Source organism: Epinephelus fuscoguttatus, linkage group LG3 (assembly GCF_011397635.1).
Source record: "Epinephelus fuscoguttatus linkage group LG3, E.fuscoguttatus.final_Chr_v1".
Taxonomy (NCBI): Eukaryota; Metazoa; Chordata; class Actinopteri; order Perciformes; family Serranidae; genus Epinephelus; species Epinephelus fuscoguttatus.
The window spans coordinates 42,473,584-42,617,762 of NC_064754.1; the positions used below are offsets into that span (position 1 = coordinate 42,473,584).

Below are 144,179 nucleotides of genomic sequence, written 5' to 3' on the forward strand. Positions count from 1 at the left end.
TGGGGCTGTTCCAAGGTGAAAAATACACAGAAAAACTTGGTACACTTTCATTTTGTGGCCAGCAAGGTAACGAAAGCAAGCATAGCCAACATCAGGGTGCAGGAAGAAGACAAAATATTGTGCATGTCAGGAGAACTGCGGTCTTTGACAAACAAAGTTACCATACAGAGTGCAACAGTATTCACAACTTGGATCCATTTCATCAAAAACCTTTTGATTCTTTTAATTTTGGACCCTTATGGACTAAAGGAATATAAATAATTGAGAACGTAGGGCTAGGCCATACAGAGAAAATCAAATATCACAACATTTTTTTAACAAATACCTCAATATCAATATTACGACAATATTATAGGTTTGACTTTTGGTGCTTTCACAAAATACACAATGAGATTTTTGATAAATTATCATCAGTAATGTGGATGTAATGACTCAGCGGGTAAAGGCAAATAATACAACAGCTAGAACAGTCTAGTTAGTTCAGAAAACTACATCATTTTACTGCAATGCAGCCTTTAAAATCAGTTATTACCATCAATATTATCATAAAGTATTTCTGATTCTGATCTCACATCATTCTCATATCAATATACAGTACAGGCCAAAAGTTTGGACACACCTTCTCATTCAATGCGTTTTCTTTATTTTCATGACTATTTACATTGTAGATTCTCACTGAAGGCATCAAAACTATGAATGAACTCATGTGGAGTTATGTACTTAACAAAAAAAGGTGAAATAACTGAAAACATGTTTTATATTCTAGTTTCTTCAAAATAGCCACCCTTTGCTCTGATTACTGCTTTGCACACTCTTGGCATTCTCTCCATGAGCTTCAAGAGGTAGTCACCTGAAATGGTTTCCACTTCACAGGTGTGCCTTATCAGGGTTAATTAGTGGAATTTCTTGCTTTATCAATGGGGTTGGGACCATCAGTTGTGTTGTGCAGAAGTCAGGTTAATACACAGCCGACAGCCCTATTGGACAACTGTTAAAATTCATATTATGGCAAGAATCAATCAGCTAACTAAAGAAAAACGAGTGGCCATCATTACTTTAAGAAATGAAGGTCAGTCAGTCCGGAAAATTGCAAAAACTTTAAATGTGTCCCCAAGTGGAGTCGCAAAAACCATCAAGCGCTACAACGAAACTGGCACACATGAGGACCGACCCAGGAAAGGAAGACCAAGAGTCACCTCTGCTTCTGAGGATAAGTTCATCCGAGTCACCAGCCTTAGAAATCGCAAGTTAACAGCAGCTCAGATCAGAGACCAGATGAATGCCACACAGAGTTCTAGCAGCAGACCCATCTCTAGAACAACTGTTAAGAGGAGACTGCGAATCAGGCCTTCATGGTCAAATAGCTGCTAGGAAACCACTGCTAAGGAGAGGCAACAAGCAGAAGAGATTTGTTTGGGCCAAGAAACACAAGGAATGGACATTAGACCAGTGGAAATCTGTGCTTTGGTCTGATGAGTCCAAATTTGAGATCTTTGGTTCATTTATTTTTCAACAGGACAATGACCCCAAACACACCTCCAGGCTGTGTAAGGGCTATTTGACCAAGAAGGAGAGTGATGGAGTGCTGCGGCAGATGACCTGGCCTCCACAGTCACCGGACCTGAACCCAATCGAGATGGTTTGGGGTGAGCTGGACCGCAGAGTGAAGGCAAAGGGGCCAACAAGTGCTAAACACCTCTGGGAACTCCTTCAAGACTGTTGGAAAACCATTTCAGGTGACTACCTCTTGAAGCTCATGGAGAGAATGCCAAGAGTGTGCAAAGCAGTAATCAGAGCAAAGGGTGGCTATTTTGAAGAAACTAGAATATAAAACATGTTTTCAGTTATTTCACCTTTTTTTGTTAAGTACATAACTCCACATGTGTTCATTCATAGTTTTGATGCCTTCAGTGAGAATCTACAATGTAAATAGTCATGAAAATAAAGAAAACACATTGAATGAGAAGGTGTGTCCAAACTTTTGGCCTGTACTGTATATCTATATAATAGTGATATATTGTCCAGCCCTAAATGGACACATACAGTATTCTGACTGGCTGGAGCCTATCCCAGCTGATACTGGGTGAGAGGTGCGGTACACCGTGGACAGGCTGTCTGACTATCAGAGGGCTGACACATAGAGACAGACAACCATTCACACTCACATCTACAGGCAATTCAGAGTCACCAATTAACCTGCATGTCTTTGGACTGTGGGAGGAAGCCGGAGAACTCGGAGAAAACCCATGCTGAAACAAAGAGAACATGCAAACCCCACAGAGGGGTCCCAGCCAGCTGGTGGATTTGAACCTAGAACCCTCTTGCTGTGAGGCGACAGCGCTAACCACTGCATCACCATGCCACCAACCCATTACTTTGCTTATTTTAAATCAAACGAAGCCCCAAAATGACCAAAAATCGAGACGTTGACATAAATCCATGTTTGTTTCCATCTGACTGATTTTGACACAGCAAACAAACAGTCTTCTATAAAACAGAGCCACTAATATCTTGAGAACACTGTTCATAAAGGAAACTCTGAATCTCTTGGAAATCTGCTGATCAGCAGCTCTCTCTTATGTCCTGATCAAGATAAAGAAGTGCGACAAAAGAATACACACACACACACACACACACACACACACACACACACACACAGACACAAACACACACAGACACACACGCGCACACACACACACACACACACACACACGCACAGCTCCAGATTACTGCTCATATTTTTCTTATTAGTCATGCACGGGGAAAGCAGATTAGTGACGGTTTGCTGTAGGGTAAGAGAAGGATGGCAGGGGAAGAGCAGAACCAGAGGGTTATTGTTGGAGGTTTTGGAAAAAGACAGAGAAAGAGTTGACATTAAAAGTTGCATTTAAAGGATAAAAACAGAGTGAAACAGGTTGGGAGGAAACATCATATATGTCCATGTCCACTAAATCTAATGAGATGAGACTGCAGAAAACAAACAAACTGTAAAACGCAAAGATACAGTAGAAAGTGGCAGGCTTCACTGAGTGTGTTACGTGTAACATGTCAGGCATGTGGAAACCTCTATTCCAACGTTTAAATGCTGTATAAACTGTTGTGGTTTTTCTGCAAACGCTGGTTGATTACTCCCATTAATCTCACTGCTAAGACTCCAAAACAACATTTTATGGTAAAGTGCAGTTGTTACTGGCCTATGAGTGAATCAATCAAGCAGGTTTGATTTATTTCCTCAGGCTCTAACACACAGCAAATGCATTTCAACACAAAAAGAATTACTGTGTGTGTGTGTGTGTGTGTGTGTGTGTGTGTGTGTGTGTGTGCGTGTGTGTGTGACCACATTTTCTAAGAATTACAAGAGGTGGAGGTCTGCCTGGGAAACCAACTGAATACTTGGGGAGTGGTTAATGATGCCAACCATATGGTTGTGAAATGAGCACACAGCAACATTTTGAGCTGTGCTGGAAATTTCCAGAATTCCTTTTCCAAACCAAGTGTGGTATAATAATCACAGTTTGGAATAATATTGTGCTCCACAGTGCCCGCTTTTCCAAACAGAACACGTTGGTTCATCAGCTTCATCAAAATAAGTCAAACAGGATCATGTCTTATTCATCCCATATGACTTTAATGATCACAAAACTAACACCAAAATACTGTTTCTTGTAAATGATTGTTTAAGTTGTTCTGCTTGCCAAACTTGGCCTAAGACTTCTTCAAATGGCTGTTTGAGGCTGCCTCCAGAAATCAGTTAATCCCCATACACCCCCATGTTTAAACACCCAACTTTACAGAAAAAATAAACATGTTTACAGCCTGGCACAAGAAACGGTTTTGGTCTCTATAGTTAATTTTTCATGACTTCATCACTTCACATTTCATTAAGGCTCAAAGTTACGCATAATTAAGGGCGGCCCATTTTGACAGGCTGTCTGCTGATAGTGCTCCTCCATGGTGCCAGCCTCTCCCCAAATACGGTTACTTCTGGCTCAAAAAACAAAACAAAACAAGATAGCGACAGTGGAAATGCTGACCTCAAGACTTCAAAATGGGAGTACACTAACCAATGGGCGACGTCACAGTAGCTACATCCATTATTTTTACAGTCTATGGTTTGGAGCAGGGAAAAGCTGATAGCTGATTAATCAGCCAATACCGTCCCGCCACCCCAGTATGGAAACCATGTTTTGCCGAAAACAATGAAAACAAGTTTGTAAAACATCCTATTGGCACAGATTAATCAGCCGAACCAATAAATCAGTCAACCTCTTCTTGCAAGTGCTCAGAAAAAAATTGAAATCTGAAAATCTACAACTCTATCTGCTGATGAAGATCATGTGATATCATCAAAGGCTTCAGAGCAACTTTTAAATGGTCCCTGAGGTAAGACTGCTTTGTCAACAACATATTCCTTGCTTTGATGACAACCACATGCTTATCACAATGGGCTCTGGTGCAGATTTGACCTAAGTAAAGCTACGTCAGGTTTTAGAACAACCATCCTCTGGCAAAAAAATGCAATGACAGCAGTCCCTAAGAATGTAATGTCTGTTGATATCATCTGACATCATGATGAACTGTTCTGGATTGAGACAGAGTTGGCATACGGCTAGAGGAGTTGGCATGGGTGTCAAACGTATGCCAGCTACCTTTCAGCAGCAATGAATCATGGGGCCTTGGGTGCAAGATTTAAGCTGCAATGAGATGATGAGCCCTGCAGCAATACTGTGTTGGGTTAAGTTTATCTGAATGAGGTACAAGGTGGGAGTGGATGCATGTTAGTAATGCCAAGGAGATAAGAGATATTTGATATCAGGGTGAAATAATTGGTGCACGTGTGTGTGTGTGTGTGTGTGTGTGTGTGTGTGTGTGTGTGTGTGTGTTGGTTATCTTTTAAAAATATGTCTGTGTGTCCTGCATGTGCACGTCCACCCTGAGGTGTCCAATAACACCTTTGACAATAGAAAGTGTAGAACTCTCTTCCCTCTTCTATTTTCTTTCCTGTTTTTGACTTTCGTCATGGAGTCCTAGACATGTGGAGCGAAGACCAAATTCCAAAGTACCATATGTCTGTTCTTACTCTGTGCAGAATCAGCCAGTGAGTAACGCAGGAAGTTGATGCTTTAGTCTTCCCTGCCCTGACCCGTGACCCCCTTTGCACCCTGACCTCTAGCGAGCCACGTGACAAACCGTGCAGACATCCAGGCTGTCATGACAAACACAAACCAGGTTCAGCTGGGAGATTATCGCTGATCCCAAGGCTCCTTTGCAAAAGTGCACCGAGCAGGTTTGAATTTCAGAGTGATTTCTTCCAGTTCCTAACTTAATACAGCTCATGTGTCTTGTGTCGTTTTTCAGAAGATAAGATACGGGCAGAGCGCTACTGCACATCAAAGAGAGACGGGATCAAGGACAGACACACCATGACAAATCCTTCACCAAACCAAAAATATGATCAGTGCCTCAAATCAATTCCTCATCTTTTCCTTATTGTGGACAACCCTGATTTTTTGACACTGCGTGAGACAAGATGAAAAATCTTGTCACTTAAATACTACCTGTGAAATTTAAAACACGTCTTCGTCATCAGTTTTATTCATTTCGTGTCCGATGCATTGCTGACCTTCGGTATACTTCATTGAATATTTCTGGATACGGAAAGGATTCCTGAACCAAACAGGATACATTTGATAACTGTGGCTCATGCTAACACAACTTAATTAATGACTTTTACATTTATTTGAGAGATACTGTTGCTGTGAATCATACACTTAGCCTTACTGCATAGATGTGCTGGTCAAAGACACACATTACTATAGCCCCTTTTCCACTGCACAAAAAATCCCACTAACACCTGCCACTGGCTCTTTTATCTAACGGGAAAGGTGACAATTGGTATGCACTCCCTGGTCAAATGACTGTGCAGTAGTGGGTATTTATCGACTCCAGCTCTGATTGACTTCAATCAGCAGTGATGGATTTATGACACCTGGGTGGATGCGCTAACTTTTGACGATGCAATGCAATGAAATCAATCCAAATTGGTCTGCGCCAGGTTTGAAAGAGATATAAAAAGAAGTGTTCACTGTAACATTTTCACTGGCCTCCATTCTGCTTTCTACTGTTTACTAACATGTTTTCCGGCCTGTCCATGACGTCAAATGTGTCGCATCATTGAAAAAAAAATAACAACCGTGGACACAGCTCTGATCTGCTGGTGACATGAAAAGAGTCTATTGCCTATTTTAAGTGGGTTTTCCTGTGTTTAAGAAACTTGCGTACATGCGTTATTTTCGGTGGAAAAATGGTATCATTTATATGCCTCACAGAGTAAGAGAAAATCACTGAAATTTGCATATTGACAAAAACACCTGCTGCTAGTGTACTTCTGCTGATTGCTGGTCTTCTCTTCCTCCAGGTAAAACACGTGAGATTAGAGTGCTTTTTTTTTTTCGTCTCTAGTTTTGCTTTGTGTGCAAGTAATTTTCCGCCCTCCAGCTCAGGGCTGACAAATCCCAGCAGGAAGACGGACATCAGCCAGTGGATATTAACTCATTCCTCATGTGACAACCTTGACCTACTAAACTAGGGATGGACGTGAGACTCACAATACAAATGCCTCGCACATGCAGGAATGAAGGAGATGCAGACATAGATTTTGTGTATTCCTGAGCAAACCTACGTATGTATATACGTTGATTTGCATGCTTGACCTATTTTTAAGGTAGCCTTCTGTAAGCATTGGCCAACAAGGAAGGTTTCTGATATTATTATGAAGGGCCTTACTTCAGTTGGAAAATCTAAATATTTGTCCTTATGCATAGCTGACCCAAATCCACCGTGCAGGAATCTAAGGAATCTGGTGCATTAAGCCAAATACAAATAAACAGAAGGAAGTTCGTGTATGTGTTTAGCTGTGTGGACAGAAACCTGTTGTGAGTGGACTGTGACTTGTTGATGATATCTGGGACTCAGGGTCAAGGACTTTCATGGCCAAATGAAATGACTAGTATTTTTTAGTTTTGTGAATGAATTCTGTTTCTGACATTAGGTTTTTGGGCATGGCAATATATTGATATTATATCAATATTGTGATATGAGGTTAGATATTCCTGGTTTTAAAGGCTTTATTACAGTTAAATTATGTAATTTTCTGAATGTACCAGAATGTTCTAGCTGTTCTATTATTTATCGTTACCCAGTCAGTATATCCACATTAGTGATGACTGTTTATTGTGTTAATATTAGGCGTGGGAATCGCCAGAGTATCCACGATACGATGTTATTATCATGATACTTAAGTCACGATGCAATATTATTGCAATTTCATTTTGCGAATGTCATTGTCTCTTGTCCCTTAAACACACTTTAGGAGATTACCCCTGGTGCCCTAAACCCTCATTCACCCACTCTTTCACTCTCTGTCCTCCACATAGACACAGTGGGTTTATTTACTTTAGGAGCACATGGACAGCACTGATGTATTCAAGGGCGGGGACTTTAGGCAATGAACAGGAGTAGCAGTCAGACCTGTGACCCCCCCCCCCAACCCCCCACCCCCCCAACGCTCCTCATCGGTCCCTGGGGGATGATAGCTCAACTTCTGAGTACAAGGGGGGACTAATACTGTCCAGCTGGTGGTTGGCAGCGGTGACAGAACCTCCATATGCCCAACAGATTGGGCTCTGGCTCTCACACTGACCCTTCTCTGTTTACCCAGTCCTCCCATCTTTCCGAGAATGAAGTAATGGGAGTGGACAGGAAACTTAAAACAAGGGTACTGGAGAGTCACTATCAGAAATGCAGGAATGTACCATAGGTAACATTGTCATCAAAGGGTTAATGGTCAAAAGCAACATGACAGATGTATGACAATAAAATATTATGTTAGTAGAGGTCGGTGTGATGAAAAGCAATACACTAGATCACTATAATGTTACAGTGCACTGGTAACAGCTGTGATTTGAGGGAGTCAGCTTCAGTGGAAGCTAGTTTGATCCCAGCTTTACAAAAAGAATCTGTGTTGACAGTCAGGCATTTCAACAATTTTTTATCAGCAGATGAAAACAAGACGAAAGCCCTATTCACACAGTATTACCTGGGGAGCTCATGTGAGTGCATTTGGATGGGGATAAGCAATGTCTGTATTTCATTAAAATTTACTGATATTATACCCCAGTTATGATGTGCACAGTCCTTTGTAACAACACTCTTACTAACACAGAAGTACTACACAGCACTACCAGCAGCAATGTTCAGTGTTATCCTCTTTTTTTTCTTCTTAATGTGAATTAAGAATCAATCTCATCATCTTTTGAGATTTGGCTCATCTAATTGATTTGAGCGTGCTTTTTCCACAGATTGATCCCCATGCTGTGAAGCGAGGTTAGACTCCTGCACCCCAAATGCTGTAAAAACTTTCATGTATAATTGTTAAGGCAGCCTTCATAAGACTGTATCACAGTATAATAATCTAACTTTCTGAACATACCAGACTGCTTTAGCTGTTCTATTATTTATCTTTACCCACTTACCACATCCACATCACTGATTGTTACTGATCAAAAATCTCATTTTGTAAATATTTTGTGAAGGCACCAATAGTCAGTCCTATAATATCTTCCCAATATCAATAACATGGTATTTGATCAAAAATATTGTGATATTTGATTTTTTTCCCATATCATCCAGTCCTAATTGGAATTTTTTTAGTGAGCTCACGTAAGCAAAGTAAATTAGCAGCAGCCTCAAACAATTAGATAAAGTGCATCAAGTGCATTAAAACTTCTTCCCTATTGAATTTAACCGGCAGAGAAATTAAAAAGGTTGTCAGCTGGGTGAGAGAGGTCCTTTAAAACTTTAAGTCCCTTTTTTTGTAGCCTAGCCTTATAGATTATTGCTAGGGGTGTGAGATCACATCCAATAATTCTGGATGCTACATGCACCTGCTGGCAGCACTAGTGTAAAAGTCAGGGGGAAATTTAGTAAAGTTATTGGGATTTATTTTTCAGGCGTCATTACCATCTCTACCAAATGCCATGGCAATCCATCGAAAAGTTGTGATTGTGCATTTAAAAAAAAAAAAAAAAAAAAAAAAAAAAAAAAAGTAAACAAAAATGTAAACCTCATGGTACCGTTTGATTAAAATCTAAGATTCAGCAATGCCTTTATTTAATTTCATGGCCTTCCAACCAATTGTTGTTAAGATACTTTAGTCTGGACCAAACTGGTAGACCAAACAACCAACCAGCATTGTCATCCTGGAGCCACGCTGATAGCATCGCTAAAAATGGATTTCAATTATATGATTTTTTTGGGAAAAAAGTAACATTTGTTGATTTTGTAAATGACCAGAATGAAAAAGCTGCCACTCCTTTACCTAAATTGCAAAAATGTTGATATTTAAATGACAGTAAAATCACATGATGATATTATCAGTCACAAATGACTGTGATTTTAACAAGCAATGATCCCTGTTTTCTCAGAGGACAACAGAGTCTTTCTATTACTTGTGTTGTGATGGTTGGCCACAGAGAGATCATACCACGTCACTGTCTGGAGAAAAAAAATTTCAGGTCTTAAAACCCATAACAAAAAAACAAGACAGGCCCCCCCTTTGCTTCCTCACTGTTAGTGCTAATGGCTTTAAGGCAATGAAGCAAGCACAGGACAAGCAAATAAAAAGAACAGGCTGCTTGGTTACTGTGTTCTGGCTTTATTCACCCGCTGGTTTTAAACTCAGCCCTCAAAACTGTCATGCTCATTAGGCTTCAGACAGTCAGGCTTTTCTAGCTCACGTTTCAGTGCATGCATGTTGGTAAGAGCCACTCAAGTGGTTCACATGACAGCTATGTTGACCCTGCAGATAGACAGGCAAAGAGAGAAAAAACCCGACATGTTTACCATTCATTAAGTTTCCAGTGAAAGCTATTTGGGAAAAGGGCATATGCACACACAAGAATCTCTGTTAGTGAAAAAAAAAAAAGAGAACCGAGGATCAGACGTCACCTCAGGCAAAATCAAACAGATCCTAATTTTTTATAACATTCCCAAACTGTCTTCTTCAGAACATTGTGGACTTGCTGCTTTGTTTTACAACCAATTAATGAAAAATATTGTAGATGGCAACTTTATCAAGACATTTATTCCAAGAAAGGCTGGACACGTTATGCTCACTGACCCTCATCTCAGCCACACACACAAAAGACATTATGTTGTCAAAGTGTCACTTACCCAACTTGCTAATGCTAAGCGCTTCGCTGCCTGTATTATTACCAGCTGCAAGGAGTCAAAGTGGAGGTTGGCCTAGACACAGAGGGTGACAACACTCAGCCTGTGGCCTTGTGTTCACCCATTCATGGTGGCAAAGGGGTTACGATCCCTGAGTAACTACAAGGTGAGGGGTCACTGGCAACACCTCCCAATCTGAGGGAGAAAGGACATTAAGTGTCTCAGTCTAAAGAGAGATTATGTTGAAGCTTCCTGGAGGTCTCCGTTAAGATGAACAAGGACCGAAACTCAAAATAAAGTTTGGACATGTCGGCACTAGGCTAGCCACTCAACTCATGACTCTGTGGAATAGGAATTAAACATCTCAAGTACCTCAAAGTTGCTACAGAAACAGAGGGTATAAAGCTGATACAGCACTGAATTAACTTGATGTCATTTGATGGTAGTCCAGAACACATCTTGTGATGGATCACAATGTTGCCCTGACACATACTTTTCCTTTGAGATTCTTAGAAAAAGTTTTCAAAGGGCTGAGCAGGGGCCTAAAGGCATCCATAACTCCTTCCTCAGAAGCTCGTTGGAACAACTGAAGCATTTTTCTTGGTGCTGTTTAAAGCTTCAGACCTCTGACCAAATTCTAACTTACTGATGATCAGACTGTTCTCGGAATGACTCACATTTAACTATCTCATCTAATTGACAGCAACGGTTTTTACCACACGTGAACTTTGAGAAAACATTTGGAAGTCATAACCACATCATTTCTCTCTCTATCTTTCTATAAGATCTAACGAAGGCCTGGAGGACAGTGGAGGTTAAAGGGGTCACTTGGGAAATGGTCCACTTAGGCGTGTTGCCTTTGTCTGTAGTATGGTCTCAACTGTCAGGAATCTTCAAGTCCTCCATAACACAATGACAAATGCAGAATGGAAAGTATGAGGGGATGGAAAAAGGAAAACGTCTATGCCCGAGGACCCAGAGCGTCTGTCATTCTCCTCATAAATAAAAATACCAGTCACTTCCCAGTACAGAGAAAATAAGGAGTCACGAACCCGGTCAGACATGAGGTGATACGATAGCCAAATGCCATTCTGGATTGTGGAAGTCCATCTTTAATCACTTCCTTTCCCAATGTCTTTGGCACATCAGCTCACTCGTCATATCTTGTCTACCCCTAGTCCCATTTCCATTGGGATACAGCCAGTGTTATCATCCCACACTTAGCTAGGCTACTGCACTCCTCTATGTATGGCAGTAAGGGGCTGTTGCCTGGCTGGTCCACCATTTTAATCCAGACTGAAAGATTTCAACAACTATTGTATGGATAGTCATGGTCACTAGAGGATGAATCCTGATGACTGACACTTAGGCTGAACATGGTTAACATCATACCTGCATAACATAAGCATGTTGGCATTGTCATTGATGAGCAATTTAGCATGTTGACCTTAGTACACTAGAAGTTCTGTGGACTCTTGTGCTTCATTTTCATTGCATGGTATAGCATGGCTCAAAATGCCATTCTTTTTTGGTTTTCCTTTGGCAAATTTTGTACCAGTACAGTGCTGAGAACAGTATGTGAGGAGAGGTCTAGGCATGTAACTACATGGACTGCACAACTACAGTCCATAGAAGCATTTCACTGATGTGGCAACTTGACTCTAAGAGCTCATTTGTACATCTGTTTCAAATGTTGTAAACGACACTGCCCTCATACTTCCCTGCGTCCTGTAAGATGGCATAGATACAGCTAATAGATGGTACTAAAAGGCAGAGTCAAAAGATTCTGGCACCAGCAAATGAAGCGACGGTGGAGGAGGTCGAAATAATGTACCTTTTAACAGAGGCGGCATTGTGGACAGCTGTGGACTGTAAGGCTATTGTATACATCTTGACATGTAGACGGAGAATTATTTTCACTATATTACTGCTTCGTTCTGTTCTGTCATTTTTTCAATGTCTTTGTTGTTGCCTATGGTCGATTATGCTACACTGCCCCCACAGTTTCCGGTGGTCCTGCTCCATTTTGTCCATATTCATAAGCTTTCAGAGAATGTGCACAAAATCTTTCTTTGTATTCCTCTCCTTCATCCAAACTGTCCTCCATCATTGGTGTTTGTGTTAAGAGTTTTAAGATATTGCACTGCAAATATGTTTACTTTTTAATTTTCCTTAACTGGAAAACACAATCTTTTCATTAATACTCAACTCAAGCCCAAGTTTTACTTTACAACAGCTTCACTGACTCATGCAGTCTTGTGACTGGCATCAAAGAGAAAGACATCTATTCTGAGTACAAGATGATTATCCTTAAATAACGAATGCTGTCTGGTGTTTTACTTTTCTGCGCTTGAGGAAAACTTGTGTTTGTCCCATTAAATGATACAATCTTGCTCAAATTTAGCTGGCAGGTCAGTGCGATGCTGAAAGGACAGTTGGATGATGATAATCACAGGGTGTCTTGTGCTGGTGACTGGAGTGCCACATGAAAAAATAGGTCACTGTGTTTTTATTTGTGAAAACACTGGAACAACATCACAATCGCTGATTTGTTAGTATGACGCTGCTCTGTCAATATACATAGCCGTTCTCACATTTTGATAAGTGAGCGTGTTGACCCCTGATTAAACACAGACAGTGAGGGACATCTGCTAGAGGAAGTATTTTAAACTGACAGGGACCGAGGTTAACATTAGTATTCCTTGCTGTTATTATCTGCACATTTACCGGGAAAAAGTGAAATCTCATCTCGATAAGTGTCATTCCCATTAACTCTAGGTCTTATTCTAATAAATAGCCAATACAGAGGACTCCATTGTGACTCATTGCTCTAAAACTGTAAGAGAATGTCCCACAATCAACAGCATTTGAAGGCTCAAAAATACCAAAAAGAGCAACAGGATCAGCTCAGAATCCCCTGTGAATTCACTGAGTAAATTAAAGATGGCTAACCCACTAAGACCTGCTCAAACCACAAAAAGCTACAGAGACACAGGAAATGAAGGCCAACAGGAGAGTAAACAAACAACATACCATGAGATCAGGCACCCTAAGATGCAGCTAAATCACCAAAGATGAGACCATTTTAATGGCACATGAAATCTTGTTGAACCCATCTGGAAGAAATTCTTATGGAATGTGGCCACTTTACAACTAATGACCAGTGACGAGTCATCACGCCATCATCTTCCTCTTGTCTCACATCATGTGTCTTGTTAGACGCTGCATCACTAGCACAACAGATAATAAACTCTGAGCTTTAAGACACTGGCCATTCTAAAAATGTAGAAATATGTTCACTGTTACTCACGCATCTTATTCTGACCTTGACCTCTCACCTTCCGTCATACCTCACAGGTGAGGACAGACAGATGTGCATGGAGGAAGGTCACACACTCAGGGGGTTTCAATTTGTAGTAAATTCATCATCTTTAAGTTCCGAGAGTATATTCATCATACTGTGGTATTTGTTCTCAGCATTTTCACTTAAGGTCCTCATGTATACTCATGCTCATGCATTTTTATCAGAACACTAAATCTTTCACTTCACTGCCTTTTGTTCATTCCAGGATTTTTTTCAGGGGTGGCCTCCCTCCCTATTTCATATCTGTGATGCAACATTAGTTGATTCAGTCTCAAGCAATCATCAAACCACACAGTTACACACCATCAAGCCATCATCTGTCTAGACACCACTAAAAATGTGCTGATGATGAAATCCCTGTCCTTTACGGATTAAAGACACAATTGTGCTTTTATATTGGAGCTGCAGGATATATTGTTTCACCATCAACACTGGGATGTGCACATGCACAAAAGTCATACCACAGGACTTGTGAAGTCAAGTAAGGCAAATTAACTCAAAACACATCACACTGCAACTTTTTTGCTGGTTGATACAAAATGAAAACTCACACAGTTCTCACTTTTCATGACTAATGTTTCCGCCCATGGATGTATAAACTGGATAGAGTGTTGGAGCAGGGGCTCAGTTCATTCTTATGAAAGTTGCTCAGTGACACATGAAGCTGAAAAAGATGACAGCTGTGCATAAAAATTTGCAGATAATTAGCATTGCTTTTACAATGTGTAACCCATAGGGCAGGTGCACTAGAGACTTCTGCCTGCTGAGCTAGCTACTTCGAGTTTAGCACTCCGCCAACTTGAGAGAGGATAAAAATGATTCGTGTGGCTCTTCTAGACTCTCCAAATGTTATCGAACCAAATGGATCAAATTCTGATCTTCGTCTGTGAGCCTGGCAAACATCCTGGGGGCCTGTTATTGGCCTTGCCTTTCTCTTTAAGACAGGTGGTGTGTATGTGACATAGTCTGGAGGTGTTTATGGGAAGTGAGACTCTCAAGTGTGTGTGTGTTTGCATAGAAGAGTACCCTAACTGGCAAATGCTGCACACACAGTAAAGTGTATGTTTTTGTGAAGCAACAGTAGTCAGCAGAAAGTGTGTAGATAAGCTCACGTCTCCCAACTATGGTTCAGAGCTGCAAGGCTGGAAAGGTAACAATAATACCAACAGTAATCTGCAAGAGAATTCTTAAAAAGAATTCTTCATTCTTATACGCAACCAAAGCAGTAGTCGACCAAAACCTAAATATTAATGAGGAACAGGAGAACAGGAGGGGAGCAACACAACACAACCCCCAATTTAGGGTAGGAAACATGCACTATTAATTCAGAGTGTTCAATTAGCCTTAGACTTGGATTAATAGAGAAGTAATATATAAATTCAATGGTGTCATGGTGATTCAACCAAATTCACGTCAGAAGATGGTTCACACTCAATTAAAATCTTCAGAGTAAAAACCAATTTTTTCAGTTTTTTTTTTTTTTTTTTTTTTTTTTTAAATATTATCATTGTTTTCTATGCAGATGCAGTCACCTACAAAATCTCACCAATAATTCTAGAATGATTTTTTTCCCCCAAAAAACCCACTGTATTGGAGTCATCTTATGGGAGAAACAAAACCCCTCGACACATTTTCTCAATAATTCTCTCTGCACTCCATCATCTGCTTTCGGCCTCCCAAGTTCTCTCATGAACAGTACATGATTATCTTCTAACACAGCACCACCAATCAGTATTATTGATTAAAGCTGAGAAGGTGCAGCACACACAGTGACTCGGGGTAATAAAGACAGCTCTGTCTCTGCCGACAAAGCAGCTCCACTCGCAACGGCACTCACACCATTTCTGCTGACGGAGGATAGAAAGGTGTAGGAGTGGATGGCCCTGAAAGTCTGCGGTGTGAAATCAGACATTCTCGAGTGCCGAGGCAGGAGTGAATTCCACAATGTGTGCAAATATTTGTGCACACCACTTTGGGAATCCCAAGCTTTGCCAAATCAGGAGTTCTGCAAGTGTCGGCTCTGCACGGATCTGCTCCTCATCTCCGTGCAATGTCAACGGACCCTTGAAATAGCAGGCTCGTTGTTCCAGCTCAGTTATATCTGGATGTTTGAGTCTGTGAGGGAGTGTTTGCCCAAGCTCTGCTCTGAACAATCGCATCACCTTCCAGCAGCAGAGTAAAAGCAAAGGCAGCCAATGGGACAATGAGAAGTCAAGAGTGTGCATTGAGTGGGCTGCTTGTGGTCTTGCTGAAAAGTCCCACTTGAGAGATGATTAGGGTAAAGAGACGCAGAAATCAAAAAATAGCTGATTAGGATTCTACTCACGAATCAGCCGCGGCTACATGCTCATAACCCTGAGGGCTCAGATCTGGCTTTTTCCTCTGTCTTTATGGGTGCTAACACTGGTCTCTCTGTACACAACCAAGTAAAAACAACATCAAAATAATTCTGCAGAAAAGACATGATCCTTATTTGCCATAATGCTACAAACTCGTGCCAAAAGATGGCCGATATGGCTTTTATGTTGCACCCTCTGGAGCATCTTCATGGATCAAGCATCTCTTAAAGGTTCAGACTTTTACTGGAGACAGAACAAATCACTGGATCAATAAAACAGAGAGGGGTCTTATGATCAGAGAGTCAAAAGACGCATTCAGTGAGCTCATGAGTTAAAAGGAGAAAGCAAGAAAATGCTGAAGGAGAGGGAGCGTGGTAGAACAGGCAAAGTAAACAAGTTTGGCGTGAGCTCGCTGGAGTCACTGGGTTTAGCAAAACATTCCAGAGTCTTCGAAACAAGCGGCCTTGTGAGTGCACAGGGGCAGAAACAAGGGGGCTTTAAATCACTGAACAGGAACAGCGTTGGAGGACTCTAATTCAATCATAAATATCTCAAGAGTGTTCACCCTCACACACCGACATGTCCAGTGAGGTGACTGCCAGTCGCCTTTATAACACTGGGACAATCAGTCAGAATGACCTCGCCAAACCTAACAAATGAAAGATATGGTTCGCTAACATGAGCCCACTGGAGCAGAAATGATATATAGTCCTGACTGTGGTTTCTACTTTCAAATATACAGGCACAAAATAATAATGGAATAATTTATCACAGTGAAGAAATCTGACCGTACAAACAGTGGGACTGTGTGTGTACATATATCATTTATTAAAAGGTCATATAGCCTTATTTATTACATTGATATAGGCTGTGGTTAATGCGGAAATCACATCTAATTACATTTCTGCTTAAGATGAAACAGACTGTGAATTATGAGCAACTTCAGTCTTTATATGCTGATGTTACAAAATGAAAAGACAAACACAGTGTGGCAATGTGGTGAAAAACCATCTGCTGAAGTACAGCACAGTTAAAAAAAAAAAAAATCAACAATAACAGTGCCTAAAATCAGCAACTATGTTTACATACACACTAATATTTCACTGTTATTCCAAATATGACAATATTCTGAATCAGATGTTTGTCATGTAAACAGCATATTCTGTTTAGATATTCAGAAGTAGGCTTTTTCTGAATTAGCATTTTCCAATTAAGACATGTGGGATATGCCCATATTATTTGGGTTTAAGGAGCATTCTTTGGACATGTAGACTAGACTCACAAGTCAGTCTTTAGACGCTTTGCTTAACTAAAGACTGATGACTTTCTCCCTGATTTTGTGTTTAGATGAGAGGATACAATTTCAGAGTTTAAAAAAACTCCCTATGTTGCAGAACCAATAGTAAATCCGCAGGGCGGTCCTTCAGTGGCTCGCTGAACTCTTGTGCTCGTAAACATAGTCCGACTAGAAACACGTGTAGCGGTACAAAATGGCTCAAGTTGCTGTTAAGTCCTTCATTTCCACAATCTTGTGGACTGAGCACACGTTTGATAAAACGGAGTTAAATCTCTCTGCATCCATTTTCAAGCTCTCTGTGTGTTTGTTTCCTTGCGGACGAGAAAAGGGGGAGCGCACATTTCCGGGAGGGCATGTCCTTTTCAAAAATGCAAGAGGCGTTGCTTTGTTGCCGGCCGTTTTTGCCGGTGTGTTAAACACACTTTAGAAAGGAGTGTCCCCAGACTACATGTAGACAGCGCAGTCAGTATATGTGTCTCAACTGGGGTTTTTACCATACTCTGTGACAAACGGCCTCTTGCCCGTTTCTGGTCAGCTCTGTGTGTTGTACACAAACCAACTCTCCAACAGTCTGAAGGCTGGAGTAGAGATGCATGGCCAGAAGAAAAGCCAGCATGTGTGGTCAGAAGCAGAAACCCACCAACTTTTATATATGACTTATGTATCAACCATAGACTGTGTAAAATAATGGACGTGGCTACAGCGCCATCACCCATTAGTTTGTGTGCACTGCCATTTTAAAGCTTTGAGTTCGGCATTTCGGCTGTCGCCATCTTGGTTTTTTGGAGCCAGAAGTGACCATATTTGGACAAGAGGATGGAGCTGTGGATAAGTGAGGGGTGGATGTGACTCAATAAAATCCCTTAATAAAATGTAAACAGGTGAGTTACATAAAAAGTCACCCCCTGTACAGTTGTCATAAATGTTAAAATCAGCTATAGAGACCCAAACTGTTTTTGTACCAGGCTGTAAATATGTTTATTTCTGCTGTAAAGTTTTAACATAGGGGTCTATGGGGATTGACTGTCTTTGGAGCAAGCCTCAAGTGGCTGTTTGATGAACTGCAGTTTATGGCACTTCTGAATTGGCTTTATTTTAGTCTTGGAGGTTGCTGCTTGACATAAAAAAAAATTTGGATATCAAACACCAACCATTTCAAGACGGTGGTTGAAGAAATTACAGAGGGAAGAAGTGTTCGCCTGGTTGAAACAAGCAGCAGCCTCCAGGGCTGAAAAATCAAGCCAACAATGAAGTGCCAAAAACTGCAGTGTTTTGAATGGTTACTTGAGGCTTGCTCCAAGAGTGAATCGTCCATGTAGACCTCCATGTTAGAATGACTTTACAGCAGAAACAAACATGTTTACAACCTGGTACAAAAAGTTTTTGGTCTCTGTAGCTAATTTCAACATTCATGACAACTGTACAGGCGGTACATTTTTTTCTTATTCTCTTGTCTGTGATTAAAGCTACACATAATTAAGGACAGGCCACTTTGAGTGACAGGCTGCCTGCCAATAGTGTCCTAGTGTCCCAACCTCACTCCAAAATATTGTCTTCTGGTTCAAAAAAAACAAGATGGCGACGGCTGAAATGGCAAACTCAAGGCTTCAAAATGGGAATCCACAAACTGATAGATAATGTCACAGTAGCTACATCCATTGTTTTTATAGTCTGAGTGTGAAACAAGTCTGCCACTAGTGTTGCACGGTATACCGGTACTAAAATAGTACTGCGGTACTAGAGTATTCCAAACGGTACTATACTGCATTTGGAAAATACCGGTACTTTGAAATTGATTCAGTTCATTCATTTAGTTCATTTATTTTACTCATTTATGCACACAAACGCCTTCCTTGTTCCTATTGGAGCACAGATTGCACAAGTGGTGTGTATGACAACACCTGTATCAACATCCGCAGCTGGCGTACGTGAAAAAAGACAAGAGAAAGTCTGCCTCGCAAAGGGAGACAACACGAGACAATACAAACTTGGTGGAACATTTGAGTTACCAAACCGTGACGTCCGTACCGAGGTACTTACCGAACCATGATTCTTTTGGTACCGTTACACCCCTACTATTTATTGTTCTAAAGGTTTGTATCCAAAAGGACTTTACCGTGGGAAAAGTACCTGAGAGTATCGAAAAGTATCGAAATTCATATTGGTATTGGTACCGAAACAATGATTTTGGTATCGTGACAACACTAACTGCCACTGGTGGAAAAACTCTTGAAAAATCCTATTTTGATGCAAAGAAACAGAATGGCACAAGTGGCTCCAGCTGTTCCACTTTTCCATAATTTGACATGATAAATGACATGTTAGGGCACAGCTGCATGTATACAGAAATATTAGTGGAATATTCATTTACATTAGCCACTTAAACAGCTTAGTAGGAATATAGTAGAAAAAACGGACTAATCTGTACATGTAAACACAACAACTGTCATATGACTGAGGGCTTAGAAAAAAGGTGGTAACTAGACTACAAGTGTAGTCAAAATACTTTTCACGCTTTATAGATACAATGGTTGCATTTTAGTTTTTGAATTATATGAATTATGTATTTAAGTCTTGAATGTTCTTCCTTCCTGAGGGAACCGCAAGACAAACCTCTGACTGACATGTTTTTAAAGTGAAGTGCTCGGTTAGAAGAGTGCAAAACAAATCTAAAAACCTAGAGAGAGATAGGGAAAGATGGATGATGAGGTAGAGAGTGAAAATACAGAATGTCCCTGGCACGTGTCCCATAGTCATGTCTAGTCGAGCTTGACTGTAATCTTATAGCACGCACATACACATGCTTACACAGTAAAAGAGTCTGTGCATGCTTTTAGGTATGCTCTGAATCATCCACACACACACACACACACACACACACACACACACACTGTTTTTATGACTCTGTAAGTAGTTCAAGTATGGCACGCTTCACTCATGAGACACACATGGACTTGAATAAAATCACAGGCACAAAACAGAGATGACAGGAACCTGTGTTCTTGGCCTACTTTTTCACTTCCTCGTGACTGGGATGGGATGCTGGCACCAAAGTAGACAGTGGAGCAGTTCATCTGCCTTGATGAAATAATAAGGAGGTGCTATTTATAGACATACAAATCAAGCAGCTTGACCTAAATGTGAAGGCATACTGAAACGTGAGGTGCCAACTAGAGAACTGATGGAACATCATAAGCTGTTCTACATGAGTAAGTTAAAGGGAAAGTTCAACCAAAAAAAAAAAAACTAACATATTTGTACTCTCACCTATAGTGCTATTTATCAGTCTAGATTTTTTTGGTGTGAGTTGCTGAGTGTTGGAGATATCAGCTGTAGAGATGTCTGCCTTCTTTCCAGTATAATGGAACTAGATGGCACTCAGCTTGTGGTGCTTAAAGTGCCAAAAAAGAACACATTTGAAAAGTCGACAGCAATGTCTCTTTGCAGAAATCATGACCCAGTTACTCAAGATAATCCACAGACCTCGTTGTGAACAGTTTCATGGAGGAACTATTTTCTTTCTACCAACTATGCCCGCCAACTGTATCACTGCACAGAAAAAAGCACACATCTCCTGCTAACTCACCTAGCACCACTCAGCTAGCTTCCAGCTCAGATTTGAGCTCAGCCGAGGAGGATACCATTCATGTTTACATCCCATGCTGTCACAAGCATGAGCCTCTTGTCAATTTATCTTAAAGCACCTCACAGTTTAATTCAATTACGATTCAGGGGGCAATGATTCAATGATAAAATGATTATCAATGCATCACGATGCATCACAATTTTGGACTTTGGACTTTGTTACATTAAACAAAATAGCATACTGTATTTGTAGTGATCCACAATTAAATAAACAAATTAATTTACTTTTATACCATCTGGCTCTTGTCCAGGTCCCTTTTCCCCTCAACCTTATGGTCAAAATGCTTCAACACTCCATCTGTGATTGCACACACTAATCTTATGTGGAATATTTATGCCAGCAGAGTGTCCAGTGTTTGCATACAGTGATATTTCACCGGAAATATGATTAATTTACATGTACTATTGAAGAGTAAATGGTCTGCAGCCCTTTTTTTCAAAAAGTTAATTGCATACTTAATGAAGGAATTAATTGAAATTAGAATTAGCTGAAAGCAGTTTACAGTGTCCTGCCTGTATATCAATATCAAAATAAAGGGGAGGGGCGGTGCTTAGCTGTGCTGTGTGGAGAGCAACATCTCTCCTGCCTCTGCCTGGTGTACCTGTCTCGTTTATTTACATTGTTAATAGTAGCATTTAGTTGATGGCAAAAGATACAAAATTATTGACATTTATGAATTGATGCAGAATCATTCACGTCCACACTATGATGTGTTAAGGAATCAATAATTTCCCCGACCCTTAATGAGTAGATGCAGGCTTTCCTCTGCGCGGTGATACAGTTGGTGGGTGTAGTTTGGTAAAAAGGAAAAAACAAAGTCTGTAAATTATCTTGACTAAATGGATAATAACTTCTGGCCCTTTGAGCACCACAAGCAAAATGCCATCTGGTTCCATTACACTGGAGAGAAGGCTGACATCTCTACGGCCGATATCTCCAACACTCTGCAACTCACACCTAAACAATCCAGACTGACAAACAGCGCTACAGGTAAAAGGAAACCTAAGTATTCTTGATTTTGGGGCAAACTGACCCTTTAAGCTGCTAAAATTAAGCCACTGGAATGACCATATGGTAAAACATCATAAGCAGATCTGATGTGAAAAATGAAAGCTGCCTTGAGTGTTGTGGTCTCATTTTGACATTAAGATGTAGATTAAAAACATGCTTTTCAGGGACAGAAATGTGCTGTGAGAACTTTGTCATATTATGCAGTTTAACTGAGTTGAAATGCTTGTTGTCTTGAAAACTAATTTGACTAAAGACATACACATTTCACATTAATGTTGATCTGCATATTTTCAAGCTAAATCCCTGATTGAACTTTAATCTCTCGGTCCATTCGTGGAGTGAAAGTATCTTGTTGAAGCTAATTTGTTACATGGCTACCTGCTGCGCTTTCATTCAAAGAGACCTCTGCTGATGTCACAGCGGTGAGCCCTTTCTGACTTCCTCTTTGGGCATCCTTGAGGCGTGAAATAACCCCGCTGGGTCCCTGTAGATTCCTGTAAGGGCAACAATAGGCCCAGGACATCTGTGTGGTTTAACTGTAGGCAGGGCTTGAGTAGACCGGAACATGTCTATGGACCTCCCACTGGCCAACCCTAAAGTCCCGTACAAAAGCCTGGTTACCACTTAACAATAATACATTCATGCACAAGTAGGGGCACAAAGACTAAGACACACACTCACTGGCACTTATTTATAGCAAGCATATTTTCGTATATCCACAGAGACCTGTTTTTTTATTTACAGTATTGAAGTGTGTTTAGGGAAAAGCGTATTTTATGAGCTTCATGTCTCTTCCAGCTGCAGTGCAGCTTGGACGTCACAAGCACGTTGAAAAACTTTGACCAAATCAGTACATGAACCTAAGTTGTTTTTTTTTTTTTTTTATCTTATTCTAAGTGCACAAGGCTGTATGGATGACAGAGTCAGGAGAGTCATCTTCATTCAAACCACTTATCCTATGTCCTATTTCATCTGCTACAAGGCAAGTTTTTGTCTGTCTGTGCTTGTGTAGTCATTTTGTGGTTGGAAAGGGACCCACCTGTGCTTGCCAAGCTGAATGAAGTAGTGTAGTTGAGGGTGTGGTAATGCAGATTTGGTAGTAGAGTGCAATTTTGGTATTCATTTTGGCATTAAATTGTGGCTCCACTAAGACTTGACAAACACAGGCAGTCTGTAGCCTTTGGGATTTAGTTGGTGAAGTCGCACACACACCTCTATAAAGTCACACAAAGCCCTCTAAAGACATCTGACTTCTTTTTCGTTCTTTGCTTCTTTTTCTTTGAAATTGCTCAACTAGTATGTCTTTTTGTTTAGCAGTTTGCAACAAATAACTGGCTGAATCTGAATTGCAATTGTTAGGTATGACTTTCACTGTAGAAATGAAGAATCTGCATGAAGTAGCCAACAGGTTTGATGTGTGTAGGTATTTAATGTGTGCAAGAACGTAATTAAGGATACAGCAGAAACATCCTGACAAGGCATCAGTGGAGAAGATACTATTCCATTAAAACAAATAAAACTTTCATCTCTAGTGCACTCAGGTTCAGTTTTATTTATAATGCTGTGAATTCTAAATTGCACTTGCAGTCTGAAAATGAGTATCTAAATTACTTTGGCAGCAGCAAACTTTGAAATAACCAAATAGGACTGTATGTTAGGTGCACTCTGAGAGTGAAGGAAAACTTTTTAAGTGCAGTTGAGAAACTAACCGCCAACAAATGTTACTGACACTGAATTTCGCAAACAAGCGCACAAGATGCATAAGTGCAACTTAAAGTCTCCACCTTCAACACAACCACATCAGTTTCCTCTTAAGAGAAGCCAACTAAATTTACAGCCCACTACATAACTCTTAGTATATCTGCAGGAACAGAAAGAGCAACACTTAAGTCCAACTTAACTTTTAAAATACAAGTAAACATGCAAGTCTGCCTGAAATTGTACCAACCCAAATTTTTCAAAGTCGAACTAACACATCCACATAATGTGATTGGAAGTCAAATTACTCCTGCATGTATACAGTCAGTTGGACCCAAACTGGCCGAGGCGCTCTGCCCATGTTCCAGAGTTTCTACTCTGGGTTTTGACCCAGAAGTCCAAAGTATTAAATGTGCAACAGAAGTAGCCAGTAACAATATGGTGAAGGCTACATCCAGAGCCATGCATTTCTGGATGGACAAAATGTGCAGAGCTGTAAAGCTGTTAACCATGGTACCAGTTTGCTGCTAGCTAACCGTAGCTAACTTGTTTGTCGATTGTTTGGTCTGTGACGTAAAAGGTCAACCGAAAAAAGGTCCAATACTAACCGCTGAAAAGGGGCATATCGCCCCGTATCGTAGCAGAGTGGGACATACTTCGGTCAATACATCGATTCCGCTGCCGTGCCTGTAAACTGGGACAAGGACAGTAGACCAATGACGTAGCTTAGTTGAGCAATAAACATGGCTCAACTTAACTGTGCATGTAAATGTACTTACTGTTAGGACAGTCAGCACTGTTGCCATTGTTAGCACTCTTAGCGTTATTAGCCACCTCCATATTGAGAATCCTGGCTCAGACTCTTGATCATAGATGTGCTCTAAATGTTGTATGCAGCGCCTTTAAGAATATGCTTACGCAATCTTATGCAATATCTAGACGTTTGCTGAAGCATTCTAAACCAAGATCAAATTAACCAACTTTATATGCTAATTGCCTCTGTTCACATTACTATTGATTAACTAACAAATCTCTGATTATTATACAATAGCATTAACCCGGCAGCATTAGGATAGGTCTAATAAATTAATTAGGTCTCTCAGATAACCAGCCAAAAGTGGTGCAAGTAGAGAGCAGGAATAACCTCCACCTTGATGCAATCCATGATTACATCACAACGCAATCCTGCAGAAGTGGCACTACATTATAAATGAGACTCTTTAGTGTAAAAACATGACATTTAGAGAGACTATTACACAATATTCTGGTGACATAAAACCTTTTAGCGCAGGGGCAGGATGGTTGGCACAAGCCTAAGTGTCAGCCGGGGGGAAAAAAGAACATGTCAGTGCAAGTGACATGGAAGAGAAAAATAATTCATGTGCTGAGAAGTGTTGACACAATTCAGTGAGCAGTTAGTGCTGAGTGCTGCCTCTGACTGATCAAAACTACTCATCCGTCTTTTCCTACTCTGATTTATTATTGCCCACACCTCTGCATCCAAAGACATATTCATCTGATATCACGGACATGAGTTATTGCCTTAAGAGTTCCATTTACTGGAGGGTTTAGGCCGTGTGATTAGTGTGAAACAGTCCAAAGTATTTTATATGTTTTGATGCACTGTACTAAATTGTATTTATTGTGTCAACTGAAAGTAAGGAAGAAAAGCTCACAACTGAATCTTTGTCCAATCCTCATAGTTTAGGATTACCCTGATCTCCTGCACAACTAAAATCAACAGCTCAGCTCAAACACAATCATCATAAATCTGCATGACAGTAAACTTTACGCTGTGAGCTGAGTCCTTAATGAACAGACTAAGGGAAATATCTTGCAGGCAGGTATGATGACAGATCCGTTTGTTGCCCTCTTTCTGTCTTGCTATCTGCCCTGAATTCAGATGCCCTTTGACCTGTCTGAACCTTACCAAAACCCATTTAAAGCAGAGCAGAAGGCATGCCACTCATTCCAGACTCTGTACACTTCTCCTGAGTCTTTGCTCAGTCAAAAGAAATGGGCCATTTTACACCTACCTCCCACAAATTAGTACGCCACTTTATTTATTCTTTTCTAAGATCATGAAGCATTGAATCTTGCAGCACTGGGTAAATCATGGAACAAGTCAAAAGACACTTTGCAGCAAGAGCTATGGAAACTGAAATTCTCAGAGCTATTAATCACAAGCTGATGAAAAGGCTGAAGTCCACACTTGCGTGCAGCCTCAATGGTGCAGTATCTGTTACTGTCTTGTTGGAATTTCATACCTTTGGCCTAAAGGAAGGGATCAGAAAAAAAAGATGTCTCCCTGAGGGTTTGGCCCCTTAAAAGTTCCATTTGTACACCATCACTACCTGAGGACAAATCTGTCTTTAAAACAGGGGATTGATTTAAGGAGGCTCCTGAGGAGAACAACGTGACAAAGCAGCGATCTTTTTCATGACGTCTCCAATACACAGTGTGAGTGACAGCTGGGTTCTGTCAGTGGATATAATAAAAGTGTTTTCCCCTTCAGCTGTAAACATGCTTTAATATGCAAGGTGATCATAGAGATGACAAGGGTGGGAAATGTCAACAAGGCTATTGGGTTTCAGGATACGTGATGCTGAACAGAGCTGACACGCAGTCCTTGAGAGCATGCCCTGAGTGTTATTAGCTGATGCACATGCGTCATCAAAGATCACATACCCCAGTAGTGTCATCTTCATGTGTTACAGTAAGTAAATATCAAATCCTAGTTGATTCTTGCAAAGCAGCTTGAGACCACTGTTCTTGTACACTGTTATTACGGCTCCTACAAAAAATATTACACCAACATTCATACATATCCCGTGTAATGATGAGCCTATAATTGGTGCATAACCCATGTACTTTGGAAGGCTGCGATCATGTGACCAATGTGCTGATGGGAGTAAAGAGGGAAGCAGTCTCCAACCATCTAGTTAGGAGGCAGGTTAGGGCGGGGGATGGGACACAAATCACAGGACTTTACCGGTGTGCAGAGCCGTGTGTACTTTGAGCCATTTTAAGGGACATCATCACTCAGTATGTTTACATGACGTTAGAGAAAATCAATTAATTGTGTTAGTCAGACTAAAACCAGACTTATAAAATACATGTTAATATGTTAGCCTGACTGAAATTGTACTAAATCGAATTTCTCAAAGTCAGACAAACACATCCAGATAATGCAATAAGGAGTCGAATTACTCCTGCATGTACACAGTCAATTTTTGGATGGACAAAATGTACAGAGCTGTAAAGTTGTCCGCCAGGGTACCAGTTTGCTTCTAACTTGATTGTTTGGTCTGTGATGTAATAGGTTAACCAGAAAAAGATCCAACGCTAACAAGCTGAAAGGGGGCATATCACCACCTATTGTAGCAAAGTCAGTCATACTTCGATCAATAAATCAATGCCCCTCCCGTGCTTGTATAATGGGATGTTAAGGACGTAACATCATTTGTGGGCTGCTAATTCGTAGCATAGCATACCACCCGCTGGATAAGGATAAGTTAATGTAAGTGGTGTATTCTCAAATTAAGGCTGCCATCAACCATTATGTTCATTGTCCATTAATTCTGTCAATTATAGTCTTGATTAATTGATTTGGTGTTTGGTATCTGTATAATGTCAAAAAACAGTGAAAAATGTCCATCAGTGTTTCCGGAAGTCCACAATGATGAAATAAATTTCTTTCTTTGTCCAAAACGCAAAGATATTCAGTTTACTGTCATAAAGGAGTTAATATACCAGCAAACCTCCATATCTAAGAAGCTGGAATCAGAGTTTACTTTTTTCTTGAAAAATTACTTAATTACATCAAATTAATTGGCAATTCATTTAATAGTTGACAACGAATTAATTTTTGCAGGTCCATCTCGATTGCATAAAATATATTTATAGTTATATACAGTATAAAATGCAATTTAAACCGATATGGAGTCAGGACAATTTGATTGTAGATTAATAATTTAGGGCAACTTCCACAGCAGAAGCTTTTTATGATTACATTTCATTAGACGTGGCATGTGGACACAAACATGCTGACTAAGAACAGCTCTCTTGGTACAGAACAATGTGTTCCTGCACTTTCTGGCTAGGAACACATGCATGAATTCACACACAGTCAGAGAGGTTTAGTTCCACATGCATTTCCTGTCAAAGCAACAACATTCTGCCTTCATCTTGAGGAAAGACAGCAAATGAAACCAAGAGAAATTAGTGGCAGGAGGGCTGTAATTAGATCCTGTCATAATTCTCTGACCAACTTTTCAACTCTACTTCTTTCATGTGGGACAGGGAGCTATGTGGCAACAGCCTGAAACATCCTGGTTGGGATTTATCACCTGGTGCTCTGTACTTCAATAGAGAGGTTAGGCCACGGGGCACTGACCTCTCCATTCTATGGGAAAATTGTGTTACCTCCTTTGAAAAGAAGCACACCAGCACCTGTACCAACTTGGAGGGTGAAGTGATTTCAAACAGGATGCAGCCAAACGTCATGTCAATAGTGACCCTTAAAGATGATCACACCTCTCTTAAAACCACTTTCAAACGGCCTGAAGCTGCAGATGATATCAGCCATCTGCGGCCAACATTCCTAAATAGCAGCTCTGTTAATCCATTTTCTTTGCTGCTGCTCTTACATTCAAGAGGACTATCTGTATTATTTAAAAGCAAGCTAGCCAGGGAGTTGAGACTCTATTCTAATGCACTCAGTCCTGCGTGTGTACCAGCAGCTCATCAGTTATACATGGGCAGAACCCAGTTTTCAAGCAGCTGTGGTAGAAGCAGGTACGAGGGGAAAATGCCAACACTGCTTTATCTCACAGTACACAGAGAAATGTGTCTATGCACATCCACTATACAAATATGATCTGCCATCACATAGAGCACAAGAAAAACCTAAACACGACAGAAACCTGACAATGACCATCTTAAAGGAATGTGTCATCTGCAAAATGGCCATTGGTACAGTATATCAATTACTTAACCTGTGTTATGCAGAATTTGTGAAGAAAACTTCACAAGTTATCAGGGTCTGCAGCAAAACTATATCAAAACGTCCATTTACAAACTCTCACACAACTTGTGCAGTATAATCTCAGTCTCATTTATCCAGTCATGTGCTCAGTCCTTAAACATTTTCGCTAAAAGGTTTCGATATTAAACAGATGAGTACAAACAGTCTCATGTGCCCACCGAGTGGCGTGCCTGGGCATGCGTTTGTGTTTGAACTCTCAGGGCGCTACTCGTAGGCGGATGTGCTTTAAATCGTAACATTTTAGCAAAAATGCATGTGTTTGGGAAGTACTGAGCAAACGGCTAGATAAATGACACTTGGAGTATACTGCACGAGATATGTGAGAGTTTTTTAAAAGGATGCTTTTGTGTAGTTTTGATGTTGTTAAACGTGGTCCCCTATGACTTCTACAGATTAATCCACTATGAATTCACAAAGAATGTCTGCCCCTTTGGATTTCTGTTTTCTTTACGAATTCAAGGTAACACAGTGAGTAACTGAAATACAAATGGTCATTTTGCAGGTGGTGTATTCTATAAAAAATGCCCCAAGAAACCTCTCAACTAGTCAGTGGCTGTTTCTCTGAGCACCAGCATCCCAACACATCCAATAAATGCTGTCTATTGATCTGTTTGTCAGAAACACTGTTCACTTTACAGAAGCCCTGCAGCATATCCCATCTTCTCTCTGAGACAATGACAATGCAGTTTCTCCACCCTGTTGTGTATCTTGTCAAATAATTTGAAACTCCATGTGACTGGAGTAAATTAAACTGTATGATTAGGAACTTGCAATTTGCACACATTCACACGCAAAACAGAAGCAAACAAACATGTGCATGTAATGTATGAATACCTACATACATACACCTGTCTGTCATCGTCACTCACCTGCTAGTCGGCTCTCTCGAGCGGGCTTGCTGAGCCTGTCCAAGGCTTTGGAGGTAGAGGACCTGATGTGGTCACTGAAGGACCTCTGCAGCAGCAGCAGCCTCATAGAGCGAGACATGCCGTTTAGCATCCACGAAAATGTCCCTACGTCAGACCTTCACCTGTTCCTGTTACTGATCAAGTCTAGATTATTGAGCCTTTGTGCCTTGTTAAGCCCACCTCTTTACACCGCTCCTATTTTTTGTTTTGGTTGATATCTATGTTTAAATATTCAGTCATAATCTGACTAGATCCCCCACCGAACTAGCTCTGTTCTTTCCTCTGTACTGGTCTGGGTTTTGCCTCCTTCTCCTCCCCACTCTGTTCTGTTCCAGTCTGGACTGTACACTCCCATCTGCTGCAGTGAGCATCAGTGCGGTAGCTGCTGGGACACATCCAGCCAGTGCTGCAATGCTCTCATATTCTATTCTGCTAGTGTGTGTGTGTGTGTGTGTGTGTGTGTGTGTGTGTTTATATATGTGTGTCTAAGTGTGAGTAAGTGCTTTCTGACACGAGCTCCAGCGCTCCCTGTGAATATCTGAGTGGTTTTGAGTCACGACTACCATCTTCATCTCTCCCTCCGTGTTTTTTATCTCACATCTTTTTCTGCGTCTTCTCTCTGTCACCTCTCTCCTCTCATCCGCTCTGTTAACACCTGCCCTAACCTGTCTGGACACAGAGAGAATCAATGCCAGTTATATAACCTTGTTGCCCAGGCAGCCTGTTTGTTATGAAGATCCACCTGTCCTTGTCCACAAGAACTGAAACCATTAGACGGGGTCGAGGATAGTGAGTCGCTAAGACGAAGGTGCAGGACACTGAATGATTCCCACAAATGGTTGATAATTAAAACATTTTGAGGGTTTCACCAAAAGGACGCTTGAGATGTCAAGAGTGAAAAATACTGGGATTTAAAAGTGTGCTCTTGCTGGTTCTTCCCGCCCCACACAAACCTCCCAGTTACTCCCCACAGCTAATAACCACTTTCCTCAGCCACTCAGCCATGGGAAATGGTCCAACCCATGACATGGCTTCACTGTAAATACATTATGGTAGGAACAGAGTATACAGCACACACATACAAATGCACACTCACAAACACAAGCAAATAAATGCCATGAGCTATTAAGAATTAGGTATGTACTGTAAATCTTATGTAACAAATCTTAAGCTATGAGATGGACAACACAATGGAATCTACTACTTAGACTGCTGCTGCTGAGTTGATCGGATTATGCTGATTTAGCTGCTATTAAGCAAGAACAACCCTCTGGGGTCTGTGAGGAAGCTTAGTCATTGGCTGCTTAGTGTGGGAGAAACGGCATCTTCAGGATCTATACAGCTGATGGCTTTTTAGAGGATAAATTAATTAGCTGCTCAAAATGGGAATGCTTGTTGCAATCAGGTACCAGATTATACATAATTTCCATATCATTTAATATTGTCTTTTTATGAATTTTGTGAAGGCTAAACAAAGTAAAATCAAAGACAAAGGAGAACATGGACTTCTACAATATATATTTTTATTTTTCTACATCAGGGATCATCAACCTTTTTGATATGACGCACCATCTTTAATTTTCTTATCAGTGTACCATATCAATATGATGTCAGTCCCTTGTTATGCAAAATGCTCCACAAAAACTTTGACTATGTCCTCACCTGTTGTTGCAGAGGCCTTGGTTTTAAGCAGCAGAGCTCATCCTTTACAGTAAAATCTTGCCATGACTGCCAAATGTGGTATGTCATTCAAGTCAGACCACTCATCAGCTACATTGCTGAATACTGTGGCTTCTTTCAGTCTGCTACACTCTAAGATTTTCTGACATTTCTTCAATGCATAATTCAACAACTTCTGGTTGACACAGGAATTTCTTTTATTCTTGATTTTATTGTCTCTTTGTTTAGTAAGCCATTAAACAAAACCTCTGGGCTGCAGGGGAAAGCCTCCATAATACGTCTGCCGTAAGTGAATGACTTTCCACATGTCACCATCCAATGAGCAATGCAATATAAAAATTTTCTCATGTATGGTCTCAAAATGGCACTTGAAACTTGACATTCGGGAAACAACATTTTCAAGACTTTAAGTACACACAGCACAGCCCCTCTGAAGCACAGAACCCTACTATCCTCTGTCCATCACGGCTGGATTTTAATTCATTGATTTCAACTTATTTTAGTGTCCTGCCCTGGATGGTGCCCAGTCTGTATGATCTTACACAACCAGGATGGCCACATGACCAGTCATAACATATAGCTCCCCAAATTCAAAAAGAAAACATGTACACGCTTTAAATTTCCATTACAAACGGGTCTTATTATGATGGATATAATGTTCTCTGTCTTAGCTTCCATGCATTATCTATAAACCTTGCTGAGGCAAAAATAGCTTTCCTATCTAGCAGGCCAGCCATCGTCTCCAGAGCCTGCTCCGGCACCTTTATCGTTATTCTGCGAAGACAACAAGTACTAGCCAATCAGAGGCAGAGGATGGGTCTTTGCGGAATGTGTGTGGCTGTGAAAGAGGTCTTTTGGCAAACGGATCAGAGGGAACTTCAACATTTCAAAAAAAACCTCCATGCTCACTTTTTGCTAGTGTTCATTGGTGAAGCTTGCTTAAGATTGCTGATCCCCGTTTTACATTCTTAATAATGCAATAATTCATATTCTTATATAACACTGAGTCAAATGACTTTGTATAATGTGAAAAGGTTGCTTATAGTGACAAACTCTGCAGTTCCTCTCAGCTCTACAGAGCTTTTAAGGATCTTTCAGCTTGTTTTTGCTTTTGCAACATGCATCTTTACTCTTTTGATCAGTCTCACTGCGGTCATTAATGTTGTTTCCAGCTGCAGCAGAAAGCAGTTTTTAGCAAAAAAGAAAGCTCTAATAAACCCACTGTTCTCTCCCTGCTCAGCACTAAAGAGCAGACAGACACAGTATGCAACTAGCTTGCGAACACAGTGGAGTACTTAGCAGCTAATGCCAGCCTTACACCAAAAGACTTCTCAGGCGATTTCCCTGTGAGAAGAGTTCTACCTCAATTAATGCACGCTCTTGTGATCTTAATCTTTTGGTGTAAGATGGTCATAACACTCATCTTTTTCTTGTCTGACCAAAAATAAAAATGTTTAATTTTATTGTGAGTTTTTAGTTTTGGTTCATGCGAATAGTGAAGTTCAATGACGTGAACAAAAGCAGGAAACCGAGTAGACAATAAAACACCGAGGTCTTCACTCCGGGGAGCTGCAAGAGCGTGAACAAGTCTCAGGTCTGTGGAGAGGGAAGAGAAACTGGTCGAGTTGTGAAGTTAACAAGAGTCTGTTGTATTTTATTCACTAACCAGCACTTACTGTAGTGAGAAATTGTATTTTTTTAAATTGTTTGCCTCTCATTCCCACACTCCTACAACTAATATACTGCAGCTTATCAGTGGAGGCTGGTAGAGAGGTGAGGTGGCGGAAAAACGACTCTGAATGAATGCTAATGTTGCTCCATAACTGCTGGATGAGTAAGCAGACAGCTGTATGCTAACACGTCAACTTTATAAGGTGATAATATGTCAGTTTGTGTTTACAGCTTGTTTCTCTGCCCTCAAGTAGCCAGAAAACTCACGATACTTTGTTAGATTTCCTGAACTAAATAATGCTATACGTGTGTTTTCTAGACTGATCATGCTCATACATGTGTGTATATAGCAGGTTACTCATTACCTGAATATATGCGTTCATATGTGCATGTAGCTGTGAGCGGTATGAGCTGTTCACACTGCCTTCCATTACATTCCACACTAAGCTCACACTTGAGAAAAAAACATCAGCCAATCGTGCTGATTGCTCCAGCAAGTGAAGGTAATGTACCCAGCATGCTGATAGCATTGTGCTCATCGCGGCCAATTGACTTTATGGTCTCTAGAGGTTTGCTGAGACTGATAAGGCTTTAGATTCCCGCGTCTTTGCTTTTTCACGACCCTTGAGGCTGCACTATTGGAATCATGGAATGACCTCTTTAACAAGGTTGTAAATGAGGATTAGGATGGGATACGGAAAAGCAAACATCCTATAAAAGTACCACGTTTTTACTATCCTCCCTCACACACCTGTTCCACTTGGATGTCATCTGAATCAAATTATGCTTTATGCATGCGTGGGAGTGTGTGCGTAACTCCAAGACACACAAATTCAAACCATCTGGGTCAGTATTCGTATCACAACAACATATCAGTGTACTTTCCCTCTCTCTTTCTCTGGTATACCTGTGATAAGGGGGCAATACACAGACTGTAACCTGGATATGAGGGAAAATAACCTGAGGGGTGAAGGAGAGGGGGTGGAGAGGGAAAAACAATGGAGTTCTCATACCTCAGGAAGGAAAGTCTTGCCAAATGCCCCCTCTGTCAGACAAGCGTGCAGCGTGCCAGGAGTACGTACCTACATCTAACTCTACAGAACAGAGGCAGGAGAGGCTTACCTGCCAACATACTGGCCTAGATATGAAGACCGGGGGGGGTGAAAAACGACGGGATGGGCAGGGTGTTTCTGGGAGGACTTCAAACAGTGTGTATAAACAGCCTGTGAGGGTCTATTATCAAAATGTCTGTGAAAAACAATGCCACTATACTCTATTCTTTACAGCGCAGCCAAAAATGTGTCGGTGCGCTGAAGCATGTATGTGTGGGTGTGCCCAAGTGTGACTGTGATTGTGTGCGAGACCCTTTGATGTGACCATCTGCAAGAGGTCTGCTATCAAACATACACTCCCTCGCCCTCTGCCTGACGTTCATATAACTCCATTCTGACTATCAGATACCCACACGCCTTGTGTGTGTGTGTGTGTGTGTGTGTGTGTGTGTGTGTGTGTGTGTGCTGCTTTATTCAAGAACTAAAATGCTCACAGTGAGATATTAGACAACCACACCTCAAGATATCAAAACACAAAATCCCATATATAGTTATTCAAACAATCCACGTCTCAGTCTCCTGCGTGTCCTAGACGATGCCCCCCTTCCCACACACACACACACACACACACACACACACACACACACACACACACCCCCAGATGAGGGGAATAAAGCAGCCAGGGAGTGACAGAGCCTGCTGAGCCAGGACTGATTCATTATCCTGGGAACAGTGTGGGCATCTCACAACATCAACACTGGGAGATTTAAAATCCCCTGGTTATGGATGAAAGTACTGGCTGGGTCATTTCAGATGAAGCATAGGTTCAGGTCAGTAATAAAGCCCAGTTAGGATGATAATCACGAGTCAGGAGGGACCTGTGCAGAAAAGCACTTCCTGTTTGCCTGGTTAGCTCTCAACACATTTTTTCATCTTATTTAGACAAAGTGATCTACTCAGGGAAAATAATGCTGATCACTTTGTGGAAAACCTCCATGTATCTATATATTTACTAGGGGCGGACTGATTTGTTTTTCAGGGCAGATATGATACTGATTATTAGTAAACAGGGAGACCGATAACCAGTATCTGGAATTGATATACACTTGCAGTAAAAATTAAAACCTAGATAAAGAAAATACAAAACTCCAAAACAAAACCTAATTTAAATGATTTAAAAAGCATATATTTAATTCAATGCTGCAAAATAAAACTGTTCAACATTATCTTTAAAACACTTACTATTATCTTAAAAAAACAAAACAAAAGAGCCATTGCTCCTCCCATGCTGACACATATTTTGCATGTATTATAGTCTGCTTTTCCTGGTGTTGGTTGAAAGTAATACTCCCATACTGTACTTTTAAACCATTTTTTTTAGTTCATCCATCAAGAGAGAGAAAAAGAGAAAAGGTGATGGGGTTGGCGAAAAACAAATACTTTCTTTGATCATGAAGCCCAATGTGACTGTGTAATTCTCTGATTTATCTGCCAAGTGTATGAACACTGTAGACTGAACTCAACACTAACACACGTCAAACAGTTTGAGGGGACGGCTGACTCATAACGGGTAAAATGATGGTTGCCAGCGCTACAGGAGTTTGGTGCATGATCATCAGTGCGCTGCATTTTTATAACTATGATCATCTATTCACATTTCTCACAACATCCAGGCACTGTCTCACTCTCACTGTCTCATTCTCTCCTCCTTCTTGCAACTCCCATACTCAGTAACTACTACTACCAGAGCGTTTCCTGCAGAAATGCAGGGTGTTTCTGAAACGTCATCGTGTTGGATCATGATGTTTATTAGAACTTCAGTAATAGACGATCTGCTGCCTTACACTGGACACACAGATCCACTCACTTACTGAAGCAGCTCCAGTCTGCAAAAGCGATCGTCTTGCCCATGTGGTGCAGCAGCCGACAGTGTTAATAGGCTATTACTCATGACATGTACCCAATTAGAACCAGTGCTAGTGCTGTAGGCAGGACATTGATGCAACTGCATCAAAGCCAAAGTTGTACATTTTTCAATTAGTTTTTATTTAATTGGATTAAAAAAAACAATTATTACAATAATCATAAAAATGCTCAATATTGCACCAATAATCAGTGAGGATGATTCCATAATTTAAGATTCATGTCCTTTACCAACATTCAGTGTGTGTGTAAACTAGCCTGACGACATGGCCAAACGCAAGTATGACACCAAATACATTAATCTGTGTGGACCTTGAACTAAGCCGGAGCAGTTGAGAACCACATCTGTAGCAGACCTGCAAATTAAGTTTGCCTTTTTTTGTACCCATAACCACAATCTTTTCCTAACTGAGACTATACTGTGGTTGCCACAGATATTGTAGGAAAAGACAATTTTTAAAATGTTGGCAATGAAAAAATGTAAATGAGTGAAATTCAAGTTTTGAGGAATTTTCCAAAATTGGAACTGAAGTGGCAGAGTTGAGGAAAGAAAGTAGCTAATGAGAAAATAAACATGACGTTAAGAAATTCTTGTACAAATATTCCAAGATTGGCACTGAATCGGCATCTAAAAAAATGAATCACAAAATTACATTACTTTGCACCAAATTTAACTGAAATCCACGTTCAGCTGACAAACAAAGACATGACAGACTGAAGACATATCTCACCAATGGAAAATAAAATTCAACTTATGTAAAAATCAACAACTTTTCATATTCCGTATATAATTGTATGACACAGTTAACTGCTGCCATAACATAATCCGTCTACCAACACAGTTCCTTATTGGTCAGGTTGCAAGTACAAAGGAAAGTCATGATGGCCTATTTTCTATAAATAGTGATACATGTTTTTCATGCACAGTTGGTGATGAAACACATACCAATCTGCTGAAGAATAAAGCTGAAATAAGAAAAATGACACATCACCTCTAAAGACTTCTTTTTTTTGGTATACAGGAGACTTTTGTTGTTGTAACTGGGAGTTCAGCAAGCTGACTTCCTGTTGTAAATTCCCCTTCATGCCGTGGTTTCCTGTTCTGAGTACCATAACCATGGAGATGGATTTCCAAAGAAAGAAATCTCAAAACTCACAAAGACGTAAAGAGGTTTCTGAACTTTGACTCAAATAAATTGGTAATAAAATGGAGACAAGAAAAATGTTGTTTTCTAATTACAGTTTTTCCACTCTTAGGAAATGCATTATTTGAACAAGAGGGACTTGTATCATCAACATACGTCAACATGAAGTCTGAATAAACAGGAGACCACAACAAAACAATGTGTAAAACATTTAACTTTTTCCACAATTTTGTCAAATTCCAAAATATCAAGCATAAAAAAATAGAATTATTTGCTTCTGAGGGGAACAGTTCAGCTTGAGCCTGAAAATGTATTCACAGCTGAGTTGGAAGTGTGAAATATAAATGAACTCCAGCATGTTACAGTACCAGTCTCCACACAGGAAGTCAGGGAGAGTGTGTCAAATGGGAGGGGAGAGGAGGGGCTGTTTGGGGGGAGGTGTTATGGTGGCATAGAGTGATGGGGGAGGCCAGGAATGTGACCTTGCACAAGCACAATAATTCCTGTACTGTGTACGGAGGGGTGGTAAAAAAAAAGTGGGATAAGGCAGACTCAATTAAAGAGCAGGAACAAGTAACAGAAAACAAAAATCACTCATGCTATTATTGACTCTGCTCCAGGCTGAGGGAGCTTCATTACATCTGTCAAAGCACCTTCTCACATGAGAGCAATATCCTCAAAGCGCATGTTGCTGCAGGGTATAAGCAAGAAAGTAGGACGGGGCACAAATAAGGAAAGCGAGTCACTCAGACGACATCCAAAGTAATACGTCTGTGCTTGAAAACACATAACTTTTGATCCCTTTACACTTCTCATCCACACTATTCCAGCGTTTTCAAACCCCTAAAATGGAGACTTTTGAAAACACTGCTGACCCTGTTTCAGTTTGAAAATGTTTTAGTCTGGATGCTCAGGAAAACAGATTACATTTACTTTATAATTTAATTACATAACTCTGTTACAACTAGTTACTCCCCAACTTTGGTACTAGTTTGGATGTATGACACCTCTGTGTGAATACTGAAACTAATTTCACTGTGGACTTTCTCTGAATTACGTGGAAACTGGTGTGGAAATTTGCCCATTCTGAGAACTGGAGATATGGCCTGTTAGAGCCAAAAAGCTCAGTCACAAAATCTGTGGATAAACACAAATTCTTACACACCATCTGTGCTGAAAGGACTCTGTTAGTTGTCCATCTGGTAATGAAGTCTTTCAGATATGGCAGATATTCCTCACAATCATATCTCTACATCCGTTTTATTTATTAATGAATTATTACACATTTTGGGAAACACTCTGATTTGCTTTTTGGGGGGCAAGAGTTAGATGAGAAGATTAATACAATTCTCATGTCTATCAGATAAATATGGAGTAGAGCTGCAGATCATTAGCTTAGCTTAGCATAAAGACTAGAAGCAAGAGAAAACAGCAATCCTGGCTAGCGCCAGGCAGACAGTGGTAAGCAGCAATAAGGGTATTTACTGATATCATCTTACACATACCACAGGCCCCTGACTTGAACTGAATTAAATTGGAAACATATCATGGCAGATTTTGTGATATCGGCAAATACTGTATTGTTGTCCAAAAATCAATATACTGTATCATGTTGACACTTTTGATTTACACCCCAATTAATTAGTAAAATTAAGATCTGCTGCTAGATATTTTTTCTTTGTTTTGAACAGAGGCAGACTTGCTGTAAGTCCGTTTCCAGTTTTTATGCTACGCTAAGCTAATCACCCACTGGCTCTGCCTCCATATTTACTATTCTTGCTCTCAAAGAAATGAAAGATGAGTGTTTCCCAAAATGTTGAACTTTAAAAATGAATTTGAAAGAAACTATTTCCCCTGGGTGCACAGATTGATGTTGTTTTTTTTACTTTTTTATTTGAAAGGTGGGCAACAGTCAAGGAGTGAGCAACGCGTCCTCATACAACGTTTCGTATGATACCCTAATTAGCACCGCATGAATGATGTTATGTCCTTAATGTAAAGTTACATGATAAAGTAAAGTTATGCAGGTTAGATTTAGGAAACAAATCATGGTAAGGATGTTCCTTAAAATGTCTCAGAGTTCACACAGTTCCAAACATCAGTCTCCTGAGGAAACTACTACTAACTACTACTCTTTGTGAACTATGCACTGCCTGAACCTGCCTCCTAACTGACTGCTTCCTTCTTTATGACCGTCAGTGGATTGGTCACATAATCGCAGCCTTTCAACATACATGGGTTATGCCAGAATTACTGTCTCATGATAACATAAGATCTGTTCGTATTTGTTACTTTTCATAGGAAAAGGTACGATCAGTGCATGAGAACAGAATGAACAGAGGGGACTTCTTAAAGTGTGTAATAATAGGATGATAAATACTGGGATCCCCAGAGGTCAACGCTCAGGCCAGGTGTCATCATGTATACTGGAACAGTAACAACACAACCAGTAACATGAATTTGTCACTGGAATTCCAAGAAGGATGGTGACTAGCAGGGAAACAAGGAGTAAAAAAAAACAGAAAAAGAAACAAAAGGAAAGCCAGACAGACAGAAATGATGAGACAAGTTATTCACAGGAACCACCAGCTCCCTAGTGACAGAGTGCTCCTCCCATACAGGACCACTGAGGTTGCTAAACCACTTCCTCTTTCTTCAGTTTTCCTTTCCTCCACCTACAGCACAGTAGACTGTGAGGCTCTGAGTCCAGGTAAAAGGTCAGGCTTTAACCCTGCTGCTCGTTTGGGGCCCATCATTGTGCTCAGTTTATAAATTCCCACTGGTTTATATTTAGATCACGAAGGTGCAGCATGGTACCTCTAACCTCCACCACAATCAAGGAAAGAAAAAAGATAGACCATTCTTAGAACCAGGAATCTGTTGCTGACACACTAACACTGGTGGGAGAGAGAGAACCAGAAAAAGACGTGTCACACATTTAGCTCTCCACAGTCTTCTAATGAAAGTTGAGAAGTTGATGTGTTAACTTCAATTGCTTCCTGTACCTTGCACAAAAGTATCATGTGAAGTCAAGATGAGTTTAACAATCTGTTATCAATAATGATTGTCAGTCACAGAGCTGATGTACAGACAGAAAAAAATGTCATGAAGGCTTCAGTAGAACTGAAGGTAAAAACTCAAGACAGTTGTATAATAGGAGATTTGGCCATGTAAAGGTTAAATGAATACAGTGCTTGGTCAATATAGAACCATATTTGTTAAATTTCCCCTCAATCATTTTCAACAGAAACATTTTTGCTTGCTTTTTCTGTCTTATGTGCATTATTTAGCACATACTAAGGCTTTGGAAAACTCTTTCCAGTTGTAATTATGACTTGGATGTTGATGTCAATGATATTTACAGGTCACAAACTGTTATTTACCTAACTCTTATATGATATGAACGTAGCTATATCTAAATCTTTTGTATTTTATCCACCACAGAGGAGTGCATTTTGATATAATATGAATCCCTTTCCTATCTTGCATCTTAATCTGTCCTTCTCTGTCCTCACATAAACATGTCAAATTTAGGACAAAAGGGAAACCCCTAGGCTGCTGGGGGTGAAGGAGTGGGGGTGGGGAGTTAGGGACTGACCATCATGCCAAAACAAAGCACCACCCACAAGCCAAGAGACTCCTCAGCTCTGATCAACCATTTTCAACACGTTCTCATCCCAACTGTCAATTATTGCTGCTTTGTCGGTGAACTTTCACGTCAATACGTTACATGCTGGATATTGCTCTGCGTCTGTTTTTGACATTCTGTCATCCAATGTCAAAAACTTCTGTTATCCAACTTAAAACATCGGAAAAACACCTCGTATTTATGGTTTTTTTTGTCCTTGTGCAACACAAGCATGTGGCTATGTTTAAAAAAAAACACATCATGGTTTGGCTTAACATTCACATAGGAAGCAAACAGCGGGCTCTCGGGTGAAAGTCCGGGGTTTGTTGCACGTTTGTGTTGGTGGCTGATGACAAAATCACTGACAAGAAGGTGATATTTGACAAATTGGGCATGAGAACAGATTGTTTTCCTTCCACTGCAGTGGATTTTAGAAAATGCCATTAGAGCACCAAGAGAAGACAGAGGGCCATTTTTTTTATTTTCCCACGGACTATCTGTCTCATGTACTTCTGTTTGGATATAGTGACAGTTTCAGCACATACAAGAATAATTTCAGATTTTTAAAAAAGTAGCTTTAAGAAGCTTATAAAAGGGTTTGTCCTAAATCTATTAGCTGTGATGCCTAATACTAAAAAATCGGGTGATCAATGGACAGACAGCATGAGGCAGATTTCTTTTGGGCGCTAAGTTTGATTTCAATACACATCATATCTTTAATCACATCACTTGCATAATCTCGTAGACCATGCCCAACTGATGATAAGGACCGCCATGCAAACCCTAATGCATGACAGCCCTAATCATCCCCAGATGGTATGGAGTATGCTGTGAGTTATGTCATTGCCATTCCAGTGCACTAACACTCTGCAGGCCCCGTAGAGCTCAGGCTCAGGATATACAGCGTCACAGCAGCCCCATAAAGAACACTCCTAAACAACAGGTTGTCAGTTGTAAATCTGCTGCATGTAGACACAACCTCTTTGTGCACAGGAAAGCCGTGACACTGACCGCTCACCGAGGTACGCCCAGCGCCGCGGGGAGGTCATCAACTGAACCCTTACAGAGCGCTGGCTGTGGAAGCTTCTTGTTGATCACTGGTGTGCTTCCGTCGTCACAGCGATAGTAAAATTAACCATGAATGAGCTGTCTTTCATGGTGGTGCAGCAGGAGCCTTGAGGGCATGGTGTGTGATGTAACACTGTCACAAATGTGTCATTCCCAGGGGCTTCAATGGTGGAGATACAGAGGGGGCTTTGAAGTGTCACAATGAACACTGGGCTTTGTGCTCCATCAAGTCCCCCAAAACTCCGCCAACTCTGATCGTACCCCCGCCCCCCTCCAAACTCCTGGGTTCCATCACACAGACCCAGAGATGGAGGTTACATAACTTGCTTACAGGAAGTCAGACTAATTTAAATGAAGAAAAATGACCAGAAACGTTTGACCTCTTTGAAGTTGGCACTGTGCATTTTTGCAAGCTTTAGCCTCCTTGTTAAAAAAAAAAAGTTTAAAGTGGGCCTTTTGCCAAAAGGTAGTGCTCCCGTATGCACATACACACACAAGAACACACACACTGACAGCTTCTGCACATTTCCCATGAAAGGTTTTCAGCAAGGGGCGGTAATTAGAGGGAGAGACAGAGCGAGAGTGAGTGAGGACTCCCAGCAGGCTCTGAGACAGCGGGGGGGAATATGAAAGCCTCGTCCCCACGTCCATCTACCTCTCTGGTATTGTTTACCAGCAGCCTGACGACACAGGGGGGTGTTTAATGAACACTGCTCCCCTGCCGGTTGTCTGAAAGTAGGTCTGTCCATCCATAGTTTCCTGATGACCCTGTGCATTACCAGCAGACTGCTGACAGAGAGGTCGGAGCCAGATGGAGGGGCCAGTCACTACAGATTGAGTTTGTTCTTAAGATCGATTCATAATAAAGTGTGCAAAGAGAATGACGGCGAGCAGTGCAAAGGAATGACACAGCATGTCAATACTGTGAAGGCTGTGCATCAGGAGGAAGTCAACGATTACTAAACATGGCACAGTCACAAAAAGCTTGTGTACGACAATGTGTATTTGGACAGATTTACATATTTTAGGCATTTAGCTGTTTAATCTCAGGTGCTTTCCGTTCTGGAATATCTGTTTGATCTCATGGAGAAGGTATGTAAGAAGTGAGGGCAAAAGGTAAATAACTACATGTCATATGTTTTGGCATCAGACACGACATTCAGTCTGGCTCTTATCTAGGAGAAGGCGACTGGCTTGATGGTTTGGTAGATGAGTCTAGGATCTTATCTACACTCGCATCCAGTGTCTCATAGAAGCAGAGCCTGTCCTCCTCCACTCAGCCCCTCCCTGCTTCCTCTCCTGCCTCACGCTGTGAACTGAACGACGCTATCAATCAGTACTGCGGAATCTCTTCACATGACAGCAGACCAGATCAACCGCAGACAAAACCTTTTGGCAAACACATGACAAAATAATGAAAACAAATCTAACAAACCCAACCTATTATTTTGAGTGTCAAGATCTGCACATTAACCGAAAACAAGAATGAAAAAACAAAACAAAACAAAAACAAAACAAAACAAAACAGCATGGACTCACCAGCTTTTTCTGTCTCAGGAATGGTAGAGGTGCTCTGGGAAAGAGAAGAGAAAACAAAGATTTCAATAACTGATACATCATTATTCAAACTCATATGGTAAAATCACTTAAACTCGCACCTTTCATACATCAGGGTTAAGCAGTAGTTTCTATTTACATATCATTTTCGTCTCATCCAATTGTGGTTACTTGAGGTTGCAGATAGGTGATGTGTTCGCCAGGGGGGGCGGTGGGAGTAGGAGATTATGGGGGAGTTACAGCAAGCCAGTGAAATGCTGGCTGGTATGACTTAGTCTCAAACACCTTTACCAACAAAATTAGAATGTGTGTGTGCACAGGTTTTTTTAAACACGGGTAAACCAGCTTAAAATAGGATATAGAGTCCTTTCCCATTGCCAGTAGATGCCAGCTGTGTACATGACTGCAGCTGACCAGAACACACACACACACACACACACACACACACACACACACACACACACACATATATATATATATCTTACTTATTCAGTCTCTTTCAAAACTTGGTGCAGACTAATTTGAAACTATGCTTGAGCGCTGCTTTGGCGGACACAGACTGAGTTTTGTTATTAGCGTGTTCACCTATGTGTTGTGTTTCCATCAAGAAGAGTGAGCATTTAACTCACCAAAGTGAACCATTAAAAACTACTACTTAATGGCAATGTTTTCTCTATTCAAACGAGTGCTCTCTTTTAAAAGTCTGTGTGTCTCTACTTGGTGCGATGATATCACAGCATCATGCTCTGTGTAACATTATCATCTTATCTTTAAACTGATTGATTATTCAACTTTAACAAATGTTATGGAGCGCAGAACAAAGTTTTGGTGAGCAGGCATATGGAAATGCAGGATGTCAAAACCATGGAAAAAACAGGCACAAGCCTGTTATACATTCTGAAATATTTCACAATGCGTTAATGTCTTGAAAAATAATCAAGACTCCACTGATGGAAAATATCAAATAAGTGTATTTATTCAGTGGTAAAAAGAAAAAAAAGTGGCTTTTGCATGTTCTCCCTCCTAATCAATAAACATCCTCTGATCCATAAACATCACAAGATCGCAGTACAGTGCAGGGGCCTGTGTGTCTTATGTGTTATTTTTCCTGGTTCAATCGATTCACGAGTGTGACATCATTAATTCTTCCAGATTATTGCATGCCAAATGTGCATAATGATAAACAATATTACCATATTCTGCTCTGTCCTTTTAAGAATATTGTTTTAAATCAAAGGGAGTGTGCAGCTACAGTAATGTGTGCTATACACACTAATGAGACAATTACAAAAATACAAATAGGCCATACAGAGACACACCAAGAACATGGTTTCTAAAACTCTGTATGCATAGTTCTCCAGCGTGCAAGCATGGTAATAAATGGCCACAGCAGATAACCAACTCGCCAGAGAGCTCTAACAAATATCACATAATTAAAAGTCAGAGCACACAGCAACACTCTCCTCTGATTCAATGTTGATCCAGCCTTCGTGTAGGTAGTCTGCAGAGACATTACTGATATAATCACTGCACATTCTGTAGCCACAGTAGATTCTCATCATTCTAAGCAAGTAATATTTCCTTCTTTGGCTTTGTTTTGGGTTTTAGAAAATACTTCTGCATCAACACAGAATCTCTGGTAAAAATAGAGCAGTTGTGTGTCATTTCATTGGCAAAGTGTGTGTTTTTGTTTGTTTGTGTGTTTGTGTGTGTGTATGTGTGTGTGTGTGTGTATGTGTGTGTGTGTGTGTGTGTGTGTGGAGGGCAGCAGTCAGTTGGAATGCAGAGGTCTTTCTAGCCTCTGACTTTTGACCTCAGGTTCCTTGGCTGACCTCCACACCCTGACCAGTTTTAATCCACACTGCCCTGCAACAGATCAGACAGGACAAGGAGAACGAGGTACATTCTTTATACAAGCTGTTTGTCCACATCACCTTTGCTGTCCTAAACATGTAAATATCTACTTTCCCCTATATTTTTCTATTCAGATAAACGCCTCCTCCTCCATGTTTATTCTCCCCCCTCAGGCCTAATCACAGTGATTTAGCTGTGTCCTGCTGTGACTACTTAAAAGCCTGTTTACCCTTTGGCACCTACTTACACAACAGATTCAGGACAGCCAAAGCCACACAGCTTAGCATCTTAAGCCTGGTTTCCACCAAGCAGTTCAGTTCATTACAAACTGGATCGACTATTTTTGTGTTTCAACTGACAAAAGTTGTGGATGGTACCAATAAAACTGTGCCATTCTGTACTGTGTTTTCTCCTCCCCTCTATTAAAGTCCCTAGCACACTGATCTGATACTAGAAACAGTGCAGTTCCTTGGCTGGTCAACAGAGAATCAACACTCTTGCACAGATTACAGTGGACTGTAACCGCTGTTCCTAAAGTGGCAAGTTTACATACATTAGTCAACTATAACTATAAAATGAAAGCATGTTTTGTTGCCTTTTCATCTTTACTCATTTACAGTTAGCAACTGTAGGCTGAGAAAAAAAATAATTTAATTCACCATGCTGCTTAAAGGCCTCCGCCAGCAGCTACCAGCAACTTTTAAGGTGGAACATTTTCTTGCATGTCACTGTGACATTGTGACTCAATCAACGAACAACAAATGTCAATATAATAATGTATTCTATTGCCTCAATTTAAAGGCGCTGTATGTAAGAATGTGGCCAAAACAGTTACTGCACTCAAATTCAAAATACTGCCGCGAGTCGTGTCCGCCCCTCCTCCCCTACAGATTCGAGGTTGCTGGACAGCGGCACGCTGGAGACTGATTTGTTTGCCCACGGGCGGCTGCCATGGCGGGGCCGTGTCGCCGCGTCCTTCATCTTCGGTTTTCCAGTGGACCGTTCAAGCAGGTCCGGCTTCTCTGCTGCTAACGCTGCTGCTGGGATACAGCTCATGAGGAGCCGGCTGCTAATGCTATGTACTGGGACACTGCTAATGCTGCTTGCCGTGCTGCTGTAGCTCAGTCGTAACTGTAACTGATGCTGAGGCTCTACTGACTGCGTGACTGGTAGACGGCGGTGGGTGGCGCAACGGTCATCTATCTCCCGTCTTCGACCTTCTACCTCCCTTCTCCTCCTCAACAGACAAAGCATTAGCAGAACAAGGTTGTTGTCATACTGCTGCTTCAAGAATATAAGCAAAACAAGCCCGAAAAAGGCACTAAGAATGGCGTCGTCAAGCATCTTGTTATCCGGAACGAGGACTACAATGTTCTCTTCCGGTAAACGTAAACACGTAACATCCGCCCCGCCCCTTATCCAATCAGAAACCTTCCCTGCCCCAAACCTTGCGCGCGCCCAAATACAGGCGATTAAAAGGCGGTTAAACTGATCTCCCGTGCAAACCCTCATTCAGAATGAATATTTCTCATGTAAACTACCTGGAAAAACTTTAATTCCGAATGATTTCATTCAGATTTATTTCATTCTGAATGAGAAGCCATCATGTAACCGCACCCAGTGCCAAACAAGCGTCTTGCAGGTTAAGAATAATATCTTGTAGAGAGCTACCGGCTCCATGGCTACTAGTGGCACCTCGCAAGTGTTGCAAGAATTGCACTCTGTCATCAGTGCTGGTGCTGTTAGCTATAGCTGGCAATTTCGGTGAACACTTCCGCAGTTTAAATGTGGAAGTAGTAGTCCTAGTATACTTGGGCAGGATGGTGAACCCAAAATGATCCTGACAGCTGTGCCATCAGTGTGTGAGTACATGTCACAGACTGTAAAGCATGTTCTGAGAAAGAAACATAACGAATCATGAAAAAGGAAAAATATGACTACAGGCCCCTCACTTCTCAAATATCAAGAGAGCTGTTGTATTTGATGATGAACCACCACAGGCATGACACAGTCTGGTGAGAGCGAATACAATGCCTCCTCTCATACATGAGTTTGTTTTCGCTAACATGTTGGCTGATTAACACTGGATAAAGTGCTGCCTTGGCCACAATCTGTCTCACTCAGATTTTTTAGAAGCCAGTGGGTGAGCCGTCTGTGCATACAAACTTTAAATAAGATCCAAATCTTGAAGTCCCTCAGTAGTGGTCCGTCTGCCGAGGTGTGTCAGTATGTGTGCGAGTATGTCAGTAAGTGTGTGAACATGTTTGTGCGTAATGTGTGAGCAAAAACAGCATTGAATCACTTCATGGGTCATATTACAGACACAAAGTGGGTGAAATTCCCTCTGTGGACAAATAGCTTTACAATTTATTGCTGATTAATGACCTAAATAGACACAGGGAGAAGCCACAGCCAGAGCCTCCTACTCACTACTCTGTCAGTAAATCACTGGCACAAACAGAACAACAACAGTGAGGTGAAATCAGAGAAAGATTTATATTCACTGCTGTTTCAGCTGTTGGACTAAAGTAATATTAGCTCTGCTTTTTCAGACACAACAGCCACCTTGCTGCATTCCCCTTTGTGCAAAACAGTGTGAGACATTCAGTCAAGACAACACTGACAACCTGATTAGTTTTTGCCTGTTAATCAATTACATATACAGTAAACCCTCTCTGCTGGCTGACAGGTTAAATTCAGAGTATTTCCTCCACTTTCTTTTTCTTTAACATTTACCTTTTCATGCAGTTTCATTTCAAATATCACTACTGTCTTATTTTAATTTTACAGTTTTGAATTAAAATCAAGCGGCAACCCCCAGGACTAAAAAATGAAGCAAAGTGCCAAAAACTGCAGTTCTTCAAATGGCCACTTGAGGCTGGCTCTAAGAACAAGTCAGTCCCCATAAACCCAATGCTGAAACACCAAACTTTATAGCAGAAATAAACATGTTTACAGCCTGGTACAAAAATACACAGTTTTGGTCTCTATAGCTAATTTCAACATTCATGGCAACTGTACAGAGTGTGAATTATTTTATAACGCACCCGTTCAAATGTTTTTCAGGCTAAAAGGTAATGTGCAATTAAGGGAGTACCGTCTTTTAACACGTTGCTACCACGGAAACAGATTTGCGTAACTTAGCTAGATGTAACCCCAGAATCACAGACTATGGCTGTAGCCATAGCTGTCTATATTATACGTTTTTAGTTCATGAAAGTTAAACATAATATTTTGGTCACCTAAAAATAAGTCTTATTCAGCATTTGGCTGTCCTAAAAGACCCTCTAAGGAGTCAAAAATTCAGTTTTTCCAGTGACTACATTTTGTTGTAATGGTCTAAAGCCTATTTTGTGCTAACAGCATTCGTATTATCACACATAACCATAGCTGTAAATGCACCATGCTAAATAAGTGAGCACAAGGGTAAGCTTTACTCTCTCGTACTAATATCATCACTTCTGGCTCCAAAAATCCAAAATGGCCACAGCCAAAATGCCAAACTTGGGCAAAACAGGAGTCCACAAACTAATGGGTGATGGCACAATGGCTACGTACATGATTTCATATAGACTGTAATTAAAAGGGGGGCGGCACGGTGGTGTCGTGGTTAGCACTCTCGCCTCACAGCAAGAGGGTTGCCAGTTCGATCTTGCGTGGGAGCCCTTCTGTGCGGAGTTTGCATGTTCTCCCCGTGTCAGCGTGGATTCTCTCCGGGCACTCCGGCTTCCTCCCACAGTCCAAAGACATGCAGATTGGGGACTAGGTTAATTGGTAACTCTAAATTGTCCGTAGGTGTGAATGTGAGTGTGAATGGTTGTTTGTCTCTATGTGTCAGCCCTGCGATAGTCTGGCGACCTGTCCAGGGTGTACCCTGCCTCTCGCCCGATGTCAGCTGGGATAGGCTCCAGCCCCCCCGCGACCCTCAAGAGGATGAAGCGGTTAGAAGATGAATGAATGAATGAATGTAATTAAAAGGAGCATGCATATAGTTTAAAGGATATGATTGGTACCATTATGTATTCTTCTTATCGTCATCAAATCTTACAAAAATGACAAACCCAGCAAAGAATAGATCCTACTGACACATACCGTGTAAGCAAAACCTGATATGGTAACTTTTTTTGTGTCACAAACCTACCAAATGTATTAAAAACACATCAGTTACCCAAAGTGTTGCACTGGGTGTCCTGTTCCATATTACTTTAGTTTTTTTAATCAATTCAACATACACTTCCTGCTGCTCTAAATACTCACTAGCTCACTAAATGTGTATTAATCCACTGCTGAAAACAGTCCTCAAATAATGCAAAATAATCCCTCTTGAGTAACATTTGCTAAAAACTACAGTGCCCAGCTGTAACGTAACTGACCTGTTTCTAAAGATTTACATTTTTAGTAGGAATGAATGGGCTTGGGGCCAAGTGCCAGAGATAGGGGTGGAATGTCAGAAAGTTTCAAGGCAGTTTGACTAACACATTGTTGGATTTATTCTTTTTGTAGGTTTTTTTAAGAGTATCAGATATGAAGAGTAACTGATATTCGTACTCCCTTATCCCTACTGCCATTTCTCTTTTAAATGCAGAGCAGTGGAAGAGTCTAACTTAGTACTGAGGCCACTCTCTTGGCTGGTTGTTACTGTTGTTATGCTTAAGTGATGGCTTATGGTGATGGTGACATTGATGGTTGTTGTTGATGACCATGTTTTTTTTTTTATAGATGTATAGATACCTAGGTTGTTCAATGTTGAAAACAGCGTCATGAAGGAGAGATGGTGATCTTGTAATCCATCTTATCCATCTTGCAGGGTTACTATGCACTCTACTTACCCTTGTTCTCAGTTGCTGCTAATCAGTCAATTTGCTCGGAATTTATTTTTTTTATTATTATTATTCTATTTGGGTTTTTTTTGTTTGTTTGTTTTTATTATTTTACATCGCAATGGCTGTGTTCCAGTGTCCACTGTCGTTTCAGCTCACTGTATTTGGTTCTCCCCTCCTCCCCATGACTGTTGAGTATTTCAATTTTTATGTGTTCACCTGTGCCTTTCTAATGTGTGTTTTTACTTGCTGTAGAACTAATTGCCCTCCAGGGTCAAAATAAAATTGAAGCTGAAGTTGAGTTGAAGTGGACAATAAGAAGAACATAGAATAGCACCAGCCTTATTATTTCATTCCACTGTGATACATCAAAAGGTATCTTTACACAGTTTGTTACATTTACACAGCACTACATCAGTTCATGTGCTGATATGTGCCCAAGGTTTATTGCCTTATATTGAGGCACAGTGGTGTTAAAAGAAAGAAAAAAATAATAACTTTCTGCTGCCACAACTCCACAACTCACAGAAAAATGCACTTGAATAATTGAATCAATATGGGAGGTCTGTATGGCTTCTCTGCTTAGTACTAACAAGACATTTCAGTTCACCAGTGTGAGCCCCTCTTATTGTGTAAACACCACACCACGGGTTCCTGTCAATGACCCATGAAGTTACTCACACACAGTGTAAATCTCACCTTCACACAGTGCTGTGTTTTCCCTCATAATAGCAATTACAGTTGAATAAATGTGAGTGAGAGAGCACAGAGCCTCGCAAGAATGTGAATGAATGGGTACCAGTAAGTACCAGTGTTTTCATAGCACCACGGTCGCACATTTTCCCAATGTTTGCCTGCGTTCCCCCTGGCAAGCCACAGTGCAGGTTGTCCCAGTGTGAGGTTGTCCGGGCCGTGTCAGGTGTCCACTGGGGAGCTGTAGGCTGCGCAGCACATAAGCGTCAGCTGCCTCATTTACTGCCACTAATTTACTGGAAATGGGCTGTGTGGGGGGCACAGGGGGTATGGTATGTGTTTGCTTTACACAAGTCTGTGCGTGTGTAGTGGCCTTTTAGCATGTGTGCCTGCATGATTATCCACGATAGGGTCATTATTGTCATTACTGTAGCAGGAAGCTTAGTTAAGTGGGTTTCATAACAAATAATTTTGGTTTTGGTAATGATTTAACAATCACCAACAGAATATGTTGGAAATCTAGGTAGAAGCTATAATTAGTGTTGAAACTAACTAGGAGGGCAGGGTTTGTTTGAAAGTTTGACTTGGGCATATACAATACAAGAGTTTTGGTACCAGTAGAAAGCATGCATCACATTTTTGAGAAGGTTTTGTGGAAGGAGTTTTTCTATAAAGACATCATTCATATTGAAAAGTCAGACTTTTAAATGTTTAACACTGTCTGCACAGCCACACAATACATTTGCCGAGAAACAAAAGTTCCACAATTGGCAACATTTAGATTTAGAGCCCTTAAAGGAATAGTTTGAATTTTTTGAAGTGGAGTTGTATGTGGCCTTTATCCATAGTCAGTATATTACATACAGTATATATCAGTTGGCATGCCCTCACTTTGGAGAAGCAGCAGTAATGCTGACACAGAAGCTTAACAAATAAACTGCTGTAGACAGGGTTACATGTTTTAGCCACCTAAACAAAGTCCCACCCAAAAAAAAAAAAAAAAAATCAATATCAGTTTTAGTGTACGCTACATTGAGAGTATTTTTACCGCTTTACCTTTCCATCAGACAGCCCGTTCTGAGCGGGAAGCCATGAACAGCTTCAACTCTCCATCAACGCACGGCCTGACTCCGCTGAAAAAACTCTAATTTTGGCTTGCTGAATATGGGAGCTGCTGCCTTTATAAGATATTTTGTTTGTGTTTTTGTCTGACTTTGGTATTCTAAAGTGTTAGTTTGTTTTCACCAAAGTCACACAATAGCACAAATGTACTATTTAAGGAAGTGGTAGACCAACAGCTCCTGTGTTCAGTGATGTTAAATCACAGTTTTCAAAAGATGTGAAGCATCCCTTTAACACTCAGTTTTCCTTTTTTCATCTAAGTTGCTTAAGTTTCTTGAGACCATCTCTGTCTGATAGTATCAAATATATTGTGTATCATGTTGTTCCAGTTCACCAGTGAAGCTATATGATGTTTACTCTGAGTGAAACATTCAAACCAATCAACCATCAAGACACCACATCTTCTATGGCTTCACCATTCCATCAAATTGAAATGTTCTACATGTCTTGCATCATTTTAGACATATTCCCCCAAATTCAGCTTGACATAATTGGCATCTTTGCACATTTTGGGACCTCCGCCACAGTTTAAACAAAGTTTGACTTCAGAGCATGAGTTTGTTCTTACTCATTCACTGGCAGAGTAAATATGGAATTATTAAATCAAATAATATGTAGCAAAGAGTATGAAGCTGAAATATTTGGTGTTGGCTTTCGGTACTTAGCAAATTTTGATACTCAATGCTACGGATGGTTTGTACCAAATAAAACCCACTGAGGTTCAATACACAACCACAGCAACAATTTCTGTTTTGTTTTTCTGTTATTGACCCAACATTGCGTACAGCTGTCTGCACGTGCTTTTCTGTGTGCAAGTGAGTCAATCAGAGATGTTAAGCAAGCCATTGGCATGTGGCTCTTGCACAACAAATCTGAGCAGTCCACCACAACTCTCTCAACCCCACCGCCACCCTCTCATCCCCAGCCCCCTTCTACACTGCAGCTGCAGTGTGTTTGTGTGTGTGTGTGTGTGTGTGAGAGAGAGAGAGAGAGAGAGAGAGAGTGTGAGTGACCACCCATGGTCTGTGCTGGCCAAGGATTAGGGGGCTCAGGCTAACCCAAACCTTTTTCTTCACCACTTAACGCAAATGGCTAAATTGGTGCAGATGGCTTATGGTCAGGTAAGCTGGCGGCTCCGGCACTAGACATATAAGGTAACTGTGTGTGATAGAGGGGAGAGAGACATTGTGTGTGTGTGCATGTGTGCGTGTGTGTGTGTGTGCATGTGCACACCTTTGGAGATGTTATCTGCAGCTCATTTCTGTTTTTTGACTGGCACAAATGTGCTCCTTCTGCCCTGCACTTATAAAAGAATTTATTCTCCATGCTCTGTCGACCCCTGAGTGCACGTGTGCAGGGAAACGTGGGAAACAATTTCATTTTAGCCTTCTCCTTGAGGAAAAGTCCAACCCCCCCACCCCTCATACTTTCTCCCCCACGTCCCCTCTCCACATTTTAATAGTTTCCATATGTCACACTTGAAGTGTGTCAACAGGAAGTGATGCGATGACTTGGTGTAATGATGCGTTGGAACATTTCCTACAGGAGATGCATCCAGATGTTGGATTTAACAGCTATTTCAAAAGAAAACAACTCCTGATGAAAATGTCTCCGTAACACGTCCTGACATTTTCTAGGACGCTAAAAGCCCAGGTGAAATGTATAGCATGATTGGGTGCACTTTCAGTCTTAAGTTGTATTAGCAGGTTAATGATTTTACCATACACACTGTGCACTCAATCACACACACACACCAACACTCAGACAGCCAGTAGCCCTCGCTCTCTCAGTCAACCTTGAGTCGTGAGATATGTTCAGTGTGTGGTGATGTTGGCTCAAAGAGAGTGAGAAAAGTGGACACACACACACACACACACACACACACACACACACTTTTGCCTTTGTTTACAAGAGTAAGCTGAAGCAACCGGCTTCTGGTTTCAGGCGGTGTCTGGTGGGATTTAGTGCTGGGCCCCTGGAGCATAAACTGTGAACTGTTGACTGGCCCTTGGAATCCATCACTGGACAAGAGAAAAAACACTTAACTTGTCTGACAATGAGACTCTTCCTCCCAAAAGGCAAACTAACTGGTCGTCCCAAAAAATTCACCTCTTTGTTTATTCTTACAGGTAGACTGGCCGGATACTTTGTGCAGAAATGGAAACTGTTCATTTTATAGTACCTAACCTCAGGTATAACTTCACTAAACATGAGCTGTCTCTGCATATGTGTATACAGATCATATGTTTTTTACCAGGCAAAGTCCTCAATGAGACTCTATGGTTCTAGATATGCACCCAATAGAATTTGGGTGGGAGTCTGTGTTTCTATTTCATGAATCATGCATCAAAATGCTTCATTAATAAAACAAAAGACAAATCTTTTTATGATTACCATTGAAACTAAAATTACTCCTTACCGCTTACCAGTTGTAAGCCTTTGCGAAACCAGTCATGTTGCAGTTTATATCCATATCAATCCAGGCTCATATATCTAGTTAAGACTTTAAAGGAATTTAATATAAAAATGTATTTCTTGGTTAAACATGGATGCTTCACACACATCTTCAACCCGGCAGCACAGAAGATCTAAACAATCAGCACAGTTTCAAGATGGACACCCATGATTAGTGTCACCAATTCAGTATCTGACCAAATGTCTCTTATGGCGCTGAATAATGGCCAGGATACCTTCTGATGTCACAGTGAGGTTGACCTTTTATCTTCTCACTAATCTTACAGTTACATTTACATTTGGGTGAAATTTTGTAATAATGTGCAGATGAATTCTTGATTTTTGGCCAAAACATGTTCGGTAAGGGTCACAGCGATGTTAACCTTTGACCACCAAAATCTAATGAGTTCATCGTACAGTCCGAGTGGATATATGTGCCAAATTTGGAGAAATTCCCTCCAGGGGCTCCTGATACATCCAGTTCATGTGAATAGGACAGACAGACAACGTTAAAACATAATGACTACGGCCACGGCTGTCCCGGACGCAGAGGCATAACAATATTCAAGTGTAAAATAATATCCTTCTACATGTGGTACCTCAATACAATATTACATTATTTTAGGACTGACATTGTAATCAGGGTTGATAATTGGCATCAGCCATCAGCCAATTGCTGGTAAAATATGCAGGTGGCTGCTAGATTTGTTTCACTCACCAGTCTGAAAAACAATGGTAATCTGCTGAGTGGCTGGTAGATTTTGCAAAGAGTTTTTCAGCTTTGTGGAAAATAAAATCAAAATCAGAATAGTTTATGATCTCTGAGATGATATAAACAAAATCTTTTAATCTGATTTGACTGCATTTTGGTTGTCTGTGTAATCTGCACAGTGAATACCCAATTAGCAAATATCAATAAGATATGTGGATTTTTTAATCTACTTTTACAATGAGTGAGAAAGAGAACTGGTGTTGATAAAATGCTTCATGTGTTACTGGAAATGTACTGGTTTTGAGACAGATTTATAAAGAGCAAAATGGAAGTCTTAAACTTCATTTCATTTCATACATTTTCACAAGCAGAGAATATGGTACTGATGTTGCTTTTTTCCCTCCTGTTTTGACTTTCTCTATACAAGATAGTTTAATCCAGATAGAGGAGAATAACGTCACACACAAAAACACAATAAATGACGCATCAAAACCACGCAGGACTATTTCCTTTCTTCCACCCCCATCTTATTACACAGATGAAGAGACAAAATGTGTCACCTGTTCCCGCTCACCACACTGAATTTGTGGCTTATGGACCACAGTTAATAGGGATAAGTCTTATGATCCCGACTGCACCAACAATGCTGGCCAGTGGATTAGCCGCTGACATTTTTGGGAGAAAGCAGAGAGTGGGTTAACAACACAGAGGGATTAGACTGTCCTCTGTAGAAGACTGTGGTGGCCCCACAGCAGTCCTGTGGCAGACACCCAGCTTACTGACTTACCAGAAGGACCAGTGGGCGAGACTTTGCTGGGTCACAGTTTTCTGACATTTACTAAAGAATGCACACTCTTGACTGTCTACCTGAGAGGGTCAGCCAATCACTGACTGCTGGGTAGTCTTACAATGAACAAACTCTGTGCACATGTACAGTTTCACATGCCACAATAACATGCTAAGCTCTAAATATACAAAAGAGACCCCTTTCATAAATAGGTTACATTCAGACTAGGGTTGGAGCAATATACCAGTTTTAAGATGAGATGATTATCATTCTGTGAAAATCTCATACCGTTGCAACCCTATTCTAAACATTGGAAGATGTGAAAATCTCATGTCATGATTATCCATGCCAAAATATTTTTGATTTACAATATTATCACGATAATTACCTAAATATACTTGGAACTCTAAAAACACACTGGAAACACTTTACCTTATATTTTGTTAAGAAACAAATGTATTTATTGTATCACAGACAGGACTAACATCTTTTTATTAGAAAACCCTTTTAGTTAAAGACAATCAATCGAATCTGTTTTTGCAAACTGTCTTTTATTGTTGGTCGTCCTGCAGTCTTTTTGGGTGCTGCTGGACACAATATTCACAATTATCCTGATAATGGAAATTCACCACAATCAACTTATTTTTGAGTGTTTTCTATCGTGGTTGGCGGTTAAATCGTATATCATCCAACCCTACTATATTCCTTCCTTCGACATTAGAGGCACAATGTGTAAGATATGGCTGGAATTTTAGTTTAAATATTTTAAAAAATAAACTAACATTATCAATAGAATGTTAAGAAGTAACAGTTTTGATGTAATGTCAAAGATGTCTATGTATTGTGATGCAGAGATTCATTCATTCATTCATTATCTGTAATCGCTTATCCTGTCAGGGGTCATGGGACCTGGACCAATCCCAGCTGACACTGGATGAGAGGTGGGGTACACCCCAGACAGGTCGACAGACAAAAAAACACACTCACCGGCAAAGGAAAAAAAAAAGTGATTACAAGGGGCAAAACAAGTGTAAACACTGGCATGGTTTTCCATGAGTAAAGGCAAGTTAAGAGATCAGGTTAGATGCTGAACTCGCAACATTTCTTTTAGACTGGGAAGTAACATCTAGGCACACATTACCATCTGAATAATGTGTCAATAGTATGGCAGGAAACACTGTATTACTGATTCCAGACCAGATTTTTGTTGGTCATTGGTGTAATCACTTTCTGCTGCTTCAGAAAAGCAATACTCCAACAATGTGCCGACCACACCTCAGACCTACACACCCATTGGCACACAGATGGGCACAAGCCCATTTGCTACTTAAACAACATTTAACTGGGGAATTTTGCATATTCTTGCCCTTCTGTTTGTAGTTGACTTTTTCTTTTAGAACTGATGACTGTAAATTTAAATTTTATAGAGCCAATAGAGGACCAGTGAAATACTGGCCCTTATTTCTCTGGAGCATGGAGTCATGAATTACACATTACACCTTTAAAGCTGAGGGCAAAAAGGATTAACTTGGGGAGACACTCGCCCAATTAATCATTTATGCAAGTGTATATTGGTTGAGGTAATGTAACTTCAAGGCAAACATGAATGAAAACATACATTTAAAACAAAAATGTGAGCACATGGCCAAGCCTAATGTTACAATCAAAACTAAACCACAAGCCTGAATAAGCATTGCTTAAATTGCACCTGGTTTTACAATGAATCAATGAATTCCTGTGTACATGTTTGAGCATCTTCGAGTGTGTGTGTGTGTGTGTGTGTGTGTGTGTGTGTGTGTGTGTGTGTGTGTGTGTGTTTGCGCACACTTCTGAGAGTGCATTCAGTTTGTTTGTTCCTTCTGTGATTTATGGCGCTTCATTATCAGCGGGCTGCAGGGGTGTTGCCAGATGCTTGCATTATCCACTCATCCTTAAGATTTACTGTCAACAAGTTCCATCATCCTGCAACTATTCCCTGCACTTTTTACTGTCTCCTTATGTAATAGATGTGCGCTACGCTTCATTGACTAAGTGCATGCCTTCAACTCTACAAATGAGTACTCGATAGCAACAGACACGGCAGAGTGATGTTTTGACGTTGGATGAAAAACTATGATTCATTTAAGTAAAAAAAAAAAAAAGAAGTGTCAAAGAGCATATGGAGCCAATAAATCACAGTGGTGATTAAGCTGATGTGATTTAGGTGATTGGAGTATGTTGTCATAAAAACAAAGAGAGAGAGTTGCCAATGAGCACAGAGGTGTAAACACAGATTTATGTGATGTTTGATTTCCACAAAGATGCTTAAACAGAAAATGTATTCTGTGAAACAATTAAACTTATAATATCTTAAATCCATTTTGAAAAAATCTACAGTATGCACAGTCAGTCAGGCTGAGACATGTGGACTAGGGCCGTGATTCTCTGGCCGAGCCTGATCAGAGACAGAAAGTGCAAGAGAAAGATGGAAAACAAGAGGAAGAGAGAAAGAGAGGGGCTGCAAGGCGACTTGGTTGACAGTGTTTCCTCTTGCCTCCCCAGCAGCGATGTGTGTAACATGCAGCAAAGACCAGTGATCATCATCTGCGTGTCACATCGCTATGAACTGCCGTGCACACAACCGTGGGATGCCTGCTCTGCCAAACCTGTCGTGCATGAGATGACAAACTACTGAAGTAAGGAAAAGAGGGAGAAGTTGTGCAGAGAAACTGAGCAGGTTCATGTAGAGTTGGGCCTGATTTTTTGGGCCGAATCAGAGCTCTTATGTGGATAAATGTCATAATGACACGGTTGTACTTTGTGCTCTGGTTTGTTTTGGATTTTGTTTACTACAAAAATTGAGCAATATATGCATTCATTATCTCCCTCTCTCTCCTGTTCCTGGAGTGCTTTATGCAATGGCTATAGCCTTGAATCCACAGGAAAAACAAGATTTCCTTGTGGGGGTTGAGGAGAAGTTCATTTTCCACATCCTGTTCCAAACACAAGCCTTCTCTTTTTTCTTCCCCTCGTTTTTTTTAAACCACAGCAGGTCCATGTTTGTCTCCTTGTTACAGCTGTGCTCAGCAGAGGAGTGACCTTGGGGACAATGACACCACACAAAGCGGCTTGCATGGCCATGACCAGAGCCACTACTGGCACCCCTTGTCAGACTGAATGGCGGTTGGTTTCATAGCTGACTGACTCATTACGGCTTACTACAGTCTTTAAGCCAAATATGTGGGTGGAATGTAGGCAAACATAATTACGCCCGCTGCACATGGTGTTGACTATTGACCAAGGACGGGAATGAGAGAGAATGTGAGCAAATGTTGAAAGATGAAAAAGGCAGTGAAAGTAACAAAATATGAAGTCTTTTATCTGTGTGGGACACTGAGGAGGTGTGGTTTGGATAAAGGATGTTTGGGGACTGTGAGGCTGCCAAACCGGAACACGGAGGAAGGACAGAGCAGAGATCTGCTAGTGACCTTAGCACGCAAACCACAGCACGTCTATTGTCCATAAAACTACAGACAGATAAAGACCTATGTTCATACATGACAGGCAATAAAGTCTTTCCGTCATTCTGAAATAAAAATATCTCTCAATCAGTCATCTCTCCAAAAAATCTCCTGAACCCAGACATGAAAACTTTCAGAATTCCCTGTCAGATAGCGGCAAAACCAACAGAAGCTGGTTTTGGAGTGCTGTTGCCGTGGAGACAGAATACAGATCCAAACAAAGGGTCAAAGGTTGCCCTGTTATGGAATGTTTACCAAAGACGACGAGGGCAGGGTTACCATACAGTGTATGTGCTAAATTTAACAGACAGCCCTGGTCTGTGCCTTGTTCAGTGGGGGGCTCTGAGTATGTCTTGTTGGTGGGAACACTCGGCACTGAGGGTGACTGATATGTTGTTTCCGACTGTAACATTCAGAGGAAGGTGGTCAGGGGTCAGTAGCCTCCACCCGCCTCTGTGGCTTGGCACATCCTCTGCAGCCACAGAGCTCTAAAAATAGAGTCACACAACAAATGGCTCTCACACTACACATAACTTCAGTTTATCACTGCAGATTCTACTTACAAAGCCAAATTATTAACAGCTAATACTGCCATGACTGTCAATTATACAAATCCCTTGATAAAATAAGTACAAAGCTAGTACTACTCAAGACTGAAATAATTACACCAAAGAAGGAAATGTGTGTAATTAGAGTCAACACAATTAGTCGGCTACAGTGGTTCACAAACTTTTTACACTGCATACCTCAGAAAATATTAGGCTCTCCGAGTACCACCGCTATGATCAGCGTCACAATACAGTAGCCCAGGCCTATCCTCAGCTAAGGTCAGTTCATGCAGGACACAGGTTTATTCCTGATTACTCCTGCTGCCCCCGCGACCCAGCCCCGGGTAAGCGGATGAAAATGGATGGATGGATAAGGTTATTTATTATTAACTGTTGTTAGCCACACTGTACAAAGGGTAAGCACTAAAACTGGCACTGAAGCTCTTCAACACAGCTCTCATACAAGCCAAGAGCCAGCCCTTCATTAGATGTTGTGGAGACTCCACTAGCACTGCTAGTCCTCTTTAGTTTTAAGCAGGGCTACTTGAAATATTCTCAGCCTGATCTGCACTTCTCTTCCTAGTAGTTACCACTTGGAGCCATAATAGCAGTGGTAATAATAGCAGTCTTGTCATCACAGTCGTAACTAAATACTGACGTATGTGCAGCCTACGTGTCAATACATTCTACGAAACCCATTTTTTGTAGAAGCCCCGCTGTTGCGTTGCCTCATGTCACCTGTGTCTCGGTCAAACAGTTGCACTTGCACACGCCACAAAGACTACAGCCAATGGCCAACTAGCATGCTGCTCCTCTGTGAGAGGACATAACTCTCCATGGCAGCAGGTGCCGGGTGTCTGTATTCATTATTCAAAAAAGGAGACTGGAAGAAAAAGAGAAAGATAGACCAGCAGGACAAATTCAAGACATTAGTTAGCACAACAACACAACACAATGTTGAAACAAAGGATATTTACCGTGCACTAGCGAACAATAACAAACAATTACAAACCTTTTTTGCCGAAGAGCCCAATGGCTAAAAGAATAATCTTATCTGATAGAACAAGCTTGTTTTGTCCTCACAACCTTGCTATTTGTTTGCTTTCCTCACTTCCATTTCACTTCTCCTGCACCGACCTGAACTGTCAATCAGACTGATATCTCTGCTCCGATTCAGCATACTGAAGTGGCCAAAAAAAAGCTGACAAGGCTTCATAGTGCCAATGGTGCAGGACATACCACAAAAACTAGGGAGACAGACACTCACCGACAGCCCAACAGTGATGGATCAATTGGTCGACCATCAGCCTGGTTTGTCAGACAACACAAGTCATTTGATGACATCACCTTGAACTTAAGTAATTTTTTCTGTTTGATATTTTTTGACACCAAAACATTAATCAATTAAGAATCAGCAGATTAATCAATAATGAAAATAATTTGTAGCAGCCCTAAATATAATACCCAGCCAAATGAATGGATACACATCAGTTTATAAACCAAATAAAAGCCACCTGTTGCAACACAACAATGCAAGTCAAATAACATTGCAAGACACCTGCTACACTGAGCAAGTAATAGGAACCTGCCAACAAAAACACTCTGGGGCAAAGAATAGCTGTTCCACCATGAGAAAAAAACACCTGCTGTGGCACAACATCCGCTATGTTAGCCCCACACTCAATGCAAGAATAACAGCCACCTGCTAAAGGCTAACAATAGCCACCAGCTAAGCTAGTGAGGAGCCAAGAATCTATTCACTTGAACCCAATGCCTTATCCTCAACAGGGACTGAATGATACTGTACATGCCAAGTGAACATCCACTCATCGCACACAGCCACATACCAGCACTTCACATTTATCACTGTTACATAAAAGACAGAACAGCACGAGCATGTACCCGGTACAATCACACCAAAGTGTTACGCTGAGTGCCAGGAGGTGTCGGGGGGACAGAAGGAACACAAATACCAGTTAGCTCTTGCATAATCCAGCATAAGACGGAAAGAATGCAAATGCACAATGATAAACACGACTCACACTGCCTCTACAAACACAACCCATATCAAAATACACACACACACACACACACACACGCACACACACACACGCACACACACACTCATAAATACTCATAAATTACAGGTCTGTGTACAGTACCAATTTCTGTGTTGATGTTTCCTTTACAACGCCTTGTGGTCACCACTGGCTTGCCAAAAAGATATATGTTGTTTGCTGTCCTGTGTAAGCTTGCAAATACCTCATTATCAGGACTGATGTCGAGACATGCTCAAGGCAACACATGCAAATCCTAGTAACGAAGCAATGTAGCACTGAGTCAGTGATTTATCATCTTGCAGTTTTCTTATTTACAAAGAGCCCCATTCACCAACCATTCTTCAAAAGAAATTTCAAACCCACTTGCGTAGTTTTCACTAAGAATGTGACATTCACTGTTTCCTATTTGGGATTTGTAGGTAAAAACTGAATCTATACACACTCAAGAGCACTCTTACACACATTATGACACACACATGACAGACTTTTTGTTTTACATAGCATTATGGTCTTTAAAAATAAACACTACACTAACACTTGAATTCCCATCAGTTAATGGGAACCATGCCATCTAATCATTTGTGACTGATCACACTAAAAAAGATCGAGCATGGCAGAAAGCGAGAAAGCAACATTATGAGTAAGTTATTAATAACATACATAAATACTGCATGAAATAGTTCAGCTTCTGACTACCCCCTTCTCTTCCCCCTGTCTGTGTTTCTCTCCCTCTCTCCAGCTCACAAACAGCTTGGAAAGTGGTGTAGTGCTCGACTCAGTCCCGACAACTGTGCCACTGTAATGCACAATGTTTGCTGTTTGTGGGTCAGGTGGTTGATTAGTGCATGTTTTTAGCATCCCATGCATCTTTTTTTGTGTGATTGTATATCCACTCCTGACACTACTGAATATGACAGCTCATTTGGCGTTCATTTTGTGGGAGTCTGGTGCCACGCTCTCTTTTTAGTTGGGCATTCTTGAGTTAATTCTCTCAACTATTCCTCTTTACTGTGTTCGTACACAGCCCTGCACTCTCATGCGCTTTTATGGGGATTTGCGGTGTGTTTACCTATGCCTATTAGGATCAGCTGGCATGCTCCTCAATTTATGAGGACAATGGGATTCATCATTATAAGAACACAGGTGCACACAATTCTAGGATGTAAGAACACGTCATGAATCTGGATAGTTTTAAGAAAAAAAAGGAAGAAAAACTCAGGAGGACATTTGATTGTTTAGATGTTTGTATTCACTGTATATGGGGTGAACAAATAAGAAGAGTAAAAGGGTCACCTTACAGTTCAAAAGCCCTACAATATATCCTATTACTCTCAAGCATGTAATGTTCAGTCTTTGTAAACACTGTCAGAGAGGTATCGATTATACTTGATCACAAATTCCAAGGCTGTAGTTTGATGTGTATTAGTTGTATTGTGTTCTGATAATTCAGTCACCTCATGTATAATCTATAAACGCTATCAGGGCTTCAGTATAATTCTTTATATAAGGGGAAAGGATAATATTATTTCCACTTTAACTTAAGATTACACTCACATTAAAAGGGGTAAGAAGGTTACACATTTGCTCTGGGAAAATTTGAGGTTAAAAAAACTACATACTACCTTCTCTCCTACGTTATTTTAACAAATCTATTTTAATATGTACTTTGTCATCTCTAAAACACAGCTGTGATGTCTGCTTGGATTAACCTAAACCCTGGTTCTTCTTCACATCTGCCTTGTGTTGACATCATTTAAAGGATTTGTATTGTCTAGCTAAAAAGATTAGGTGGGCACACCAACACTTTGAGTCTGAAAGGACTCAACAGTCCCTTCAACTATTAACCACTGAGAATCCCCTTCATGAAGTCATCATCTCTTTGGCCTTCAATCAATCACCCTGCAGGGCCTCCACTGTAAAAAGCCTCCTATTAGGCGCAGTGAAAGCACTGTTTACTCAAGCTTAGTGAGTTACCTTGGGTTACTGCAGGAATGGAGGTTGTGGAAACAGTTGGCCACAGACATAATACATCACACATCATGGAGCACGTTGCTCTGTGTCCCTTAAAGTAACCGCCACACGCAAGTGAAATATAGCTTTCCCTTAAAAGTTGTGACGTGCAACAAGACAAAGCAGTGCCAACCAGGAATTGCGAGAGATAATTCAAGAATGTGAGATGTCCTTTTCATCAAGGAATTCTGATGTTTCCACTGGTTGCAAGGTTTTGTTCTAGCTAGATAAGCGAACTGTTTTGTAACAGAAACATCCTGTTTGGCATTTAGGCTTATCCTATTATTTATCACTACATCATGAGATAAAGTGTCTCAGACCAGTTGAAGATGGGCCAGACAGAAATCTGAAAGAAAAAAAAACAGCAAAATTTAAAAAGCCCTCTTATTGCAGCTCTCTCCTCTCTGTCTTAAGCCCCTCCCACCAGACGACCATGAGCATATGCACATGCTTCATACAGTAAGCAACCGTTTCCCCAAAAAGCTAATTTGCTCAGCTTCACAATCCCCTGCTCTCTTTCTCTATGTTTATCAGACTACAAATGAGACAACAGTTAGATAGCTTGCCACCCCACAGTCCCTCCACCTCAATCCCCGCCGCTGTGGACTGTTTCACCGGGAAGAGACCAGGCAGCAGCTCCAAAATGGACCTTCAGTTGGCAGCTGTAGTGGCTCGAATTCAGCCAGCACAAACCCCTCGTGCCAGGTGTCACAGTGGGCCGGTGGTAGGGTTGGGCGATATGTTAAAAATTTCCAACCGGCCACCATCAGCCCATCAACCGGCGGTTGCCGATATATATTCGGCAGTTGTGTGTGTGGCGGAGAAAAAAAAAAGAGGGAGGATGTTGCATTCATGTGATGTCGGAAAGAATCGAAAAATGACTTTCAGAATGGGATAATTCACATTAACGCCACCTCATGTCAGAAAAACAACTCGGCATCTCGGATCTCCTGACACCACATGAATGCAACAAAAAAATGCAGCGTACTTTGCGAGCCCACTCATGTCCAACATGGCACGGAAATATCTGTGCATACCGGCAACAAGCATGGCATCAGAGAGGGTGTTTAGCACGGCTGGTAACATTGTTAACCATATGCGCATATGAATTCACGTTACGGCCGGGTTCCACTGGCTGCAAACGTAAGCATCACGTCAAGCGTCTTGTTTACCGTTTGCTGAGCCATGATAGTTAAAGCATTTTCCACCTAAGTTATTACATATATTTGAGTAATCTACAAGTTTACTGTACTGTTTGTCATCTACTCGCTTTCAAATGGATAAACATGGATAAAAGCATGAAAATGAAAATCATCACATATCACCTCTTATAATGGTTTATTCATTTAAAAACACATTGTGCTCGTTTAGCACACTATTTCATGTAGTTTTAATCTGCTGGAGGGTCGCGTAGGTGAGCGTAGCGCGACAAAAATAGAAGAGCATCCTAAAATAGAGAGTTGTCGCGTGGCAGACGGGGGTTGTCGCGCCACTCCCGTTGCCGGTGCAGTCGCTGTAATTGATTAACAGGGGGGTGAGCTGCTACGGGACTCGCGCTGCAGACGTGTCACGCCGCTCCCGTTGCCGGTGGACCCCGGCCGTAACTTTCAGCTCCGCCATCACTGACGTGTTTTGTGAAAGACTCGTCGGAAATCAGCATGAAGCTGCCAGTTCCAATACGCACACACTTTGAATTGTGCTCTACATAGTTATTATGGACTATATGTACCGAGTTTAATTCTGTGGAGACAGACCATTAATTTAGCAAAATAAAATGACAAAAATCGCCCAAAAAATGGCCAAAAATGAAACCAACCGTGATGGACTCAGCCGATGGGCGATATATTCGTCCAATCGCCCAAGCCTAGCCGGTGGCCGGCAGGTTTACCCTGTGTAACAGCAGCAGCAGAAAGTTTGCTGATCCTGCAGAGAGTTGGGACTGTCTGGTCCCCCGGAGTTGTCATTTTTATGGGGTTCGGTTTCCAAAACTGCTGCCCACTGTCCTCCCGGTGAAGTGGTCTGTAGAGGCAGGGAGTGAGGCAGAGGACACACTTTGCTAACAAGAGCTAAAGGCTCACGGCTATGGCTTCAAGTTCACATTTATGTGACAATAGCTAGAGCCTTGAATCAGAGGGCTAAACAATTAGCAACATTTTATCTCCATCCCTGAAACACTTTGCCGATATTGACATCTTTCATTTGGTTTATTGTCAGATTCTTGTAGACTCACTTTTTGATAAGCCTGTCTTCCTTTTTGGGGTTGCTTTGCAGTGTAGGCAGTTGTTGCCAATACTGGAATAGCAACTTTATCTGCAGGATTCTCTGGCACTGAGTCAGTCTATTTCTAAAGGCACGTGCACATGCATCTACATTTGTATAGCAGCCAACAGACACACCCTCTCTCTGAAATGACCTGTGACTTACCAAAGTCTCCCATCAAAAGCAGAGCCAAGAGGAAGAGCAGCAGTCTATTTTCTCTCCACATGAATTACAACATGCTTAAAGGTTATTATGGGATGTTTGCCCAGTGATGTCAATATAAAACTGCTTACCCTGGCTTTAACGTTAGTTTTATTTTTATTTTATTTTTATATTTCCATTCAAACAATTGTCAGAGCTTGCTTGAGTGCTAAGTCCACTGGCTGCCGGCCTTGTTCCCTTTGCCCTCATTCTGGAGGCAATAGCAGAGCAAGACTGACAAAGTCATTAAGTGAGCAAGCAAGAGGTTTGAAGACGCACGTCTCACTTGAAGCGTGTCCTCCCTCTCACTCCCCCCCTGCCCCGGCTTTTCACCCCCAGACCCCCCCCCCTTGACCCCTTTGTTGAGACGAAGGGGTCTAGATCTTTGGACCCAGCTAATTATAGAGTTTTAACGTCTGCTTGGCTAAGCCCTAAGTGCTGGGGGACATTCCTACAATTGGGGGATTCACTACAAATGTGTGTGTTTGTGTGTGTGTGTATGTGTGTGTGTGTGTGTGTGCCCTCTGTGTTTGCTGTTTTGCTGTTTGTCCAAAGATGAAAAAGTTTGTTTCATTTGAAGCATAAAACATGTTTAAAGGTCGCTCTGCACTCAGCTAAAAGACTGTGGAAATGAGAAGAACCAGAAACTAAAACATCCTCAAATGTGTATAATTTATGTTTCGAGGTTTCAAAGCCTTCCAAATAGATTTGGAGCTCCAGTTTTATCAAAGTTTATAATTCCTTTAATTCCTCTGGATCTGGGATAGTTTGTGAAACTGTAAATACTGCAAAAATAAAATTCATACTTTCAAACCTGGCCATTTCAGTTTAGATGAAACACAAAAAAAGAAAAGTAAAGGAAGTGTGTGTGTGTGTGTGTGTGTGTGTGTGTGTGTGTGTGTGTGTTCCTGGGGGGGAGGGATGTCTTATTTGATCTCCAAGCAATCATGCTGTTCATATCTGTGGTATAGAAAGTGCAATCTTTCCAGATGTGTCACCTCGTGAGTTGCTGATTATGGTTTTAATGTGCATTGGTGTGATATAGAGCTCCTGACTTACCCCACTCTTAGGTTTTGCTCCGAGGGCTGGTGCGGGCCCTGAAGTTGAGGCAGCAGGAACATGTGGATGAGGTGGATTTTGTGATGCTGCTGGCACAGATCCTAAATCAAACTCCTACACAGGTAAAAGACAAAGATAACAATGTAGGTATTAAATTGTTGGACATGAGCATTGATTTCCTCTAATATTTTGGTGTTTCTTCATGATGATGAAGAGCATAGACGAAATGCAAATGCAAAGTACACTATTCCTAGTGTCTGTAGATACTGTTATGTCTAATAATAGTCACCAGGAGACAGAAATGATTAGTGTAGGTGAGGGAAGGTATGAAAAAATTAATTAATGGTGGTAATTTCCACCATTCATTGGCTGCAAAACATTCACTTAAACCCATGAATACATTATGAGACAGCTGGTTCCTGTGCACAGATATGCAAAGTTTGTGTCTCCTTGTGGTTGTTCAGTGTCTCTTTGAAGTAATTTTGAGTCTCTTCCTGGTCGATGACATTTGACATTTTGCAAGTGAAGGCCAGGTGAGCCCTTGACACTTTGGGCTCCCGGACCTGTGCCCAGTAGGCCTGTTCAGCAATCCATCCATGCTTGAACGTGCTGTAACACCAAATTTACATAAAGAGTTGTTTCCAATGCAGTAGAAAGGTAACATGCAAGTGTGTACCAAGAGTTGTCGTCGATGGAGGGTCGGGGTGCTGTCCATAGAGGAGGTGGCACTGAGGGCATTCTCAATTTCCTGGTCCAGCTGGTCCAGCTTCATCAGCAGCAACACCATTGAGTCCAGACGAGAATGCTCATGCTGAATAAAGAGAGACAATAAATTTAACTGTTGCATTGAGCTCATATATGTGGAAGGATACTACTATTACAGGATTTTTTATGATGCATCATGGGAAACTTTATTTCCATTTCCATCCTGGGCGACTGTGACCCAGGGTGTCATCCATTAATTGCATGGTTGATGGTTTGATCCCTGTCTCTTCCTGTCCACATGTCCAGGTGTCCTTGTGCAAGTCACCATACCCCCACTTGCTCCCAACGGACAGGTCAGCACCTTGCATGACATTTCTGCCCCATCAGTGTTTGAGTGGGCAATTGATTCCCCCCTTTCTACCTAATTAGATTAAATTATTCCACCAGTTTCCATCACATCATTTGTAATTGAGGCTGTGTCAGTGGAGGTCATTGCACAAAGGTAGAAAGGTAGAAAAGTGCTATAGAAATGCAGTCCATATAGCCCCCTTCTTCAGTTATCTGAGGATGGAGAAAGTGACAGAAGAGTGCCACTAGTGACAGCAGCCAATGGTAATATACTTGATGTTGGAACAAATGGAGATGTTTCTGACATGCACAGGATGACAACATTTATTTTTCATGAATACAGACGTATCCACTGCTTTGCCTTTCCGCACACACCCTGTACATTTAATATTCATGTCTTTTGTATCATCTCTGGTCCACTTTTAATCATATGACTTCAGGACTTCAAATATTCTCCCTTTAGTCCTCTAATCTGCAGGTTTCAATTATCCGTTCTGACGCTATGATAACAAGTCTCACACTGACCTCAGGTGGCGTGTCTCCAGTAAGACAAGCTAAATGACATGCAATCCAGCCCACCTTCACACTCCACCTACCACTCTGTCTGTGTTTGCCATCCCTCAATCCTGTTTTGTTTGATGCCGTATAAACCCTTGTCTGGAGTTCAAAAACTTGTAAAGCCCTTTCTGGAGTACTGAGCATGGTATATGTCTTAATTTCCTTCGGCCTATCTTTCATCCTGGCTCCGGGTGTGGCTCTCTGTCTGAGCTTCTCTCCCGACTAGAGCCCCAAGAAATGACATCACACAGCTGGCTCATTAGTCCCAAACAAACCTTGTTACAATCTTCACTAACAGACCCTGTTAAACACTTTATGAGGTTGAGCTCATGGGACATACAGCCACTGGAATTGTATGTTGGAGCAAAAGGTATACAGACATGCGAGTGTGAGCCTGTTTTTTTTTTATGTGCTGTGTGTGTTCCACACTGTGATATGTTAGAGAGAAATGTCATTGTTTCATGTAGGATTAAGTGCTAAACATCCCCTGTGAAGTGGCTGATGTAGCTCAATATTGTTTCAGTAAAGTTTACAGTGGGTGTGTGCAGATGACAACATTCATATGAGCTGTGACTAATGCTAATGTGCATGAGGTTGTCAGGTTTATGGATCCTAGATAGAACCTGCATCATGATAAACAAGCTCCAGCCCTGCGCCTGGCTCCCTGCTCCAGCCCTAATAATGTCTTATGACTTGCGCTTACATTTATTTTCCAGTTAGTTCCCAATTAGCCTGTCAAAAGCAGCTCCTATTGGGTTTGCTGAGAGAGCGAATACACATCGAGGGCCATGTGTGTCATGGAAATGTGTCTCACATTGATGCATTCACTGGCATTCCTAGCTAGTGGCAGCACACATCACTACGTTCTGTCTCCTTGGCAAAGTATCACAATGAAACATTGTGTCGTGGTAAAACAATGACATCTTTACGAGGCCTCTCTGAATGAACAAAAGCATCTGGCTCGAGATGGCAATAACAACCACAAAACAGCAGAGGAAAAAACAAGTGCAGTGCATGTCAGGCGCCTCGAAGAGGCAAAGTTTTTTAGGGGGCATTCTGGTGGTTTGGGTGTTCTCAGAAGGTTTCTTTTCTCTCTTTCCCATCTTTTGAGGTTTTTCTTACATTCCTCTCCACTTCCTGTTTTTTGAGATGGGAGACAGTTCCCACACTGTTTGAACTCTTCAACCCCTCCTTCCCCTTTACTTGCTCTCCTTTTACACCCGGTGGCCTGCATCCCATTTCTCAGACCTGTCCACTAAAGCTGTAGGTGGTGGTAACTCTTATTCAGAAAAAAAAAAACAAAAACACAACTGCTTGTCATAATTCACACAGCACTAAATGAAACGGATGATCTGTAAAAACATCATATTCCTCTGCCTAGTTTATTGCCTCATAGTGTTTCTAGTGGCATTACCACATGTGAACAAAAACAACAAACCAGAGCTGAGGAGTCTCAAACACGGCTGTCAATCACTCAGTACGTTTACATGACACTTGAAAAAAATAAATTATTGCCTTAACTGGACAACTGAAGTGCATGTAAACGCCTTACTCCGACTAAAATCAGAGTTCTCCAGCCCTGATTAAGACACCCAGATAACGCGATTGGAATTCGATTTTCTCTGGCATGTATACGCCTTAATCGGAGTTAAACTAGACAATGCATGTGCGCATGCTCCACGCCCCCTGCACTGGCATATGACCCCAGAACAGACAAGACATGCTATTGTTGTAGTCCTCCAACAGCATACAGCGTTCTTGTCTGCCTCTTGAAATCACCATGACCACGAGGGATAGCGCCACCTTATTTGCACAATCAGTAACACGTACATTACATACAAGATGAACAAAGCTGTACGATTATCCATCTTGCTGTTGTTCAAAAATGCTGGTCTGCCGCCTGACTCCAGGTGTTTATTATTAAGTGACGTAATAGGTCAACCAGAAAGGGGGCCGTATTAACCCACTGAAATGACGCATATCGCCACCTAGTGTTGAGGAGGAGGACATGTTCCTGTCAGTAATTCGATTTTCTCAGTTGCATGTAAACTGGGACAATCGAATTTTGAGCATAGCTCAATTAAGCTGTGCATGTAAACGTACTGACAGATCTTTGACTGCAGTCCAACTAGGCAGTTCTGACCAATTATGAATCAAGATTGTTACTACATTGAGTATTTCTCACCTCAAATGTTTTGGTTTTTTTTTACAAATAAATTTGTGACGCAGCTGCCCTGTTAGAAACACTTGAGCAGAAACAAAACAAGGACCACTGTCTGCAGAAAACTTTCTCATTTTACAGCTCAACAGTACACTGAACAGTCTTATGAAAAGATTTGAGTTGAGAAACAGGCAATGCAATAACAGAATCTGGATTCATATTTGATCAGCACTGCCAAATTTGACAGTTTGACTGCAGGTCACGATCAGTGATTGACATGACTGACAGCTGTGTTAGAGACTCCTGGCTCTGATTTATTGTTGTTGCTGTTGTTACAGCGCTGGATCTAACGAATACTAGGGTTGTAACAATCCATCAAACTTGATCAATATATTGATTTAATGATCAACGATCACATTTCATTGATGCAAAGTGAAAACATCGATTCATATCATCTTATTAGAAAGGTCTGTGTCACTGTCAAACAGCAGGAGGCAGATGGTAAGCAGCCCAAAGAAACACGATGAGGATAAGGTTATTTGCTTGAGAATAAATCAGCAGCCGTGTGGAAATATTTTGGATTTCAGAGAAAATACAGGTCGACAGACAGAGCACATGGTATATGTAAACAATGATGTTATGAGATAAAATGTTAAGGAAACAGACATACTTGTCGTCTGGTTGGGGATCTCACTCTGCTAACTTCTTGCAGAAACACAACAACATTAGCTGCTCTGTTTCAACAATGTTTGGCTGAAAAAACGTGCATGCAGGCTAAAATTCAACTGAGCTGTTCTGTCTAGAGATGCAGTGACTTAAATCAATGGTGAGTAAGAAGAAATTAGAAATAATACATGTAATTTGTGAAAGTCTAATTAAGGTAATGTTAAAGTGCTTAAAGGAGCAATAAGCAAAATCATTTCACCGCTAGGTTTGCTGTTGTGCACTGCCTGTAGAGCAAAACAAAGTGTGTCATGAGCCACACGTCCCTCTACCTCTGCTCTCCAACACCCCCCACCCCACTCGCCTCGTCTGTACCGCCAAGCACCGCAGCATCTCCACAGACTATCACATCCAGACGGTCCCGGTGTTTCTTCCGCAGGCTCCGCTTCACTCAATTCACTCAAGCAATTTTTTAATTCCTTCAATCTAGAAATGATGAATTTCGCTTATTGCTCCTTTAAACTAATATGGTGACTAGCAAGAAACAGCTGTTTTGTCTCTGAACCTTTGTAGTTACTGTTGAGATGAATTTGATATATTTGTTCAATGATCTTGTTAATCCATGTTTTCTGGCTGTTTGGAGAAGTCTGCCTTCAGGGCTCTGAGCCAGATATATTTTTTATGAAAAAGATTATGATTTGGGTTAAAATGAAAACATTTCTTCCAGAAAGGTCTTTCTGAAAGAAAGCCCTCAGGGCTGACTCATCCCATGTGCTGTTTTATGCGTGTTAGTGGAGTCAGTTTCAAGTAAACTTTACTGCATCTGACTAGTTACAATTATTTACAATTATTTATGTGCTGTTTTTATTTTCTATGGCAAAAAGCAAAAGACAAAGGGGTTGGCGGCTTCTTCTGTAACAGACTGTGTTAAATGGCCATACAGTTTCCTCTCATATCAATCACAGGCCACTGAATCTCACTGAATCAAATCGTATCATGGCTGACTTTGTGACATTGGCAAATATTGTAATGCTGTCCAAAGAACTGATACAAGATCATATTGTGATGAAACAAATGATTAACACCCCGAGTGCCACTAGAAGCAGGAGTAAGAGGACGAGAGACATGATCTTTTCACAGTGATGTGTCTAATGTACTTCTCTGTGGATATAGTGACAGGTTCAGAAAATATGATAAAACGTTATTTTCATGTAAGCTACTAACTGTATTATTTTCATGTAAGCTACCAACTGTAGCTTTAAACTGGGGGTCTCTTTCTTTGCTGAGCTAAACATAGGGTTTAGACAGTGATGCATCAAAACACTGTGCGTACACTCATTTAATATAGGTATCTCATTAATAAAAAATGAGCAAAAGACAAGTATTTAATAAATAAATAAAGAGAGAGAGGCAGAAAAGGAGACAGAGAAAGCCCTGAGATGATGATAATGTTGTCACACAAATGACAGTTGAGCCAGTTTGGCCCTGAGGTCGGGATAAATCCTTGTTGCTAAAACAAATAAACAGTAACAAAGCCCACTATCAGGCTAATCTGAAGCCATTATTCAAACCAGATGGGTTTATTTTACAAAGTGAATCTGGAATAACAACACTGGGGACATGATCATTTGTTGGTACAATATCATGTCAGAGATAATTCCAGGTTGTTATTGCCATTGTCCACTAACAGAGAATAACATCAGTTCTGTCATTTCCTTCATGATATTCATGAGCGTCTTTTCCTCTACATGCTGAATACAGTATGTTCCCTGCCTTGGGGATGATAATGTTAATTTTTACTGCCTAATTTCCTTTCTGTCCTCATGACCTTCCCTAAAGCATATTTTCTCAGTGAACTGGCTTCATTCTGCATGTAAATACACCCCATGGTGAAAACCCTGTGGTGCTGTCAAAGAGCAGGCAAGCCATCACCATATGGTGGATGAATTGCTTTGGCGCCTTCCACTTTATGGCTGAACTCCTCTGCTTGAGTTCCAGGAGTCTTTTTTTTTTTCCAAATATTTAATCCAAAGGTTGAAAGTCGTCCTAAGATTGAAAGTGGAGCCAGTGGTAATAAATGCGGCACTGGTTTTCCATGTCCTTGCGCTGGACTGTGATGTCTCTTTTTTGGCAGCTGATAGAGTGACATCAACATTGGTCATGACTGAGAGGGCCTCCAAAGTTTCTATGCAGAATTTATGTTAAACTAATGCAGTGATAACACATGAAAATATCTCAGACTACCCAACTCACAGGCTTTTCAGGAATACAGATACAACCAGCGTGTCGTGCCAACACTGACTGGTTGCATCTGTTACTCACTTAGCACCAAAGCTCATGCCACGCTTTCCATTTACAGAAGTATTTCACTGCTGAAAAGATGGTCTTTTCATAAAACTGGGCTGTCTATGCCATAAAAAGACACAAATACTTTTGAAATTGGTAGAGAATACAGAGAAAAAGGGCTATGGCTAACTTTTGCATAAGAGTAGGCTCTGGCAGCATCATGATATTATGGTATACCAGGGTATTTAAAAATCCAGAAGGTATGCTTTTCAACACTCTCAGAAATAAAGTCGCTCATCTTTCTTTAAACTCAGTGCATGTAGTGCACAGCAAGTGCCACCAGAGGTCATTCTCTGGTCTGTAAAAGTCTGGAAAAGGCAGCCTGTAGTGGTGGGGATAACGTCACAGACCTCTAAACAGCCAGCAAGCAACGGCAGAGAGAAAGACAGAGCGGGAAAACAGCATATTTTTAACATCTGACTCAATAAATAAAGTGATAGCAGTAATAGAATCTTTGTTAATATTTGCCTTTTTCAGTCTCTGTTCACACAACACAGGAAACAGTATGGTGCCCGCTTCTTTTTCACAACTCTTGTAGTACAGCCAAACTGTGCACTAAAATATGTTTCTATAAACGTTTTAGGCGAGAAAATAGACAATTAAGTAACAGAGTGTTCTAGGGATGCATGGTAATATTGGCACATCATCATCGGCCAATATTGGCTTTAAAATGACGTATCAAAATCAGCCAACATGCTTACTCTCAATTTGCACAGTGAATGAATATTACATACACTGAAAGTATTGTATTTCATGTCTCCATCTGCTGGTGGGTCATCGTGATAAGAGTATGCATGAATAATAAGATGTTAATTCCAGTACAGAAGAGACTTGATGATCACAAATTAGGGAGGGAAAAAAGGTAGATATATATCTTTATGGGTTATCAGCCGAATAAGTTGTTATATGTGGGCATATTGGATGTCTTTGTTTATATTTGATCAACACCGTCTACTTTTACAATTTAATCACAGTTTAAGAGAGAGAGCAAGAGAGGGGTGGCTCTTTCGCCAGATGGCACGTTTTGTTACCCGGCAAATGAGCAGGGAGATCTGGGCATTGGTAGGATGGAGGTAAGTTTACTATAATTCATTTACACACACCACCCACATTGTTATGATACAAAGCTTGTTAAAAATCAGCAATTATGAAAGCCATTTATCATATCCTGCCTTAGAAAGAGGGCTGTCGTAGTGTGTACTAGCATCAGCATGACATCACACATTATCTGTGTGGACAGATACAGAGCAACTGCAATGACAATACTTTCGAGCTTTCAAGTTCAAAACAGTCTAAAACTGAACATGATGAAACAATACCGGTGCAGCACATTGTCACATTATATAAACCATGGGCATCAAAACGCCCCACACACTGACCAACAAGCCACTATCAACCGCCACGTTGCATGCTTCAGTGTAACACACTGTTCATGATATCCTATCACAGGAACGCAGCTCAGAAAATAACTGATGATTATGATTATCTTGTTTGTTTTATACTGAGATATAATAGAGAAAAATCATAGTGATTAATGCTTAGCAGAACTAAACCTAGATGTCTACAGCCAGGTCTTTTTGGATGCACTATTTCTCCGTTGAAATACAAGTTCCAGTGTTCTTTCTGATCTCTGCACCCTCTAATTTTTATAAAGAGCGCACTAAACCTGTACAGAAACACAGCCTTTCGAACAACTCAAGCACAGGACTTTTGGAGAGGAAGAGTCACTGTTCACAAGCGGGTAATGGTCTTCAGCTAGAATGTATCACAAGAATCTAACTTTCCACAATAAGGTACTTGTCTAAACAACATGCCTGCTTAATGCGCCCTGAGTTGTAAATAATGGATTTTTTGTTGTCATTCCAAAAAGGCCAACACTGCAACTACTAATAGTGGATAAATACTGTGTCCGTTCTTGGACTATTGCTTTGTTTCAACAAGCCCAAGCCCTTATTACGTTTTTGGCACTTTCCCGTACCCGTCTAGCACTCTAGCTAACAGTGTGTAAATAACACAACATACAGTATTTTGTGGAGAGAGCAGTTTAAGCCTTTCAGCACAGAGATTACATGATCTTCCAGCCCCCCCTGTGTTCATAGTCTGCATGCCCTTATAGGACCTTGTTTTGCAATGAGCGGTTGAGAAAGAGTAAAACATTTCACAGATCCCCCCACTCACAGATCTGTAAGCATGTGAGAGTGAAGTCATTGTTTTCCAAGACTCTTGCCAGAGTGTGGGACAAAATTCATTTGAAGGCCGTATATGCCCAGAGGGTGTCAGTTCATTTAAAAAAAAAAAAAGATGCCAGAGACATGATTACTACAGAGAAACTGAGGCAAAAATCAATTTAAACACCAATTAACTTTCACTCTACATCTATAAACACAGCCTTACCTTTCTCATGCGCACTTTGACCCTGTTGTCCTCTTTTTGATCTCCAGGCTCATTCGTTTCATCTAAAACGGGACTGACAAGTTGTGTGTCACTGTAAATAATGGTGTGTGCAGCCTCCATTCTAGAGACTGTGGCTTCTGGCCTGTGCTGTTCTCTCTGACCATCTGCCACCTCAGGGCCAGGTGACTCACTGAGGTAACAACCAGAGGCCTGGTTGCCATGGAGTCCCTCTGGTGAGAGCTCAGCGTTGACCTCTGCAGAGCATGCTGGCAGGTTTTCGGTGTGCTGCTCAGAAGCTGCAAGTGTATCATCAGTATGAGAGTGCTGAACATGTGGATTTTGGGTGAAATCTGAGGCAGTGTTCTTTTGAGGATCCAGTCCGGGGGTGTCATCTGGCTCAAGGTGGCTAACTTCTGGGATAGTACCCAGTTTTGAACTGCTATTTTCCAAATGCTGGGCCACGACTTGATCCTCACAACAAGCCAACTCTTTGGACACTGAGCTTTCATCAGTGTGTGCTATTGGTTGACTTATGGAGGTTGTTGTTTCCACATTCTGCTCTTCACACTGAGTAATGTCTGTCTGTACAGGGTTGCCTTCTGAATATTCAGCATCCAGTTTTTCAGATGAAACGTTGCTGTTAACGGTCACAGAGCAACACTGACCTTTGAAACAGATATCAGTCGATGTGATTGGCCCATACCTGACTTTTGCTTCTTTCTCGCTGCCTTCTGCTTGTGCACTCTTCTCTCCCTGAGGCCCGTTTATCGCTGTCATTTCAACATTATGCTGTTCCAACAGTGTCTGGTGGGATATTTCACAACCATGAGCCTGATCCAATTCCACAGTGCAGTCATGATGATCCTGCTCTCCTCCTTGAACGTCTCTTGAGTGATGCTTAAATCCTGTATTTTCATTTAGAGTTCCTGGGTCATTTAATCCATCCAGCTTGTCAGCGGAATCTGCGCTCTGGCTTTCAGTTACTCCTTTGTCACATACTTCATCTGCCACTAAAGTCACAACTGGGTCCACAGTTTTGATAGCCTGTGACATCACATTATCGCTCTCCATCATATTAAGTGAACTGTGCTGAACAGGTAAGGTTACACTTACATCAGCATAGCCAGAGCTGGAAATCTTCTCTTCCTCTACATCTGGAAGGTCAGTTTGAGGTTCCAGTTGAGCAGCAGAGGACCGGTTTAGTGCGGCCTCAGAGATTTCAGGAGGTCTGCTGTAACCCTCTGTATGGCTCTCCTTTGTTTCCTGATGATTTGGAAGGTTGCCAGGCTTCTCACCAGCAGATTCAGACAGTGGAGGCCCATTGTTTGAAGAGATAGAGATGCATTGTTGCTCTTCACGTGAGATATGTGGACTTTTAAAGACATTATCGTCATTGCAGATGCCCTGTCTCTGGCTGCTGTCTGTGCCAACTTCACATTCACCACTGATGGCTTCCTTGCTGTGACTGCTGCTATCACTTGCAAAAGGAATATTTCCCCTGGACATCCCACTGTTTGAGTTACTGTGAAAATCTCCAGAATTCTCCATGTCCTGGAGATGCCCTGATGCAGTGGAACTTTGGGGAATATTAACGCCTAACAACTCATGAGAGCCATGAACTGAATCCTCCTGCAAACCCACTGGAGCTTTCACAGTGCTTTCCAATAGCTTCAACTCGTCTGATCCAGTATCATCATTCACAACAGAAGCTGCCACCTCAAGTGTCTGAGCCAGGTCCTCTTTGGTCAGTTGGTGGCAGCACTCTGGCATGGAGGCACACCTCGTCCTTCGACCTTGTTTGGAAGCCCCTGCTCCCATCCAAGGCCCCTCACTGTCCACCCCATGACAGCAGACCAGGTCCAGATCATCGTAACTGTACTGTAATCCTGAAGCATGAGTTACATGCTCCTCCCAACTTCTTTTCCTTATGGCTACTGGCATGGTGGACAGCCGATGCTATCCCATAGAGCTGCTTTTGACGGCAGGCGAAAATGGAGAACTGGATCTGCTGCAATTGAGAAGAAAAATTGGGATAAGAAATAGCCTGTGTTCGCAAGTCATGAGTTACTGAATGTGCAGATGATGATATGGTAAATAATGTTTCACTTTAAAAGTAAACAGTTGGAGTAGAGGGGTGTATTCATACTGCATGCACAATTCCCTGGAAAGTATAACCTCTGCGGTATCTGCATGAAACGACAGGATTCCCAGTTATGTTGATCGAACATGGGATTATCTGTTCCAAATTTCACATCACAGCGTGCTGTCTGCATTGAATGTATTTGATCTGGAACAGTTGTTTTTGACAGCTGTTCAACAAAGAAGTTTTCGGGAATAAAGCCAGCAAAGCTGCCCAGATTCTCAAACATCTAGATAATCATCAAGAAATATGCAAACGTCCCTTGTTTACTTTCCAACATCTTTACACGGTGAACTGTAAACCGAGCCAGTTTGTCAAATTTACACCGCAAACATTCAGTACGCATTAACTTTAACTGTGCAAAAGTGGTCTGAAAAATCCAGGGTGTGGGTTAACTGTCATTCTGTAGCACCCATACACCCACAAAAATGACAATGATGACACTAAAGGGAGTTTAAACTCCAAATGACATTTTTTTTTTTTTAATTTTATATACTTTATTAATCCCCGAGGGGAAATTCAATTTTTCACTCTGTTGTCAATTACACACAGGTCCGAACACACACATGCACAAACTGGACCTATACATGCACTAAGTGGAGAGATGTCAGAGTGGGCTGCCCATGACAGGCGCTCTGAGCGGTTGGGGGGTTCGGTGCCTTGCACCTCGGCAGTGGTGCACCGAGGGGCACCTCGGCAGTGCCCAGGAGGTGAACTGGCACCTCTCCAGCTACCAGTCCACGCTCCATATTTTTGGTCCGGACAGGGACTTGAACAGGCGACCCTCCAGTTCCCAACCCAAGTCCCTATGGACTGAGCCACTGCCGCCCATTCAGTATCCCTAAACAGCTGGGTCTCCACAAGCCAAAATTATCATAATACATACTGTGGTTCCTATTACATGAATCAAATCCAGCTCTATACTGCGCTTTTTTTTATTTTCCCTGTTGTTCTAGGTCAGAATGTTCAGAAGTAAAGGAACACTGGGATTCAACAAGCAAGATGTACTCGGGTCGAGCTGAACATCTGCTATATTAAAAAAAAAACATGACTGAAGAACAAGAATAGAGTAATGTATCATGAGTGACAGAGAACTAGAGACTTCTAATCTAACTTCCAAACAATTTTTCTATCATTTTTTATATGTATCGAGAGACAGTTTTTCATCAGATCAGATTTTTTAAAGCAGTTTAAGTGAAACATTTTTTCTCAAATTTTTCACCTTTTGTTTCCTCAGTAGAGGAGCTGGATGATACCAACTGCAATCTGCACCCTCTGGCATGAACCTGCTCCTGGTTATTAGTTAAATAAGGGAGGTTACAAAAACATCCCAAAGCAGTTGCTTCTTCCACCGACCAAAGAACCAACAGCAAAAGTGACACCTCAGTACATTTCAGAGCTGGATGCTGGAGTAACAGTGTTTACTTCTTGTAAATTCTCCGCTGATGGCACGTTTTACGATATAATCCAGCAGCTGTGTATTCAGTAATCTAACACCAGGTGATAATCCAACAAACAGATTATAGATCCAGTAACTTCTTCGAGTACAGTTATCCAGAGATGTTTCGCCAGTTGCCTTTTCATTCATCCACAGAGAGCAATGTGTTCTTGCTTGGGAAATATGAGTCCATCTCTTTCCAAGAGACTTGACATCTGTTTTATTTTGTAAGCAGTCCTTAGTCTATGTTTCTGCAAGCTGTTTTCTGGACTCCAGTCAGTGTCTTCGTTGTAAAACTGTCGGAAAGGTAGTGAAGCCCCCAAAGGCAGACAGAAAGCCGGGGAGCGGTGAAAAGTCCAAAGACAACTTCCATCTTGATCACATTAAGGTTTTTGCTGACGCTGAATGCCAAAGAGTCGGGGTGGTGTAAGAGGGGCCGGGTTTTCTTTCCCCCGCTCCACCCCGCTCTCCTCCGTTCTATCCCTCTTCTCATCAGGTCCCCTCCCTGCTGGTTTTGACAGGGAGTCTGAGTCACATCCTAGGAGCCCCATCCCCCGTCTCACAACTCACCCATTTATTCACTCCACCCTCCTCTCATGGACTTCACTCTGCCCACTATTTCAGAAACTTCCTCTCCGCTTCTTCGCTCACAACTTGTCTCTTCCCTCTTCTCAGTGGACTTTTGCTTGTTCTGCCTTAGCTTGCTATTTAACTAAACTGGGCAATGCTCCCACCAGTTGGTTTAGATTAGTAACAGACAGGCTGCCTCGTAAGACGTCTGGCTGTGGGCCAGGAGAGATTGCTCTAATGTTTTGGCAGTTATTTCTGAGGCATGCTTTTTTTTTTTTTAAATTGTCATCTTGTAACTCTACAAGCATCCTTAACCAAACATTCTGGCACTAATGAAAAAAGCCAAGCAAGGTATCTTTGCAGATATGCTTTAAGAGTGCATTTTTCAACTATTCTGTAAGACTATATAATATTAGTAACTTTTAAAAAGTTGTATGGCAATGGGGACAATGTTAAAGGTGCTATCAACCTGATATCTTTGTTTTATAGTAGACCAAGGGGAAGGAAAAACATTTAAGGACCCAAATGCCAGTAATTCATTTCCTAATATAGTCATTTGCCAGAGGCACACAGCAGAAAGTAAAGGCAAAGCCAAGGATATTTACACTTTTATGTCCCTGAGATAATTTAAGACAAATGTAAATCAACCAATCTTGTCTTTGAAGTCTGATTGAGACAGAGGGAGTGAAACTAATTAAATATTCCTGACTTCCATTTGAAGAGCCCATCTCAAGTTAAAAACCTCAAGGGCCCCAAAACCTCCTGAATTACGTAAAATGTGCGCTATATGAATTCTAACAACACCACCTCCATTCAAGTGCTCCATAAAGTTGTGTCACCTAGTTTTACAAACTCAGGCTAAGACCATATTTATCAAGACAATATTTAATTGGGGTCAGTTGCACAAAAAGAGCAATGCATCAAAACACTAGAGACAATTGGCCTCATTCACTAAAATGTCCCTAGAAATGTTCTTACTCTGCGCATACAACACATGCACAATTACCATCAGATTCATGACACTTGCATAGCGGCCAATTTCTTTCTTTCCACCTTGCATGTGTTAGTGAATCACAATTATTTTACACTCAGTACATTTACGTAGGCACGGTGAAGTCGAGCTACGGTCATAGCTCAACCAAGGCATTTCATTGGACCACTGTCCTTATCCCAGTATACAAGCACAGGAAGGGAAATGATTTATTGACCGAAGTATATCTGACTCTGCTACGATACAGTGTAAGTGGTGATATGGCCCCTTTCAGCTTGTAAGGACTGTTTTCTGGTTGACCTATCATGTCACAGACCAAACAATCGTCATTTTGTGTTTCTCTACCATCCACGTCTTTGAAAATATTTAACTCTTTCAGTTGACACAGCATGAATTGCGTCTCCTCATCCATCCAAAAATGCACAGCTCTGGATACAGATTTCACCATGTTGTTACTGCCTTCTTCTTCTGTTACAGATTTACTGCTATTCGACCTCCAGGTCAAAGCCCAGGGCAAAAAATGCAGAGCATGCGCAGTGCCCAGGCCAGTTTGTCCAACTGACTGTATGCATGCAGAAGTAATTCGACTTCCAATCGCATTATCTGGGTGTGTTAGTCCGACTTTGAGGAATTCGATTTAGTACGATTTCAGTAAGACTAACATGTTTACATGTGTTTTAAAGTCCAGCTTTAATTTAATTTCCACTAATGTCATGTAAACGTACTGACAGGCTTGTGCTCACTATTAGCAATCAGCATGCTGCCACGTTTCCACTGCACTTTATAAGGAAATACGTTTGTCCAGAGATGTATCATGGAGAAAGCAGTGACATTCTACACACATATGAAGGTCCTGACACACCTGTGTGGGACTATCAGTGAGAGTCTATGAATGTCTCAGCAGTCAGAAACAGCTGATAAAACCTCACTTCAAACATGTTACGTTATGACATCACAACAAAATTCAAGATGCTCATAAAGTTATTATTAGTATGACTGTTTTGACCACCAACAACAGTGCTGGGCTACCATATGATTCAATTAATGTTAGCCGTAGTAGCTGTATGAGTAGTCGACTCATTTGATGGTAAGTTAGCTAGCGTGAATAAAGCTTTTGTGCATTTCCTCATCCATAAACATGATTTCTGCCTCAGTCACATGAGGTAGACCTTCATTGGAAATGACCACACGCAACTTCACGACATCGTCGAGTCCCTCTTTTGCAATTGTTTTGATTGAGAAACGGCAGAAATTACATACTGTAGTATGGGTGTAAAACTTTGTAAATGCTGAGTAGAATTAAGATTAAGATTAAATTATTGACATTATTTTGATTATAATTGTTTTGAGTCTACCTCATGTGTGTGAAATGTCCTGCTGTTTGGCAAATATTCCTATATACTGACAATAAATAATAGATTAAACCACGATTGACCTTATGATGTCTTCAACTTTCACTAAGGAGCAAAAATCAGATTTTAAAATGGAGAGAAATTATTTAACTTACTTAGCATAATTATTGACATCGACTGATATGGTAATTTTTAGTGTGATAACTTTTTTAGCCATAGTATTGCCCAGCCCTAAATTATATTAATTTCATGGTACTAAAAATTGGTCAGATCAGTTGTCATTACAGGCAGATTCAATAAAAAACAACTAAAACCAAAACTGTTACATTTTATTTAACAGTTGTGTAACATGTTACACATGAACTTTCTCATATCCTCCACTGTAAGCTAAGACTGGGACGACACTCAGTTTCTGTAGTCAAATAGTTTAATTATGACAATAACTGATGAGGATAGAAGAGCATCACATTAACTCATAAATCTTTTTTTTTTTTTTTTTTTTACATTGGTGTCTGTTAAAGCCTTTTTTTTAATGAATGTCATTTTAATGCACTATGCTTTTAGTGTTAGAGCTGTGTGTTTACATTTTCTAAAACAGCAGGGCCTTCATCATTTGTGTGTACGCATGGTCTGAGTCAATTCTGTATTTGTTCCCAGAATACGAACAAATTTAGTTAAGACAATATCAATGAATTCCAGATTTGTGCATAAAATGTTTGTATGTAGTTTTAAACACAGATTTGTGTGTATGCACTGCTTGCGAATGAGCAAGAGAGAACTGGGATGAAGCCCCCTCCAACTGTCCCTGCAACCCCGGCCTCTAACCTCTGGGTCATCCAGATGTGAGGTGAGGTTCCGGATGAGTCTTTTCTTAGGGGCCTTGCTGGGAAACTGCACTCTGCCGTCAACGCTGGCTCTCCGGGGACACAGATGGTCGCACTCAAGGAGAGGGATCCAAGTTCAACAAAACTCCTCTGTAGCGTATCACATGATGCGCTGTGGTTACGCCGAGTGCAGTGTAACAAAACGCAGATCTTTTCAGTCACAGTAGCTTCCATGTGGATATGGCTGGTGATTGAAGTGCAGAGGCCGACACAGAGCATGACTCAGGCTATCCACTCATTACCGCCTGTGGACATCCAACACAGGCCTATAATTTAAGGCTCCCCCTCCAACAATCCTGCCATCCTATGCAGCCACAGGGCAACTGGTCTACGTCACAATGTGATCCATCAGTGACACTGTGCAAACAACATGTGTGAGACTAGATACTCATCAGCAATGTCTCTGTTTGTGTGTTTGTGTGTGAGATGCGAGAGTAATGAAGCATTCAAATTGGAACTTAAGAACAAAATGTATCTTGAACAAATCTAATCAGCCATGAGAGCAGCTCTGTGAGGCACACAGTGGTGGACACAACTCTATTACTTGAGTCAAAGTATAGATACTCCTGAACAAATATCACTCCAATACAAGTGAAAAGTACAGCAGTACTTTCTTTTAGAAATACTTCTGTATATAAAATTGTACTTTATATTTAATGTTAATGCATAGTTGTATTGTTGCCATAATGCATTTACAGCTTTCTTCATTTCAAAAAATCTCACACGTGGACATCAGATATGGTCGTAGTGCTCTGGTGGTGAGGAATCGTTATCTTTATCTGGCACAGCCATCATTACCACTGACAAGTTCAAACTGAACTGTTCAAAAACTGCAGCAAGCACTTTGAACGCGACAGACAGGTGTAATAGGAGTAGTTTACTGTGACTGATTTCTCCTGTGACAAACAGCATATGGCCTATCATATTTTAGAAAAGAAAATCCATCTGCTGACTTCAAAGCTATGCTTCAAAGTTACAGAGTTACAGAGTTAGGTAGTTAAAAGAACCTTCATAGAAATGTAGTGGGGGCCAGAAGTACAGCATTTGTTTTCCAAATGTAGTGGAGTAAAAATCAGAAGTTTACAAAAAATTAATAGTCAAGTAAAATACAGATACCAAATGGCAACCTCTGGGGCTGACATGTTGGGTCACTTCAGGCTGGCCACGAGCGAGTCACCCCCATGTAAAAATGCCCAACTTTACAGCAGAAATAAACATGTTAACAGCCCGGTTTCTACAGTTAATTTCTACATTCATGACAACTGTAAGGGGGTGGTTTTCTTTATAACTCACCTGTTGACATTTTATTAAGGCTTAAAGTTATGAATATTTAAGAGCTAGGCTGCTTTAGTGCCAGGCTGTTTGCAAGGCATCACTACAGTCTATAGATCCACTCCTCGCTTCTCCACAGCTCCACCCTCTCATCCAAATATGGTCACTTCTGGCTCCAAAAAACCAAGATAGCAACAATTGAAATTCCAAATTGAAAACTTCAAAACGGCAGTTCACATACCAGTGGGTGATGTTACATTAGTTATGTCCATTTGTTTTACGCAATTGTTGACAGATACTCAAAAAAATGCCCTTAAGAACAGTACACAAGCAAATGTACTTCATCACTGTCCACCCATGGAGACACAGCTGTGCTCTGAGGGAAATGCAAACATGCTAACACACTAATATCAGTTGGGTTTCTGTCCAAATTTAGCACAAAATTTAACAGAAAATCGGCAAAAGAAAATGCTAATTTATGCAATTTTCTTTTGCCGATTTAGAGTGCTTTCAGGGATGATGCTTTTCTATAGGCAGACACAAGGGCATTGCCCTGGTTCCTTCCCCTGTTGTAGGGATTTTTCCATTGGAAAACCAACATCTATGATTCTTTTTTGTTCATTTTGTTCAGGAAGATAACGTTAGGCTATAAATAAGGCTGTTGGGCCTTGTTTGGGGGGATGATGTACTGTAGTCTCATAAAACGCGTCATCACTGACGTGTTTTAAGGCACAGAAGAAAACAATGAAAGTCTCTTAAAGGGATAGTGCACCCAAAAATGAAAATTCAGCCATTATCTACTCACACATATGCCGACGGAGGCCCTGGTGAAGTTTTAGAGTCCTCACATCCCTTGCAGAGATCAGCGGGGGGAGCGGCTAGCACACCTAATGGCAGACGACGCCCCACACTAACGTCCAAGAACACAAAATTGAATCCACAAAGTATCTCCGCACTGATTATTCATAGTGATCCAAGTGTGCTGCAGCCGCGACATAAAAAGTTGTTTCGAAAAACGTCATTTGAACTCTGTTTTTAGCCTCACTGTAGCCTGTAGCTCTGACTGCTTCTCTGTGCTCCGCACTCACACGTGTGTGCGCCTGCGCAAGACCAGCAAAAGCATGAGCTTTGCTCACCCGTGTTTACATCACGTGACATGTGCACCGCACGGGGAGACAACGGTAACCACAGAGCTAAAAGATAATTTGCACTACGGTCTTTTAGCAAAGGACAGCCCAACATGTCTGAAGACTTTGAAATTGAGGAGGAACAGCATTTCTTTGTTGAGCCGTATTTGTTTGAGCCCGAGTATATGGACGGAACTCAGGCTACTGGACGAAGCAGCCGCCGCAGCTCATGAGCCTAACCCTCAGCCAGCCGCAGAATACCGGAGTCGAGCACTCGAAACCTGGTGGTGTAGTTGTTTCAAATGCAAAGCAATGCCAACGGATGAGGAAAGTCTTTGCTGCTCAAACTGGGAATTGGCGATGCCTGCACTTGAGAATCTGGACATCAGTACTGATGAGACTGTTGCCCTTCAGAGACGTGCATCACCGATCACCCTGAGCGTGCACACGTGAACGCGGAGCACAGAGAAGCAGTCAGAGCTACAGGCTACAGTAAGGCTAAAAACAGAGTTCATATGACGTTTTTCGAAACAACTTTTTATGTCGCGGCTGCAGCACACTTGGATCACTATGGATGATCAGTATGGGGATACTTAGTGGATTCAATTTTGTGTTCTTGGACGTTAGTCTCAGCCATTAGGTGTGCTAGCCACTCCACCCGCTGATCTCCGCAAGGAATGTGAGGACTCTAAAACATCACCAGGGCCTCCGTCGGCATATGGGTGAGTAGATAATGGCTGAATTTTCATTTTTGGGTGCACTAACCCTTTAAGCTTGTGTTGACCAAAGACCTTATTTCAGGCATCTAACCAAAAACCCGTTAAAAAAAAACGACCGACTTTGAGATGGGGGATCTGCAAGTGCAAAAATGCTAATGCTAACTGATTTTCCGGTTTTTGCCTTCTCAAAAATACATTTGTAATTACAAAAGAAGTCATGTTAAACTAAGAGTAGTGCTATTTGCTATTTACTGTGCCCTCAGAGGCCCCCCGAAAAAAAGGCCAAGTCAGTAGCAATCTATAGCAAAAGGATGTACTTATTATACATAAACTATAAAAACTAAAATTAATTTAAAAAACACTATTCAATTACATATTATTATTACTATCTTATTTTCTTTGGTATTTTCATCATATACAGATGACACAGACAACTGCTGGGTAATATACATGTTGATGTTGTCCAATGTAAAGTCTCTATTTGATCGTTACATCTTCATTTATTTATCAAATCTGTTTTCATTGCACTTAGTTGCATTTAATCCATATGCCAACTTTCCACCTCCCCCAAATGTAAAATATTTTTTGCAATTTTTAAAAAAATATTATTTTTAGTTTTGGTATTTCCACTTTTATGCCTAAACATTTGCATAAAAAAGGTGAATAGAGATGCACCTAATGACATTGCTAACATGCTGTTTATAAAATTAAATATTTATTATGTTTGCAATCTAATTTAAGCGCAGTCACATGCTAACATTTGAACAAAGATATCCTGATTCATTTTTGTAAAAATGTGTGTGTGTAGTCTCTTTTGGAATCTGTGTAAATGACTGTATATGAAAGTTATGTCAGAATGTCTGAGTATTTATCTGCCCTTTCAGAGTCGTTGGTATAGGCCAGACTCTGTCTGAGGACGAGCATGAGCATTCACACAGGCATGCAGCATCATTGGTCACATGTTCAGAGCGGTCACATACATGGTTAAGAAAGACCTATTCATGATTCACCCTATAATCCCCCACTGTTCGACCCCTCGCCTTCTTAAGTGGAGCAGTGAGGGCCCAAAGGAAACAGCCTCACATTCCTCACTGATATAGTTTATTATTGGAAAAATAAGCCAGTCTAAATCATGGGCATTGAAGAACACAGAGTGTTTGCCCATGGAGGAAAATGTAGGTGACGCTTGTTGAGAAAAAAAAATCCCGTCCCTCCCTTAACTGAGTCATTTTAAGTCCTTGCATATACAAAGACTGCTTTGAGAAGATTGTGTTGCATCCATTTTAAGGCTTCTTTAAATAACCATTTTCTACTGTATTTGCCTAGTAGTTATGTGAAGTTGTAAAAACAGATCTTGGGGTTCATTTACACTAAAAAGAAAACTAAACAGAATGCCAGAAGCTCATCTGAAGATCTAAAAATAACATCAGCAAACCACACCAAGATCCTTGCAATCCTTTCCTGTCACTTGCTATGCCCTGTGGTTAACAACTCCTTTCCAAAAGCCTCGAGTCATGCCGGTTTAAATAACAGCGTTTGAAGCCCGGGTGGGAACTTGAGCAATCGCAATATTCTTGAATGAAACATCCTAATGTGGATGATGCAACTTCAGAGCATTTAAAAAGACAGTTGAGGGTTCTGCTGCTGTCTTAATTAAAAAATGGTCTTTAATCATCTGGGTCTAAATGCAAGAAGTCATCGTGGGAGAAGCCGAGGGGGCCTTGGCCACTGATCATGGGGACTGTTACCGTGGGAACAGGAAGTACGAGTTATTGAGGATACAGACCATAACAATCTCCAGGCTAAAATAATCTAATCTTCTTGTGAGAGGATCTGTGTGTGTGTGTGTGCGTGTGTGTGTGTGTGTGTGTGTGTGTGTGTGTGTGTGTGTGTGTGTGTGCGTGCGTGCGTGCGTGTGTGTGTGTGTGTGTGCGTGCGTGTGTGTGTGTGCATGCAAGAGAGAACGTTATGTACTGTACATGTGTTTGTGTGACTGGTGCAGAGTGCTGTAACATCTTTGGTTTGTCAAATCATATGACACAGACTTGTATCATCAGGGCCTTATATTTTTTATGACGACAGTGGAAAACACTGTCTCACACACTGAGAAAGTCTCATCAGTGTCCCATGACTGGAGACTTAACATCAGCAAACATAATCGTGTAAATACCAAACCACCAACACCGTCACTAGAGAGAGAACATTACAGTCTGTTAAGGCTCCAATGCTCTGGCTTATATCTCATACTTTCAAAACACACAATACCAAGCACACCAGCTCCCTGTTTTTGTGCCGCTGCTTGTAAACATGATATGCCATTTATTAATATTGGAGAGGCCTTTATGTTGCCTTTAAACCTATAAACAGCGTTATATACAGGCTAGTGATGTGTGCGATTGATCGACTTATCGATTAAATGTTGCTACCCTCGCTGCTCAACTCCAGAGTCGGAGGTGGAGTTTGGGTTTTTTTGCAAACCGTGGATATGTTGCACTTACACGTTGTTATGTAGCTGATTCGTTGAAACTTTACATTTCAAAAACGCTGTGGTTCACCTGTGTAGGCACAGGCACAAAAACACATAGTTATGTTTAGAAAAAGATCATGTTTTGGCTTAAAATACTAATATTAAAAAGCCACAGGTTACTAAAAAAAACACCCACGTTTGGTGCCTAAAAAGCAGCTGGAAACAGTGATGACTCACTAAAAAAACAGTTTTACTGTTGATCTAGCACAGCGGTCTGCAACTTGGTAGGTGTCACATCTAAGCAGCATTTAAAATGCGATTTGGTTATTAAAAAAAGTGAATAACAATTTCAAATGGCTTTTATATGCAATATTTTTTCATATGTTTGACCTTACTGATTAAACTGTGCTCAAGTTTAAGTGTTTTCTTACTTTTAGACTAGTTAACGAGTTCAATATTTCCGTTTAAATGTCAGTGAAATTAGTCATCAGGAGCATCCCTAATATAGGCTTATTCAAAAAAAGGATACTAATATACATGTAACAGCCCTAAAAAAGACCTTGATGCCACAAAATAGAGACTTGAATGTCCCAGAAAATTCCCCTTCTGAAAAACAGTGAGTCTTGAGGCATGACCTCATCCTGGACAAGCAGGCATAAACAGAAACTCCAACCAAGAGAGCTATGACAAAGTTTAAAGGACTCTTGCCTCTCCGTCTTGCTCTCTTTGGTGGTTTGTGCCTTGGATCTTCTCCCTCTATATGAATAGTATCTTTGAGTTTTGTGTCTTATATGTGGTGTGTAGATGTGTGGTGTTAGTCCTTTTTTCAGGTGGTAGAGAGGAGATTGGTGTGGATCCATATTCATCATGTTTACAATCTATCCACTAATATCGTCACTGTTTCTCTATACTGTGGTTTTACTACTGTTATTTCTGTCTACCTTTTACACACATCTGTTCCAGGAAGGATCCCTCCTGTGTTGCTCTCCCAGAAGCTTTTTTCCATTTTGTTTCATCATTAAATTGGTTTTTGGGGAGATTTTTCTTTATCTGAACCAAAAGTTTTAGGACACAGGGTGCCTGTGCTGTACAGATTGTAAAGCCGTTTGAGGCACATTTGTGACTTCTAATTTTGGGCTTTTTAAAGAAAAGTGGACTTGACTCTCCTTTCAAATCAAACAGCCTTTATCTCAGAGATATCCAATTGGTTTGCAGTTAAGATTACAACATCCTGTTTGGGCAACAATTACATCTGAATAAAGACAGAAAAGATACAGTTTCTTCAAAGAGGACGTGTGAGTCAGGGAGCACTGCAAGGAAATGCAGCATGTTCTCAGACAATCAAACTGTATCTCAGACAGACTGTTCCATACGGACCAAGGCAGGACTAGTTGGCAACAACAGCTGGATTTCATCTATGACTCAAACAAATGCCCCATAACCCTTTCACCAGGAGCACCTGAGCACATTCCCACATTTCTATAGGCTCAAAACATGCGCAAGAGTACACATAACACTAATGTGTACATTAACTTTAAATGTAGTATGTGTTTCACAGGCTGGTATTAAAAACACGCTGCCATGTGGTATATTTACACTGGTTTACCAAGCAGATGTTTGAATTTGCTTTTGTTATGACCTTTTCTTTCAAGGAATAGTCCTGATCTTTTGATGTGGGGTTGTATAAGGTACTTATCCATAGTCAGTGTATATGCTGTTGGGTGGCTTCAGTGTTTAAAAGTGTTAGTTCAGATTCACACAAAAACACAAACAAACTAGCTGATGGAGGCAGGAGTAAACCAACAGCTGTCATGTTCAGCGAGCTTAAATTAGTGTTTTTGTCAGTGGAGTCTGGTGGCTTAGACAAGAGAACTGATAGGGAACTGAAACCGTTACCAGCTTCCCAGTCAGAATTGGCTGTCTGATGGAAAATACTCTCGATATAGTGAACACTTCAACTGTTGTAGATCTTTTAAGGTGGGACTTTTTTTGGTGGCTAAAATACATTTTGTGGCTTCCCCCCGTCTACAGCAGTAGATTGCTTAGCTCCCTTGTCGGTACTCTTCTGCAAACTGGGGCGTGCCGACTGACATCTACTGTATGTAATGCACTGACTATGAATAAGTTCGTCATACAACCCCACTTCGAAACATCTTTACTGTCTCTTTAATATCATCCCAAACTCAAGATTTTGAGTTTCATGAGATGTTCCACATGAATAAGAAATGATGTCAGTATTGGATTTCAACGGCTCATGTTGGGAGATGCGCTGTTCGTATTAACAAAGGTCAGCTAATTCACAAAGACTTCATAGTGAAACTGGAAAGTCAGTAATTTATCGCGGCCCTTTCTATCCAATTTTTCTGCAACAGAAAATAAATAATAAAATAAAGTCGGTGCAATGTAGACACTCCAAAGCTTGACATCCTCTAACAGCTTGGGTCTTAAAAGCATCTGAGAACATACAATATTTATCGTTTTGTCTTGTTGTTTATGAGGAATGATTCCTGAGCTCGGACCAGACCTTATGAGGGCCAGGACAGTGACGTACTGCAGCCCCCTCTCGCCCTCCCCCACCCAAGATTCTGCTGAACATATGCTGTGCTGGCACCGACTCTTCCAGTAGAGATCCAGGAAAACGTGTTGTCCTTGGACACCGTTGCCACAGCAGCATCAGCAGGAAATACTTGAGACCAAGAGTCAGGGGATGAGGGGCCAGGAGCTGTTTCATCATATGATGAGAGAGACCTCCGAACACTTATGTTTCCAAGTGTAACCGCCCAACATGTGCCCTTGTTCTCAAACGTGCATTCAGAAAGCGTAGTGTTCATCATCAGATGTTCTGGACCTCCAACATCTCAGTTTCCTTGCTCTTATTTTTGCTTTTTATCCATACCGACACAATGATAACTATATCAGGTATGAGGGAAATGTGCATGTGTATCTGTCAGGAATTCAGTTTTAAAATGGGATTATCTGTGAGGTCTAAGACAGGAATTTTGTCAGGGGTGCACCTTGTGAGAAGTGAATAAGATTGCCACAGTTAAATATTTACCTTCCCTTCCGGTCTTCTACGCAGTGCAATGGAAACATTTATAGTGCAATAAGAGCAAAAGGACAATAATACACAAGGCGCTTCTTCTTAAGCAAACTGTTTGACATTCCAGCCCACTCAGGAAGCGTACAGGTCAGGAAACCTTCAGTATGAGGCAAAGAAACCTCCTGAAAACCAGCAGGCAGGGGGGGAAGCCTTCTTGAATAAGATGCTACTTTGAAAATCTTGTTAGGAGCCAATAACTATAACACTTTTTTGGTAGTATGCCCAACCAAGTACAAGCAACATAGGTCAAGTGTATCGGGGTAAAAACTGCTGTTCCTGAGACAGGAACAGGGGAGGTTTCAGAAATATATTGAACAAAACTTTAAACGCAACACTTTTGTTTTTGCTTCTATTTTCCAAGGGTTTATGTTAAAGATCTAAGACTTTTTCCATGCACTCAACAGATATATGTCTTACAAATTCTGGTCAAAAATTTGTTAAATCTATGTTAGTGAGCATCTCTCCTTTTCTGAGATGATCCATCCACCTGACAGGTGTGGCATATCAAGATGCTGATTAAACAGCATCGTTACTGCACAGGTGTGCCTTAGTATGGTCACAATAAAAGGACACTCCAAAATGTGCAGTTTGATCACACAACACAATGACACACATGTCACAAGTTTTGAGTAGGCATTTCGTTGACATGCTGACCACAGGAATGTCAACCAGAGCTGTTGTCCATGACCTGAGAGTTTATATCACTACCATAAGACGTTGCCAGTGTTGTTTTAGTGAATTTGGCAGTACATCCAACCAGCCACACAACCACAGACCACATGTTACCACACCAGCTCAGGACCTCCACACCTGACACTGAGACCAGCCACCTGAACAGCTGATGCAACAAATGGTTTGCACAACCGAAGAATTTCTGCACAAACCTTCAGAGACCATCTTAGGGAAGCTCACCTGCATGCTCATCATCCTCAGCAGGGTCTTGACCTGACAGCAGAGTGTTGTCTTAACCGACTTGTGTAGTTGTGAGGCTGGTTGGATGTACTGCCAATTTAATGGAAACGGCACTGCAGGCATCTCATGGTAACGTCTCCTCTTATTGTTACAATGCCACGGCACACCTGTGTAGCAATGATGCTGTTTAATCAGCATCTTGATATGCCACACCTGTCAGGTGGATGGATTATGTTGGAAAATGAGAAGTGCTAACTAGCAAAGACAAAAGTGTTGGGTTTAAACTTCTGTCCAGTGTATAAAGATGCTTAAAGATAGAGCACAGGCACAGGATTCAAGTGGGATTCCAGATGACTAACCTTTGCCGCTGCTTAGACTTGCAAATATGTGTGCCTCTCCAAAGCTCCGACTACATGCAGTGATGTTGCACAGTGAGTGAGGAGGAGACCATCCTTCAGCTGGAGTCCCTGCAGCAGTCTCTTTGTCAGCAGACATCCCCACTCAACTGCCTCTGAGCAAAGATGAAGTCCTGTAGCCCCCCAGCAGCAGGGCCACCTCAGTGTCTAAAAGTATTCAAACAAAAGCATTTGATGAAAGAACCTGGCTGTGATAACACGGCACAAACTGCTGGGGGCGACAAAACGTTACATTTGTCAGTGTGGGTCGTTGTTTTACACGTAGATAAGCACCATCTGCAGTTTTAAGTTTATATTTGTCTGTGTGGATTAGTTTTGGAACACTGTCAGCTAATTTAACATGCTGGAAGAAAGCAAATTCAGGACTGTGAGGTAAAAACTGCCTGAATTGCGTGGTCCACCTTCTGCTGCTTGCACTTAGTGTCCATCCTTACATCTGCTCTGTCAATGGAAACTAATTTAGTGGTTAACATAAAAGCAGCTTGTGGCAGGAGCCGCAAAACCTTCGTTTAATTTAGATTTTCCAAAAGGAGAAGCAGATTGCTCGCACATGAGGGAAAAAGAATAACATACAGTTACCAACTTTTACCAAAAAAAAAAAAAAAAAAAAAAAAACTCATAACATGAGCAAAGACTGTGTGTGAACGTGAAGCTCATCACGATTTACCTTTTATGGGTAAAATGGCAGCTGTGCGGTGGCACGGTTAGGTTTGCATGCTGGCAGTTCCCCCGGTTTACGTTACTTTTAGTCAATTAGTTAAGCGTTATTTGTCTTTAAAATATAACTGTCTTCAATTATGACACACAAGCCTGGCCACACTGTGAGTCATGTTCATCCTCAAGTCACAGTTCGCCTTCATTTCTCCATTACTCCAGCAAACGGCGCCAAATTCAACACGTGTGTCTTCTCTACATGCCTCCAGTCTATTCCTGTTATGCTGCTTTCACTGCACCTTGTAACTTTGTAAATCCTGCATGTTCTAAGTAAGCTGTCTGAGTCACTGGCTCTATTAAGGTCTCTCCTAAAAACGTACTTCTATCGGAAAGCATAGCCTGACTTTATCTGAGCTGTCTGTCTATTTGATTGCTAGCTTACTGATTTTAATGACCTTTCATTATCTTGATTTTAGCTTTGGCCTTCCTTATTTTATCTGTTACTAGATGACATTTTATGACATGGTATTTCTTTTACTCTTCTCGTGTTTTAATTGTGTGTAGTTTTCTTGTACAGCACTTTGTAACTGTGTTTTGAAAGGTGCTATAAAGATAAAGTTTATTATTATTATTATTATCATTATTACACTTTTGGGGAAACAACATTATTATTATTAATTAATATTACTATTGATTATTTATTATTATTGTTATTATCATTATCATTAGGCCTATTTGTATTTGCACAATCTCACAATTGCTTTTCACGTTTTTCTTCACATGCACATGAATTTAGTTTAAGTCTTTAGCACTCTATAATGTAGCTTATTTCAGATTCTTACTGCATAATTCACTCTGCAATTGTGTGTATATCTTTGATATTCAATTTTTCATAGATACCACATGCTTGATTGTGGCCCTTGTAATTTCTGAGTTGCGGGCATTTTCTTGTCATACTAGCTTCAGTCTGTGGGACTAGACTATAGTATTTTTCTTTGATATTATGAAATATATACTGTAGGACAAAAATAGTAATTCCATGTGCCTGAAGTCTATAAATATAGTATGATAAGATAAGCAAGCCCAGAGAAGAAATTCTACATTTCAGTTGGCACAAATGAAAAGGAGTTGCTGTAAGCAATTATATAAAAAATGATTAATCATCAGTTATCATTTTGCTTTCCTTCCTTTCTGTCTTTCTTTTCTTTATTGGAATCCCAATTTCCATTTCTTGGGGAAAGACATGACAGTGTGTACGTTGGTGCTCCACCAGTATAAGCAGTCACTCAGGCTCTAGCTGCAATTATAGAGGTGAATCCCAATGTAGGGGTGGACTAAACCATTTGGGGGTGAGAGGGGTCTCAGAGAGCCTCATACAAAGTTTATTCTGTGAACTGATTTATTCCACCAATCTTTTTATAATTCAAGTTTTTATTGGTTTGAAAGGCTTGCTACATGGCATACATATATTATTTTCCGGTACATACAAGAATACAAGGCACATATTTTTTTTATAATATGGAGGTGGACTCCAGTGCATAAAAAATTGACAAATTAGTCTTAAAGGAAAGAGAAGAAAACAAACTAACAAACAAAAACATGTCCCGCATATGTCCTCATACATCACTCTACAGGGTCATGTAGTCACAGAACAAGTTCATAATTATGTAGGCTTATCTTCCATTTTGATATGAGTCCATATCAGGTCCTAAGGAGATACTCCTTTCTCCTGATCGCCATTTATTCTACTGAGCATACACTCATGTCTTCCAGTGTCTTAGAATAACTCGACAGACAGTTATTAGGCCCACAATAATCACAGGAAATGCACACTTGGATATGTTTGGTATTTGCGACCGATCCCCCAGAACCAAACTACTTAAAATTTCTAAGACTCTAATCTAGAGCGGCCTGACCGAACAACATTCCCATACACAGTGCAGGAAAGTTCTTATTTCAGTTTTACATCTCCAGCAGCTATTGTTATTTAACAGCTTCATTCTGTAGAGACGTAAAGGTGTATGATAATATCAGTGCAGTACCTTATATTGTGTGAGCTTGCCCCTCACTTCTCTCACATATTTACCACACCTGGAGACAATTTTAGACCATCTGTCACCATCAGTTTCTTTCCTAAGGCCCCTTTGCCAAATCAATTTTACATTAAGAGACTTATCATACAGGAGGGAGTTAGTTACTTTATACAGCTGTGAAGCTTTGTGGTTTTCTGGTGGTAATTTGGCATAGTTTGCAGTTATGTTATCAGCTATATTGTAGGACTTTGACATAATACAACTTCTTATCTGTACTTCCAAAAATGTCCTTTTCCTACCAAATTAAATCCCTCAACCAGATGAGTGTATCAAAGAAATAAACGATCCTCAAACAACTCACCAATGTTGCATCAACCACAGGAACGCCACTGCTTTCAATACACAGTATTTTTTCCAATAGGGATTGCAGAGTTGTGCCACAGTGAGGAGTAACTTTGTAAATTATGTGTTAGTTCTAACATTTTATGGACTTTGATCCACACATCTGTTGAATGGAGGACTGGGTTTGTAATATTACTTGTTGTTTGAGATAAAGCAACAATAGGATTACATGGTGAGTACAGCTTGTATTCAGTGTCCATCCAGAGTGCTTTATCTACTGCATCATCCCAATATTTTGCTGTTTTAGCCATTTCAAAAGATAAGTGGGACAGTTTTGAGTCCGGAAGTCCAAACCCTCTCTCCTTGTGAGTATTCGACCAGTTTTAATTTAGTTATGGCATTAATGACTTAAACATCAACAATTGCAAACAAAATCAAACTTTTCATCCCAGGATTTTTGAGACTGGGCCCTGGGTAATCAGTTCTACTTTTCTCCCTCTGTGACGCCCCTGCTATACAGCAGCAAAGATCAATATGTTACTTTAAGGCTTTGATGACAACAACAGCTGCAAAGTGTTGAATCTCCACCATTGCTGTATGTCTTCAGTTAGAACTTGATATTTCTGATAGTCCGTGAAGGCAGCACAAGACATTTTGACTTCTTCCGTGTTTACCTGCAGCTCAAAGGGAGTTTTATAAATGGGCGTTAGTTTTTGAATTGAACAGGTCCCAAACAAAGGTGTAATTTGTGTCTCTGTTTGGTTTGCAGGTAACGGTAGAAAGAAAAGAGAAAGGGAAAAGGAAAGGGAAATGAGCCGAAAAGGTTTAACCGAATAAAAGTAACTTGAAAGTTTAGTTTTCGTCAAAGTTAGCTGAAGTCGCTCAAAATGGGATGTTGTACCAGCACCGAGGTAAGTTAGCTACAGCCGGATGGCAGCTATGGCTCCCTTTAAAACTTGAAAACTATGGCAGTAATTCGCGGAGGAGTTTGACACAGCGTGTGTAACGACAGCGTCACTTCTTGAGTCAGTGGCAGCATTTTGTTTTACAGCAACAACACAGTGGTTTGTCTGCTGATTGTGGAGCAGCGGGGGAGCTACTGCAGCAGCAGCAACCGCAACTAAAACAGAAATAAAGCTATCTGTGCCTTCTCTTATTGTCCTTTATTTATGCCTTGGCAGAGCAAACGTGACTGGAAACCGCTGGAGGAGCGCAGTTGCACGGACATCCCATGGCTCATCATATTCACTGTGTTTTGTATTGGGATGGTAAGTTTTAACTGAGTTGCCATTTTATCATGTCCACCCGGCTAAAGCTGATGCAGTCTAATACAGTAACTATAGGAATGCAGCAGCATTAAGTCATTCACCAGAGGTAAAATAGTCAATTTGTGTTCAAACGTTTTACAAAGAGGTTGATTTAACTTTATGGTCATTTTTGGGAACTGTATTTGTGTAGGCTACAGGGTTGGAAATAAGCACCAGCCATCAGCCAAATGCCTCTAAACTATGTAAGTGGCTGAGAGATAAGTTTCACTCACCAGCCAGAAAAGCTTGCTTATCTGATGAGTGTCTGGTAGATTTAAGAATCTACTAGTCACAGTGGCAGCTGGACAAAAATATAAATTTCCAAACTTAAAGGGGTGGGGAAAATATATTTTTGTGTGGCAATATGGGATTGTGACATGGATGCCAAGTATTTTTTTGCTGTATAAATTAATAATATTTCAAATACAAATTAAACTTTTGGTAGCCTACTAAAATAATTTATCATTTGCTTTTTCAATCCACTGGATACATTTTGCTGGAAAAAAAGTTAGCTGAACAGACTGAAAACTTTATGTTACTAGGTAGCACAGATGTTGACAAAGTTTTCCTTTGGGGACATAGTTTGCCATTGAAAAAAGGTTATAAATCACAATTAGGGGTGTTAATATGGCCCCAAATTAATATCACAATATTTCAAAGTATTTTTGCAACAATATTCTTGACAATATGACAAATTAGTAAAAAAAAAAAAAAAAGGTGATTAATTTAAGAAGAATTCAATATGTCAACAAGTATAAATATCGCAAATATGAATTTTTCATAACATTAACAATTATGTCAGTATTATCATGAACGATATGATATGGCACACCCCTGATTGCAATATATGACAAGTTGACAAATGACAAGTTTTATTGCGATAATCGGCATACACGTTTAAATCTGCAGTAATATTGTTCGCGATTTAAAAACTTTGTCAACAACTGTTTTATCTAACAAGATTTTTTTTTTCAGCTCGTGCATCTCACTTCAGTCATTTTATCTGCAGCAAAATGTATCCAGTGGACTGAAAAGGCAATTGATAATATTATTCTAGTAGGCCACCTTAATTTGTATTTTTAATATTAATGATTTATTTGATTGAAAAAATTTGATACATGGCATTATGTAACAATACGATATTGCCACACAAAAATATTGCGATACTATGCTGTATCATTTTTTCCCCCATCCCTAGTAGTTTGTGGTGCTGTTTAATTACATTGTGCTATACTGAAGACTGTTTACCCTAACAGATATATAAGGGGTGGACAAGTAATTAGAAATATGTGTTAGTGTAACAAAAAATCAGTTTAACAGCACCACAAACTACATCCTGGCAAATTAAAACTCAAGTTTTGATTCTAGATTCTTGTCAAGCAGAACCTACTAAAGAAGAGTGCATGGGTCGATCTGATTATTGACGTAGTAATGCCATGTATTTTATATTATCCTGCAGATAGTTAACATGATGTGCTCTAATCTGTGTCGTCCACAGCTGTGTATTTGTGGCTATCCCATCGCCACAGGAGCTGCGTCCAGGCTTATCTCAGGATATGACAGTTATGGCAACACATGTGGCAAGAATAACACCAAGATCGAGGGGGTACCCCTCAGCGGCCGGGACATGACGGACAACAAGTTAGTCTGATGTTTTTTTTTCTCTTTTAGATGACTTAATGTAAGACATAGCAGTTTATTTACAACAAATTCATGCTAAAATATGTAGCAGCAGTAACAGAACATTAAGTTATAGATTCAGTACATTAAAGTAGAAATGTTAAGACCTCTTTTGCCCTCTGTAGATGAGTGTTGGTGGCAGAGAAGAGGCGTTCAGCATTACTTGTGTGCATGCAAGGATTGCATCATGTAATCCTGATCTAATTTGCCACAAACAACTGGATACTGCATTTGTAAACACTTCAGTTTACCTCCCATTCTGGCTTAGATAGTTGATAAGGTTCAGCTGCCCAGATCGTGATGTACTTACCTTCACCTGAAAATTACACATTCCAAATAGCAGCATAATAATTCACTCTTACACAAAAGTTGTAGAAGCTACCAACAGACGTCTCATGTTAGGTCTGTTTGAGCAACTTCATTATCTTAAATTGAAGAGAAGAAGATGTCATTAGTCAGAGGGCTCACATAGATTAATATCAAGAACACAGAGCTGTACTGACTCAATTTCGCACTGTACTCTGCTGTTTGAATTCCTCACATATCTGAATGAAAAGCATAGTTTAAGGGCATATTTCTGACACTAAGAAAGCCGAGGTTAATGTGTATTTTTATCACCCGCACAGAATTGTCACAAATTCTCTCCTTGTCATAATTTATGTGAGAAGTCTTTGATGTTATTCCTCCATTTGGGCAGTAGCTCTCCATCAGCATGCAGCCTGTAGGCCCAGTTTTACTGGAACAATGGGTCATGCTTTATTGATGGGCTGATTGCCCATGGAGGCTTTGAATAAAAGGCGTTTCGGCTACAAAGACGGATCTGTGTGGCAGGGTAGCAAATGTCACCATCTTTCATTTTCTGCCCAGACAGAACAGCCCCAACTGGCATAGTAATAACCAAATATACAGATTTTTTTTTTTGTCAAAGTGAAGTAGTTGGTTATTTTGAGGGTAAAGGTGTGACAGCACTTAATATTTAACAGTTAATGAATATGAATTCTTCCTTCCTATCAGGTATGTGTTCTTTCTGGACCCTTGCAACGTTGACTTAATTAACAGGAAGATCAAGTCCATTGCCCTGTGTGTCTCCAAATGTCCTGCTGCTGAACTCACGTCTTACAGTGATTTAAAGCAGTTTGCTCTGAACAACGGTGAGAGAGAAAAACAGAAGTAAAAAATGTTTTGAAAAAGGTGGATCCTACTTTCCCATGGTTTTTCTGGTTTCTAAGTGACAAAAGGAGACAACAATTTTTGATATTGGTTCAGTACAGCATGTGGGCCTCGTCAAGGTACATCCAGTAAAAGTGCTTGTTTTTGCCACAGGATTGTTACTACAAATGTCTCACAACATTACGGAAAGGATCCTCCAGAGAAGTGAAACATTTTTCCATACCTTTTGCTTTTTCTGGTCTGTTTCATGTCCAAGTCTCCCTAAAGGAGAAGTCTCATTCTGAAATCTCATGAAGATGACTTGTTGCAGGAAGAAAACGATGGAAAAGTTAGTGAGAGTTGGAGGGAGAAATGCCAGTAATAGTTTGTTGTGTTAGTGTATAAATAGCTCATCTTGCTGTTCTCTAAAAGATTTAAATGTTGTGGCTAATTTTGGCACTCTGAAAAAGTCTGCAAGATTTCAGAACAAGACTTCACTTTTAGCGAGACCTGTAGACAAAATAGACAGAATCAGCTAAAGTTATAAAAAAAATGTTTCATTTCTCTGTAGGGTCCCTTCCGTAATGTCATCACACACTAATAATAACAATGTGAGCCTGTCAGTGGGAAAACGAGCACTTTTAAACACTTAAACTGGACACACATTGACGTGACACACCTGCCCTGAGTGGTTACATTGCTGGCTGCAGCGCTCTCTCTCAATACTGGACCAATTTTAAAAACTGTTTCCACATGACACCAAAAATGGGAAAATAGGGTCCAGGTTAAAAAATACGAGAGATACCCTTTAAGTGAGAGAGTTCTGGTTACTGATATTTCCATGTGTTTATGAGAAATGTTGGACTTAATGGGATATAAATTGATGACATTATAAATACTTGCTGACAAATTTTAAATATTCTGAACTTGTAATCTAATTTCTGGTTTTCCTGTTGATAGGATCTCACCTCTGCTCCTATGATATTACTCCTACAAGATACACGGGCCATGGAGACAGATTTACTAAATGTCCCAAACTCCCTGTTTTACCAAGGTAATCCTGCACATCCTTTAGGTTTGAATTAAAGACGCTGTATGTGGCGTTCAGAGCATTAAAACAGCAGCAAACAACTATTTGCTATGTAACGATGTAGCAGACTAATGGCATCCTGTGCAGAGAACGAAGTCAAGCTCCCTCTGTCAGTGTTGTAATATGAGTTTCTCTGTATGTTGTCATTATAGACAGTCCGGCGATGTGTGCATGTTAGTGCATGTGTGTATCCCACTGGTTGGCTAATTGCCACTGCTCTGCACTGTGCTCTATGGCAGTTACCTTTGGCAAGCCCTTTGAAAATTTAATTAATAGGTCTGATTTGTAGTAATTTAGTTTTCACTGGTCAAAATGACATTTCGACATGTTGGAATGTTAATTTAAGATGTCCATGGAACAGTTTTGACATGTTACAAATATATTTTCACATGTAAAAATTACATTTCGATGAGTTAAAACTGATTTATGGATATCTTTCATTTAATTATAGATATCAGTGCTTTCTTTTTTACTACCAAGAGCAACAATTACAAATAGCACAATTATTTCAGATGTGTACATATGTCATTAAAGATATCTACAATTACTTTTTGACTATTAGGAAGTTTATGATTTCTAAAATTAAATTATAAAAGCAACTGTAGATATATCTCAAATATGTGCCCGCATATATCCTGGAGTGCTACTAGTGTAGAAATAATTTTCACTGGTTACAGTTGTGTGACAGATATCTAAAATGCAATTCTAGATATCTGAAATTACATTCATAGTCAGAATTCCAAGCCACCCTATCAATAATTTAATTTTGACTTGTCAGAATTGAATTTTAGATATCTATATCATTTATGATATCTGTAATGTAAGAACAGCTGTAGAGATATATATATATATATAGAATGAACATTGACACTAGTGAGAATTGAATTGTTGATATCAAGAAATAACATTTTTGAAAAGTGAGAACGAAGTTGTTGATATGATTGATTAGTATTGCAACTAGTCGAAATGACATTATGGATATGTTGACTTGGAAATAGAACAAGTCAAAATTGAATTACAGATATCTGTTATTGAGTGTGAATAGAAGTGAATGGTAAGGTGTCGACTAGTTGTAATTAAGTTACAGATATCTACAGTGAAGACCTTCACTACTAAGAAATTCATTGTTATCAAGAATCAGCATTTTGAGAAATGAATTGATGGCATGGTTGTGCAGTAGTTAGCATTGCTGCCTCACAGGAAGAGGGGTCCTGGTTTAAACCCAGGGTGGGGGGTTCAAACCCCGGGGTGGGGGGTGCCCTCCGTGCAGAGTTTGCATGTTCTCCCCACATCAGTGTGGGTTTTCTTCGGGCACTCTGGCTTCCTTCCACAGTCCAAAGACATGCAGGTTCATTGGTGACTCTAAATTGCCCCCAGGTGTAAGTGTGAGAGTGAATAGTTGTCTGTCTCTATGTGTCAGCCATATGATAGTCTGGCGATCCATCCAGACTGTACCCCGCCTCTCTATCAGTGTCAGCTGGGATAGGCTCCAGCCCTCATAGATATGCTCAGAATGTCACATACACCTCCTTTAAAATGCTGGAATGAGAGGTAGGGAGATGGACAGACAGATCACTGGTCCAGTGAGTAAAGTTAAAGATGGATGGCGTGACAGCTCCCTCCATGTAAGCGGATGGGACATAGGCCAATCTAAAAACTCAAACTACACATTAAAATCTTGTCATTTTAGTTAGTTTGTATCACGTTGATGTTCAAGTGTTTATTTTTTCTGATAAGTTTGGTTAAATAGTTTGATGCTATAAAAATGAAATTTTGTTTGGTTAATTCCAAAACAAAATGTCGCACAAATGTGCACTGTAACATTCTCCTACACATTCCAGGACCAAGTAAAGACTGTAGATGTAGTGCTATAGTCCATAGTCTTCTGCTTCAAGACTTGCCATTAAAAAAAACTAACCTGTGTTCTTCATCTTTGTCATGTCTGTAGTAAGCCTATCCCAGTGCTCCACCGCTGTATTCCTGTGGATGTTGGCTGCTATGCTGAATTCGCCCAGGCATTCATCACATTCGTCAGTGACAACACTGTGCTGCGGCGGATCGTTGCTGGAGTCATGGCCAGCAAGGAGATCATCATGGGCCTCTGTGTGCTGGCTTTAGGTATAACACATGGTTGCATCTGGCTAACAATATACATGTAGATATTTTAAGTGAATCATTAGTTGTTTCTATTAGATGACAAGCTACTGGTGTGGTTTTATGTTGTTATTGTTGTTGTCTGCTCCCATTGCACTGCCAACAGGATGGCTCATGAGGATTCAGTAGGAAGGCAACTTTCGGAAGCGAAGCTATTTTTGTCATAAAAATAACAGGAAATGTCTGAGTGGTTACAGCCATTGTATCCGCTGAAGTTTAGCCCACAGGCATTAATTTAAGGTCTGCTCTAACACCTCCCATTGGTGCAGCAGAAAAGACAGATCCCATGTCAGTTTGAGACATCTTTGTTTCTCAATTATTTTATCTGTGTTGTTTGGTGGCATAGACTGTCAAGGCTACATGATTTAAAGCAGTCTCCACAAATGGGATGTCTGGGCTGTTCTCATTCACTCACTGTTTAAATGACAAACCCATGGCTCAATTACATTGCAGTTATAGTGTTCAGTGTGTTTATTTTAAGACAAAGCAATATTTTATCAAACCTTGTAAATATGTAAAAAAAAAATAAAAAAATAAATATATATATATATATATATATATATATCTATCTATGTATGTATATACACACACACACACACACACACACGCACATAAGAATATAGATCATAAAATCAGCACTTTTCATGATGTAACTTTTATATACTCATATGTTTGTCGTTTTTTTCTCAGTCCTGTCCCTGATCCTGATGGTTGTCATTCGTTATATCACCAAGGTTCTGGTTTGGATTCTAACAGTTCTAGTAGTCATTGGCTCCATAGGTAAGCAATTTAGACATTTTAAAGGAATGTTTCACCTGCAAAATGACCATTTGTATATCAGTTACTTGCTGAGTGTTATGTTGTTTTAATGAAGAAAACTTTGTTTTTCTTGCATGCCTCCTCGTACTTTGGGGCATGTTTTGGTCCCCAGATTTTACAGCAGAGTGAGTGCTCTTCACTTTCATGCTGCTCTTTGGTACAGGCAGCTGTGGACACAATGCAGCGGGCCAGAGGAGGAGAGACTTTTCACAGCGCAATGCCGGGTTCACACTGAACGCAGAAGCTTCCTGATTTGTTAATTGTCGCACAGCCGCCCATCAGCAGTCGCCTAACTGTTCACACCAGAGGCCTGTTTCTCTGTGCTAGTCATCTAAGCGATCACATATAGAGCTTTGTCTCTGTGTGTGTGTCTGTGTGTCCACTTGTCCCTTGCGCTCTCTGTTTAGACACAGCAGACATATACATGGAAGCGTAGGATGCATATTTTATTATTTATTATAGTCAGATCATTTATATCATATCTAATATATCCTCTATATTGTTCAGAATCGATGATCAGTGGGCTTTCTTGCCAGATTCACTTTCAGCTCATGGAAAAAATAGACCAGATACTTAAATCTATTGCTGCAGATAGCAAGTTGGCCAGTGAGCTCGGCACCGAGCAGTGTCCATTGTTAACAGCCCAGTCGGTTAACATGGGTGTCGAAAGCAAGCAGGCAGGGCTCCCTAGAAAATCGGCATGCTTAACGGTGCTTCCACATCCAGTGTAAAGCCGGTGTAAGGCTCTGAGATAACGTAATCTTCCGCCCTCTGCTTAGAAGTGGTGAAGTTACATGTCACAGCAACGTAATAACACACAGTTTCTGGCTTTTGTGTCATATCTAGTGTCTGCAGAAAAAGTTGTGCACATTTCCCATCTGTTGTTGGAGCATTTAGCTTGTTTACTATATCCCTGTTGCTGTCACTGAGCGTCACGCTGAACCCCATTAAAGTCTGAAAGTCTTTATTGAAGACAAGGAACAAACAGATTCGATATTCGAATTGAACAACCAAATCTGATTTGACGGCATAATTCCGAGTCAGGTACAGCCTTAATTTTGGCTAAAAACGTACTATGTAAAACACACAACACACATACAAGCAGAACACACAGGTAGATGCATGCGTTTGAACTTTGCTCATAGCAGAGCTTGTAAACTGATGTTTTAATATAGTTTTGCTGTTTTTAAACTTTATTTCAATTCATGAAGAGTGCTTTTTGAGGGGGATTCTCCGTTCACAGTGGAGGCATGCAAGAACGGTTTTCTCCACAAAATCAAGGCAACACACAGTGAGCAGTTGATGTGAAAAAGACCATTTTGTGATTGAAGTACCCTGTAATATATGTTAATATTTCATTTTGTTTCACTCAGTTACATCACACTGATACAAAATAACAGCACAGGGTGTTTTATACTTGAACTCTTTTCTGCTCTGATGTTTTGCAGGTGGGACAGCCGTCCTCTGGTGGCTCTATGTTGACCACAGGAAAGCCCTTGACAGTAACACCTTATCAGTATTTGGGAAAGAAGTGGCCTCAGACAATGTTAAGGCTCTGCTTATATATGCAATTGTTGCTACGATTTTCACGGTATGTTTGAAAGCATAGGTACCGCATGAGTGCATGCATTTGGTGATAGTTGATATCCTGTTTACATGTTTTTTACAGTTTCACGAAGTACTTAATAAAAAAACACAGCATGTGGTTAAATAGGAGGGTTAAACTTGTGTCTTTTTGTCCATCAGAGAAATGTCCACCTCTGCAGCTCTTTTCAGTGAATTCATTAGATCACAATTCTTTGTATAAAACTCCAGGTGGTTCTCCTGCTGGTGATGTTCTTCATGAGGAAGCGTGTGGCTCTCACCATCTCCCTGTTTCACGTGGCTGGTAAAGTGTTCATCCACCTTCCCCTGCTGGCCCTGCAGCCTTTTTGGACCTTCCTCTGCCTCATGCTCTTCTGGGTCTACTGGATTGCTGTGCTTCTCGCTCTCGGGACATCAGGTGAGACAAAGGCTGGTGTTACTGGTAGTTCAATTCCATGGATGTTTGTCAGAACTGCATTTGTAATTTAGTATGATAAATTGTTGTATACATGCTTCAGAATAGTTTTTTATTATCTGTGCAGCACACAGACTACAGTAGTTTGCAGCATCAGTGTCAGCGGTAGCGTTCCCAAACAAGTAGAATATTAAGTTTGTTCCTTGTGACATTTTGTCCTGGTTTTGAGGCATGACTAAACTCCCACATTTGGAATCTTGTGCCAGTCTCGTGATGTGGGAGGATGGAGTCAAAGAACGACTTCTCTCTTCATCTCCCACTTCTCTTTTCTGCAGCTGATTTTAAATTCCTGCAAAGAAGTATTTAAAACAAAAGGCCAGTGCAAACAAAGTCAAAACACTTTCTTGCTTTCTGTTTGCTATTTTATGGATGTATAGTGGTGAATGTTTGTAATCATATTAATGTGGTAGTTTTTATTTCGATGACATTGAATTTTAGTTGCTCACAGTGAAATCTTGTCTTACAATATATTATATAAAATATATTTTATAATGAAGCTTTCCAAAAATGTATCTTTTGGTTGCATTAGTTAACCCCTTTCACTTCCCCCCTACCAAAGACCCATAATTGTCTTTTTAGGGGGGCAGGGGATCATTATGGGGTGAAAGCAGGTCAATAGTATATGTCCCATAGTAGGGGTATACCTCATCTGAGAGCTGGGAATCTGAAGATTAATTTGAGGTGCAGCACAGTTTTTCGTGTCTCAAATCTGTAATAATAAACGTATTTTGGTTTGGTGCCTATTCAACTTTGAAAGTTAAGAGTATAGTGGATTATGATGGAAATAAATGATGGCCATTTTCATGCTCAATTATGTCTCAAAAGTTGTTGCAGCAATTTTTTTGTTATGACTTGAGAATTAGTTAAATGGTACTAAAATACCACAATGAGACATCGGGGACCTTGAGGAACACCACAGAAAAATACCTTTTGCATTTCTTAGTGTTTAGATAGCGAACATTTCTATTCTACAAAGTGCTGAGAATCTCCCTTGTTGTCAATATACCTATGAAAGCCACACATCATCTGTGTGCTCCAGGTCTCTAGTTTGTGGTCATAATGTTTCATGAGGCTGGGATTATCCCTGAGGTCACTAAAAGTGAGGTCAATTCGGGGAAAAAAATGCCTCAATACAATGAAATGGCTACTATAGGGGCTAACATCATTACACGTGAATACAGTTGGGCTCATTGAATCCACAAGAGTCTCAGCTTTCTAGTCATACTCAATTTATGTAATTTTAATACTGTTTAGGAACCCCAGTATGCAGACATATTCAAATACAGTGGGCAAAAATACACATTTGTACTCCAGGCAACAAACTACACGGTTTTGCCCGAAACTGTATGAGACTAGCATAACACAGACATGTCTGTAAAGGGAAGGCTTACAGGTACTTTTTAAAAAAGAAAAAAAATCTGGACTTGTTTGACGTTCTTCCTCTCTGAGGTATGGAAAATTGCTGTGCAAAGAGGAAACGTTGCACAATGTTAATATGAGAAAAGAATGTGGTAAAATACAAGTTTCCGGTTTATAAAGTATGGTATATGTTACTGTGCATTTCACACAGTTGGTCTCCAGCCAATTTATGTATTGTGTTTAATGTTCATGAAAAGCAGTTGTGACAGGGCAGTCAGTCAGCTCAGTAGCTTGGTGCAGACATACATTAATTGCAAGTAAAAGTCAGGTACAATTTATTGCAATGGTTTCCAGATAGGATGCTAAAAACTATTAAGGAAATATACAGTTGTGTACAATACACATGAACACTTCCTGTGTAAAATGACACTGAGTGAACAGTGTAAGATCTGACCCAACCTCCTGCTCATATTCCTTCACAGGGACGCCAGTAAAAAACAACGCTACAGGTGTAGTTGAATATCAGATGCAGGGGCCTCTTCAGTACTTGGTGTGGTATCATGCTGTGGGTCTCATCTGGATCAGTGAGTTTATTCTCGCGTTCCAGCAGATGACCATTGCTGGAGCTGTGGTCACCTACTATTTTACCAGGTACGAAAGGAGTGACAGAAAGTAATTTGTATTTCATCACATGGAAGACTTTGTGTTGTCTTTGCTGTCATTATTCTATTTTTAGACTATATAACTTCAAGTCTATCCTGTCTCTCTCTCTCTATCTCTGTCTCTATCTGATTAACTTTAGGAATAAATCCCAGTTGCCAGCAACCCCCATCCTCTCCTCAATGTTACGTGCCGTCCGCTACCATCTGGGTACTCTGGCCAAAGGCTCCTTCATCATCACGCTTGTTAAGATCCCTCGTCTCATCCTAATGTATCTCCACAGCCAGCTCAAAGGAAAGGTGAGCTGTGACATTTATGCAAAGTTTATTGAAAAATGCTGCAAACTCTGTTATGGTCTAATGTTGAGCCTGGAAGCAGGATGTCTGCACTTCCTTGAAAAAGTCTTAAAATGTCTTCAAGTCAATTTCAGAAATATTACACCTTAGTGTAAGTCATTAAATAGTCACAAATTCTTATTCACAAGATCTTACTTGCTACAAACTTGACCTAACTTTATTATTCATCATTTAACTTCATCTTTTCTACATCAAAGTCCACATTTCTGATGTTACAAATCTTTAAACCTCCCACTGAACCTAATACTGCCTTTTTACTTTATACTTGCACTTACCTAATGGCAAAATGTAGATTAATGATAACCATATTCCAACATAAAACCTTCCTTTTAACTTACCTGCAATGCTTAAATTAGAAAAAGATCATTTGTGTAAAAATCAGTCCTGAATTTGGTTTAAAATTATTTTGAAAATATCTTAAAACACTTAAAACTCAAGTGTCTACACTTTGGTAAGTGGACATTATCAACTTTTAATACACACATTTTAATTGGTTTGTTATCCTGTAAATGTCTGTCTTTTCTCACAGGAAAATGCCTGCGCTCGCTGCATGCTGAAAGCTTGTGTCTGCTGTTTGTGGTGTCTTGAGAAGTGCCTTGCATACTTAAATCAAGTAAGTAATTTCAGGTTGGTAAAGGGGGAAAATTTAGTATACTGTACAGTGGAGACAAGTTTTTACAGTGTACATGTTCGTTCCTATTGCTTCATTTCAGAATGCTTACACTGCAACAGCCATCAACAGCACCAGTTTCTGCACCTCTGCCCGTGAGGCTTTCGTTATTCTGGTGGAGAATGCCCTCCGAGTGGCCGCAATCAACACTGTGGGCGACTTTGTTCTCTTCTTGGGAAAGGTACTGCACAGAGACATGTTCTTTATTATTGTCCACTAGGCCTGTCAAGATAACTATGCTGTCGACTTAATGTCATATATATATGGACATGACCTTTATATTGCCTGTTGTGTTTACATGCGTGTTTGTTTATATAAGAATGTCACCAAGAATTTTTTTTTTTTTTTTTTGTTTTGTTTTGTTTTGTTTTGGTCCCTCACCTCTTTGCACCAATCCGGAAATTAAAACAAAAAAAAAGACGGTCAGCTACACTGCGTCGTCTTAAAAGACGACGTAGTGTAGCTGACCGGTAGCTGCAGCTGCACTTTTGGAATGGAAAAGTCATTGTCCTGATAGTTGTCAGCTTGGCAACCCCTGGCAACGAGCAATTCGGTGCATTGTTTGTAGTTTTACCCTCCGACAACTTCATCCTCCACTTTGTAAATCCACCAGTGAGCTGGCTCCCAGGCCGTCCATCCCCGGGAGCCGACTGCAGCACAGCGGCTGGACAAAAGAGGAAACTACTGTGTTCTTAGAGCTTCTTGAAGCTTGCCTAATAGTTGCAGGAGGCATTACTTGGTTTTGTTTATGTTGGAGAAAAAAAAGTCTCAAAGTAATTTTGGGCTACTCCTACAAAATTACTATAATTTTATATGTACTTTTTTCGTATTCCAGTAACTGAAAGTGCATTGCTCTTTGCAAGGGTGTGCTTTTAGTATTATGCTTATACTGTTATTATATTGGGGCAGAAATCTGTGACAATATATTGTCCAACATAGTTAGTTATTGTGACAGGCCTATTGTCCACTAAACAATGTTTTATCTGAGATACTTTCCCAAACTAAACTGACCTTAATTTTTTTTTAACTTCTCTTTTATCTACACTCTAAGATTCTCGTAGTCTCCTGTACAGCTTTTGCCGGCGTCCTGGCTCTGAACTACCAGCGGGACTACACCGTGTGGGTCCTACCTCTCCTCATCGTCTGTCTGTTTGCCTTCCTGGTGGCTCACTGCTTCCTCTCTGTCTTTGAGAACGTGGTGGACGTTCTCTTCCTCTGCTTTGCTGTGGACACAAAGTACAATGATGGCAGCCCTGGACGCGAGTTCTACATGGACAAGGCCTTAATGGTAAGAGGATAGTGCATGTAAAGGGATATAAAGGCTAACGGCTAATGATGTAACAAATAACAACCCATACGAACAGATTAATCCTAAAGTAGTACATACACTTATTTAAAGCGAAAGTTCAGATCTTTTGAAGTGGAGATATATGAGGTATTTATTCATAACCAGTGCATTACCTACAGTACCATGATGGTTTGGAGAAGCAGGCAGGTGTACTGCTACAGAAACAAAGCAATCTACTACTGTGGATGGGGGTCAGCAGCAAAACCTATTTTAGCCACCCAACAAAAAATCGGTTTCATATCAGTATTTTTGCTGCTTTACCAGTTAGGCAGTCCTTTACCTGAACAGCTTCAGCTACCCATCTATGCGCTCTTCAAAGTCACCAGACACATTGAGAAAAACAGTAATGTAAAGTCCCTGAGCACAGGAGCTGCTGGTCTACTGCTGCTTTGATCAGTAAGTTAGTTTGTGTTGTTGTATGACTTTGGTGAATCTGAATAAACCACTTAAAACGCCAAAGTCACACAAAAACATAAACAAAATAACTGATGGAGACAGCAGTAGACCAGTGCCTCCTGAGTTAAATCACTGTTTTTCTCAATGGAGTTTGGCTTTTAAGAGATCAATATAATGGCTTCAGCTCCCAGGTGGAAATTGCTGTCTGACAGTAAGGTCTAGTGGTGATAATATTCTAAATATAGCATACAACATGCATATAACATTATGAACTTTGAGCACCATTTTTTTTCCTCGACGCCCAATGCTTTCTAATTCCATACCATGACACTTCTATTCTTGTTCTTGTAACAGCAACGTACATATTCTCTGAAATAAAAAAAGATTAAAATAAGTGTTCTTAAACTCTGTCTCTCCCTTCTTAGGAATATGTTGAGAACAGTAAAAAACAGGGTTTGTACAAGTCTGGCGATGGAGATGGACGAGAGATGAAGCCCATGGTGAGTTGGAAAATCTTTGCAGTCTTCTCACTATATTGTATGGAAGCTGCTTCAGTCCAGCTGGAAAGCAAGCACAGAACAGTCTTGAGCAAAACATAAAGCGTAAACTGGGTTCATGTCTGTGACGTTATTCAGACCAAGTAAATAAGCTAACCGCCAGGCTGTGTGTGATTCCAGTACTTTGTTTTGTGGTTTGAAGGAGAGTAAATATATGATTGTTTTTTGTTTGTTTTTTTTTAATTCTTGCAGGCACGTGGAGGGACTTCAGCTTAACATCAGAAAGTCAGCCAAAACCACTAAAAATACACCAAAGTTTAACTCAGAGTTTATCAACATTTCACTCCAGGGACATCGGAAAGATAACAATGCATTTTCTACAGAGGCTGCAAAGAGTTTCAGCTAAAGATGCATTGGGTTTTATTTTTTTTTATATATTTTTGAGTAAGAGGGATTTAAAGTCTGACACTAATACATGTTGCTGTAATAAGGCAATGGCTTTTTGGGTGTGGTCATAAATAAGATAGGTTTGCTTTTTTTTGTCTGTTTCCTAAGTAACTGTTTTTTCTCTTTTATTCCTTTTAAATAATACGAACGTTTTGACATGGTTTAACATGTTTGGCTCTCTTTATTACAGAATTAGTGTTAGCTATAGTTTAAATGGTTGGGTGTACATTTTGTAATAGATGGCTAACTGTTTTGTCAAAAGCTGTTCAAGTTGTTTTATGGTTCCTCAAGTTTTATACTTAAATAAATTAAAATGCAAAGTTGTATTGTTTGATCTTTTGTCCTTGTGTATACCACCCTGCGTATGTCACATGGAGTGTCTCCTTTCTAGCCACGGGTCTGTTGCAGGTTACTTCACTGAATTTTGACTGAGATATCATGCACAGCATAGCATGTACGGTCAGTGTGGTATTACATCCTGGTAATTATACTGCACATCAGCCACTTCTAGTCAGCAGGGGGCAGCTTATGAATTGAAACATACAAATAGTCTACACTGTAGACTCCTCTCATCTTTTGCTGCAGGGTTTTTATATTCACACAGTTACACTAACAATAAAACAGGCAGTGCAGATTTAGTAACCTATACTCCAAGAGCTAAAAGAGATGTGGACTTGGTAGACCTTTTTAAACGGTAGCTAAAAACATCCATCCATTTTCGTAACCACTTCTCTTGAGGGTTGAGGAGGGGCTGGAGCTTATCCTATCTGACATTGGGTCAGAGGCAGGGTACACCCTGGACAGGTGGCCAGACTATCGCAGGGCTGACACATAGAGACAGACAACCATTCACACTTAGAGTGACCAATTAACCTATCCCCAACCTGCATGTCTTTGGAGTGGGAGGAAGCTGGAATACCTGGAGAAAGGCCACTCTGACATGGAGAGAACATGCAAACTCCGCACAGAAGGGCTCCCTCTTGGGATTGAACCAAGAACCGGCTTTTAATAAATGTCACTCTTATTATTATCTTTATTAAGTCATTTATTTTTATTATTCTTACTTGGCTCTGTTTTTGTTTGCCTCTACTAACATCTACTTTCTTTTTTATTGTCTAATTTTGTTGCTTTTGTTTTAATGTGTTGCATTTTCGTTGTGAGGCACTTAGATCTGCATCCCTCATATGAAGAGTTTATTATTGTAATTATAATAAATATTTGAGTTTAGGATACAAATATCTGTTAAGGATGCCACCGTCAAGTCCAAATTTCAGGGTCTGCTGACATAAAAGTCTAAATGAAGACAAGGCTTTAATTTATTGTAAAGAAGCACATAAAAAGCAGCACTTACTGCATCAGCATGGTCCATATGATTTACCAAAAACAATCACGCTAAGGATGCCTAACTTAAAGTAAGTGACAGATACAAACTGCAGATTGAGTTCCTGAACAGATTCCAGGTTGAATGAATGAAGTTAATTTTCATTTTTCTTCTATTAAAGACAATAATTTAAATCTTAACACAAAAAGTAAAACTATTCATCTGCCTACTGCACTGCTCAGACAGCAAAACTGTTAGAGGACGAAGCTGTGGGGTCTAACTTTAACCACCTGAGGGCAGCAAATCCTCTAGAATAAAAGACATTTCCATGTGGCCCCACTTCAGATGTTCAAAAACAATGAGAGCAAAAAATACAGTTTTAAAAGTTTAGACTTCTCTTCATTCACATAGGGAATAAAAGCTTGTCGCCATTTTGATTTCTTGTTGCTTTTTGGACATCATTCCACATTTCATGACCTAATTTGATTTCAAAAAGACGAAACCTGAAGTTGGTAACTTCTGGAACATTTGGGCAAAGATTGGGTGTTGACCATGGTGTTGACACAGGGCTACTGCAGGTCCTTAAAAAATGTCCTAAACTCAATGTTCTGAAATATCAGACCTTAAAAGTCATTTAAATTTTTCAAATTCCACAAACACTTTATCTAATTTCATTTATCCATCTTTTCATTTGTTTGAATAACATTGGCCGTTGGAAAAATGTAGATTAGCCTAACTCACTCTATTAACCATATTCCTACATAAAACCTGCCTTTGGATGAGACCACATTAGGGGTGTAAATATAGACAGTGCAGGCAGTGCAGTTACACTGGGGTGGGTGAGGTGTCTACACTCTCTCTCTCTCTCTCTCTCTCTCTCTCTCTCTTTCTCTCTCTCTTTCATTCACCTTGCAAGTGACTCAACTTGCCACCTCAGAAATACACCTGTGTTCAAAAAAGAGCACTTGTTAAAATACAAATGCTGCCGTCTGCTATGTACGCCCTCGTCAAATCCATCTCTGTCAATGTTTCTTTTCTTTTTCTTTTGTGAAATAGTCAGTAGCAATCTATAACAAAATGATATGTTCATTTTACATTAACTATAAATAAACTCTTTTTTTTTAAATCCATTGAATATTTTTTTTAATTTGGTATTTTTGTAATCTACAGATTTGCAGTGATGATTGGTAATATGTGTTTTGATGTTGTCCAACGTCAAGTCTTTATGTCATCATGTGATGATACTACAAAATATACGGTGGCTGTTTTGAACCAAAATCAGGCACTAGGGCCCGTTATAATAGTGTGCACTAGGGCCCATTCCAACCACTGTATGCCACTGGACCACATACAGTATACTTATCTTCCTACTTATGTGTAATGCTTAAAGATGTAAAAGATGATTTGTCCAAAAATCAGTCTTAAATTTGATTTAAAATGATCCAGAAAAGGTCTTTAAAAGCATTCAGTGTAAGTGTCTGATACCAGTAGACACCTTGTTACATATACACACTCTCTCTCTACATATAGTGCTGACGATGGCTGTATTTTTTCAGATATCTCTAAAACAATTTTCCTCACATATTTTAAATGTATTCTATCTCAGTATCTCCACCAAAGGCAGAAAGACATGTTTTGTGCCTGCTAAGAAATGTAAACCTATTCTAAATGAAATATTAAATTTTTTTTTTTCCATGCAGCATCTCAGATTTAGAAGTAAATTACTGAAGTTGTGATACCTTGTACGTTAGAAATGTTTATGGTCACCATGGAGGTGGACTGACCTGCCATAAATCTAATACCACCTGAGTGTATCCACAATCTACTGATGTATAGATCACTGCCTCATCCCCTCCAGTTTCCTTCCAATCCAGCATTGACCAAGCAAGAATCAAGCCGCTAAGCAGTTAGGGGTTATTGATGGAAGAGCTCTCTCTGCTCACTGCTGTCCGCCTCCATAAAACGCAGGAATCCAGAGGAAAACAGCTCGATGGCTGCAAGTGAGTCACACCTAAGTGGTTTCTGTAGTACTTAGAAAACACCAACCATTCCTGGAAATCCTTAGTCATTGGATAGAAGGACGGGAAAACACGTTCTGCTAGAGGCCTGAGGGGGAAAATTTGTATTTCATAATTCACTTACTGGAATTATTTTGATATGGTAATTATAGTGAACAACGCAGGCAGACTTGACAATGTAAGTTAATGGTTGGAGATTACTGACCCATGAAAGCCACATCCTTAGAAGCATCTTTTACATATCATTCAAAATAAGACTACAGAGATCACATTTTTGTGAATTATGCTGTATTTTGGACACTGGGGGAAGATGTTAAAATACCTTTGTCTCTATTATAGCCTCTCAGAATTCATTTTGAATGCCTCCTATATACATGTATTTTTAAGCCTTTTATATATTTTAAAACCTCTGTCTCAACACACTCTGAGGTATATGTGCATATTATTTATTTACTTTGCAGGACAGGTGCAGTATGTCATACTATAGTGTTCTCAGCACACAAGCAGTGTATGAAATAATCATTTGCTTCTTGACAGCAGCTCTAAAGCTCTGATTCAACTGGTAAATAGTTTACAACCATTAAACCTGTCTTGCCCCATCCTATATGGATGGATGTCTATTGTTTGCGCTGACTCAGGTGCTGTAACATGAGCCTGCTAAGTGTGTGTGTGTGTGTGCGTGTTGGAGAGTGTATTGACCAAACAGTGACTTCACCATTAAGGTGAGCCTTACTGCCTCCTCAGCAGCTTCTCCCTGGACGCTCAGTCCAGGCCTTTTTCAATGGTGCTTACATTAAGTACACAAACAAGACTGCAACAATGGAAAGTGCTCACAATGCGTCTGTAGACGTGCAACACAGGGGAAACCTCTTATACAATAGGAAGTAATGTCTGTGATCATGATTATCATCATAAGAGGAAAGAAACACGGCCACACACGTGTAATTCAGTTTCTAGTTTCTCAAGCCACAGAGAAACCAACAACCATCACACTCTCCCAGTGTATTTTGTAGCAGGGCTGGGAGACATAGTGGAATATTTATTGTATGATTATTGTATGAAAATTGACTTCTCAGTATGCCATGCTATGGCAAATGGATACAAACAAGAGCACAAAAAAAGTATTAGTTCATATATATTTTATATTTTTATTGAGCCAAAGCAGACGATACATACAGTGCACTGATCAGCGCTCATTTCCATTAATTTGAAAGAATTATAAAATCATATTCATGTAAAGTCACAGATGATACAAAAAGATGAACGAACAGTGTCAAAAATTTAAAAAAAAAAAAAAAAAAAAAAAATTAAAAAGGAAAGGAATAGCTGACAGATAAGGCAGTCCAGGAACATTTCCTACCTTTATCTTCCCCCTTATCTTTCAAAACCTCTCCTGTTTCCTGTCCTTATTTCACTCATTAACTCATCACATAAAATGAAACAGTGGATAACTGCAGGCTACAACCATGGATAGATTACTTAGCAGGTTTACCCAGCCTGTTCTCATTCCCAACTTGTTAAATCTCACCGCTTTGTCAGTGATTACAGCAGCAGACACCAATGCAAAAAGGTACCTTTTGCAGAGATATGATATGCTGTCAGCTGGCGTCAGTTTGTAACGCTGCTGGCAACTAAGTAACATAAAGAGCTGGAAAGTCCCTATGGGGTGTTAGCTTCCTGTGTGAATGTTGAGCCAAACCATGATGTTTCTTTAAAACCTGTTCTTGATGCATAAGGACATACATTTAAAAATGAGGTGTTACTGTGTCTGACCTGTTTGTCTGTTTTGTGTGGATGAAGCCAAATCACTTAAACTGTGAACCAAATCTACCCTCGGGTACAAATAAAGTTACCTTACCTTACCTTACCTTACCTTCATTGCAAGTGTTTACATTTAAAGACTGTATGTCTCTAACAGGCAGAAACTGTACATTTCCTGTGAAAACTTAAGTGTATTTTTAAACAGACACTTCATGTCACAAGCAGATCTTGTCACAGGCCAACAACAGATGCAAGAGGATACCTAGCAGGTAATAGTTAGACATTGAAGTCAACTGACAAAGTGGCGATGAAGAGTTGGAATGAGACAGCATTGGCCTCCCAGGCACAGGCCCAGGGGCCCTAAGGGTCATGGGCCCCACTGGTCCTTCATCTGCAAAATGTCACTCAAAGTACTGTAATATACCGACCATATCTGTGCCCAGGAGCCCATTGTCTCATAAGCCACCCACGGCTACAACGCAGGAACTTCTACGTGAAAGGTGTGATGTGACGGATTGCCAAATCATATCATGCTGTGGGAGACTGCCCTTTAAGACATATTCAGCCCAGCTGCTAGAAGAAAATGTTGGCATCATACGTTTCTGCAAACCACGTTTCATACATAGACTATCATATCAATGTTAGAAGTGACATGGTATATGAGCTGACTGTCATCTGGAGGTTAGAAGGATGGTGGATGGTGTGACATCTACATGCCTGCAAAGCTGCAGACCACTGTTTGAAACCAACAAACAACAAAGCCGGTTGTGATTTAGCAGTCATTGCTGTGTTGCCAGAGGCTTTTCAGCCACCAGATGTGGGTGTTTTGGAGTGACCTGTCACTATTCTTCCAGTGACTATTTTAGCAATCCGTTGCCTTTTTCCAGCGGCTGTTTAAGTGACCCATCACTGTGTTTCGAGCAGCTTTTAGGTATGGAAGTGGTTGCTTTTTTTTTTTTACATCACTGCTTTTTCTGCCAAGATTGTGACCCCCAGACCAGATATTTTCAAACCAAAACATGATATTTCCTGACAATAGCAAAGAGATTTTTGTGCCTACACCAAACCTAACGTTAACCACAGTGTTGTTGAAACATAAAGTGCCAGTGTATCAAGTACATAATAATGTGCAAATGTAATGTAGCAGTTTGCAGAAACTTTTTCTTTCTTCTTTTTCTATCTTTTTCTTTCCAAATGTACTGATTAAATCATGTTTTGAAGTAGGAATCGTAGTTTCTTTCCATTGCATACATAGCAGTAGGTTTTTTTCCTGCTGTGAGGGGACAGTGAGAAATGAACTGTTATTGAGTTGTGGTGAGTCTTTTTTCATGCCTCTGGAAGCTAAGGTTCAAATATCATTCTTGAACAAGAAGTCCTTAAAGTTGATCAAAAAGCCACCAAATGGACGTTGTCATCAGCATTGTTCCACACTGAACTGAGATAGTCCTGCTGCTGCCATATACTGTATGTCAGTGCCAATATATCCTGTCTAAGAACACAAACTTAGTAGATGATCCCACCTCTTTCAGCAACAATAACTCATCATGCACTAGAGTGTGGAGGTGATAAAAGAACCTGCGTCACAGAGTATTGCTTATCCAAGAAACCTGATTTCCGAACATCATAAGTGCTTCCTGCAATTTGAGGCATTTCCCATCAGCGCTCAGTCATGCTGTCTCCCCATACACTGGCAGATCCCTTTTTATTGTTGGACGGCCTCCAAAGGCAGGCTCCACTGTGTGGAAATTAGCCGCAGAGATGCTATCTGTCCACATTTCTATGGTCAGCACACACAGGCAGAGGAAAAGTGTGTGAAAATGAACATTTGATATTTACCCAGTGACTTCCCGATCTGCAACTGCTGACCATTCCTGTTGCCAACAAAAATGTAGTAGTGAAATCAAAGGGAAACAAGCTTTTCCAGGTCACTGAATGTGCCTTTTTACTGTACTAACTCATTTAGTGTATCTGTTTTTGCTCTACATGTGTTTACCTGCTGTGTGTGTGTGTGTATGCATGCATGTATGGTGTGGCTGTGACCGTGGCTCATAAAATATTCACCTGTTCTTCTCCTACATAATGCAGTAATGTTTCTGCACAAAGAACACATTGCCTACAAGCGAGCAGAGTTTGTCACTTGAATTGGTGCATAAATACTTTCAGCTTCCACATATGACAGGTGTTGTGTCATTTCATCATTACACATTTAAAAAGCAGCTGTACACCCTACGCGTTTTCTCAGTTCCCGTATTTGCATATACTTAAACATCCTCAACTTTTATAGCACAGACCCCACAGCTTGCCTGCGTTTTCCTAAAATGAAGCTCGAAAACACAGAACCGAAACACAGAAACAAGAGTTTGTTGCGTGCGTCGGTGTCTGTCCTCCAAGCAGCACTCAAGACTCTGCAGTCAAGCAAACGTTGGTCAATATAGCTTTTATTTCAGCAAATCATACATACACTGTAAAAAAATGCATCTGTATCATAACCTTTAAACACTATCAGAGCTGTGATGACAGTGTGTGATTGGTTGAGAGTGGCTACAGTGTCTGAGGTCATCAAAACGATTTGCATGTCATCACACTCATGAAACGGCACACTTTAAGACTGAAATGTTTCCCAGTTTCTAAAGTGAATTGAAATTCCAAGTTAAAAGGAATGAGGGGAGCAAAGACAGAAAAGAAAAACAACTATTGGACAGTTAGATGGCACTTTTCAGGTCTTAACATGGAATTTCAACAGATGTTTGATTCAAAATGAAGCCCGAAGGAAGATTAGCAATTGAAAATTAACACAGGAGATCAGCTAAAATTAACATAGGAGCCCAGCCAATCCCAGGTCTGAATAAACAGTCTTGGGACTTGTCAAGAATCCACAAATCTGAGATCAGTTTCAGTTTTCAACCCTGACAGATATACACTATAAGTAGTTAGAGCAGATCAGGTACAAATCAAGCTTTTAAAACAAAGTAAAAGCAAAACACTAGAAGATGATCATCTTCTTTTTTAATATATATATAAAGCTGTCTAAACCAAAGCTTCCTCTAGCCAGTGTACTAATATATAAAACATTTTCAAATCCAGCTGATTCTAAGTGTTTTTATGCCTTAACTGCTAAGTATATCTGTGCTTCTCTACATTCTAGCTATCCTATGTAACAAATCAAAAGATCTGAAATATGGCCTATGTTAACACCATCATAAGAGAGACCCAAAACACAAGCCATACCAAAACCCAAATAGTATCCGAGCTTGCCAGTAAAGCCACTCTTATGCGGTGTAATGACGAGCTTAAGTCAGTCCAGTGAGCATGCTTCTCACGCTATCACCGCCATTTGTCCTTACCAGTAAAAGGCACCTTACCCTTTATCTCCCACCAGACATTTTCAACAGGTCCGCATGGCTCCGTGGTTTTATTACTGTGCAAGAGATTTATTCTGTTACGCTGTGTGCTCAAATCACGTTAAGACTCACATCTGATAAATTTAAAACATCAACTGCGATGAGGTTTTGTTTGAGCTCACTGACGTATTAAAGGTCAGTAAACTTTTTGTTTTTTTTTAAATCACAGACTTTGTGGCTCAAGCAGTTTATAACTATGCAAGTGCAGTTTCATCTGTACATGCTTGAAGGAATTTTTCACCCTCAAGCTCCATTTTGATTTGAGTTCCACAAAGGTTTCGCCTCTGGTTCTACAGACTGAAACAACATCACGCAGGATTAGACATGCTACGACAAATCTGTTTCATCTTCTGTATTCCTCCAACAATGGATTAGAAAAATAGATAATAATATTTTCCCCCCTAACACCACCGGCCAAGCAGTAATTTGTCTTTCCTTGTTGCTGAGCCTTTGAGATGATTTGACTTGATTTGTGTCTCTGTGAAAACAGCTAGCATGTCGGTTCTGATTGTTATCCAACTCAAACTGTTTTTTTTGTTGTTGTCGTTGTTGTTGCCTTAATTCTCCTAATGAAGCATGTCTAACTCTTATCTTGTTTTTCCACACAGTTACAGTCACAGTTACAAATCAAGATCAAAAGAAACCTAAAGAGTGCAATATTCTCTTATCTACATCATCAACATCCCACCTATACACAGGAACATTTGATAAGGAGTAAACGGGTGGGGGGAGGAGAGGAAGAGGACGAAGGAATCAAGAAGGGGGAAATCTCTTTAACATTGCGCCTCAGGCATCAACACACTCAGGCATCAGAGTGCTGCACAAGGACAGGACACACTATAAGACATGGACTGTCCAATGAAGGGAGAGGTCTTTGCACATGTGGCCAAATCCAAAGCAATGGACTGGTCGCCGATAAGTCCTTGTCATGGTCTCTGGTTGGCACACACACAAGTGAACGAGTGCCATTAACCGATCATATTTTTTACTTAGAGAGGAAGAGAAATCATAAACGTTTGCCAGGAATATTGTTTTTTTTTCTTTTCTCTTTTTTTTTTTTAACGTATGAACAAACAATACACAGAGAGTAGTCCATAGGCTGTTAGTACGATTAAGTATCTGCCTGGGGAGTCACCTAGAAACGTGCAGTTTGACCAAACAAACAGTTTTCTCTTTTTTCTTTTTTTGTAATTTTTTTTTCAAAATTACGACAGATATTCGTCGTTGTCGTCATCATCATCCTCATCTTCGTCGTCCTCATCGTCCATCCCAGCCTGGTCGTCAAGGACAAAGGAATCTTCGTCATCATCGGTGAACAGCAAGTCTCCGCTGCCGAGGTCCCCAGAAGACTCCAAAATCACACCTAGAAGCAGAAAATAAATTAAATCACACAACTTAAGGGGTCATCTCAGGAAATAGTTAGTAAATGGTTATATTAGAAGATTGACACTACTTTCATCTGTACACGGTCAATATGAACCTTAGGTTAGCTTAGCTTAGCATAAAGCAACCTAGCCTGGCAACCTCACAATGAGGTCAAGGCTCTTTGAACTAATCATGCATACTGAACACATAAACCCTATTAAATCACAATTTGTTCATATGCTTCAGTGTTTTTAGGATTTAAAAAACATTTATCAGTTTTGACAGGTGGATGGTGTTCTTTATGCTGAGATGAACTATCTTGCTGCTGGCGGTAGCTTCAAACTGAAGGAACAGAACTCTTAGCAAGCAAGCAAGCAAATTAATCTATCTCCCAAAATGTCCCTCTATTCTGATAACAGTTTAATGATACAAATACATCGTGGTGGTTGACATCAAACAGCAACGTCCAGGCCTGAGGATTTAAGCCAGTGCAGAAGTGCCTCTAATGGCCACTTGAGGCTGGCTCCAAGAGTGAGTCAATTCTATCGCTTAATTTCAACATTCATGACAACTGGATGGGTTTTTATATAACAAACCTGTTTAAATATTATTAAGGCTTAAAGTTCTGCATAATGAAGGGTGTAGTCGCTTTGAGTGACAGGCGGGTGCCATCTGTTGACAAGTGGTTACAACACCAACAAAGCTGGTTAGGTAACAAAGCCATGGCATAACTCTTGAAGGTAGTTGTAAAGGGCCCTGATCAGAGACTTGACAGGGAATCATTAAAAACATCAAAGAAAATAAATTATTGATTTAATTTTAAAATTTTAATTGTTTATTATAGTTTATTTGGAGTAAGCATGTAATTTTGTTATAGACTATTGGCTATTTTACAAAAGTTGGCAATCATTCATAAGGGCCCATTCTCCACGCAACACATTGTTGAAGGGCCCACTTTCTCTATGGCCCCCCAACAGGCTCCAGTGCAACCACATTATCTTCACTGTCTATATTTACGCCCCTGCCCTAGATTCATAGCTTACAGATGTAGCCATAGCTGTCACTATTTCGGTGTGCTTATTATAACATTTTGGTTGCCTAAAAAAAAAAACTTGTTCAGTACTTAATTGTACTAAAAGACCCTCTAAGGAGTTGAATATTCATTTTTTCAAATAAGTACATTTTGTTGTAATGGTTATAAGCCTTTTTTTCACAAAAATTAGCATTACCATTATCATGGCTAGCTAATTTCCTAGGATAACACAGGAATGGCCCACCTTATGTTGTGTTCACACCAGTTGAATGACTTGAAATACGGAACTTAAGTGGAGTTTATGAAGCCAGTAATGCAATTATGCCATATACGCTTATTCATTAAAAGATGAAAAATCTGAACTACAGCGACCAATTCATGCTGCGATTCGCTCATATACCATAGCTGTAAATCTACCATGCTATTCAAGCAGCTAACATTAGACTTAGCTACGTCCATTATTTTATACAGTCTGTGGTTGACATGAAAATCTATGATTTATTTCCCCCCTGATGCCTCAACCAAATCATGCAGTATCTCTCTGCTGTGTCACTCACACACAGAAACATGATACTCTTTTCTCCCCCGAATTTTGCCTACCGCAGTTTGCAGAGCCATGGGTGCGTGAACCTGCCACCTCGTTGCCATAGCGATCCACACACCAGCACTGGCCGCTGCTGCTGTGACACTGGTGGGACCTGTAGTAACCTTCCTCATCACAGGATGGCAGGTACTGACCTATACATACAAGCCAAAATACACAGACACACACAAAGAATTAGGATTAACACACGGTTTATGTGTGTGCGCTTTTGTGTGTGTTTGAGTGTGTGTGTGTGTGTGTGTGTGTGTGTGTGTGTGTGTGTCTCACCAAGCAGTTTCTTCCCTGCTGTCTTTTTGTTGATACTGGACAGCTCTGCTTTACAAGGGGAATCTGAAAAGGAGAGACAAGGGACGCTGGTAACAAACTGCAGAAGTCTGCTTTTCTGGGAATGCATCTGTTTGAATGAACTTTGCTTCCTTTGTGTACTTTTTGCTTACGTGGTGTTGTTTGTTATCCTGCAGTCTTTACTTTAACAAGTGCAGCTCCGGTGACTCATCTGTAAATACTGTTTCTTTATGACCAAAAAAGCTAATTTTCGTCCATTTCGTCTCATACAATGGCATTCTAATACAATGTATCACATTGTATTTTACCGCCTTTCATTGTATTATACAGAGCACAGTAATGTATTCTGTACATGTCGAGGAAGAAAATGCCATTTTGACTGAATGGAAGGTGTCTATTACTTCTGTGTCTGTAGAAGTTACAATAGACATTTAAAGTTCTGGTTAATTTCAACTTGGGTCTTGTTTTAAGAGCTCTGGCTACAATTTTACAATCAGGTTATGACAACAATCTGCATATGTAGAAAATCAAAGTATGAAAGAGCCAACAAGTGGTCGGGATGAGAGCCAGCACCTCCAAGTCTGAGGCCATGGTTCTTAGTCGAACAAAGGTGGATTGCTCCCTCTTGGTTGGGAGAGAGTTACTATCTCAAGCAAAGTATTCCAAGTATCTTAGGGTCTTATTCACGAGTGTGTACGAGAACAGCTACAGTAAACACAGTCAGTCACAATCAAGCCTTAGAGTCATTCTGTTGTGATCGATGTTTACAACGGACAGTTTAATAATTGGTAATAATCTTCCTGTTTGCGTTTGACTTTTCTTCCAATAAGGTTTGGTTAACTTTAGGGCTTTGTTTTAAATCTGCATGATTGTCTACTAATGTTTCATGCTTCTGTTTCTTATTATATATGAAAACTAAGAAGATAAGTTGCATAAAATCAGAACTTTGTTTGTAATATCCTGCATCACAAGACACTGATTGAAGCTGAGTGACATCTGTGTTTGGATGAATATCCAGGTGTGAATACATTGGGAGGGGTTTGTATTTGCATGTGAGTGCAAGGAGATACCATACCTGTGTACCTTTGGAAGCACGTGCACCACTCAGAGCTGGTTATAACTTTGTCAGCACGTGTATCGCAGGAGTTGAAGAAGGCATCAGAGCACGGCTCGTTCCTGTCCAGGTAGAGACTCTTGATCTCTGACTGGTCCAGCTGGACGTCAAAGTTTGTGTCCAGCCGGGAGAACATCCAGCCCAGAGGGTCCTTACAAATAGGTGACGCCCCGACCTCGAACTCTGCAGGGAATGCATAATACATGAAAAAAGTGTTGTGCATTTTCTCCTTTCTCTGCTTTGTAAATGCCACGGGACTCACTGTTCTTCTCTGGCTTCTGGATCTTGACTCTCTTGTGGTTGCCGTTCTCGTGCAGCACTCTAAACCAGTCTCTCAGACGACTCACCACCTCCTTCAGGTCCGACTCACTGCACACTGAGGAACAACAACACTAATGATTAATGATGATAAAGTGATACTTTATTGTCTCCCTACTCAAGGGCGTCACTTTGTATTGAAAAGTGGTGGGGACATAAGGGCTGCGGTAAGAAAAGTTTTAAAATGATCTTATGTGATTTTACGCAGTGTAATGGGGGGATCAGTGTGAGGTCAGAGTAATTAATTATGGTGGATGGACATATCTTAGGCTACAAGGGCATAGGTTTTGTTTCAACATTAGGGGACACATAAGAAATGTGGGTCTGGGGGTTCTCTCTCAGGAAATTAAGAGCATCAAACACTTCATTTCCTGCATCTTTATGCACCAATTTAGGGTGGAAATTAATTTATGGAAAGGAAAACTCAAATGTCTAGCCTAAGGTGACGACATAATGGAATATAAGGCAATATAGCTCTCAGCTATTCTGTATTGCTTTCAAATATTTATTCTCCTGTAGATCAGCTCTTCTCATTCTTCTCCCAGCTGAGTCTACACACATGTAGGCAGGATTTACTCTTCCGTCCTTGTTTGTTTGGGAAAGTAACCTCTTTTTAAATGTAGTGTGGCATCTTTTCACATCAATGACACATTCATTTATTTTAATTCATTTAAAACGCCCTGGACTTTTTTAGCTTGTGTGTGCTCTGTGTTCACACTGAGAGAATGGAAACTTCATACAAGAAGAAACTGAAGAATCTGATAAAGTTACTGATAATACATGTTTTTGGGTCATTTTAGAGTCAGTGGGGCTTTTTTTTTTAGGTTACTTTTTTGGCAGTGCACATTGTTTCTTCTACATTTACATTGCGTTGTAAATTCACTTATTGTGCAAATAAGCCTTAAGGAAATAAGAAGTCAGGGTCAACTTTCGCACAGCTGCCCTGAAACTTGTTGAGATATAGTGTGACTTTATCAGGGCAGTAGAACTTTAGCTTGCCAGAAAGGGAGCTTTAACAATGTTTTGGACACCATGGAAGACTTTCTAATTGAGGAGAATTTACTGCTTCTCCTGCAAAATATCCTAGCTTGCAGCGTGCAGTGATGTGTGCAGAACTGTGTACCTTTCTTCTCTGCTGAGCTCTGTTCAGGCTGAGAGGGGCAAGGACACATGCCAGAGCACTTCACAGCGATCTTCTTTCCTGTGATGCATGCCTGGTACTCTAACTTGCACTGAGCAGGAGCGACAGACACAGAGACAGAAGAGGAAGTAAAATCAGGATGTGTGTCTCATCAAGAGGAAATGAAAAGTAAAATGTGTGCTCAGATGTCTCTATTATGGGAGAGAGCCTGTGTATGCGGGTACCTTGGTGGAGTAGGAGTGGCCATCAGTTCCACAAACAGGAGAAGGGTGAACCACAGGGCATGGTTTGCACTTTGAGCCCGGACTCTGGTACAAACTGGCATCTTTGAAACTAGAGAGGAGATTCAAAAGCCTTATGTCACACCCACACACTGAACATCTGACTGCATGCATGTAAAAAATGTTTCAAATGATGCATTATTGGATGTTGTCTCCATCATACCCAAACAAATGTTTTTTAAGCATTTTGTATCTGTGATGTGTTTTCTTGTTCTTACATCCATTTCAGAAATGAGACAAGGATTAGGATTTATGTGTGATTATTTTCTGATTTGCTGGCACTGTGTAGTGGTAATTGTGTTGTTGCTAAGAATGGGAAATGAGGTCAGTATGGCGTTACTGTCCTCTGTCCAGTCTGCAGTGTCCCAGACAGACACACACACACATACAAAGCCCATTCATATCACTTGGCAGGACTTTGTGTCCGTTGTAAGGCAGTGCCAGTGCTGGGGTAATTGGACTAAACAGTAATGTCGCACAACAATCACAAGAGAGCCAGGCAACCAGTGGACCAGCTGGAAAAAAGAGAAAACCAGTCAACCCTCTGGTGCTGCTGCATGAATAAGAGAGAAGAAAAAAGCTGAGGAAGGAGAAAAGAGATGGCAGGTGATAAAGAAATTTGATTTGCTCCTAATCCACTGCCAGTTGTGTCTCATTTCTGGCACTGAAATATCTGAATGCATATTTAAAGCACAGCTTCAGAACTTGAGCCTGTTTAAAAGAGCAAGTGTGTGTGTTTGTGTGTGTGTTTATGCATTCTTACCTGACTCTCCTCTGGCTGACACAAGTGGCAGTCTTATAATCCTCAGCCACACACACCTTGTGGCGACTGCATTTGATCTTCAGACAGGGGTCTTTGGCTGGATCAAGGCCTAAAAAAACACACAAAACAAAATATAGAGTGAAAACTCTTCTCAGTGTGCATATGCATATTGTATATGTGTGTGTGCAACCAAAACACAGCCTCTCGAACTAATTTTATTGTGAGGAATATGTGCCATGTGTGACTGTATTATTATATTTTTTATAGCATAATTTAGTTTGGTATCCCTTTTTTTTTTACATCTAATTGTTGAGTGTAAAGTTTCACCTTTAATTATTTTTAGTTGTTATCTTCTTTTTTTTATTTATGTGGATTTTGTTTATTATGATTATCATCAATAATAATATGAATTGCTGGAGACCAACCACATCAGAGAGGGGACAGCCTTCTTCTTATTTACTTACTGCACAACTGGAGCTTTTTACAGCGTGATTACAGTACATTATGTTGCAACACTTTTTCGTCAAATATCGCCGTTTGGTCAGTAGACACGCAACATAACCTTCTGCATCTCTTGTTGATGTTCCACGAATGCCGTGTCAATTTACACTTGTTTCATGCAAGTGTATCTTTAAAATACACTAATGTTTTCACTGAAGATGAATTGTTTCTGCTTATTAGATGCATACAGTCTTTTTTTAAGATTATTTTTTGGGCTTATACATAGGACATCTCAGAGAGATAGGAAACATTGGAAAGAGAGAAGCGATGACATGCGGCAAAGAGCCATGGGCTGGAATCGAATCTGGGCTGCTGTGGAGGACCCAGTCTGAAAGCTTACAGATACAGCAGTACCACCAGAGATCTTGGAGGCAGTGTAGTGTTCAAGCAAGACACAACCGTAGGAGACAAAGAACAATATACAGTGAAATTAGTGAAAAGAATTCTATGTCGACTTGTCGTGATGTATATAATGGTCCCATAGACCACTGCCATCTACAATGCTGCCTCAGTGTAAAGGTACAATATTACGACCTCCTCCACCGTCGCTTTGTTTGTTGTTGTGTGAAAATTATGACTCTGCCCTCTATTGGCTGCATCTATGCCATCATAAAGAACACATGGAAATATGAAGGTTGTGATGATTACAACATTTGAAATAGATGTATCTATTTTCACACATAAAGGGAGTAAAGATGGGCCTTAATAGTCAGGGGTTTGTTGGACCCGTCCACCTACCATCCCACCTGCCCTATTGGGGACTTTCCAGCTCCTTACATTACATTGTTACTGGCAGTGTTTCAAACTGACACTGTCTGGCAGGTTTATAAACTGATGCACAGTGGTGTATGGGTTGGTTGCACTGTTTGTGTTTTTTCTTTTTGTTCTTCTTCTTTAAATTCTACACATATTTCTAATTCTTCTCCTTTGTTCTATGTATACTGCTGTTAAATGTATAAAACCAATAAACACATGTTTACAAAACACAGCGTCTCTAGCTAAAGAGCTTTAAAAAAAGACCTAGCCCATGAGCACAAACAGAGAGGAAATCTTCCAAGGTTACGTTTCCCTTTTGTTCTTTGAAATCCTAGATCAAGGATTCTTAGTTAAACCATGTACTTCCTTTTCATTTTTACAGATTCAAGCTGTGCAGAGAGGTGTTTGAGATCTGTGTGTGTGTGTGTGTGTGTGTGTGTGTGTGTGTGTGTGTTAATTCTAGCCACTGTCTCTTCACTTACTGGCAATGCCTCTCTCACGCTGAACTGAAAGCCATAATACCATTAAGTATCCTTACAGCTAAAAACAGATGGAGCTGGTAATAGAGGCTACTTCTGACCTTAAATCAGCCCTCACTAAGTGTCACTCTCATGTGTGTTCTTGCTGAGATCCTCAAACTGATCTGGTATCAGATCTCATAGCTGCGGGGCCATATGCTGCCTTGAGAGCTGGTTTTAGATCTGACTGTCAGACTGAGGGTGTGATCCTTGATGGTAAAGACAAGCTAGCTGTTTCTGACCGCTGGTCAGCCTTCAGTGTGGCACCTATGGTGCAGGATCTAAGGCCTTAAGCTGATCTCAGAACAGTTTGTGAATGACCTCTGCTCTAAAGAACCTTACTGTAATCCCTGAGCAGCTTTGGCAGATTATCTGGCCTCCATCATCCCAACGCAGCATCTAATGCTATTGTTTTCCTGACATGTCTGTGTGTGTGTGTGTGGATGCATGTGTGTGAGTGTGTTTGAGGTTACAGTGATGAGTGAGAGTGAATGTGTTCATGTCATGGTGTGCCTGGATGTGTGTATGAGCTTATCGCTGTCTGTAATACAATGGGGAATTAGATGATCAAAGAATAGAAAATCATCGTCAACAGTAGATGTTAGCTACCACCGTCAACATAAATCACCTGGTTGATGTAGTGAAAAGAACTGAGGATAGCCTGGAAATAACACACACTCACATCATGGGTGGACAATGAGACAATGGGCCCCTGGGCACAAACGTGCAAAAAGTGCCACCACCTCTCCTTCACAGGATCAAGACACACACTGTGCTGGTTTTGCCTCTGTCATGGTTGTTGTTGTTGTCTTTTTGTAGTTGTCAGCATTTTTTGTAGTTTTGTGTCTGTTTGTAGTTCCTTTGCATCTCTTTGTGGTTGTTGTGTGTCTCTTTGATGTAATTTTGTGTCTTTTTGAGATATATTTGTCTCTTTTTTGGTCATTTTGTGTCGCTTTGTAGTCATTCTGTGTTTTGTTGTAGTTCCTTTCAATCTCTTTGTGGTCATTTTGGGTTTCTGTGAAGTCTTTTGTGTCTCTTTGTTATTCCTTTGCATCTCTTTTTCAGGTTATTTTGTGTCTGAGGGGTATATTTGTGTTTTTTGGCTGTTTTGTATTGCTTTGTTGTCGTTTTGTGTCTCTTTGACATATATTTGGATCTTTCGTGGTTGTTTGTGTCTCCTTGTAGTTCTGTTGCATTGATTTTTGGTCATTTTGAGTCTCTTCCTGGTCAATATTTGTTATTTTGAGTGATATTTTGCAGGTGAAGGCCAGGGGGCCCCTAGACCTATGCCTGATAGGCCTATTTAGTCATCCATTCATGACTCGTATCCATACACCAAGTACTGTGAATGTCAAAATCTGTCTGATTTTTTCTTTTCACCAGCATGACCTATAAGGAAAAATGATCCAAAGATCTAATGCTAATAGTTGATCTGTATAGGGGTACCACCTGTAGTACTAGCATTGCATTTCACTTTATGTGTTCATCAGTGAGTGATCATCACAGTCAGAACTTTTTTTAAAAGTTATATAGGTAACTGCCCGTGTTACCTAATACAGGTACCTTACACATTCTTAACTTTATGTATTCATTTACACTTTCTATTAATAAAATACCAGATTTGTTCAGCTTTGGAGGAGGTATGAATTCTCTTTGTCCTTTCTCATGTTTTTTGTTTGTTTGTTTGTTTGTTTTATCACAAAGCCAACAGCAAAACCACTCGAGGCTCTCTTCCTCACACCCACCTTGATCGAAGGGCTTGGATGGAGTCCATGTTCCAGGCTCCTGAAACAGGGTTAACCAATAAACACAACCATAAAAATTCTGTTCAAATGACACTGAGAGTAAATAAGACATGACAAATACAAGACTATTAAGCTGTCATACAAACCTCCACTTCCTTTAGTAGAAAGCATTACACAGAGAGAGAATAAAGGGAGTTCATTTTGATTAGGCTTTTCTTTTTGGGTGAAAACATTCATAATGAAATATACTGATGGAAATCTGGGAAACACACACCAACACACCATCATGTACAAACAAATGGAGCATGCATTTATTTAGTCAAGAAAATGATTATGTTGTGACATCAGCTCTCGGCATAAGAAGGGGCCTGTGTGTCTGTGTGTGTGAGTGTGTGAGCAGTTTCACGTAGGAACTATTTTCTTTCTACCGAACAACACCTGCCAACCATATTACCACGCAGGAGGAAGTGTGCCTCTCCTGCCAGCTCACCTAGCACCACTGAGCTAGCTGATATTACAGCTCAGCCGAGGTGGACAACATTAATGTTTACATCTTGTGATGTCACAAGTACGAGCCTCTTAGTCATGAGTAGATGCACCCTTCCTCTTGCGTGTTGACACAGTTGGCGGGTGTAGTTCTGTAGAAAGAAAACAGTTCTTACATGAATGTGCTCAGTCTGAGTTTTTCAGATATATGGTGCTTGGAGCACCACAAGCTGAGTGCCGTCTAGTCCCATTTTAACGGAGGGAAGGCAGACAACTCTACGGCTAATATCTGCAACACTCTGCAACTCACACCAAAACAACCAAGGAAAAATATGCATCTTTTAAATGGGGTGAACTGTCCCTTTAAGGAATTAAAGGGAATACTTTAAGAGCACTTTTTCACTCAAATGTTCTGCATATGAAGAAACTACCACACTGTCAATTCTTTCCCAAAATGGTTTCAGAGTGAACTGTTTTTAAAGCATTCCCAGATTTAGTCAGATGGTTCAATCCTTTGCCTGTGGATGTGTTTCAGCAGTCGAAATAAGGATTGCATGGAGGTGAGTGATTTGCCTGCTTTTAATAGCAGGACAAGGAGGAGACACACCCAGGGGGTGCTGGCTCATGATGCAAGTGTAAAAGGAGCTTAAGAAACAGTGAGCTGTGTGTCTCTTTACTGAGTCTGAGTTCAGACATCTCATTCTCTGGTTTACTCTCAGTTCCTTCTCTGGGCATTCATTCAAATCCAATCCTGTGCTGCGTTCTCTCTCATTCTGTCACAATGATAACCTGTTCTGCACACGTGTGCGTCCCCTGTGTGTGTGAGAGAGACTCACTCAATTCTATATGCCAGAATAAATAGGAAGGGAGGGAGAAAAATAACATCTTATCAGCATAAATCCCACAATGTGGCCGAATGGAGACGACTGTCTTATCCACCACATGAAAGCTCTTTATTGAAGATGTGCACATTTTCATGTTCTCCACCAACAGGGTGTTTCAAACTCAGTTAAAGAGTCCCAAAGCTCCTAATTCCTCCATCTTCAGTTTTTTTTAATGTACAGTTCAATAATTTCTGTGGACACAATGACCTCACCCTCTCACATGTACAGAGCAGATTCTTTGCATGATTGTTATATATTTTCTGCATATAAAATTTACCATGGACATGGGTGGCATAGACAGCAGAGAGCTGAACTGACTCAGGAAGGCCAGGGTAACATCAAATATAAAGCAGTTACCAATGATGATGCAGTAAAAACTAAAGGAAAGTGAAGCTGAATGTGCTTTAGAAAAAGCCCTTCAAAAGGCCCTTGTTTTACGTTTGTAAATCAAAATGGATCTTGTTTCATTGACTGTTTCACACTGTTGCACTGTATATTAATTTTAAAAAAGTAACACAGTGACAGCTGCAGTACTAATACTGAAGTAGTAATGTTCCAAGGTTGTCAAATACCACCGCTTTGTCATATCCCTCAACATCTGTTAGGGATGCACAGAGCACCCTTTAGCGTCTCTGTGTGACACAGAGCTGAAACACATTGTACAAGCCCATCTCACTTCTAAGTTGTTGAATACCAGCACTTGGTCAGTGACTCCCGGTGTCAGAAACCGACAAAAAAAGCTGCCCTGCGGTGTCAGGGGAATACGCGGCAGGACAACAACATAAGTTAAGGGGGCAGAAGTCTGAGTAGAGCTGGTGGGAGGGGTGGTGGACGGGTCCAACAACCACCGACATGCATCTGGGAGGCTGGTGTTCACTTCCCGTATGATAGTAAAACCAAACCCTGTTCTTCTTTCCTAAACCCATGTGCTTTTATTGGCTTAACCAAACTACATGTGTGTGTTGGCTAAACATAGCCTCTTGCATTTGTTGTTGAAGGAAAAAAAAATCAGTTCTCAGTGTACTGACGTAGTGCATTTATTTTGAAAGAGACTGTATGCAAATTATACATTTCATGTGGAAACGGAAGTGTGTTTTGAAAGCTAACAATGCATGTAACAGGCTGAAGTTGACACGGTGTCCCAGAACGTCAACAACAAGCACACCCAGGGTACCTTGCACATCATATCACGACGTGGAAAGTATGTGACGAGGTTATCATGTTTTGGGTTAAATTAAGTATGTTTGTTAGGTAAGTCAGTGTGCAATGACTGTAGGCTACATAAATTACATTTTGTTACGTTAAAATTTTTTGTTTCATACAGGACAAAAGTACTTAAGTTGCGTAAAAAAACAACAACTGAAAACAGTACTGACTTTTGGTTTCACATGGGATACGAGCAGTGGTAGTGGTCTCCTGAGTGAAAGTCCAATTTTGGTTGAACCACCCAACACCCCTCCCTCCCACTCTATGCGGATCTTCTTGCTCTGTGTATTCCATCAGTTGCTCTCAGTGCTAAATATTGTCATGGATGGGTATTGCACTTGAGTTAGTTAAAAACCCAATGCGTCTCAAAAAGATGCTAAAAGGTGCCTTTGATGGTGATATCACACACCAACGGGTGTGACAAAGTCACAGTACTTGACAACCTGGGGATGAAAATGGGCTGATTGTTGACAGTACCAAGTTCAAGGTTAGAGTGCCTGCAGGGCAAAAAGTCTGTGTGTGAGTTTGGGTATGCTGAAGGGTGACTGGTTGAGAGTGAATACCTGTGTAAATAAGTTCATAAAGATGCGGTACTACAGTACACTGTACTACTTCAGATTACCTTTGGTATGAATGTTGGAGCAAATGTGGTATTGATTTTAGTCTGTAGTGCTCCCCAGGTGTTCTGGCTTGACAAGTTAGCAAGACATGATGGAAGAAAGCGTCAGTGCTGGTTGAAATCTGGTGGTATATGTTAACTTGCTGACCGCTTCACTGCTGTTTTGCAAAGTTAACAGTTTTTTTGTTGTTGTTGTTGTTGTTTTTAAACAGGCTGTACATTTTTCTTCAGGAAGCTAAAATACATTTGCATGTCTGTCATCTGTGGCAGGAATGACAATGACACAATTTCGAACCTGCATTTCATGACACTGATACTTTTTTGTTTTTGTGAGTACTGTAGTTTACTGTATCACCTCAAACATTTATTGTTAACTGTTGTAAAACAGTAACAGTAATTCTGTTTTTTCTTTTAGTATATCAGTGCACTTAAATCTGCATGACCTATACTGAATGCCATTAATGAAGAATTGTGGCACCCTTTATTGATACACATGCTGCCTGATTGGAAGGGTTGCATATTATATTTATACAGTACTTCCCGCACTGTGGACTGTGAAGCTCAATTTAGGTATCTTTGCATCTGTGCATGTATGTCCTAAAACCTTTGTACTGTGATACTGTTTGCCACAAGATCCGAGTTATTTTTCAAAAGCATGACTTTGACCATCAGGAAGTTTTCTCACTTCCTTGCACTCCATAAGGTGAACAGGGTCAACACTGGCTTTTCCTCAGCTCTAATTAATTTCTTCTTCTTGTCCTTCATTGCTGGCTCTTTGTGACCCTCTGCATTTTCACAGACTCTTCATTACTAATTGCACCACCTCTCCCTCTCCACCTTACAATTCTGTATAGGTCCATGTTACAATGAGAGAAAATCCCAGTCCAGTCGTCAGAGGAAAATGTTGGCAATGTACGTTTCTGCAAACCACAAATTACATTTGTATGTTTCATGCATATCATAACATATACTTGTTTCTAAAGTGATGTAGTATATGAGGTGACTTAATCATCCGGAGGTGGGGGGGGATGGTGGATGGTGTAACACCTAGGCGAGACGCCTGGCAAGCTGCTAACACTGTCATGGCTGTGTTTCCAGTGGCTTGTTAGCCCCCAAACATGGGTGTTCTTCAGGCAACCATCACTGTTTTTCCAGCGAGGATAGTGCCACCACAACCATGTATTTTCATCCAGAAACATATTTTTTCCTAACCATAACCAAGTGGTTTTTGTGCCTAAACCTAACTACACATTCACCATAGAATTGTCCAAATGTAATGAAATGTAAAGTTTGAAGGTACTTGCTATATAATACTGCACAAATGTAACATATCCACTGTTTGCAAAACAACTCTATAATTACAATAAACTGATAAAAAAATTTTAATTAAATTAACAATTTCTTATTTTCTTTGGTATTTTTTGTGATATATAGATATGCAATGATGACTGCTGAGTAATATGTATGTTGAAGTAGCCTATGTGATGAAACGATAGCATGCACTAGGGCCTGTCATAATGGCATGCCCTGAGACCCATCATAATTACCTTACACTTCTGTGCAATGCCAACATTTTTCTGGGGATTTGGTTGGAAAATCTAACACTGGCTAATGGCCCACTCTGTTTCTTCAACCCAGTCTCACTGCGAAGTCATCGAAATGTGACGCTTGGGCAGTGACTTGTGGCGCCAAACAACATGTTTTTGTTGCCTGGAAAAAAAAACATCAATTTGTCCCGACGGTATCGACGTATTGTGTTTATTTTTAAAGAGACTATGTAAATGGTAAATTTCCTGTGAAATTTCCTGTGAAAACGGAAGTATAATTTGAAAGAAGACAATGCATGTAACAGGCAGAACTTAACACAGAGTCCTAGATTGTCAACAGCTGATGCACCCAGTGTACCTTGCACTTTGTACTGTATGTGGACATGGAAAAACCATGACCAAACATTGGCATGTGACAAGGTTGGAGTGACAATGTGTGGCTTTCTTTTGTTTAGAATTTTGCACAGTACTTTACCATCTTAATATGAAGAAAACCACATCAATCTTAGCAAAGATAAAGCCAAATAAAGAGGTACTTTTGTTTCCGTTCCCCTCTAGCACTGCAGACTGCAGACCATTGAGACTGAATAATGAGAACATTGCATTATGGGGGCCTGGCCCTCTAGACCAGTCAAGACAACAAAAGTGCTTGCGGTCTGATTCCTTAATGGAATCAACAGACGTACGCGAACACACATAGAAGTACACAGAAGCACACACACACACATGTCCATGCACACACATACACAGTTCTATAAACAAATAAACTTATCACCACAACACTGACTGTAGTGCCAGAATCTGTCAGCACTACAAAACATCAAATAACTGCATGAATGCACTTCACTGCACATGCAACCAGCCACCCACTTTCCAAAAAACCACAGAAAACCCAAAATTCAACAATAGGTCTAATGGCCTCCTGAGTGTACGCTAAAAATAGCAACTTTTCAATTTATCTCTCCATCTCTTTCCACCTCTGTTCCTTTCTCTCCCTTGCAGTGAGAATAGTCTTTTCCCCTCATGTGCACAAACACACACAAACACAGCAGTGTGTGTGTTCGGCTCTGTTGGCTATAACATCCTTATTTGCTGGTGAGCATACTGATACTACTATAGAAATCAGTCTATAATATGTTGCCTTTGACAACCACTTCTCCACCTTTATCTTGGATTTTCACACATCCCTAGTGATGGTGTCTTAATGGCTTCCTTACCTTTCCTGGCTCCTTGCTGCCTTCCCCTACCATCCAGCAGGAGAAATATGTGCATGTTTTCACTATACTGACTCTGCTTGTCTTGCTCAAGCTTGTCGCATGCATGCACGCACAAACACACACGAATACACACTGAGGTGCTTTGAAGTGGAAAAGGCCTCAAGCTCTGTACCTTCCCTACATCATTCACCCTCCACAACCCAAACAACACAGGATAGACACGCACAGCGAAAACACACAAGGAGAGAGAAGAGGATAAAAAGGTGTTCTCTGCTCTAATGAGGCTGGTCTAAACTATTTACTCCCATATTGCACAATTAAGTGTCGTGCTGTTCATCACACATCCTTTATTGTGTTTTTCCTTCCATTGTTAAACCTATCTTCCTTCTTAGCTTATCTCTTTACTCTGTGGCGGTGCTGAAAGCTAGACAAGGCTGAGTAAGCGGAGCAGAATGTCTAAAAAACTTGAGATGGCACCAGTGTAGCAAAGAGAGCCCCAGGCCTCTCCAGCCATCCTAACAGGACGCACTGTAAATCAGTGGCCAAGATCCTATCTAGTGCACTTAGCAGGAGACCTACTTATGGCTCTTGCTGAAAGATGAAAGCTGAAGTACAAAGTACATGTCAAACATGTAAAATTTAAATCAAAGTAAAGAGAAGTTTGGCATAGAATACCAGTGCACAAGATAAAAAGGAGGTGTACTGGGTCAAAGAAAAAAAGTACAGTTATGAATATTGTGCTTACTTGATGTTAGGATTAAGACAGGGCTGACAACTCTGAATGCAAGTAAAGAGTTTCATCCCAAGCTAAGATACCCAAACTACCAGCATGATAAATAATCACATTGATGTTGGTCTTGAAGTCAGTAATCATTTAAAGCAACAGGATTAAGTTTCACCAGCTGTTTGTAAATCCAAGTCCTTCTTTAGTGTTTAGTTAGCTCATAGCCAGTTTCAAAGTAGTGATTTACCAAACTGTGCTGCACCATTCAAATGTAAGGAATGTCTTCAGACCATAGTCATGCTGCTAGGAAACATCTGTAGCTCTGCCCAATCAAAAGCAACTAACATTTTAAGACTGTTAGCCTAATTTTGGAAGTTGCTATAGCATCACTGTGACACAACTTCCAAAGTTAGGCTAATAGCCTTAGGAGCCGACCACCCTTGACAAATGTTTTATTTATATATGCATACATGAATAAACATGTTTCAGGGTAACTAGTAGGCTATTCATAAAGTTCATAGTGAGAAGGAAATATCTGATTAAAGGTTCTGTATACAGCATTAATACAGCAGAAAATCATTATTTGCTATAAAAAAGATACAGTGGAATAATGGTGCCTGAGCAGAGAATGAAGTCAGGCTCCCTCTGTACGTGTTGTGATCTGAGCTTCTCTGTGGTTTGTTGTGGTAGACAGTCCAGCGGCACATGCATGTTTGGGTGGCTGTGGCAGAGGTAGCGCGGGTCATCCACCAATTGGAAGATCAGTGGTTGGATCCCCGGCATGTGTGTGTGAATGTGACTCGTAGTGTAAAAAGTGCTATGAGTGGTCAGATGACTAGAAAGGTGCTCTACAAATGCAGGTCCATTTGCCATGTTTGTGCATGCTGTTACCACGCTGGCAAAGGCCTATGCTTGTGGTGCTCAAAGTAGGTAGAGTCTGCACATCATTTACTAAAAGGCGTCTAAGCCGACGCATAGGCCAGATAGCCCACTCAATCGATGCAGCAAAAGCGGCATGTACGCCTAACTCCACCACATGGCTGACACAAACACAACAGTCATCAGGGGTGGGGCAGCTAAGCTGTTGGTCCCTCTTGTATTTGCCAATATTCGTCTTCTCCTTCTGAGGAAATCTAACTTCCCATGCACGAAAGCAAACCAGACTTGGCACATAATTCCTGTCCCATGCTAAACTTCCTCGGTGGGGATTAGGGGCCAACAGTCCTCATGGTGGCGCTACAGGGACTTTTTAAATTTAAAAAAACTTTGAAAATTCATAACAAATCACACTTGTACACTCTAACCTAGAATAAATTTTTAAGTCCATTACTCCCTTTTTAATCAAAAACTGTAAAACTAATTAATCTTATCTCCAACCACATTTTTTGCTCCATTCACTTCAAACTATACAGTACCAGACTGTCCTACACAAACACATCACACAGGTTTTGAATGATAAAAACATGAGCCCACACTGCATCAAAATGCCTCACTGTAAAGAGTACTGTAAACAGCTATTGCAAATTTTCGCTAAATAAAACTCCAATGTCCAAAGCTGCACAGGTTTTGAATGATAAAAACTTGAGCCCACACTGCATCAAAATGCGTCACTGTAAAGAGTACTGTAAACAGCTATTGCAAATTTTCGCTAAATAAAACTCCAATGTCCAAAGCTGAATTTTTGATAACATTTTGAATTCTGCACTCATGCAGCCTATAGCACTCAATGGTTAAAGAGCAGCTTTAAGCTTTTTTGTATTATTTTTTTTTTAATGGAACAATCAAACATTGTAAGAAAGACATTCCAGGTATTTTCTTTGTTGTCTAGATGAAGTATGCAAATTCTCAGAATTTTGTCTTGATAACTGAGTTTTTGACATTAGATTGAAATCTGCCTGCACCTTGGTGGTTGGCTGTATCATATTGTGAAGTCACCTCTAAATTCTACAGTGGTGAAGTGAGGAAATGTAAAGAGTTGCTGGGGAGAGGGACATCTTGGGGTGCTTTGTTTGGCTTACTGCCCCCAAGACCTTGCCCCTCGGGTAAATGGATGAAAGTAGATGGCTGGATGGAGTGGTGAGGTAGCTCAATTTAATAACTGATTCCAGTTGAGCCACTGATCCCGAAAGGCTGTGAGTTCAAGTCCCAAGTAGTACAGATTAAACATGTTTTTGCCTCCTCAGACATTGTGCTATGTGGGTTACAAACACACGATTTCAAAGACATTTAAACGATTGTGAACTTTTTTGCCTGGAAAGTTCTACTGATTGATCCTCATGGATTTATCTGTCTTCCTCCTCTTCTTCCTTTTCCTCATCCTCCCCTTCTTTTTTATTCTTTTCCCTCTCTTTCTGAACACTTCTCTATATGTATGTTTAGCTTAGCTATTAGGCTTTACGCACAATTTTCAATCGACAGGGGTAGTCCCAGCACAGATAGCTCAACTGGATCACAATTAGCAATTGCTCTTCTTCTTGCTCTTCAAAATACCCGGCCCCAATTCATTGTTGCACAGCAACTATAATTCATTATTGCAATTAAAGTCTTAGCCATGAATAGTGGAGTAAAATGCAGTATTCAATTAAAAATGTATGAGCAGCCATCAGGTGGTTGCTTGTATCATTTTTTTTTTCTCTGTGGCATAGTTATCTTGTCAACGATTAATGACACAATTAACCTTGATCACTCTGACAGATCCATGCTTAGATTAATGATGATGCCTCCTGACGCACCTCCCTTGCTGCTCTTCATCACCACTTGTCGGATTGCACCCTGGCTGCAGAAAAAGGAGGGCTACCTGTGCATTCCACTGGCTAGCTCATCGCCGCTGTAACTGCACTCATCCAGCATGTTACTGCTGATATGGGGATGTCATCATCAAGTGTAGCACCCGCCCTCCCGTTGCCCCCTGGTTAACATGGTTACCTCTGTCCGCATTGTTGCCTGTTGTTTAGTGCTTTTTATGGGGTTAGCACCGTTAGCTGCTAGTCACCAGCTTAGCTACCTCCATGTTAAGAATCATGACCAAACAATTCATATACTCATATACTTTAGACTCATATACGTATACAGCCTTTGAAGCAGCGTAACGTTTGATGACATATTATATTTCACTGCAAGTCTGTCAGTTAGCACTGGTAAACATTTAGTAAAAATTCATTTCTATGTAAAAACTAGTTTTGTGGTGCAAGCCATCAAAAGATAATTAAAAAGATCACTTTTGAGCTGTAGGCAGGCTAACCTTTCAACCTCCTGAAAAAAAGGCTGTTCCAGAGGAACAATTTACATGAACTGTGTGTGTGTTCACGATACCATCTAAAGCAAAAATATAGGACTCATTACATGAAACTTTATCAACGCAAGAAAATGTTTTAATAGGTCTGTATCTGAACAGGGTTTATGACCCCTGCATGTCTGGAAACATGGTTGTGATATAAGCCTAATTGACAACAAATATACAGAGAGAAAGGTGAGCAGGTTGCCCTGTCTGCAGCCTGTCACTGCTTCTCTAGTCATTTAGTTGAACATCTTTGTATAGCCTACAGTACTGGTAAATTCCTATGTGAGAGAATGCAAAAACAAACACTCAGTGACACGCAGACTATCTGGGACACAGCACAAAAACAGGAAGTGACAGGCACGTACATACATCCAGAGCACACATAATGCTTTTGTGCGCCACCGCTATTTCTAATGCCTGAGCCTCAAGGTTAAAACACAGTTGTGAATGCACACAGAACCTTCAGTCCACCGCCAACCACCTCACTCTCTTTCATCTTTCCTTTCCACTCTCATTACCCTGTCCCTCCCTTTCAAGTATCCATCTATCTGTCTGTCTGTCTGTCTCCTTCGTTCTGTTCTGAATAGGTTAATTATCCTGTCATTGCTAGTGGGAGTATATATAGACCTCTGTTTGCATTAACACAATCACCAAGCTCTCTCTCTCTCTCTCTCTCTCTCTCTCTCTCTCTCTCTCTCACACACACACACACACACACACACACACACACACACACTTTGTGTCACTGTATACATCTCAAACAGTTCCAATCATCTTAAATAGCACAGCACATGGCCAATCACTTTTCCTCACTAGCATTTGGTCCTGACACTCTATTTGCATAATCCAAACCCTGCTCAATAGCTGGACCTGAGGTGAGTCACATGGGTCCACCTGAGCCGATGAGTTCACACGCTTAAGTGTGACAGACAGGGAAAGTGAGAGATAGAAAAGGTCTGTTACAAGCTATATGTAAAACATAAAACAAGTATATGAAAAAAAAAAGATAGCACCTGCCCTTATCTTTGAAAATTAAGATAAAGGCAGGTTGCTCCTGCTTTTGTCTCTCTCTCTCTCTCCCTCTCTCTCTCTGACAGTGAATATATCAAGGGCACTAACTCAGAGAAAAATCATGCATGCATGTGTGCAGCATGGTGGTAAAGCCCCTCATTAAAGCTGGTATGTTTGAAAAGTATATTTTCTCTGGTGCATGTTGTTTTTTCCAGTACAGCATCTGAGCAAAAAACCTGTTTCTCATAATTTATGTGTGTGTGTGTGTGTGTGCATATGTGCATAGATGCTTGATTTTGTGTATCTGTATGTTTTTCCTCTCTCTCTCTCTCTCTCTCTCTGTGTGTGTGTGTAGGCCTATGTGTGTGTGCATAAGTGAGTGCAAGTGCAAGCATGTACAAATCACTGCTGCTAGTGTGAGCCCATTTACTGTAATCTGTGGTTAGAGGCAAGATATCCCTCTGACAAATACTCTATTGCAATAGACGTAAACAGACTTTTTCCATATTGAACTCTACTCATTTCTGTGACATTCATTCATGAATAAAAAGTAATGCTTTCACAGTCTTTCATCTGTAATCTACAGCCGATAAGTATTTTTTATTATGAGCTAAAAACATAACTTAATGTGTTTAAGGGTCTCACAACTGCAAAAATGTGTATTTTTCTGCACATATACTGAAAGAGTGATGTCTAATGAATGAACCTGTGTGACAGTGGAAAGCATGATTGCTAGGGTCATAGGGGCTTAGCCCTGAAATAGCTGAATGAGGTAGAGTCAGGCATCTACTGACAACTATTGTAATAAAAATAAATGTTATATAAATCAAGTATTTTTCTTCCTCTTCTCCTTATGGAGAAAATCAAATACCACGATATGTTTGGCAAATACCTTGTTATCTACATTGTGACAATAGGGTTGTCTATTGGTGCTTTACACAATGAGGGGTCATGGGTATCTCAGCTGACATTGGACGAGAGGTGGGGTACACCCTGCACAGGTCACCAGACTATCACAGGGTTGGCACATAGAGACAGACAACCATTCATGCTCACATTCACACCTACAGGCACCTACAGTCACCAACTCACATAACCTGCATGTCTTTGGACTGTGGGAGGAAACCGGAGTCCTCTTGCTGTGAGGCGACAATGCTAACCACTGCACCACTGTGCAGCCCAAAATGCATATCCAAAATCTAAGACAATATCCAATCTCATATCATGATATCGATACTATTATACAGTACAATGTATTGCTCTGCCCTAATAAAAGCAAAGTTATATTTTAAACAATTTATAAGAGGCTCCTCCAATGGACTCCTCCTAGCCTGTAATGTATTGACATTTTATT

General features: G+C 40.5%; 3 protein-coding genes across 3 annotated transcripts in view; 1 reads left to right on the forward strand and 2 right to left on the reverse strand.

Moving 5' to 3' along the window:
* Nucleotides 1-43,079: 43,079 nt before the first annotated feature.
* LOC125883987 (rho GTPase-activating protein 7-like) lies at nt 43,080-80,696 on the reverse strand. Its single transcript, XM_049568682.1, has 6 exons — nt 79,881-80,696; nt 76,519-78,526; nt 68,020-68,154; nt 67,344-67,457; nt 43,247-43,280; nt 43,080-43,096 (listed from the first exon to the last, which is right to left on the reverse strand). Exons 2-6 carry the CDS (start codon nt 78,457-78,459, stop codon nt 43,080-43,082), a joined length of 2,241 nt encoding a protein of 746 aa, XP_049424639.1. The 5' UTR covers nt 78,460-78,526; nt 79,881-80,696.
* A 16,890-nt stretch (nt 80,697-97,586) lies between these two features.
* On the forward strand, nt 97,587-113,250 carry LOC125886236 (choline transporter-like protein 1). Its single transcript, XM_049572268.1, has 16 exons — nt 97,587-97,846; nt 98,117-98,203; nt 99,741-99,883; nt 100,937-101,073; nt 102,032-102,125; nt 104,110-104,279; nt 105,006-105,095; nt 106,583-106,725; nt 106,950-107,136; nt 109,035-109,203; nt 109,355-109,511; nt 110,098-110,181; nt 110,282-110,419; nt 111,290-111,526; nt 112,408-112,482; nt 112,732-113,250. The coding sequence occupies exons 1-16, from the start codon at nt 97,823-97,825 to the stop codon at nt 112,753-112,755; spliced, it is 1,959 nt and encodes a 652-aa protein (XP_049428225.1). The 5' UTR covers nt 97,587-97,822; the 3' UTR covers nt 112,756-113,250.
* Nucleotides 113,251-120,447: 7,197 nt separating this feature from the next.
* spock3 (SPARC (osteonectin), cwcv and kazal like domains proteoglycan 3) overlaps nt 120,448-144,179 on the reverse strand; it is a 25,355-nt gene continuing 1,623 nt past the window's right edge. Inside the window, exons 3-11 of the mRNA XM_049572270.1 lie at nt 131,852-131,891; nt 128,332-128,440; nt 127,512-127,620; nt 127,270-127,378; nt 126,091-126,204; nt 125,790-126,011; nt 124,697-124,759; nt 124,426-124,563; nt 120,448-122,790 (exon numbers count right to left, since the gene is read on the reverse strand). Of these exons, the coding sequence (XP_049428227.1) occupies nt 122,633-122,790; nt 124,426-124,563; nt 124,697-124,759; nt 125,790-126,011; nt 126,091-126,204; nt 127,270-127,378; nt 127,512-127,620; nt 128,332-128,440; nt 131,852-131,891 (1,062 nt within the window). The 3' untranslated portion in view covers nt 120,448-122,632. The remainder of the gene's footprint in view (nt 122,791-124,425; nt 124,564-124,696; nt 124,760-125,789; nt 126,012-126,090; nt 126,205-127,269; nt 127,379-127,511; nt 127,621-128,331; nt 128,441-131,851; nt 131,892-144,179) is intronic.

Excerpts from the sequence above, each read along its gene's own strand:
- LOC125883987 (XM_049568682.1), bottom strand. The coding sequence starts at position 78,459 with ATGCCAGTAGCCATAAGGAAAAGAAGTTGGGAGGAGCATGTAACTCAT. Across the intron at positions 67,458-68,019 it reads TCCATCGACGACAACTCTTG|GAGTTTGATTTAGGATCTGT; the intron begins GTACACACTTGC and ends TTACCTGTGTAG. Across the intron at positions 43,281-67,343 it reads GAGCAAAACCTAAGAGTGGG|AGCACCTCTACCATTCCTGA; the intron begins GTAAGTCAGGAG and ends TCTCTTTCCCAG.
- LOC125886236 (XM_049572268.1), top strand. The coding sequence starts at position 97,823 with ATGGGATGTTGTACCAGCACCGAG. Across the intron at positions 107,137-109,034 it reads TCTCGCTCTCGGGACATCAG|GGACGCCAGTAAAAAACAAC; the intron begins GTGAGACAAAGG and ends ATTCCTTCACAG. Across the intron at positions 110,420-111,289 it reads TTGTTCTCTTCTTGGGAAAG|ATTCTCGTAGTCTCCTGTAC; the intron begins GTACTGCACAGA and ends CTACACTCTAAG.